The 113,293-nt window shown below is 40.7% G+C and overlaps 8 protein-coding genes and 1 pseudogene across 16 annotated transcripts in view; 1 reads left to right on the top strand and 8 right to left on the bottom strand.

Annotated features, from left to right (window-relative positions):
* The first annotated feature begins 4,330 nt into the window (after positions 1-4,330).
* Positions 4,331-13,381, top strand: LOC146647539 (uncharacterized). Its single transcript, XM_085389609.1, has 3 exons — positions 4,331-4,466; positions 6,681-6,939; positions 11,803-13,381. The coding sequence occupies exons 2-3, from the start codon at positions 6,696-6,698 to the stop codon at positions 12,786-12,788; spliced, it is 1,230 nt and encodes a 409-aa protein (XP_085245735.1). The 5' UTR covers positions 4,331-4,466; positions 6,681-6,695; the 3' UTR covers positions 12,789-13,381.
* Positions 13,382-31,850: 18,469 nt separating this feature from the next.
* Positions 31,851-43,733, bottom strand: LOC146647538 (uncharacterized). Its single transcript, XM_085389592.1, has 3 exons — positions 43,574-43,733; positions 40,748-40,985; positions 31,851-35,157 (listed from the first exon to the last, which is right to left on the bottom strand). Exons 2-3 carry the CDS (start codon positions 40,968-40,970, stop codon positions 33,914-33,916), a joined length of 1,467 nt encoding a protein of 488 aa, XP_085245718.1. The 5' UTR covers positions 40,971-40,985; positions 43,574-43,733; the 3' UTR covers positions 31,851-33,913.
* A 2,273-nt stretch (positions 43,734-46,006) lies between these two features.
* On the bottom strand, positions 46,007-48,882 carry LOC146647537 (E3 ubiquitin/ISG15 ligase TRIM25-like). Of its 6 annotated transcripts, none has more exons than XM_085389584.1 (2): positions 47,946-48,882; positions 46,007-47,238 (listed from the first exon to the last, which is right to left on the bottom strand). In XM_085389584.1, the coding sequence occupies exons 1-2, from the start codon at positions 48,747-48,749 to the stop codon at positions 47,182-47,184; spliced, it is 861 nt and encodes a 286-aa protein (XP_085245710.1). In that variant the 5' UTR covers positions 48,750-48,882; the 3' UTR covers positions 46,007-47,181. The 6 variants fall into 6 exon arrangements, with proteins under 6 accessions (XP_085245710.1, XP_085245709.1, XP_085245705.1 ...); XM_085389579.1 differs by having other exon boundaries at positions 46,016-48,175; positions 48,239-48,882; XM_085389580.1 differs by having other exon boundaries at positions 46,016-48,237; positions 48,307-48,882.
* A 17-nt stretch (positions 48,883-48,899) lies between these two features.
* Positions 48,900-89,214, bottom strand: LOC146647533 (tripartite motif-containing protein 16-like). 2 transcript variants are annotated; one of them, XM_085389556.1, is made up of 2 exons: positions 85,543-89,214; positions 48,900-55,077 (listed from the first exon to the last, which is right to left on the bottom strand). In XM_085389556.1, exon 1 carries the CDS (start codon positions 87,719-87,721, stop codon positions 86,048-86,050), a length of 1,674 nt encoding a protein of 557 aa, XP_085245682.1. In that variant the 5' UTR covers positions 87,722-89,214; the 3' UTR covers positions 48,900-55,077; positions 85,543-86,047. The 2 variants fall into 2 exon arrangements, with proteins under 2 accessions (XP_085245682.1, XP_085245683.1); XM_085389557.1 differs by having other exon boundaries at positions 85,547-89,214.
* Positions 55,070-65,433, bottom strand: LOC146647536 (uncharacterized; annotated as a pseudogene). The gene is made up of 2 exons (XR_014908518.1): positions 65,196-65,433; positions 55,070-57,050 (listed from the first exon to the last, which is right to left on the bottom strand). The product of XR_014908518.1 is annotated as an uncharacterized LOC146647536 (transcript).
* LOC146647535 (tripartite motif-containing protein 16-like) lies at positions 74,176-76,690 on the bottom strand. The gene has a single exon (XM_085389532.1). It carries the CDS (start codon positions 76,296-76,298, stop codon positions 74,619-74,621), a length of 1,680 nt encoding a protein of 559 aa, XP_085245658.1. The 5' UTR covers positions 76,299-76,690; the 3' UTR covers positions 74,176-74,618.
* On the bottom strand, positions 81,468-83,931 carry LOC146647534 (E3 ubiquitin/ISG15 ligase TRIM25-like). Of its 2 annotated transcripts, XM_085389564.1 has the most exons (2): positions 82,990-83,931; positions 81,468-82,291 (listed from the first exon to the last, which is right to left on the bottom strand). In XM_085389564.1, the coding sequence occupies exons 1-2, from the start codon at positions 83,791-83,793 to the stop codon at positions 82,235-82,237; spliced, it is 861 nt and encodes a 286-aa protein (XP_085245690.1). In that variant the 5' UTR covers positions 83,794-83,931; the 3' UTR covers positions 81,468-82,234. The 2 variants fall into 2 exon arrangements, with proteins under 2 accessions (XP_085245690.1, XP_085245689.1); XM_085389563.1 differs by having other exon boundaries at positions 81,468-83,931.
* An 8,945-nt stretch (positions 89,215-98,159) lies between the features above and the next one.
* Positions 98,160-100,744, bottom strand: LOC146647532 (tripartite motif-containing protein 29-like). Its single transcript, XM_085389605.1, has one exon. It carries the CDS (start codon positions 99,957-99,959, stop codon positions 98,673-98,675), a length of 1,287 nt encoding a protein of 428 aa, XP_085245731.1. The 5' UTR covers positions 99,960-100,744; the 3' UTR covers positions 98,160-98,672.
* An 11,316-nt stretch (positions 100,745-112,060) lies between these two features.
* The window catches only part of LOC146647531 (putative uncharacterized protein MYH16), a 1,632-nt gene continuing 399 nt past the window's right edge, over positions 112,061-113,293 (bottom strand). The window contains exons 1-3 of the mRNA XM_085389929.1: positions 112,561-113,293; positions 112,301-112,478; positions 112,061-112,200 (exon numbers count right to left, since the gene is read on the bottom strand). The exon at positions 112,561-113,293 is cut by the window's right edge and continues 399 nt beyond it. Coding sequence (XP_085246055.1) covers positions 112,061-112,200; positions 112,301-112,478; positions 112,561-112,767 — 525 coding nt within the window. The 5' untranslated portion in view covers positions 112,768-113,293. The remainder of the gene's footprint in view (positions 112,201-112,300; positions 112,479-112,560) is intronic.

Below are 113,293 nucleotides of genomic sequence, written 5' to 3'. Positions count from 1 at the left end.
GTAGAGGACACTTGTCTCTCCCATCTTTCCCATGGTCCCTTAACGCAGCATCAGTGTTACAGCTTGTGACTCCGGTGAACAAATTGACACAGTGTGATATTACACATATTTAAATCTCTCTTTACTGATGATGTTGAAGCTGCCGAAGGCACAGTGAAGCTTTTACACTGAGGTTAACAACTGAAATTTGAAAACCAAGAATGCACAACACAAGAGGTTGCCTTCATCCTGCTAACAGGGATGGAGAGCAAGGTAAAGCATTGCACCTTAGTTTGTCCATACATTTGACAATTTGCCATGTATTTAGGACAAGTCCTTTATAATAAAGGTTACATTATAATAAAGTGCACTGTGTCATAAAACATAACATATAACATTTCTACTAAAATATGCCGCAAAAAGGCAAATGTGCATTTTTTTAGTCATAATTACACTCAAACACCGTAGCAAAAGTCAATTTAGTACGTCCTATGTTCTATATATCCTTTTTATTGGATTTATTCTATATGCTGCCGTCATCATCATCATCATCATCAACTTTATTTATAAAGCACTTTAAAACAACCACAGCTGACACAAAGTGCTGTACATTGGAACTGTAAAATAAAATTACATGAGATATAAATAAAAAACAAATAAAAGAAGAGTGAAATCATTAATTAAATAACTACTGCATTAAAAAAAGAAACTAAGTCTCACTGAGGTTAAAAACCAAGGAATAAAAGTGGGTTTTAAGACGTGATTTAAAAGTGGACAGTGAAGGGGCCTCTCTAACATGCATGGGCAAATTATTCCATAATTTTGGAGCCACAATAGAGAAGGCCCTGTCCCCTCTAAGCTTCCTCCTGGATCTCGGTACCTCCAGGAGCAGCTGGTCAGCTGACCTGAGAGACCGACAGGGTATGTGGGGATGAAGAAGCTCAGAGAGGTAAGGCGGGGCAAGACTGTGTAGGCATTTAAAAACAAACATAAGAATTTTAAAATTAACTCTAAAAGACACAGGCAGCCAGTGCAGAGAGGCCAGCACGGGGGTTATATGCTCTCTTTTTCGAGTTCCTGTTAGGAGTCGTGCAGCCGCATTTTGAACCAGCTGCAGACGTGAGAGCAATGACTGACTGACCCCCACATAAAGTGAGTTACAGTAGTCCAGGCGGGAAGAAATAAAAGCATGGATCACTGTTTCAAGGTGCTGCCTCGAAAGAAAAGATTTTAGTCTTGCCAGTCGCCTTAAATGATAAAAACTGGACTTCACCACTGCTCTGATTTGGTTGTTCAATTTAAAATCACTGTCCAACTTAAAACCAAGGTCAGTAACAACAGATTTAAAATAGACTTCCAGGGATCCTAAAACAACAGAGGAGGACTCACAGGGACCACTGGGTCCAAACACCAACACTTCTGTTTTCTTTTTATTAAAATTTAAAAAGTTTTGAGCCAACCAAGCTTTAATGTCATCTAGACATGTCAAGAGAGGTTTTATGGAGATGGCATCCTTGCGTTTTAGTGTCAAATAAATTTGGCAGTCATCGGCATAACAGTGAAATGAGATCCCATGCCTTCTAAGGATAGAACCCAGAGGCAGTAGATACAGAGAAAAGAGCAGTGGCCCTAAAATTGAGCCCTGTGGGACACCACATGACAGAGGAGCAGAAGACGATTCGTAACCGAGAAGGCTGACAGAGAAAGTTCTATCTGACAAATAAGACCTAACAGGGCTCTAGAGTGCGACCAATTTGGTCGCAAATGCGACCAAATTTTTCAGTGGTGCGACTAAAAATAAATATTTGGTCGCACAGGTGCGACCAACTGTTCCGGTAACAAAAAAAAAATCTCTGTAACTCTCCTTGTGGTCAACAACAGACACACATTATGCCCCTATCGTGGACTAAACCAATCAGAGATAGTCAGGGGCGGGACCTCTCTGATTGGCCGTGGTCCAGTTGAAAGTGCAGGTGGAAGAGAGAGGTGAGTAGCTTGAATAAAGCGATATCAATTCATTAACGGATTCCACACAAAGACCTAAACACGGAGCGGACCCAACACATCAGAATCAGCTTCGTCTTTCTCGGCTTTCTCACCCGACGGCCTGAACACGGACACGCTGTCGGAGCTTAGCGATTCTTCGGGTCCGCGCTGTGTTTACGTCTTTTTGCGCTGATTCTGAGCTGCAGGTTTTGCCTCTCTCCAACCAAAATTCACCGAGCCTGCAGCAAAAGAAGCAGCAAACTGCGCTTCACATTTGATCAATGTCGTCATGAATTCCCTCTGACTTTTGCTGTTTTGCTTCCACCACGATAAAAATCACACTTCCTGCACAGCTCTCTCTCTCTCTGTACTTCAGGAACAGTTTCCCGTCTCAAATCTGTTTTCTGCATTATTCATTCGCTTATTACCCACCAGTCTAGCGTTGTTTACAGCGCTTTTTCTTTTTTCACTTAAATGACCTCGGACAAGAAAGCCTAATTTCTGCTGTTCAATACTGAAGAAATTTAAATTTCTTAAAATTATGCAAAATTGCAGAATATTTTTAAGGTTATCTGCTATAAAAAAAGCCAGACCAGGAAAATCTCCTTCATGTTTTCCTGTGTTTTATTCTCAGTTACTTTCACACAAAGGCATCTGCTGTGATTTTCACAATTCTGATGAAGTCTCATGTGTATCAGTACTGATAAATGATCAGAATTATAATATTTCTGACTGTCTGAGGCTAAATTGAATCAAATCAGGACTTTGAGAACCGGAATTGAATGGATTATAGAAATCAGTGATGATACTCAGCCCTAGTGAGCAGCCTAGGCCTGAGAGAAGTGGATGTACTGTAGCTGTGGGTAATAAGAAAAGATGAAAAGAACTATTGATAACTTTTTTGTTAAGTTAAGGCCTGATCTGTCTGAAATTCATAGCCAGTGCTCTGACACGGTGCCATCAATATTTGAATGCTGAAAAAGCACAGTGTATCCAGAAAACACATTATATGCTGCAGTAAATGCACTGCCCAAGTGTCCCCTCTCCCCACGGCCTTTCAGCAGCTGACAGCAGCAAACAGGTTGTCAGAGGAGGCCAAGATGATGATTAAGTTTTTAACATTTTCTACAATATTGACAAAGCACTTTAAGCACAAGTTTGTTAGTTAATAATTTAGAAATTAATATTGTCTGTATGGACTTCCCCCCCCAAAGAAAGTGCACATGTAAAACTGCGGTGTTAAGCGATGCGGTTGAAAAATTTGAGTGCGCCTAACTTTTGTGCCGGTACGCCTAAATTTTTAAAGTTAGGCGTACCGGTGCGCCCATGTCAAAAAGTTAGTCTAGAGCCCTGCCTAAACCAATTGAGTGCAGTGCCACCAATACCCACTACATCATGTAATCGAGAAATTAAAATATTGTGGTCTACTGTGTCAAAGGCAGCAGTTAGGTCAAGCAAGACAAGAACAACATGGTTACCAGAATCACATGCCAGAAGGATGTCATTAAAAACCCTTAGTAATGCAGATTCTGTGCTGTGAAGGGTTTTAAAACCTGACTGAAAAACCTCAAAGATTCCATTTTCATCTAGAAAATCTTTCAGTTGACTAAAAACAATTTTCTCTAAAACCTTGGAGACTAAAGGCAGCTTGGAAATAGGCCTATAGTTCGCTAAAACTGTGTGATCAAGGCCAGGTTTCTTAAGCAGTGGCTGTACTACTGCATGTTTGAAATTTGCAGGAACCACACCAGAAGACAGACTGCTGTTAATAATGTCAAGGACATACTGTTGTATACTAGGAAAAATTTCTTTAAAGAATTGTGGAGGGACAGGATCCCGTGGGGAACCTGTGGGCTTAATATGGCGAACCACATCCTCTAAAGAGGAGAGCGTCACAAGCTCAAACTGAGTGAAAACAGCAGCGCAAGGGACAGAGACAGAGGGGTCAGAGTCAGGAGCTGTGATAAGAGCCCTGATGGTGACAACCTTTTCAATAAAAAAGTTCAGAAAATCATTGCAAATCTCAGGAGAAACTTCCAAACAGACATTCAAAGGAGTATTAAGAACAGTGTCAATGGTCCTAAATAACACACGTGGGTTATGACAGTTGGAAGAAATAATATTTGCAAAATATTCCCTTTTTGCCTCTTTAACAGTGTTCTGGTAGCGATGCCAGCAGTCTTTGAGAATTTGAAATGATACATGCAGTTTATCCTTTTTCCGCCGTGAAAAAAGGTTGCTGTCGAAAAGAGCTTTGAAGCACAAAAATACAGGACTTTTTTGTGTAAGGAGGGCAGCAACACACCTTTGATGGGTCTAGTCTGCTGTAAATGCAATAGAAGAAGGAAAGCGGAAGTGACGCGACTCTTACTATTTAGCAGCGTCTTCAGTGTCCGAGAGTTTAAGGAGAGACGAACTGCAGCCGAAGAAATCTCAGAAATTGAAAAGACATCAGTGAAGAGATCAGCAGACTGTTGGATATCCGAGATAAAGTCACACAGGTGTGTAAAACGGCGTCAATGAGCTAACGCGGGAATACGACTCCTAGAGGACCCTGATCAGAGCTCAGTTTGCAGGCTCAGATCTCAAACCAGCAAGGAGCTACGAGCTGTTTATAATAGGAATAACACAAGTTTCTCTCGCTCTCTTTTTAATGAAAACCTTTCAGCCCGAAGTTCAGTGAGACACGGGAGGGGCGTGACTAGTAAAAAGGCGGCTTTACACGTTTAAATCAAAGATACGTACAGAGAAAGTGGGGCAGGTCCAGATAGTCCTGAAATACCTCCTATTATGTCTCCTTATTCTAGCTACTTTTCCTCGACCTTGAAGGAAAGCGTAACGAGGCCGATTAAAGGTGTGAATGAGAATTAATAAGCACTTTAAAAGAGAAGCACAGTTCAGAGAGCTGCAGTGACTCCAGACTGTGCAAGAGATGGACTACAAAACCCGCAGCTGGGTTCTTATAAACGAGGTTAACAAGGGGTTCAATATTCGCCATTTCAGCAATGTTTCTGTTATGTATTCAATAAATTATAATGCTGTATACGTATACATCTATACTTATATTTAATAGTCCTTTATTTATCCAGGTAAAAAATCTCATTTCAAAGAGAGTCCTGGCATCATGGCAGCAAAACTCAAAAAACATGTACCACATAAGCACATAACAATTAAATCAAATACAATATCCTGTACAAACATGTGAAAAATATAAAGTAACAGATCATTAAGAGCAACCAGTCTAGACCAGTTAATGGCACTTGCTGGTTTCCCCTAGACTCTATAAGCAGGGAATTTACCCAATGTGTTGTATAATATGTAATATGTTATGTGATTAGGTAGAGGATCTTAGGGGGTCTTTTTGTCCCTCTCGAGGGTTACTGCCACAGGGCTTAAATCTGGAACTCTCCACCATTTGACCCTAGAACTGATGAAGCTTCTCGGATGAGAGGTGAAACGTCTTCAAGCAACTTAAAGAAGTCCAGACACTTTTCTTTCCAAGCTCCTTAGACTATAATATGTAATATAAATTTATGCAATGTCATTTATGTAAATTTGTATAGATTATATTATATCTTATATACCTATTATGATATGCTATCTTATATTACAATGTGAATTTGAATAGAAATTTATTTTGACAGTAGTCATAACAGCAATAAAAATAATATATTACTAAAAATGACACCACTGATGGTGAAAAAACAACCACATAACAGCAGTAACCTGTTGTGTATCTCTTATGTGTTTGTGGAGATGTGCATGGCTTCAGCCCCAGGTGTCTGACCAAGGTCAGAAACGGATTCCGGATGTCATTAAATTACAGTTTTTGTTACTCTGGGAGGAAGTTATTCTCTGTAATGTGATGTGTCATTACCCAGAGCTCATGAGCGACTAATGTGGAGATGGATGCGTAGGTGAGGGTGGGACCATAAACTGATGGCTTTGCTTTTACGCTCAGCTCTCTCATCACCACAACAGACATCAATGCACTGATGTCTGTTATCGGAGAGTGGGATTATGTCTGGAACCTATCTCAGCTGTCGTAGTGCAGGAAGCTTGGTACACCCTGGACAGGTCGCCAACCTGATGCAGGGCTAACACACAGAGACAGACAACCATTCTTACTCAGATTCTTGCCTATGGGCAACCAGTCACCAATTAACCTAACCCCACTAACTGCATGCCTTTGAAATATGGGAGGAAGCTGGAGTACCCGGAGAGAACCCACATGTACCACATAAGCGATATGGGATATGTTGTCAAAAAGAGTGTGTAATTGGCACGGGTAGATGCCTCAAAGCTTTGAGTAGAGCACCAAAACTTTCTCTATTATGTTACTCTTGACAGAGTCCTCACCATAAGTGTTTACAGTGGACCTGCACATTTTGCTGTTCCTCAGTAATACTGGTATTTGATGAAACATGGCAGAACTTAAATGAACTGTCTTTTCAGTTGTGCACACTGACTGAGCTAATAATGTGAAGATAAATCCAAATGAGAATATTGCAGCTGAAAGCTTTTCACTGCTGTTGCAGTACTCGTTAATACAAAAACCCTGTAAGATGTATCTCGCAAATATTTATAAAAAAACAATCTTATCATTCCTCCACTTTATTTATCGTTTTCATATTTTGTCTCAAAACATTTGTCACATTTGTGTTTCCCTGTCATCTCATTAGTAACCTTTTTGTTGTGTCCGTTTGTCCCTCAAGACCTCCCACAACAACATGAAGTGTGAGGAAGAGGAGGGTCTGGATGACCAGCAGGTCTGTAACCAGGAGAGAAATTCCAGTCTGAACAAGCAGAGCCCAGAGCTCCCACAGATTAAAGAGGAACAGGAGGAAGTCTCCACCACTCAGGATGTAGACTCGCTTGTAGTGAAGCAGGAGGCTGAAGGAATCATCGTCTGGACTGGGGAAGAGCGGCTCAGACTACTGGATACAATCTGGAAATGTGAAAAACATGACAAAGGCATGTAATATTCTTAGTAAAAACAAATATGACTCGTGTAGGATTCCAAACGAGACACCAAATTACTTTTACTTTTAGAGGTAGAGGATGAATTTAAGAGCCAAATGCAAGTATCATTATACCTCTATTATTATACCTTTCCTAAGCTAACTCTATACTTTCTATCAGTCAGCTGATAAACTGACTTAAATTCTTAGACTGAAGAGGTGAGACTAGATTTTAATGCAGCATTTTGTCCAAACTGAATACAATTCTTTGCTTACTGAAGCTGAATCATTTTTAAATTCTTTATATTTACCCACAAATGTTGCTAAAAGTTTAGAAAGAAACAATCTTGAGAATGTAAATAATGGTACAACCCAAAAATAACATAAAATGGAACTTAATTTATTCCCAGTTAGATGTTTGTGCTCAGTAAACAGAGATGGGCAATAACACGTTACTATAATCCGATTACTTTTTCAAGTAATCAAGTAAGGGATTACTATTGCAAAAAAGGTAATTAGATTACTGTTACTTTACCGTAAGCACGCTGCGTTACTGCGTTACTATAACCGTGATTTATTTATTTATTTATTTTTTTGCAAGAGTGTCTCATGACAATGACGTAAGCGAGTGTGACGTTTGTGGCAACAGCTGTGTGCAGATCAACAATGGATAATATATCGAGTGCAGGAGAGAGTATGAGCATGCAGCGTTTGAAACGTGGAAGTACTGACCTTACTTACTAAAAAGTGACAAAAACATTAGCGTACGCTTTGCACTGCGTGGGAAGAAAACTTCTTTTTACAGCGAAAAAACCCCATAAACTTCCAAGAATCAGAATCAGAATCAGAATACTTTATTGATCCCTGGGGGAAATTATTTTTTGTTACAGTGCTCCATTTTAAACCAACATTAAGACAAGACAGACAATACGCTAACTAAGAATAGTACAATATATACATATATATATATATATACATACATACATACATACATAAGTCACTCATAAATAAATATTTGGAAAAGAAACATGTGTAGTTGTAGCAGCAAACAGTGTGTTAAGTGGATGCGTTGTACAGGGAGATGGCCACAGGCAGGAATGATTTCCTGTGTCGTTCAGTGGTGCTTTTCGGTAATCTCAGTCTCTCACTGAACGAGCTCCTGTGACTGACCAACATGTCATGGAGTGGGTGGGAGGTGTTATCCAACATTGTCTTTATCTTGGACAGCATCCGCCTCTCCGACACCACCTTGAGGGAGTCCAGCTCCATCCCCACAACATTGCTGGCCTTACGGATCAGTTTATTAAGTCTGTTGGCATCTGCGACCCTCAGCCTGCTCCCCCAGCATGCAACAGCATAGAGGATCGCACTGGCCACCACAGACTCATAGAAAATCCTCAGCATTTTCTGGCAGATGTTGAAGGACCTCAGTCGCCTCAAAAAATAGAGACGACTCTGGCCCTTCCTGTAAAGTGCTGTGGTGTTTTTAGCCCAGTCCAGTTTATTGTCAATGTGTACTCCAAGGTATTTATAGTCCTCCACAATGTCAACACTGACCCCCTGGATTGAAACAGGGGTCAAGTGTTTCCTGGTCTTCCTGAAGTCCACGATCAGTTCCTTGGTCTTTGCCACGTTGAGCTGCAGATGATTCTGCTCACACCACGTGACAAAGGAGTCGACCACAGCCCGGTACTCTGTCTCATCATCCCTGCTGATGCATCCAACCACCGCAGAGTCATCAGAAAACTTCTGAAGATGGCAGGTCTCTGTGCAGTGGCTGAAGTCTGTGGTGTAGAGGGTGAAGAGGAAGGGGGAGAGGACAGTCCCCTGTGGTGCCCCTGTGTTGCTAATCACCTTGTCAGACACACACTGTGGGAGACGTACATATTGTGGTCTTCCTGTCAGGTAATCAACAATCCAGGACACCAGAGAAGCATCCACCTGCATCGCTGCTAACTTATCACCCAGGAGGGTCGGCCTGATGGTGTTGAAAGCACTGGAAAAGTAAAAAAACATGACCCTCACAGTGCTCGCCGGCTGGTCCAGATGGGTGTAGACACGATTGAGCAGGTAGATGATGGCGTCCTCTGTTCCGAGACGAGGCTGATAAGCGAACTGAAGGGGATCCAGATGTGGTCTTACTATGGGTCGCAGCTGGTCCAGGATGAGCCTTTCCAGGGTCTTCATGATGTGGGAGGTCAGTGCCACGGGCCTGTAATCCTGGGGGCCACTGGGACGAGGCGTCTTTGGTACAGGGACGAGGCATGATGTCTTCCACATCACCGGGACCCTCTGCAGACTCAGACTCAGCATAAACAGTTTATGAAAGACTCCACACAGCTGGGGGGCACAGGCCTTGAGGACAAGGGGACTCACTCCGTCTGGTCCAGCAGACTTGCCTGAGTGAAGTCCCAGTACACTACCACGTAATGGGAAATTCAGAGAAACTCGCGGATTCTTCCACTGACCGCTGCGGCACACCTGCACCACTTGCATTTATTTGAAAGACTCAGTACAAACACAAAAAATATTATATTTTTATGTGCTGGAAGGTGCAGAAAATAGGTTTAAATGTTAAAACAATTTTTTTTCCAGTCAGAGAATGTTGAATATAATTAAATTTTTGCTTGATGCATAAAGTTAAAAGATAAAACAAGTTTTAAAAAGAGACTTTTCCTTTTGATTACATTTTGTATGCTGGATTATGCAGAAAAAGTAGAATTGGGCTGAAAGATCTATCGCTTCATCACCTATTCAGGTTGTAAATCATGTTTTTAAAAAGTAACTAAGTAATTAATTACTTTTGAAAATAAGTAATCAGTAAAGTAACGGGATTACTTTTTGGGGAAGTAGTCAGTAATTAGTTACTGACTACTTTTTTCAAGTAACTTGACCAACACTGTCAGTAAACATAGTAAAAACATTGTTACTGCCTTGAAAACTCCAAGGATAGGAAATGTAATTCCAGCGAAAATAGGACAAGATTCAAATATTTTAATAACAAACAATAAAATGTTATGTTGCGTAGATAAATATTTTTTGTTTAATTCATCTTTTAACTTTTGAATTTTTGTTCAAAATTCTTTTTTTTTTTTTTTGGAGTTAGTTTTATTCAAGTAAAACATCATTCAGTTTTGGTCATAATTTAGACATTTAAATTGTTTTAGTCTAGTTTAAGTTAACTAAATATCATAAAACTTTCATAGACAAAATCTAAAGTTGATTTAATTGACTAAACAATAAAGTGGTTTGTTGGGTTTTTACTGAAGAGTGTTGCTCCACATGGTTTGCAAAGCATCTTATTTTCATTGACATTATATCTGAAATGTCTCTGTGCATGTACTCTTCTCTGCTTCCTAAATGTTGAGATTTCGTCACATTTTGATTAGAAACTGGAGGTATGGGAGTTGGCTAAACCCACTCTCCGAACCTGTTTACCAGGTGCAGATTAAATGTGCACATCTAACGTCACTGCACAAGAAGATTACTTCTGATTGGATCACTTACAAACTTGTCCAGCCTTTCTAAACAAATGACATTGTTCTGATTGGATTGGAGAGCATTCACACTGTGTGCATAAATGCTTAACAGCTCTTTCATGTGGTGAACAAAATATGGGTTTGATCACTGCGTGCTGTAATGTGATCATATGCCTCCATCTTGACAGTGTAAAACTTTAGGTTCTGCAGCTCTTGGAATAAATATAAAATTTTCACCAAGTGCTATTTTATATCTATTTAATCAAATACAAAAATGTATATTTCTAAATATAATCATAGTAGTCCTAACCAACTGGTATAGTAGTGGTGGACAAGCAGAGGACAATGGCCATAGTAATAAAGGTAGATAATACCAAGTGATAGCAACATCAGGATGAAGGAGAACGAGAAGCTTTGAGAAGCTGAAACATTGGTCTCAGTGGTAATGGAAGCACTCTGTGCAGTGACCTTCAAGCTAGGCGAGTGGCTCCCCGGAACAACATCCAAGATCTCTGTCCAGAACAATGCAGTCAAACATTGTTTGAACAGCGTATTTTGGCCATATCATAATTTTATGCATATTTTTAAACTTTGAGCCGTATAAACTTGAGTGCTTATTGGACTTAAGCATATCAGGTGATGTTTATTTGTGTAATGAGTGAAGGCGTGGTCTAAGGATGTCACCACTTTATAGAAATGTGTGCATAATTTTTAGGCAGCTTCTCTTCCTCAGGCAAAATGGGCCAAAAGAGAAATTTAAAAGACTCTTAAAACTCAAAAAATGTGTACGGTCTTTCAGAGGGATGCAGCACTTTTGAAATTGCTCAAATATTGGGGCGTGACCACAGGACCATCAAACATTTTGTTGCAAAGATTTTTATTTTTTTTTTTAGAAGGCACTTTCTTCAAGCAGTGGTACGGGAAAAATCTGCATCTTTCAAGAAGACCATGAATTTTATGCAGGACAATCGCATGCATCGAAGTATTCCACTGAATGGCTAGCCTTAAGGATGAAAAAATAATGACATGGCCCCCTTCCTCACCGGACCTAAAGCCTATTGAGAGCCTGTGGGCCCTGCTTAAATGGGAGATTTACAGGATGGGAAAACAATACACCTCTCTGAACAGTGTCTGGGATGCTGTGGTTGCTGCTGCACAAGCGGTTGGTCATCAACAGATTAAGATGCTGACAGACTCCATGAATTGAAGGGTTATGACAGTTATTGAAAAGAAGGGTGGTTATATTGGTCACTGATTTTTATTTATTTATTTATTAATTTTTTGACACGGCAGAAATGTTTATATGTAAATTTTGAGTTGTTTTATTATTTTCATATGTTTAAAGTGAAAATAATCTTTTATCAGATGCGTTTTTTCTATTATGTTTGTCCCTTCAGACTTCCTGCAACAACATGTCTGTAAGCAAGAGGAGGATCTGGATGACCAGCAAGTTTTTAACCAGGGGGGCAACTTGAGTCTTGACCAGGAGGACCCAGAGCTTCCACAGATTAAAGAGGAACCAGAGGAACTCTGCACTAGTCAGGTGCTTGTGCTGAAGGTCGAGACTGATACCTTTATGGTGACTTCTACTTATGAGGAACCTGAACCAAACAGTGACCAGCTTCTTTCTTACAACTCTCCTGAACCAGAAAGTCGAGATGAGGATGAAAGTGAGCATGTAGACTCAGGATCAAAAAGAAATGCAAAGCCTGAGAAGAGAGGACATCACAGAAACAGTAACACAGCAGACGGCTGTCCTGTGTCAGAGAGTCAGTGTGAAACTGACACAAGTAAAAAGTCTTTAAAATGTGACACTTGTGGAAAAACCTTTGAATATAAATACAAACTGACAAAACACCAGAGAGTCCACACAGGTGAGAAGCCACATTCTTGTAGCACTTGTGGAAAAATTTTTAGTTACATGTCTGCGTTAAAAACTCACATGAGAAGTCACACAGGTGAGAAGCCATATTCTTGTAGCATATGTGGAAAAATATTTAGTTACCTGTCTGCATTAAAAACTCACATGAGAAGTCACACAGGTGAGAAACCACATTGTTGTAGCACATGCGGGAAAAGGTTCAGTGATCTGATGAACTTGAAATCTCATATAAGAGTCCATACTGGTGAGAAGCCATATTCCTGTAGCACCTGTGGAAAAAGATACAGTGATAGGACGAACTTGAAAACTCACATGAGAATTCACACAGGTGAGAAGCCATATTCCTGTAACCTCTGTGGTAAAAGATACAGTGATAGGACAAACTTGAAAACTCACATGAGAACGCACACAGGTGAAAAGCCATATTTCTGTAGCACCTGTGCGAAAAGATTCACTTATAGGATACAGTTGAGAAGACACATGAAAATCCATGTTTGTTAAAAGCTTCCTTCTTAGATAATGTTTGAAAGCTGTTAGGTGGAACAGTTTAATAGTGGAGCACATGTTCATGAGGAACCAAATCACTTCAAAGCCTGAAGGAAGCGCTCATACCATTTTCAGGTCAATATGGTATATATCCTGTCTAGAATAGTAATTAACTCTACTCTCTGAATTGTTTATTCCAATTGTTAGCCTTTTTTTTGTATAAGGAAAACACTGATTTTACAGCCATCCATCCCTTTTATGGCACTTTTCCAGGGCCAAATGTTAGGGCAGTCTAGGCAGAGAATTATAGACATCACTCATCCCGACAACCTGCTTCAGCTCATTTGGGGGACACCAAGGCATTAGGTTCTAGGTTAGCGATAATATATAATTTCTGTAGTGTGCCCCTTTGTGTTGGAACACCTCACCTAGGAAAAGCTCAGGAGGCATCCTATTCAGATGTCTGAGCCACCTCAATTGGCTGCATGCCACATTATTTTTATTATTTAAGTCGTGTACATAGAACAAGATACAAAGCCTTAAAACGTGTTAAAAACACAACAGCCTTGATAAACATGGAGCAGTTAGGATCTAAAAGCAGGGTTCATCACGTCATCACTTAAAGACCAGATGACAACAAGCCAGATACCCCATGCTCCTATGAGGATAAAGAGCTGGACCTGAACCTGTGGTTCGATTAACACAGTCATTTCTCTTGTACCCTGGCATAGATCTTTCCAGGAGTCAGAATAATGTGTTGCCTCTGTAATTGGAGCACATCTTCCAGTCCCCCCTTCTTAGGCTACCACTCCAGTCAGAGTTGTAGCCTTAGATTGAAAAAGCAGAGAGGTGTGTCAGCCAAGAAAGTGCCACAACATTCAGAGTGTTGAGAAACTCATGGTGAATCTCATCCACCCCAGCAGCCCTGCCACCAAGGAGTTGTTTAACTACCTCAATGACCTCAGCCCCAGTTACGGGCAAGTCATCCCCCTAGTTTCCAGACTCGACTTCATGTACAGAAAGCATGTCAGTGGGATTCAGAAAATCCTTCAGGTTGTCTATTTCTTGTTTCCTCAGTTCAAGTCAGCAGCACCCCACCCATACTATACACCATATGAGTACAGCACCACTTTGCCCTCCTGAGTCACTTGGTAGTTTGCCAGAATCTCTTTGAGGGAGATCAAAAGTCTTGTTTCATGGATTAACCAGACTCCTGCACCAGAGATTTTGTTTCAGCTTCTTCCAGAGCCACACTCTGCTTGGCCCAGTGGAATCTGTTTCCTTTGGAATCCCACAGGATAACCACAGGAGCTCTTTCAGTTTGACAACTCCCTTCACCTTGGTTATTCACCATCTGTACAGGGATTACCCCATAACAGGCAACTCCCAGCCATAGCTCTGTGCAGGTGCCTCAACAGTGAAGGTGCAGAACATGGTCCACTCAGACTCAATGTGCCCAGGCTTCCTCAGAAAACTGCTACTTGATCCATCTCACCACCAGGTGGTGATCAGTTGGCAGCTCTGTTCCTCTATTCACTCATGTGTCCAAGACCACCAATAAAACATTGACAAAATCTATCCTTGACCTTTGACCTGGGGTGTCCTAGTACCACATGCACTTATGCGAATAACTTATGCTCAGACATGGTGGTTGGCACAAAAGTCCAGTGACAAAACATCACAAAAAATCACACCCCTCTAATGTTCATGTCTACATGATATTGCACACTAAAGTCTAAAAATAGGAAAATAAATTGTCCAGATGTGTCACTTTCCAGCACCCCACCTACTGACTTTAATAAAGCTGGATATTCTGAACTGTCATTCACCTATAATCAGGACCAGGACCTGTTCCCTGACCCAAAGGTGCAGGGGAAAAGACACACTCGTCCACTGGGAAAACCCTATTGTACAGACAGTGAACTTGGTGGGATATTAGTATACCCATCCCTGCCTGTTGCCTTTCTGTGTATGGGGAATCTAGAGTTTGGAAGAGTCTGGAACGTCTCCAGCGCCTGAGCCATGCATTCAGGTGAACCTTACTATGTCTATATCCAGTCCCTCTCAATCTCATGCACTAGCTCAGATTTATGTCCTACCAGAGAGGTGACATTCTATTTGTCAACTTCAGTTTTCCTACCATGAGCCAGGGTTACAACTCCTGGAGCCTCTGCCCTTCACTGCGACCCAAAATGCATTGCACCCGCCCTCTACAGTGCTTTCTGCAGGTGCGGAGTCTGCAAGAGCCCCATGGGTTAAGGCGTGCCCACCAGGTGTTCTCTCTTAAGCCTCCTCCCTAGGCCTGGCATAGGGATAGGCACCAGTATCCATGTCCTGGGCAGGGTGAACTGGTCCCTTGTTTTTCCTTGCTTCAAAGGGGTCACCTAAATCGCTCATCGCTGGCCCCTCACACAGGGACAATTTGCCTGGGAGACCCTACCAGGGTCAAGCCTCTGACATCATAGCCACTGTGATCACTGGGACAAACAAGCCCGGCTAATTTTACATTTGTCTGTATTTGTACTTTTGTTATTCTTTTAAGTTGTAGAGGTGATACTAAAAACATATAAAACAGCTTAAAACAGCTGTAGATTGAAGTTCTTAATCGTTTTTACTAAACTAAGCTTTGTTGTACAAAATAAAGCATGAATTTTATTTGGCTTGTTGCTTTTGTTTAATAGCCTAGATTTCTCTGTCATTCAATAAAGAGGTTTTACTACACAGGAGTAGAAGCTGTAAATTGACACACACAAGACAAATAATATTGAGTCATTATCAATTCATATGTTGTGATGTAGGCTTAAATTTCAATATGCACTTAAAAGTTATGTTTATAAAGTTTACATAAAACCTTAAATAAATCTTTTTGAGACCAACTCTTTTTCTGAACTGTGATCTCTAAGACAGGTGTGTCCAAACGTTTTGCAAAGAAGGTCAGATTTGGTGAGGTGAAAATGTGTGGGGGCCCACCATTCAGCCTGACATTCTTTGAACCATTAGTATTAAATGCAAATTACGTATTGAAATGTTTTTTTAATTTGAAAATGGCATAGTTATCATGTCTTCACATAAACACAAATAAATTCAAACAAGTTTTTATCCACATACAATAAAGAAAAAGTCTATCTGGGGGAAAAAAAACTTCAGGAAGATTAAACGTATCTGAGTTTGTTTTTAATATTAAATATTATTCACTATTAAATGCTCCCTGTAAACTGCTGGATTCAAAACGTGAGCACAGGCATATTGTAACAGTGACTGAATCAGTGGATCACTCGCTCTTCTTTTTTTTTTAAACTGACAATCAAAGAACAAATATATATTATTTGATTTTGAATTGCCTATCAAAAGGAAATAGTACTTGTTTTGATTATTTCAATTTTAGATTTGGATCAAAAATATGAAATGTAAAAAAGGGCTGCTGGAACAAATTTAATTTTAAAATTCAATTTGTCTGCTTTACGAGACCTGGTTTCATTGTCCATTGGAAAATTAAAGAATTAATGATACACTGATTGAAAAGAGTCTGTGCATATTCAAAATTGGGGTTTTGATCATCAGAAAAAAGAATAGAAGTATGAAATAAATTCGCTGATATTTTAGAATTTATTCACCTCAGAAGACCAAACCAATAGCCTGCATTAATTTGAAGGGTGATAGAGAGATCTCAATTACATTGAAAAAGCCAGGTCTTACTCAAAGACAGTGGTTTTATGTTACAGAGGTGACAGTCGGTTAGTCTTTATCTCTATTTTAAGAATAATTTCTCACACAGTACTCTGTAGTAGTAGTAGTAATAATAATAATAATAATTTATTATTGCACTTTATTTGTGGGCACCTTTACTCAAGGTCCTTACAAAGCATAGAAGACAAACTCATTCTCAGGATCATGTTATCTTCGGACTCTACTGCAGAAGAGTATCAAATAAGTTTTCGCAAAATCCGCAGACAGTTACTGCTTGGTTTCTTTAGGAGTATGAAACTGTGATTTACTGTTTACTTCTGTCAGATCAGTAACACCATCTGAGCCGGTTCTAGACAGGCGAGGGGGCAGAGAGAAATGTGAATATTAACAAAACTTTAAAAAGTAGGCCAAGTTACAAAGAAAAAGGCAATAAATCAAGTCTTGAAAAATAAAACTGAAAAATAGAAATACAGAATAAAAAAAAAATCTCCATCCAGATCTTTACAACCAACAACATAAAATCTATCTTAATTAAATGGCCTAATTCTCAAATAAATCTGCAAAATAAAGTATGAATAAAATAAGACATTCATTTCATGGAAACTCAAATTAACAGAGTCACATTAAACGCCTGCCGTAGCGTTCTTCACAGCTGCACTTCACCTTAAAGGTAGGTTGATAAATTGCATTTAGCTTAACCACAATACTTTCACATGTGTTCTTTATATACCTGAGTCCAGCTTCAAGGCGGTGGCAAGAGTCAAAACCTGCGGTCCACCCACTTTAGGCACAGTCCGTGTTGAGCGTTACTTCCGCTACACCAAGTTTAAAACAAAGTCTCGCAACTAAAGGAAAAATTAAAAAAATATTTAAAACAAATACAAAATTAAAACATTAAAATAATTCACTGTCAGTTACATTGTGACGATAGAGATTGGCTGCATAATTTTGCTCTGCTCTGATTTGCATACTAACAGTGCTGGGGTGAGTGGGGCAGCCTGCGCACAGAGCACGGAGGGAAACAACTAACAAGACATGAAACCCATTATCTCATCATTATCTTTATGAGACCCGCGATGTAAAATGAGACAGTGCTTAACTTGAATCATTGGGAGGGCGCTAGTACAAGTTTCCGACTAGCCTGCCGGAAACACAATGAAGAAGAAGAAGAAGAAAAACGGAAGTGACGCGGTGTTATCGCTGTTCGGCGCAGACTTGGTGCAGCAGGCGATGAAATCTAAAACCTTACTAAAGCTCGATGAAGAAATCATCCGTGAATGCAGACTATTGGATATCTGAGATAACAGGTATGTAAAACTGTCATGTTAAAAGATCCTCTACGAAACGTGTATCCTACGTCTTTCCCTGCAGGACTTATGAACGACAACCACTGGTAAAAAAGAACGCTTGAGCACAAAGGCGGGAGTTTTAAAGAAAAGCGAAGATATGTTTTTAGATTTACTCACCGTCTACTATGGCGTTATTTTTGTGCCACTCGTCTGAGCGCACGTAAAAAGAATTTGCCAGCACGAGTGTTGCTTTTTGAGGATAAACTTTTTTTGAGCGAAGAAAGGCTAACTTTTAGCGAACAAAATTCACTGCTGCGTGCAAAAACTTATTTCAGTGTTTGCTTTTATCCATTTACACAGCCCCTCGCTCAGTATTTGCTTTTGCTCAGATCTCTGCGGACCTGCAGATCTGTAAGGCCAAGGGACTGTGCGCACCGCGCTCCCCCAATAACAGGAAGTAGTGTGGAGACAAAGCACGCAACGGAATTGAAAACGTAGAAAAAGAGAAAAAAACATTTGTTTTTACCCAGTTACATAATTTACATTTCGCCATTTGTGTGTGTGTGTGCGTGCGTGCGTGCGCGCGCGTCACACACATGTGTGAAGGGGTTGTATTGTGATGTGGATATGTGGGGTAAACGACTATCTTTGAGCAGAAATGTCTAAACCGGTGAGGTGATTTCAGTAGGCACATGATGGGCTGAGCCAGGGTCTCCCAATGCTTTCACACAAAATCTCTTATGATAATGACCCATAGCCTTTTTTTTTCACACCATGGCTTGTCAATGATCATTGACTCACTTAAGTAGTCCCTAAAGTGGGTCAACGATCCTCTTAATGGACAGCTCCCTCTAGGTTTTAAATACCTGGGACTAAGGCTGGGCCATATCATACCATTCACGGTAATACTGGTATAATGTTGGGCAACGTTAAGAAGCTGCAACTGAATTCTGGTTGTGTTTACTGACCTCGAAACGATTTTATGTGGTACACAGCGCTCGAAAATGTGTCAAATGTTTTAGTACAACTTTGCTAAGCTATGAACCCGCACCGCTTGATGGATTGTCGGAAGCATTACGGCATCGTAAGCAGGAGCCTTGTGGAGTGATACGTGCTGTGCTTCACAATGGGCGATGTATTGAGTTTTAAAATATATCGATATATTTTTATATGAGATGTGACAATATCGTTTATATCAATGTAGTCTATGTTACTTGAGCCGCAAATTTGGCTCTCTTAGGGCTGGGCGATATGGCCTAAAATCCATATTGCGGTACTCCATCCCCTTCAGGTCCCAAAGTCAAAGGAACACTGAGAGTTAAAAACAGTCTAAATTCTTTCATCTTTAATAAAATGATCAGCGTTGCTGCTTTACCGGGTGTAACAATTAAGTTACACCATGAAAACAGAAGTTATTAAATTTAACGGAGTTACAAGTTAACTGGAAGTTAGCTCGCTAGTTTCCACCTAAACATGACATGACATATTCTGACTGAGAGATTTTTGAAACTAATTAAAACGTACAGCTCTGCTACCACTTCCAACATAAATGAAGACAGAAAACTAAACATTATTATTTAATAAATGCTGATAATTTATTTCTGAGTATTTATTTCTTGTACATCTGTGCTGTATGTTAATAAAAGTGCCTGTGTGAGATTTGGGACGCAGTTTTGACTAAGAACTCTCTTTTTGTTCTTACTTTATGGCTTTAAAAAATATCGAGATATATATATCGTATATCGCCATCCAGCTAAAGAATATCGAGATATGAATTTTGGGTCATATCGCCCAGTCTTACTTGAACATAATATTACCGTATTGTGTCTGTATAACCTCTTTTTGCGTTTTGTGGATATTATACATGGTTATGCTGAGGATATGTCGGCTAATTTCCACTGGAAATGCCTTTTGGTGAAACTGTCAGCAAGGAATTTGCATTTGCACTGTTAAATTTTTATATAACTTTAACGCACATAAAAACAGCTGCTTGTTTAAGTGAAAATACATTGATGGGTTTTTTTTTTTTTTTTTTGCACTAATAAAGTTGTGAGCAACATGCTCACAGTGTACAGACTTGCTAGAATATATTTGCTCAGATGTGCCTTCACATCTGTCATCATATTAGTAACCTTCTTGTTATGTCCCCTTATCATTTAAGATCCCCTACAGCAATATGAAGTGTGAGGAAGAGGAGAGTCTGAATGACCCGCAGGTCCATAACCAGGAGAGGAACTTTGGTCTGAGCGAGGATGGTCCAGAACCACAGATTAAAGAGGAACAGGAGGAAGTCTGCACCGGTCAGGAAATAGCGAAGGTTATAGTGAAGCAGGAGTCTGAAGAAATCTTCGTCTGGACCGGGAAAGAGCGGTTCAGAGTCCTGGATAACATTTGGAAACGTGAGGAAGACTTGCACTGCACAGGTATATAAAACTTAAAACAGTCTTAATAGGGAAAATATGATTGATGTAGGATCATGTAGTGGATATATAGTGCATTTACCTCTTGGTTGAGCCCAGGCTCATAGTCAGGCTCACCTTAACCCGAGAACGCTTTTTCACTGTTTACAACAGTGTGTGAAATATACTGACTACACTTATACGGTTTTAACAAAATAATGAGCCAGCAGGCACGGCCCCTTCTGCTTATTGTGTTATGACAAAAATTTACATCATCGGGACCCAAGCAGACCTTAGAAAGCATTAGAAATATACAGCCCACACTCACCACAGACTTTTTGCACTCTCCCACAGGTCCGGACACACACGATATTATCAAACTAGAAGAAAATGGACCCCTCAAACACGAAGATTCTGACTTTGTAACAGTGCCGGACGAAGATGGGTTTTCTGTCCACTCCTCTGGGCTGGACTCTGCTGATAGTGATGATGAAACTGACTTGAGTGAAGAAATGTATCTGTACTATGACACGTACGTATACCTTTATGAAATATTGTTTGTTTCTGAGTTAGAGAAAATAACTATGCAGCATTAAATATACATCATTATATTATTCTCATGGTGAATTCTTCTAACATTGTGCAACTTCTTTGTGTGAAGTGATGATGATTATGAGGAGGAGGAAGAAGAAGAAGAAGAAACCGAAGCCGCCACTACTCTGGTTGGAGGCAGAAGAAGATTAAGGAGTCAGAGGAGTTGGCCTTCAGCAAACAAAGCCAAGCGCTCTAGGTCAGAGCCACTCTCTGGTGATGCAGCTGCCTGGAAAAGTGAAAAGGACCCCGACAACTTGCCACACCCCCTGCCACATTTCCTGCCCACGAGAACGCCAGGTATCCAACTACCTCTTTCAGAGTATCTGACCAATCCATCTCCATCTAAGCTCTTCAAGATGTATTTTAACTGGGCCGCTGTCAAAACACTGTGTGCAAACACAAACAAAAATGCAGCAAAAAATATTGCTGCAGGTAAAAAGTTCAAATGGGCTGAGCTCACAGAGGCTGAACTCTATCGCTACATTGGCCTGACACTGTACATGTGGATTCTGAAGCTGCCAAATATCAGGAATTTTTGGCGTGTCAGTTCCATCTTTTATGCGCCGTATCCTAGCAAGGTAATGTCGAGAACCCGGTTCCTCCTCATCACCTGGAACATTCATATGAGTGACCCTGCTGAAGATGAACTCAACGACCGCAAAAAAGGCACCGATGATTATGACTGCCTGCACAGAATACGCCCCCTGTATGACAGTTTGCGGTTAGCTTGCAAAGCGGTGTACCATCCCCAGAAAAACCTCTCTGTGGATGAGCGCATGGTACCGACCAAAGCCAAAACTGCCCTAAAGAAAAACATAAAGCAAAAAAAGAGGTGGATAAAATTTTTTGTGTTGTCTGACAACACGGGGTACATTTTTGACTTCAAGGTTTATACAAGGAAGTCCACTCTGGCAACCGGGAGGGGCCTGTCATTTGATGCAGTGGTGTCTCTCGTCAACAAAAACTGCCTGGGATCTGGATATCACATTTACTGTGATAAGTTTTATACCAGCCCAGCACTGTTCCGCCACCTTCACGACCTGGGGTTCGGAGCATGCGGCACATTTCGGGACACGAGAATCGGCACCCCAAAAACCAAAGATAATTCCTTGACCAAAGAATCTCCAAGAGGGACAGTCAGGTGGATCAGAGAGGGAGCCCTCATTTTCATCAAGTGGATGGACACAAGGGAGGTGAGTGTGTGCTCCACCATGCACACTGCCTTCTCAGGGGACACTCTGAAAAGGATGTGTAAGGTTGGTGGAAAACGCAGAGTAGTCGAGGTGCCGGTGCCATCGGCTGTGAAAGACTACAACAGCTTTATGGTGGGAGCTGACCTGTCAGACCAGCTGATTGGCTACTATTCCTCATGGAGAAAGAGCAGGGCGTGGTATGTGAGGGTGCTATATCATTTCATTGACATTGCTGTAACAAACAGCTACTTAATCAGCAAGGAGCTGTGTGGCAGACTGGAGGAGCAGCCTGTGAAGCACCAGGCCTTCCTGGAACAGCTGATAACTGAGCTTTGTGAGGTTCCCCTACAATTGGTCCCAGAGAGGTATCAGCACATCCCTGTTGCCATTGTTGAAGGGGCATCTGGCCATAATAAAGCCTCAAAGGGGCGAAGGAAGTGCAAACTGTGTCGGAAGTGCACTCCGTTCATGTGTGAGGCATGTAGAGTGGCTCTGTGTGTTATCGTTGACAGGAACTGTCACAAGCTGTATCACAACTCCTTAAAGGGTACTGAAAATTAAAATTTGACTTCATGCTTCTCTGTATACAAGTTTCCCTGACACTTAAAACTTTGATTACTGTTGAAAATTGTTTATTTTGATATATTGTAACTTTGCAAATGTTTCACATGTACATTTTGTTTTAGTTTTTAATGCTGTTAATGCATTTAAAATGATTGCATCTCAAAAATGAAGCTATAAACATACTAGCAATAAATTTCGAGAGCTTCAAAAGGATTCTGTGACAATTTTCTTTTTCCATTTATAATTTTGAGGCACACAGCTATAAAAAAATTGTATGTAGAAAATTGCATCTTCATAAAAATCTGTTTTTTGGGCTTATTGTACTTTACCCATTTATTAGTTACTAAGAACTTATTACATATTGAATTTGGGAAATGAAGGTTATAATTATGTAGCCAGCTGAAATGGCACATTTCACACAGCATGTAAAAATACAAGGATAAGCTGTAGCAGACTTTATGGGAGATCACAACTTGGAACCCTCTTACCATCTGTAGACCAAAGAAGGGATTGGTCTGTAGGCCTGGATTAGTTCCACAAGTTACCATACCAGCGTATGTGAATGACCTTCATAATACTGAAAACCCAGGTTTGAACTTGAAGTTAACTCGATCAGCCTCAAATTTAGCTTCAAAGTACAAACTTGTGATCACAGTATCTGCAGCTTCTGTGTTTTAGTTGATAGTTGCTATGATAACTTTCTTTACCCTTAAAAAAAAACTGGCAGACTTGGAGTTAGCTGAAAATTAAACTTTGTAACAAATTCAAATCATTAAACTAATAAATAATGTCTAAAGATATATTTAATTGATACTATGTAATTTAATTAAGACAATAGAGGCCCTATGGCATACATACAACGACCAAGAAAAAACAAATGAATTCAGTTTTATTTATTTAGCGCCAAATCATAGTAACTGTTGCCTCAAGGTGGTATATATTGTAAGATAAAGACTCCACAACAATACAGTGAGTGAAAAAGAACGTGCATCATGGAAACCCCCGGTAGCCTAACTGCATATTGCAGAATATCTTAAGGCAGTATGAAGGGTCACGCAATCCAGCCCTAATATTTGATTAATATGCACATTGAAGGACATATACTCTTTGAAAATACCTTCAAGATTCCTCAGTGCAACTAGAGGGCAAGGTAATACCATCCACAGTAATAATCTGGTTTGGTACCATATTCCTAAGATTTTTAAGGGGCAAGTACAATAACCTCAGTTTTATATGAACTGAGCAGCAGAAAATGCAAGGCCATCTAGGTCTTCATGTCTTTAACACATTCCTGCAGTTTAACAAATTGGTGTGCGTTATGCCATCTTTGCCTTCTAATGATATTGCCTATAGGAAGCATGTAAACAGAATTGGCCCTAGCACAGAACCCTGTGGAACTCTCCATTTACACGAACAAATTGGAGTCTATTAGAGAGAGAGAATTCAAAACACTGAAGCGCTGTAGCTGTTTAAGTAAGTTAAATAACTACAGCATGTTCTAATCACTGTAATAAAATACTATGGCCAATAGTATTGAATGCTGCACTGAGGTGTAGCAGGACATGAGTCCACTGTCAGGGACGAAAGAAGCTCATTTGAGACCTTCACTAAAGCCATCTCTGTACTGTGATGGGCTCTGAAACCTGACAAAAAGTCTTCAAATAGGAAATTCCTCTGTAGATGACCGAATCCCCCAGGTATAGTATATTGTAATGTTTAGTGTGTGTGAGGAAATGAACCTTTGTAGATAAATTTTATGTAAGCTTTTATTTTTTAAACATTTTTCTGAACAGCCTCCACCACTTTGCAGTCTGCCTCCCAACCCACTACTAGCAACCATCACGATGCCCTGGCCAGCTACCGGCTCCTTTCACCGCTCCAGCCCAACACACCAACCTACACAACTATACAACCTCCCCAGCAAATAGAGTCTGCGTTGAATAATGAAAGTATGCTTTGATTAAATTAGTTTCATCACAATTTCATTGTAATTTTACCATCGAAACAGTAATTTATGTTATTAAATATCATCTTATTTTGATTTTTTAGATTCCAGAGACTCTGTGAGTCAACTTTTAAAAGGCAAATTCTAAAATGTGGTACTTTGAAATTTTACATAGGATTTCATCTACATGCAAAAGGGATAAACTTGTAAACAGTTTGACCTGATTGAACTACTTAAACTTGAAATCAAAATGTGAAACCATAACTTATGGATATAGTTGTTTTTTTTCTCATCACAATGCTGATCTGGTTTATCACAAGCCAGTTTTATTGTTCTTCTTAACAGATGCAGCCTTCCAAAAACTGCTAACTATGGTGACAGAGCTGACCAGAGAAGTCAGGGACCTCCGTGAGGAGTTCAGAGCCTTCCGTCAATCCTGCAGCAATGAACCTGTTGATGCTGGCGTTTTGCCTCTGGATTTGCCTTTACATAATATGGATGAGCTGAACAATGCAGAGGCAACTCTGCAGTTACCGGAAGCAAATAAAACAATGGTAGGTACTTAAAGCTTATGTAACTTTTGTAACTCAGAACTTTATAAATTGTCCAATTTGGTTCAACTTCTTAAAATTGCCTGCTGCTGTATGTCCTGCTTGAATATACATCAACATGCTATCATCGGAAGATCCAACAAATAGGAATTAACCAAAATATTTCCTATTATCTCTGGAAAATTAAGCATTGGGAAAAAAAAACATTGTCTCTTTCAATTATTTCATATCAACTCACAAGCATATTCATACACATTTAAAACATAAGTCACAATAATTCAATTTTTGAAAATATTTTGATAGGTGAGACGCTTTTCTTTGATTGGAGGGACCACACTGGAGGTGCGAGTCCGTCGTATACTAGCCTATGCCATTACAAATGAGCTGGCCTCTGGACTTAACTGGACTGGGAGAAAAAATAAGGACCAGACCAAGCAAAAAAGGGCATTTAAAGAGACAGTGCTCTGCAAGTGCATCTTTGGTAAGTTTTATTGTTTATTGTAGTTTTATGAGCCTTCAGTGAACCAATAGAGTGGATCAATTGAAGTGCTACATGCATCTGTCATTTCCTGTGTCAGGTCTTTGCTAGATTTTTTGCCTCTTTCTTGAGAACATGACTTTTATGTCCTGTTAACCTGGAGATAGTGTTTTAGGTCTTCCACTTCTTTTGTCCTCCATTTGTTCAGTTTCTTCCCTTTTTTTTAAGGATACCTGGCACACAATGCTAAGACGTGCCAAATTTGCAGCTAATAGCTCTGTGGGAATCACCTTGTTGGTAAAAAAAATTCTAGTTATGTCCATCACACTGGCATTTTTCATGATTCAGCTTGACAGTTTAATTATGTATTTGGGACCGCTGAATTGGAGTGACAACCAAAAATTTCTTTGGACAAGCCAAGCCGCAAATGCTGAGCTTTCAGCTAATAACACTCAGAGTTTCTTGAAGTCTCTTCACAGGCACCTTAAAGCCCACCAACATCTCACGTTAGCTGATCTCAATAAGTAACATAATAGGGTGAGGCAAGGTCTCACAATGGTTTCACCTGAAACCTCTGCTGATAATGACACACCCTTTTTCACACCTTGATAAAGTCACCTTTCATGTGATGAGATACATGATCATTAGTGGGTTCTTGACCCTCTTAAAGGACTGCTATCACCAGGGTTTTAGTACTTGGGACTCTCCAAAGAATATTGAAAGACCGGAAACTATGACTGCGAACAAAACAAAGTAGTGTGGCACCTTGGAAGCAAAAAATAAATACATTTGGCAGACTTATTTCTACCTTAGCCCAGTCCTCGTTGAGGGATACAGGAAAATGCTTAGGACAATGTGTGTAATTTCAGGCCCCATGTTTAGTCCTGCAGCCAAGCAGATCATGAAATATAGCACACCGGTGAACAAAGTGAGGCAGTAGCTTGCTGATTTCAGCCTTGTGACTTTCATGTTAATCAGCCTACTAGTTTATAGCAGCGGTCCCCAACCTTTTTTGTGCCACGTACTGGTTTAATGTCAGACAATATTTTCACAGACCGGCCTTCATGTTGTCGTGGATAAATACAACAAATTAAAATGATATGACCAAGACAAAAACTGTGGTATTTTGTAAATATAATAATAAAATTCAGCAAATTCACAGTAAAATTGCGCAACTTTATTAGCAGCGTCCTCCTGAAATGCGCCAACAACATTGAGAGTAACATTATCCTCTCCGCCCCTTAATGCTCTCTGGTCACTATGGTAACCTGTAAATATTTCTTTCAAAATAAGAGACACAACTATAACACGGGAAAAGACCCAGGGTAACAGAGTTAACGATTAAAAAAAAAAAACTAACCCTAAACCCTATTCATAAATTTCACACCCGGGCCTCTGTTACCGGTCCGTGGCCCGGGGGTTGGGGAACGCGGGTTTATAGGCTTTCTCCCTGTTTTTTTAAACAATGTCTTTTTTATTAAGAGGTTTCCTTTTGTACACATAAACATCAACATATATATTATACATATAGACAGAAAGAAAAGAGAAGGATTACAGATGATCTGTACATTGAGGTTAAGTAGTACATTTAAGCTGTGAAATGAGTCCAAAAATGTATCTTCGGCTGTGAAATAAAAGAAAGAAAAAAAAAAGGAAAAAGGGAAAGAAAGAGAAAAAAAAAATAATATAAACAAATGTATAATATATCCCAAAGTATTCTCCCTGTTTTTTTTACAAGAGGTTGTTCATATTTAAGCTCTAATTGGGCCTCTCTTTTTTTTCTCTTTATTTTTTTGCTTATTTGTTTTTGCCCTAGATGGCCTGACTCAGCAGGTGGGGGTAAATGCAGTTTCTGAGTTTGCCTTCGCCCAAGCAGTGCAGAAATGGCTCCGCTATGCTCCCGATCGGATGGGTGGTGCAGGACGCCCGATATCCAGCCCCATCCCGGAGTAAACTAAAAACAGTGACTTGTAAGTCACTGTTCGCCATCAAGCCCCACCCTCAACAGAGCAATCGAAGTCACATTGCCCAGCCTCGCCCCCCTTAGTTCCTCTTCATGCCCTGTCTCCGCAGTCTGATGCGTGATGTGTGAAGGGTCCGGGCTGCGAGGATTATGGCAGTGGTGACTTTTCCCAGGAGAAGCTGGGACCCTGTTTACTAGAAGGTTTTAAAATCTCTGTACTTTTAGGTGACAGAAGGAGACATGTGGCCTGGTCAAAACACAGAGAGCTGCACTCTAAAAGATCTTTAAACATAGTAAACATACCTTGTGTGCCACAGACTGCTCCCAAACGCGAGGGGACAAGTAATGCCTCTAAAACACTTAAGTTGGCTTTATTAAACGTTAGATCTTTAGCTGGGAAAACATTTTTAATTAATGATTTAATCACTGAGCACAGCCTTGATTTTATGTTTTTAACTGAAACTTGGTTGGACCAAAGTAACAGTGGAGCTGTTCTCATCGAGACGACCCCTCCTAACTACAGTTTTATCAGTGAGGCCAGGGTGAGCAGGAGAGGAGGAGGGGTCGCTGTCTTATTTAATGAATCATTTCAATGTAAGCAGCTATCTCCTGGAAGTTTTCAGTCTTTTGAATATGTGGCTTTACAGCTGAAGGCCCCATCCAAAGTTGTGTTTCTTAATGTTTACAGGCCTCCCAAATACTGCACAGACTTTTTTAATGACCTCAGTGAACTGCTGTCTGTGATCTGTGTTGATTTTGACTGTGTAATTATTGTTGGGGATTTTAACATCCATGTGGACAACCCTCAGGACAAAGGGACTAAAGACCTGAGTAACACTCTGGGCAACTTTGGGCTGACTCAGCATGTAACAGAGGCCACACATAATAGAGGACACACTCTTGACCTACTGATCTCCAAAGGCCTGAGCATTTCAAAGGTTACTGTGTCTGATGTGGGCGTGTCTGATCATTACTGTGTTTTCTTTGAAAGTAAAATCTCAGCCCACATAAATATATCAACAACAGTGATCACAAAACGGTGTATAACTGAACACAGTAGTGCAATTTTAACCAGGTCTTCCCATTAACACCTGACCTGTCCAGAGGGTCAGTCAATGAGCTCGTCAATAGCTTCAATGCTAACATGTTAAATGTAATGGACACTATTGCTCCCATTAAGGTGAAGGTTATCTCTGGAAGGAAAAAGTCTCCATGGAGAAACTCCACACTGGTGAAAAATGAAAAAAGAGAGTGTAGGAAAGCTGAGCGCAGATGGAGAAAAACAAACCTCCAGGTTCATTATGACATCTATAAAGAGAAACTTCACAATTATAATTTACAACTGAGGGATGCAAGGAGGTCCTACTTCTCTGACATCATCACTAAAAACAGCCATAATGCTCGGGTCTTAGTTTCTACAGTTGACAGGCTAACAAACCCTCCTGTGTCAGTGGCAGCTGAACTTCATTCGACCATGGCCTGCAATGACTTTGCCAAATTCTTCACAGAAAAAATCCAAAAAATTAGACAAGCAATTGGTACATCAACAGCAGATCCAGGATATGTACTGTGTCCACCGAAAAACTGTTTAAACACCATCAAACAGTTTCACCCGATTAACAGCAAAGACCTGGAGGACATCTTAGGTCAACTGAACTCCTCCTCCTGCTGTTTAGATGTCCTGCCAACAAGTTTTTTCAAAAAGGTCTCAAAGACTTTAGAGTCAGACCTGTTACAGATCGTCAACTTTTCTTTATTATCAGGTGTGTTTCCAGAATCACTAAAAACTGCTGTAATAAAACCTATACTGAAAAAGGACAATCTTAACAAGACACAAATGAACAACTACAGGCCGATCTCAAATCTCCCATTTTTAAGTAAGATCATCGAAAAAGCAGTTTCTCAACAGCTCAGTTACTTCTTAAAACAGAATAACTGCTATGATGCCTTCCAGTCAGGTTTTAGACAGAACCACAGCACTGAAACCGCTCTGACCAAAGTGTTTAATGACATATGTCTGAATACAGACAGTGGAAAAATGTCAGTCTTAGTTTTACTGGATCTCAGTGCAGCATTTGATACAGTTGACCACAACATATTACTCAAACGACTGGAGAACTGGGCAGGTCTTTCAGGAACTGTACTAAACTGGTTCAAGACATACTTAGAAAACAGGAAATACTTTGTATCAATAGGTAACTTCACATCTGAGCAGACAAGTATCACATGTGGAGTTCCCCAAGGTTCCATCTTGGGACCCCTTCTGTTTAACATTTACATGCTCCCATTGGCACAGATTATAAAGAACAACAAAATAAACTATCATAGCTATGCAGATGACACACAAATATATATCACAATGTCACCAGGAGACCAAGGCCCTGTACAGGCTCTTGGTAAATGCATTGAGGAAACTAATGACTGGTTGTGCCACAATTTTCTCCAGCTAAACAAAAACAAAACTGAGGTAATAGTCTTTGGCGCCAAAGAAAAACGATTACAGGTCACCAGAGAACTTCAATCTATACATCTAAAAACCACAAACCAGGCGAGAAATTTGGGTGTAGTGATGGATGCAGACCTAAACTTAGAAAAACACATTAAGACAATAACAAAGTCAGCTTACTATCACCTCAAGAATATTTCAAGGATAAAAGATCTGATGTCTCAACAGGACCTGGAAAAACTAGTCCATGCATTCATCTTTAGTAGGCTTGATTACTGTAACAGCATCTTTACAGGTCTACCTAAAAAATCAGTCAGACAACTACAGCTCATTCTCACTAAGACCAAAAAAGTGGACCACATCAGTCCAGCTCTGAGGTCTTTACACTGGCTGCCTGTCCGTCAGAGGATAGACTTTAAAGTTCTGATGCTGGTCTATAAAGCTCTGAATGGTTTAGGACCAAAATACATCAGTGACCTCCTGACCCAGTATGAACCTTCCAGATCCCTCAGGTCATCTGGATCCGGTCTTTTATCAGTTCCCAGAGTCAGAACCAGACACGGAGAAGCTGCATTCAGCTTTTATGCTCCTTATATCTGGAACAAACTCCCAGAAAGCCTCAGATCAGCTGAAACACTCAGTTTATTTAAATCCAGGTTGAAGACTCACCTGTTCTCAGCTGCATTTGAATAAAGCACCAAAGCCACACTTTTAAGCTTAAATTTCAAAACTTACATTAACTACTGATTTTTATCTACTGTTCTGATTTTATCTGTTTTGATTTTATATACTGTTTTGTTTGTTTGTTAATTAGTTTGTTTGTTTGCTTGTTTTAATCAATTTTAAATCATGCTTTTTATTTGTTTTTGTTTCTAATGTCTCTGTAAAGCACTTTGAATCACCTTGTTGTTGAATTGTGCTATACAAATAAATTTGCCTTGCCTTGCCTTGTAACTAATACATTTAACAATAAATCTTCTTTATAAAACAAATAGTTTTTTTTATTGATACAAATTTGTCTATTGTCATTTTTTTAATTACATAATGCCCAGTGCTTAATATTATAGGGCTATTGTTATGAACATGATAAATTGTAGGATAATGTTCAACATATAATGGTTATCCTGTTTTTAGATCAAACACAATTGTCTTTTTCACAGGTTTAAGTGTTGATGGTAGCTTTCTGTGGTCTAGGATTGATGGAAATACCTATTAAGTCCTGTTTTAATCATGATTTTATTGTTGTTTCAATATTAACCAAGGGTACAAAAGTGGTGGAAAATCAACAGCGGAATTCAGCATTGATTCATCATTAACTGAGGGTAATAACTGATATAAAATCAATGCTAAAATTCAACACTGATCAAATATTAACAGAGGATGTAAAGGTGACATCACCTAAGAGCCAACAGACCCCTAAACAGGCCATGACCGCAACCCCGGGTTGAGCCCTCCAAGGAAGATGCTCCTGGGGAATCCCCCGACGCCCTAAGCCTTTCCCTTCCCCCACATCAATATGATCAACGAACAGAAAGTTCTGCTAATTTCTGTTTAACTCCATTAAGTTGCAGACAAAAAACAAAAATAAAACTAGGGTAGCGCTCTGCCCATAAAGTTCAACTGATAGCTAATCTATGTGCAGTGCATAAAGAAAATGATGGAAAGACAAACTAAAAGAAAATTTAAACCTCTTACACCATTAAAGACTTCAGTCGTTCGCAGTTTAAGGTTCAAGGTTCAAGGTTTTTTATTTGTCACATGCATAGTTATACAAGTATAACACACAGTGAAATGTAGCCTGACACGCTCCTCGAGGGGGGGGGGTGTGTAGAGGAAGAACATATATGTATATATATATATATATATATATATATATATGTATATATATATATATATATATGTATATATATGTATATATATATATATATATATGTATATATATGTATATATATATATATATATATATATATATATACATACATACATACATACATACATACATACATACACTGGGTGAATGTGCAGTAGTAGCAACAAGCAGGTGAATTCTGTACATTAATAAGAATAGACATCTGACTATTTTACAGGATAGACAATATAAACATATTTAAAATTAAAGGAATTGAAATGTACATTGTGCCTGGGTTTAGAGTGTCTGGAAGAGTCCTGTCTCAGCCAATTATAGATGATGTGAGAGGGCGGGTGTGTGTGTTTAGGGCACGGATGGCTTGGGGATAGAAGCTCCTCTTGAGTCTCTCTGTCCTTGCCCGGAAGATGCGGAACCTTCTACCAGATTGCAGAAGTTTAATGAACTCAGCAGAGACTCCAATAAAGAGCAGCTGAGTCAATCTGGTCTGGACTCTGGAGGAGAGTCATGGTTTCAGAGCCTCTATAGGACAGAAAACCTGCATTTATAGTGGGATAGTCTTCTGCTTAAATAACAGGATCATTCAAAACCGTTGTGTGACTCTGGAGGCTACACCCATAGACTGTGTATCAGAAATATGATTTGTGTTCAGTATTTGAGCAATTTTATATGGTTTCCATATTCTTAAAATTTACTTTTGAAGGCGAATTATCTCTATTTCCAGTTAGCATCGGACTTCACTGAACAAGCTGGGTGATGGAACAAGCTGATGCTTTAATTTGCTGAATTATTTTGCACATCTTGCCAGTGGTAACAACACAGGCAAAGTTTTCACATCCATTACACAACATGGTGAGCGTCAGTAGTTGAGGGATGAAGTCACATATGTCAACATACATTTGCATCAGAGAACAGTCTCTTCAATTTACTTTTATTTCTATTTCTATAATATGTGAAAACGAGAATATAAAATACCCCCCAATCTAACATCTCTCACAATACAAATGAAACTACAATGCTTTGTAGACTGCCCAAGAATTTGAACAGGGTACTGGGCTTAAGTATAACAGACCCAAATTCAAGCACACTGGGTGAAAAAGTCCATTGTAAAAATCTGAGTTTAAATAAATAGTTTCTCAATTTATATAAAACATAGTCAGACACCAAGAAACAAATTGTGGAAAAAAGCTAAATAAAGGAGAACATTGTTATGTTGTTTGCTGCAAAGACCTGGTTATAATCATTTTTGACATTTCTTTTTAAACTATAAAAATCAGAAAGGAATTTGGTTCCAGTAGATGGTGGCTCTCAAGCACAGCAATGTAAATCTCTCTCTTACACACACACACACACACACACACACACACACACACACACACACACACACACACACACACACACACACCACCATCAACTTTTCTAAATTGCTAATGAAAACATAACTGAGCAGCAAAGTCCATCTAGCTCTTCACGGTTGTTGTGGTCGTGATAATTTTGTGAGGACACATTGAAAAGCCTCGGATGAACTTGCCAAAGTTCTACAAGTTAGGCGTCCGTAGCTTGTGTCCAGATCACATGTGTGTGTGTATGCATGTGTAATGTACATATAGACACGTGTGTTTATATGTACATTACACATGCATACACATACATACACAAAGCTGTGTAAACCAACTATAAATAACTAATCTAAACTTATATACATTAAATACAGAAATTAAATGAGGTGGAATGAATACTACAGAATATACATAAATAAAAAGCACAACTAACTAAATCAACATCACAACATGAAGTGACTTCCAGTCCATAATGACTCCAGATTTTTGGTCTTAGGTATTACTTGAATGATTTCAAATCCTTTGTAGGAAAACCAGAATGACTGATGAATTAAATGTTTGCAATAAAAAAATAATAAATGTTTTTTATAACAAAGTTTTAGGTAAAAAAAATATTAACTAACATCTACAATTAATATATACATGTTATCTGTACAGTTATCTGTACAGAAAAACATTCATCATAGTAACAAACCAATTAGTGTAACAAACAGTTGTTACTGTTACGGACATAAAATACCAAATTGAACTAAATATGAGGTAATCTTTTCCCTCATGCATTGTAGTGAAGCTCCGCTTTGAACATTGCTCCACCTTTGACACTTTCATGTACTGTGGATTCTCATGTGCTTTTTCAAGTGTGCCGCCTGACTGAATGTTTTACCACATATTTTACACAAGTGTGGCTTCTCACCTGTGTGGATTCTCATGTGAACTCTGAATGCTGACGCGTTACTAAAGCTTTTCCCACAGGCGCTACAAGAATGTGGCTTCTCACCTGTGTGGATTCTCATGTGCTTTTTCAAGTTTGGCGCCTGACTGAATGTTTTACCACATATTTTACACAAGTGTGGCTTCTCACCTGTGTGGATTCTCATGTGAACTCTGAATGCTGACGCGTTACTAAAGCTTTTCCCACAGGCGCTACAAGAATGTGGCTTCTCACCTGTGTGGATTCTCATGTGCTTTTTCAAGTGTGCCGCCTGACTGAATGTTTTACCACATACTTTACACAAGTGTGGCTTCTCACCTGTGTGGATTCTCATGTGAACTCTGAATGCTGACGCGTTACTAAAGCTTTTCCCACAGGCGCTACAAGAATGTGGCTTCTCACCTGTGTGGGTTCTAATGTGAGTGTTTAAGCTGTTAATCTGAATGAATCGTTTCCCACAAGTGCTACAAGAATAAGGTTTCTCACCTGTGTGGATTCTCATGTGAACTCTTGATGATGAGGAGTGACGAAAGCCTTTCCCACAGGTGCTACAAATATATGGCTTCTCACCTGTGTGGATTCTCATGTGAGATTTTAAGTGGATCAGATGACGGAATCCTTTCCCACATGTGCTACAGCAATAAGGTTTCTCACCTGTATGGACTCTTAGATGGTTAAGCAGTCTGTATTTATACTGAAAGGTTTTTCCACAAATCTCACATTTTACAGACTTTCTACTTGTGTCAGGCTTACACTGACTATATGACATGAGCTGGCTCTCTACTCCACTTTGCTTTCTCTGATTTCTCCTCTTTGTGTTTGCATTTGTAGTTGATCCTGAGTGCACATGCTCACTTTCTTCCTGGCCTTGGCTCCACTCTGGCTGAGGACAGTTGTTAGAAAGAAAGTCACTGCTTGGTTCAGGTTCCTCATGAGTAGAAGTCACCATACATTTATTAGTCTCTTCCTTTAGAAGAAGCCGCTCTCCCTCCTGACTGGTGCAGGGTTCCTCCTGCTCCTCTTTAAATTCTGGAGGCTTTCGATCCTCCTGATCCAGACTGGAGATCCTTTCATGGTTAGAGACCTGTTGGTCTGCAGGAACCTCTTCCTCCTTACAGATCTTTTGATCTGAAAAGTCTCAAGAGACAAAAACAAAAACATAAAATGAAAAAAACCAAAAACTCGAACATTAAAAAAACAAAACAAAACATCTCATCAACTATTAGAAATTCTCTATGAGCATGTCGCCCACGTACGCCAGTGTAATTCAAACAGTTGTGCTAGTGATACTGACACTTAGATACACCGGAATAAATTGAAGTTTGGGGAGCTACATACAAATCAAAAGATCTTGCTGCATTTTCTTACATATTAATTTTGTACATTACTACAATGAATTTTAAATAAAACCCCTCAGATGCAGTTTAAGTGCAGACCTTCAGCTTCAATTCAGTAGGTTGAATGAAAACACGGCATAAAAATGTGAGAAAAAAAATCATCATGTTCATTTCTAATACAGATGCTTGCTTTCTCCTTTTTAATACTCTACAGGCCTTTACTGCAGTGACTTTCAGGTCTTGTTTGTTTGTAGGCCTTTCTGTCTCAAGTTTAGCTTTCAACAATAGAAATGCATGCTCAACTTGGTTAACGCTTGAGGGTCGACGGACGTGCTGACGCGCCAAAAATCAAACCACCAATTTAGGACAACACAGCAACAAGATGCAACGACCCAGAGTCTCCATTTCAACTTGGGTCGAAAGTGCGGACTTCAAACTTTATACCAGTTTTTAAATTGTGTTGACAGGCCACGTAAAACAGACGTATGATAAAAAATACACACAATGTTTTTTTCTGAATAAAATAGTAGTGTTTACAGTGGGAAGAAACTGTAAAAACAGTGTTTTTTTAAGGACAGCGCTAGCAAACACTCCTTTTTATCTTGTGAGAGAAAAAGACAAAACACCCCTTTCCTTCCCCATTAGTGAAAAAATGTACCATGTTAACCAATCGAAAATGATGTGGCAACATGTGGCATTTTGTTGTTTGGGAAGAGGTGGAGGTTTTAGGAGTGACACCGGCGAGTCATAGCGAGCGAGCGAAAGAAAGAGAGAGAGCAAGTTTTGATGCGTGAGAGATTTGTCATACCTGCAGGTAGGGCTGCCACGATTTGTCGACTAGTCACGATTACGTCGACTATCAAAATCGTAGACGACTGATTTAATAGTCGAAGCGTCATTTGAAGTTTTGTAAGATCCCAAAAGATGCAGGAATAATAGCAGGATTTAAGAGTGTAATAACGGACTGAAACAGAAGATGGCAGCACTGCACGTACAAGGATGCCAGCTGCCGTTAAACCCCGAAGAAGAAGAAGCTGTGTCCCAGAATTCATAGCGCGGCCCAGCTTAGTTTCCAACAATGGCGGCAGCTAGTTAGTTTTAATATTACTCGTATTATTCTTTCTGGGTCACAAAATAAACGTTTAACATATTTTCAGGCAAGAATGTAGCTGTGTAAACCTCAAATATCGGCTCAGTTTATCAGGACACCACATATTTTCAAAAGCGCTCCGACGTTTTCGGAGACGTCTGTTACCCGCTAGCTCGATAGCTAGCCGGGGGCTAGGTCACTAGCGCCGTGAGAAGACCGGATTCCCGGCAAATTGTTTTCAAACCCACCGCCGTCTTTCGCTACTCAGGTTAAACATATATAAGTCACTTAGATAAATTAAAAATGTTGTTGTTTGGCTTTTTTTTTTTTTTGTATTTTATTTGTTCCTGAGTAAATCGGTTTGTCTGAGATTAAAGTTATAGTTTTTACACAGCTGAATAAACGTCAAGCAGACAGCTGATTATCAGAAGTGTGAGATACTGGAGAATATACTCCGGTGTCCTGTTATATTTTAGATAGCAAGGAGTTTATTAAACTTCACCGAAACAATCTGCAAATTTCATTAAAATTGAATAAACTATCATCTTGTCTTTATCTTTAGTTAGCACCTTAAAAGCTTAAAGCTGTAAGCTAATGATAGTTATATAAGAGCAGATGCTGCTGGTGCAATAAGCTGTAGTTTTACGTCCAGTGGATGATGATCTGATTAGTCGACTAATCGCATAAATAATCGGTGACTAGTCGACTATCAAAATAATCGTTTGTGGCAGCCCTACCTGCAGGGTTTATACCTGTGGTGTTCTTCTCAGTCTTATGTGTGCATTTTTAGGTACATAGTGCCATGTACCGATGATATTTGCAAAATGTGTGCATAATTTTTAGAAATGTACAATTTCTATTTGCATTTTAAGTTTCAAAAATGATTTGTTAAACATGTTTGTGGTTTTTACAGTAAAAAATATAACTTTTCTCTACTTGGATTTTAGGTTTTTTGTCTCAATTGTCGTCAGTCGAATCAGAATTTGAATTTTTTTTGAAAACATGGACATGGCATCCTTTGGATTAATGAGGATGACTTGCTTGTTCTCAGTGCTCAGGTCAAAAACTTTCTTCTCTGATGGAATTTCCTATCAAACTGGCTGCTTAGGCGTCAAGTTTCTAACTCGACAATGCTCACATCCAGACGACGGGTTTTTCAGTGAAGGCCTTGCATCAGCTAGACAATATTAAACCACATACTGCATTTATTCCAACAACATGGCTTTGTAGTAGTAGAGTCCAGGTGGTGAACTGGCCTGCCTGCAGACATGGCAAATGTTTCTTTCATCCACTGAAAATATTTTGCATGAAAGTGAAAAATATGAAAATGGAGACCCAGGACTGTTCAACAGCTAGAATCTTATATCAGAGAAAAATGGGAAGAAACTCAAAACAGCAGCTGCTCTCCTCAGGTCACTAACTGTTGTTAAAAGAAGACAGAAAACAGTGGTAACATGGCTCCGTCCTGACTTTTCTGTTGCTATCTTCAATTTCAAAATAAGCAAATGTTTTGTATATTTGTTTGTTTTGTTGTTTTTCTTCTACAATGTCCAATTGGGTTTAATTGGGTTTGTATCTGTAGAAATTTTATATCCATTAACAAATAAAGACAATCAGCATCATAATATGAACTCATTTTCAGGTTTCAACATTAACTAGACACAAGATTGTTTCTACTTTCTCAACCAACACACTTCGGCTTGTTCCTTTTAGTTTATATTATTCCTGTACCCCTGAAAATAAAGTTTAAGTTCTAATTAGAATCCTACATTAGTAATATTTGTTTGTCTCATCTATAGAGTATTCCAAACTTTTCATACTTTGTTGGTAAAATTATTTAGCACTAATTTCCTAGCAGTGGCTGTACTGTCCTGTGACAATTACACCCAGCTGTATTAGGAATTAGGTTAAAGAACTGTTTTGCTTTTTAGTTTAACTGTTGTTAGTTTTGCCATATTTGTGCCTTACCAACAGTGTTGGGTAGTAACGGAATACCCCGGGGTTCCCTTTACTACGGTTCGGAGCCACGGACCTGTTTCATATACGCGCGGAATAGTTTTCTATATGAGACCCAGCAAAAAGTGTAGCCGTACCTAATGTCCAACCTACTGATACTCATTTTACATTAAGATTTAAAAGTCTAGTTGGTACTGGTATGGCGAGTATCCTTCAGTAATAGTAATAAATCACACAGCAATTCATGTAGTTGTAAAAAGCATGTTAATATATTAAGTAATCCAAAGTATTCAGAATTAGAGATGGACCGATCCGATATTACGTATCGGTCCGATACTGACCTAAATTACTGGATCGGATATCGGAGAAAAATAAAAAATGTAATCCGATCCATTAAATATCACGAAAGCACCTCACAAAACTTGCAACACGCCGTAACTCACCTCAGAACGTTAGCACGTCAGAGCAGTATGCGTCACGTGATAGAGCGGCTGTGGCATGCGGGACCTGTCGGTGGTCTGGATAGCATGTGGAGCTTCGCTAGCAACCTGGCATTTCATCTCCGACAAAGTTATCCCGAGAGAAGTAAAGCAAGTGTGTAAGTCCATCTCTGAATGTTTGTAAAGCATTCCTGCGTTAAGCTTAACAAACGACTGCCTCTCGTTCTCCGGCTGCTACTTCAATCGTGAAACTTACTTAATTACTTGCTTAATGGGGCGATCGTGGCTCAAGAGTTAGGAGTTCGCCTTGTAATCGGAAGGTTGCCGGTTCGAGCCCCGGCTTGGACAGTCTCGGTCGTTGTGTCCTTGGGCAAGACACTTCACCCGTTGCCTACTGGTGGTGGTCAGAGGGCCCGGTGGCGCCAGTGTCCGGCAGCCTCGCCTCTGTCAGTGCGCCCCAGGGTGGCTGTGGTTACAATGTAGCTTGCCATCACCAGTGTGTGTGAATGTGTGTGTGAATGGGTGGATGACTGGATATGTAAAGCGCTTTGGGGTCCTTAGGGACTAGTAAAGCGCTATATAAATACAGGCCATTTACCATTTAATGATCAGCTGATCGGCTTTTCTGTCGCGAGTCCGTCTCTCTTGTTTGCTTTTGGTCCACTTTGCACCAGAAAGAGGAAACCAGCGGCTGAACAACAGCAGAACGTTTAAGCTTGATAAGCTGTTGTTAGAATTTATTTAATATTACTTTCTACACCAGGAGCTTTTTCTACGTAGCTGACGGCTGGTAACTGTGCAGGGGCGGATCTAGCAAAGTTTAGCCAGGGGGGCCGATAGGGCATGAACAGGGAAAAGGGGGCACAAAGACATACTTTTCTTTCTTATTCTCATTTAAAATGTCGAGCTTTTAATAAATAATTATCTGACACACAAAGTTTTAATTTGATGTAAAAGGAATAGAAGTCAATTACTGTATACAGTGACTATTAAGTCTAATATATATACCCTAGTAAACTATAGTACTTTTTCCTTTGGGAAGGTACCATCTGTGCAGTCTGCAATTTTGTTGAAGAAAGATGTTGAATCTATTTAATATTTCTTGAAAAATAATTGATTTCTGTGCATTTTTTTTCACACTGCATCAAATTAAGGTTGATTACGTCGATTAAGCATCATGAGGTGGAGCGTGAGGGGTGGTTCCCTATTTTTTATTTATTTATTTTTGTTGTTGCTGGGAGTTGGAACCCTATTAGTTAGGTTGCTTAATATTTACGCTAAGTACTCTTTAAAATACCAGAATAGGGAGGATGGTGTAGGTTTAAGTTTATTAGATTGATCAGTATTGCTGAACTATGAAATATTTTTTTTGTATACAGGTATAACAGAATAGCTTTAGTGTAGTTGTTGTTTTAAACTTGAGTATGAACTTATACAAAATGCAGCAAGATATTTAAAAAAACCAGTTTTGTTGATTAAAAAACACTATATCGGATTCATATCGGTATCGGCAGATATCCAAATTTATGATATCGGTATCGGACATAAAAAAGTGGTATCGTGCCATCTCTATTCAGAATACATTACACTCACTGAGTAACGAGTTCTGAATACATTACAAAATACATATATTCTGTAATACATTTTAAAAGTAACTTTTCCAACACTGCCTACTATTAGCAAACTTGCGAGCCACATGCTATGAAGCAAATCTATGGTCTACAGTGACCCCTTGTAGACATTGTGAGACATCGTTTCTGCTTCCAGAAAACCACAATTTGTGGGACTGTCAACTGCTCCTAAAAGAAAACTGAGCAACAATAACAGATATTACTTTTCCTTCTTCCCAGTGCAGACATCACTGATGCTTCACTCGTTCCTGCCTTCCTGATAGTTTCACATACCTTTGCTTTGTATCTGTATTTCAGGTTTCCAGATGGTATCCAGCAGTCTGAGCCTCTCCTGCCCGGTCCAGACCATGATGTGTTCAACCTCGTGACTGGTGCAGAGTTCCTCCTGTTCCTCCTTAATCTGAGGAGGCTCTGGGTCCTCCTGCTTCAGACTGGAGCTCCTCTCCTGGTTACAGATCTGTTGGTCTGCGGGAACCTCCTCATCCTTACTCTTCATTCTGTTTTGAGAATTCTTGAAAAGAGACAAGTGATAACGGGAGAAATTAAAAATGAACAAATGTGACAAATGTTTCAAGAGCACCGTGTGAGTGACTCAAGTTCTGATACTTTTATAAGCAAAATTAAGAATACAAAAACTTTCAGGTAGCTGCTGCCAGCTTGGTAAATGGCCTGCATTTGTATAGCGCTTTTCTAGTCCATAGGACCCCAAAGCGCTTCACACTACATTCAGTCATTCACCCATTCACACACACATTCACACACACAGCTTCACAGTTGCGCAACTGTTTGTCATTTTAACCTGCCACAGTAACAACCAAAAGTAATTATATCATTAATTATATTTAGATGGAGGATTTTAGAGTATTTCTCACCACCTGACTATGATCTGAGTCCAAATTTCAAATTAAAAGCTGTTTCACTTTGTTTGCTGATTTGTGCTTAAAGCTGCAGTATTTTGTTTTGTTTTTCATTATTTTCAAACTACGAAATAATTGCAGTCACAATAATAAATTAATATCATGTAAATTATTTAAACTGTACTTAAGTAAAAATATAGAATCACCATGGTGGGATGGTGGTTAACACTGTTGCCTCACAGCAAGAAGATTCTTAATTCGACTCAGGAGTTTGCATGTTCTGCTCCTCAGTGTGTCGGTTCTCTCTGGGTACTCCAGGTAGGGCTGCCACAAACGATTATTTTTGAGATAGTCGACTAATCACATCATGCATCCATTGTTGTAAAACGTACAGCTTATTGCACCAGTATGCACCTGCTCCTATATAACTATCATTAGCTTACAGCTTAAAGTGTTTAACGTATGTGCTCACTAAAAATAAAGACAAGATGATAGTTCATTAAACTTTTAATTAAATTTGCAGATTAAACACCACCGAGACAATCAATTCAGCAGTCTGCTCTTTGCTCCCTCAAATATAACAGGACATTGGAGTAAATTCTCAATCATCTCACATTTTTGTTCAGTTTTCTGTTTATTCAGCTGTGTGAAAACTGTAACTTTAATCTCAGCCAAACTGATGCACTCAGGAAACAATAAAACACTGAAAAAGCCAGATAATAACATTTATAAACTAAGTCACTTATATAACTAACCCTATAGATGAAAGCACATAACATTTTATTTTCAAAAGCAAATAACAAGCTTATAGAGCAGTAGTTTTCGGTTTTCAACAAAAGCATGCAATTTACTTTGTGTACAGTCAAATGGAGTTGAGTCAACTAGTGCCACCCGTGGCAAGGTGCCATAGCCTACAGCCAGATCAACTTGTGACACAGACATCTGCAGCACAATACATTTGTAACTTTCAATTTTTTCTGTTTTTGTGTCTTGCAAATAAACCTTATATTATATAATTATATTATGCATTTATTTTTGGCCTACATCAGTAGAAAATGACAAATTATATACACAAAGTTATTGAAATCACCAGTCCTGTTGATTATCATGATTTTAATTTTCTTTCCCATAACAAAGAAATACGTCTTGAACAAATATATGACACATTAATATTTCACATCCTGTTATCATAGCCTGCCTGTGTAGAGAATACATTAACATGGCAAATGTATTGTGCATGAAACTAATTCAAACGAGGTGCAGATGTGTGTCACAAGTTAATCTGACTGTAGGCTTTAGGCACTTGACCACAGGTGGCGCTAGTTGACTCAATTTGAGTGAACATAAAGTAAACTGCACGTTTTAGTTGTGCAGCGAAAACGCTGAAATCGGAGTAATAACACGTACGAGGGGAACAATAACGAAGACAAGATTCTCCCGATCGTTTACTCTTGCTGTCCTGTGAACAACATCGGCGTGGTGTTAATTGTTTGCCGTTTTCGCGATCGCCTCGCGCACGAGAATATCACCAGGTAAACTCGCGACATTTCTAAACATTTTGTTATTAAAGAGCAACAAGACTGAGGGAGTGTGTTTGAGGTAACCTTATAAATGTCACGGATGACACATTTGGTGTTTATTTGCTGTTTTGTTGGTAGCGGCTACTGAAAAGCAAGCCTACCACACATCTGTTCGGCCAACGCCAGTTAATCCGGAACACTGGCCGCGAAGGATTTCACTCGCAGAAAAGGCTCATCGATGGTGGCTGGGATCGCGGCACGATCATCAGCCATTGCAGCCTAAGGCTCGGGGAAACGAGCCCGCCATCCCTTTATAGTGGCCGAGCCCACTGGCGATAAGGAAAGGTAGCTCGTCATAGAGGACTCACGCTCGGGGAGACGTTTTTATGGTCGACTTAATAATGGAATAATGGCATGCATTTATATAGCGCTTTTCGAGACCCTCAGAGCGCGTTACAATCCCACTATTCGGTTCTATACTTAGGCTCCCAGAAGAGCCTCGAGAACCCTGGTGCTGTCTTTGCATACCTCCACAATGCTGTGTTATTTAATCTTTAAAAAAAAAGGAGATTCCCTGCGTACGACCAGAAAGAGCCCAAGTACCGCGCGTTCCACAGTTTTAAAATAAATAACCTACAACATCTGCACGGCAACCACGTGGTGCGAGTTGAAGGTTTCTCTCACAGATTCTTTCGTCCGCGTGTTTAATACTAAAATCTTACCGTTTAAATCAAAGGGACGCACTTATGTGATGAGCTGCTGGTTGAATTTAGTCTGCGCTGATGGTTGATCTCACCCTGGTCGATTGTTTCTTAACCTCCGAGCAGATTTCTACCTTGAAAAACTCTCAAACCACTGTTGTTTGTTTGTTGTGGAGTTTGAGTGACGTCATTTCCGCTATACTTCTTCTATTAGAATTTCGAGTAGAACTGGCGCACTGCTGCCCTCCTCGGGTCATTCGTAGTCCAAATAAAAGTCCTTCCAAACAGTCCAGTGCTTTGCAGAAACCCGAATAAAGAATTTTAGTTCCCCAGTGATCCAAGCCAAGTATTGACTTAAACAGTCTGTAATATTCTGCAGCACAACTAGAACAGACTGTCTAAACATGTAAAGTAATGACACCCATTCTTTTCATTCTGTTATTGCTTTTTCCACATGCTGTTTTTTTGATGATGGATCCACATTCAGAAGACCCAGTGCTTATTAAATTTAATTAATTAATTTTATTTATATAGCGCCAAATCACAACAACAGTCACCTCAATGCCCCCCCACCCCCCACCCCACAGGTTCTCCAGCCTTTAGATTGATTTTAGTGTCATCTTCATTAACTGAAGTTTCTGTATGTTTCCTTATCATTTCATTCATTTTCTTCACTCCTTAACACATATCTGAGCTCCTTTGTGAACAGTCTTGAACTTCATTTTGGACCTGTTTTAATCACTCTAGCAGCTACTATGTTTGTCATTTCCACTATTTTTCTTGCACTAAACTATTTGCACTAAACAATAATTTCAGATAAACTGTAATTCCATTCATCCATCCTGCTTTTCTCAAATTTCTCTGTGGCTTTTTCACAGTTAGAAGGAAATGCTTCCCAGTCTGCCTTACTGAAGTCAAATGAGCAAAGTCATTTGTTTTATTCAGTAAAGCATTCCAGAGCTTTTCAGAAGACAAGGCCTATGAACCAAGTGATGCTTCTGCAAGGGCCTCAGAAAAGTAAAACGCTACACTCATCCACACAAAAGCATGTCTTTCATCTCTTCTAGGAGGAAATACTATATTTATATTGTTATATATTATAATTAGTCCTCCAGTGAAGTTAGTCTCATATCACATGTGGCTGCATTACATCCTGCAACACCTCGACCGCCCGGGAACTTATGCCATGGTCCTGTTTGTGGACTTTAGTTTGGCTTTTAACACCATCGTGCCTGAACTTCTCTCCTCCAAACTATCCCAGCTCAGTGTGTCACCAGCTGCCTGTCAGTGGCTCACCAGCCTGTCAGACAGGAAGCAGCAAGTGAGGCTGGGGGAGATCACCTCTGAAACTCGGTCCCTCAGTATTGGTGCCCCTCAAGGATGTGTCCTCCTTCTACACTAATGACTGCACCTCCAAGAACTCGGCTGTTAAACTCCTAAAGTTTGCAGATGTCACCACCGTCATTGGCCTCATTCAAGATGGTGATGAATCTACATACCGACAGGACGTTAAGCAGCTGGTACTCTGGTGCAGTCAGCACAGTCTGGAGCTGAACACTCTTAAGACTGTAGAGATGACAGTGGTGTTGGAGCTATTTGTTCTTTATTTTTTATTATTTTTGAAATTAGTTAAAGTTTGTTGTTAGTTTACTTATATTTTGGGGTTTATTTACAAGTTTATTTGTAGGTTAATATTTGTTTCAATGTTTTGTTTGTTTGATGTTACTTTGTTAAATTAGTCAGTAAAAGCTGTAGGGCCATTTTGTTTCTATAAATAAAGAGACTGGTATAGGACCAGCATGCACTGGGGTGAGCCTATGGGTTTTTACCAGAGCAGGAGAAGCAGCAGGAAGTAACTAAAAATGGATCTTGTTATTGCCAAACTGGATGAATAAACCATAAAAACGCAACTTTCAAGTTTGGACAGTGGACTTCTTTTGCCTGCATACGGAATATTATCGCAGTGCAGCAGTGGCTTGTGGACTTTTAATTGCGGGATGTTTGGTTGGTCAAACAAAAGGAATTGCCACTACAATTGGACTTCAGGAGACATCCCTTAACTCTGCTCCCCCTTACCATATCAGACAGCCCGGTGTCTACTGTGAAGATCTTGAAGTTCCTGGGTACCACCATCTCCCAGGACCTGAAGTGGGAGACCAACATCAACTCCATCCTCAAAAGGACCCAGCAGAGGATGTACTTCCTGAGACAACTGGGGAAGTACAGTCTTCCACAGGAGCTGCTGATCCAGTTCTACACTTCAGTCATTGAGTCTGTCCTGTGCTCCTCCATCACAGTCTGGTATGGTGCAGCCACTAAACAGGACAGGAGCAGACTGCAGCAGACTGTACAGGCAGCAGAAAGGATCATCGGCGCCCCCCTGCCCTCCATCCAGGAGCTGTACCTCTCAAGAACCAGGAAACGGGCAGGGAAAATCATCACAGACCCCTCACACCCTGGACACAGACTTTTTGACCTGCTGCCCTCTGGCAGACGGTACAGAAGCCTGCAGACCAGGACCACCCGACACAGGAACAGTTTCTTTCCCCTCGCCATCTCCCTTCTAAACAGTTGACCTGTATTAAATCCCAGTTCTTTGTATTCCTTACGGCAAAGAAAGACACAGCTCAAAGTGTTCAAACTCAAAAAATGATCTTTATTTTACGTTACCGGGAAGGGAGACCTGAACACACGAACACACAAGCTCAGGTCTGAAGCACAAGCAGGAAGCCTAGTTATTTATATACTTCCTCTAGATGTCACACACACTTTAAGTTTCGATCAAACACCCTACTTAGTTTCACTTTCTGCCCGCAACTCATGTTCTCTGCAAAAGCATGCAGTTTCCTGTCAGTACTTTTGGCACAGACTGTACTCAGAGTTGGGCCTCTCTTATCCATAAAACAATATAATCAGCAAATAAGCATTCAGATTATATTATGTCACACTGCTCCCACTGCCAAACTGCAGCTGCACCTTATGTACATTCTGTAGTATTCATTCCACCTCATTTCATTTCTGTATTTAATGTATATAAGTTTAGATTAGTTATTTATAGTTGGTTTACACAGCTTTGTGTATGTATGTGTGTATATAGACGTGTGTGTGTGTGTGTGTGTGTGTGTGTGTGTGTGTGTGTGTGTGTGTGTGTGTGTCAATATACCAAACAGATAAATGTATTTGTTTCTTTCTAAAGTAAAGACAAAAAAAACTGCTTGACAAAGAATGTTCTGCTAATTTCTCTGTTAAAGCCCATGAAGTAGAAGACAAAAAAAGGTGGAGAAATATTTGTGTAAATAAAATTCATATCGATCACTGGTACCTTCAATGGACAAACAAACACAGGAAGGATCCCCTTTAAAAACTCAAAAACATCAAGAGAACAAAATGAAGATGTCAAAGTACCACCCATAATGTTTGACAGACAGCTGATCTCGGTGCAGAGCAGAAATGATGGAGAGAAAATAAAATGGAAACTAAAATATAGATTTAAACCCACAATATGAAAGTCTTCGGTCTATTTCAGTTTAATGAATTCAGCAATATCTCCATAATTGTTGTAAAGTCTAAGCCCAACGTAGAGCGGCTGAGTGAATGTGGTCTGGACTCTGTGGAGGAGAGTCATGGTTTCAGAGACGCTGTAGAAGGACAAAATACCTGCTCTGTGATCCAGGTACACTCCTACTCTGGAGGAACAAGGACCTGAAATGGGAATTTCAGTGTTGTTATGCCAAAATGTGTAACTATTTTTGGAACAATCTAGTGCCCAAGACTTGTCATTACGACCAAATCCACATTCATTTCGAATCCCTGCTCTGCTGATATTCCTATATGCAACTGCTACAAAAACTCCCCCTCTCCTCACCACCTCCCAGTAACAACGTCCGGTCAGGCTCTCTCTACTCAGGACCTGCCACCATCCAGTAAATCTGTCTGGATGATCCAAAAAGGATTGTTGATGATACATGAATGTTACTTTTCTGTTCTCGTCTGATAATAACAGCTGTTTGTTTGCTGTGTTTGGATCCAGTGAGATTTTACATGAATATTTTAAGAATCCAGCTCTGGTCTTTGGCTCTGCTGGTGGATCTGACAGTAAAACATCCACTTCAGTGACTGTCAGTGAGATGTTTGTCCATTCCTCTCTCAGAATGTCCTGTAGTTTATCTCTGACCTCTGACACAGCTGCTGTCACATCCTCAAAGTAGCTCAGAGGACGGATATTGATGCTGGATGAGTCTGTAGACTCACTGAGTGCTGACAGTGAGGGGTAGTTGTGTAGAAACTGGATGTGATCCTCTGTGTGTGAGAGCTGCTTCAGCTCAGCATCTTTCCTCTTCAGCTCAGTGATCTCCTGCTCCAGCTTCTCCTGAAGCTCTTTGACTCGACTCACTTCAGTTTCCTGCTGGGATCTGATCTGCTGCTTCACATCAGAGCTTCTTTTCTGGATGAGATGGATCAGCTCAGTGAAGATCTTCTCACTGTGCTCCACTGTTTGATCAGCAGACTGATTGATGGCCTCCACCTCCTGTTGAAGCAGCTTCACATCTTTCTCTCTGTCCTGGATTCTCTGCTGGATGTTTTGTCGACTCACCTCCAGCTCTCTCTGCCTCTCAGTCCTTTCTGCTGCAGCTGAGACTGTGTCGTGGCCTTTATGTTCATCCACAGAGCAGAGATAACAGATACTCTGCTGATCAGTACGGCAGAACATCTTCATCACCTCATCATGACGAGAGCAGATGTTCTCCTGGAGCTTCTTGGAGGGCTCCACCAGCTTGTGTTTCTTTAATGGAGCCACATCATAATGAGGCTGAAGGTGTTTCTCACAGTAAGATGCCAGACAGAATAAACAGGACTTGAAGGCTTTCATTTCTCTTCCAGTGCAGACATCACAGGCCACATCTTCAGGTCCAGCATAGCAGTGATCAGCAGGAGCAGCTTGGAGTCCAGTCTTCTTCAGCTCCTCCACTAAAACTGCTAACATGGTGTTTTTCTCCAGGACAGGCCTCGCTGTGAAAGTCCTCCGGCACTGAGGGCAGCTGTAGATTTTCTTCTCGTCCTCTCCATCCCAAAAGCCATTAATACAGTTCATGCAGTAGCTGTGTCCACACGGAATAGTCACTGGCTCCTTCAGCAGATCCAAACAGATCGAACAAGAGAAAGTTTCTTGGTCCAGCTGAACTCCTTTCTGCGCCATTTCTCCTCTCAGTATCAGTGACTTTGTGAGTTTCACTTCCTTATAATTGAAAGCATTCGGAGCTCTTATCTAAACAACATGAGTTAGCTCTTCTGCGTCGCTGCACGTTGATTACAGCCATGTTCAAAGTGCAGACCTGAAGGGGAGGGAAGAAGGAAATATATGGACAGACAGTAGGTGCTGAGTCAGAGAGCAGGAAGAGGAGGGAGGATTATCAGGCTATGATTAATTCTAAGAAGAGGAAAGATGTGTGATTAGTACTTCTTATAACAGAGCTTGCTTCGCATTTTAAACAGTTTTAAACAGTGTGTTTTAAAAGGTCTTTTAAAATAATCTAAGTCTGCGAAATTAATTCATCTTTTTATTTGTTTCAGTATTTAAAATACTCCATATAAAGAGAGAACATAGTGAATAACTTTTCAAAACTGAGCTGAGAACAAATGTAGTCCATTTATTTTTTATATTTTTAGTTACAAAACAGAAAATTCCAAATGCTCCTAAAAGAAAACCGAGCAACAATAACAGAGATTTATAACGTCTCTTCCTTCGTCACCTGTTTGTTTTTCAAGTTGCTTTTGACAGTTAGTTCTTATACTCTTGTCTCATGTGTGACAATATAGGGCACATGCCTTTATTGTTCATAGCAGGAGGTGTTTAAATTTTCATCCTCTGACTTGTTCTCAGGACGTCTAGAGACAATAATCAAGTGCACTCAAGGGAACTTTGCTTCAGTGACCATGCCCTTAGCCCACAGTGGATATTTGTAAGGGGGTGATTGCAAAACATTGCCGCTGTCACGCAGTTTCATATGATTGAGTCGTGTGTTTATGAGTCAGTAACTGTTATTTCATTGGCAGGTTAAGTGGATTATGCTGGTTATAACTGTTAAAGTTATATGTCTCATTTACAGATTATTCCAAACTTTTCATACACACTAAAAAATGCTGGGTTATTTTCATAATCAACTTCAGTGTAAAAGCTGTAGGTTCGTAAATCGGGTTATTGTGACCAAATATTGGTGCAAAAGTCATGACTCAGGAGTTGGGATGATGATGTGCCGGGTTCTTCAGTTCACTCCACAGCTTGACTAATCCTGTTGGGTCACAGGTTGGGCAGCTTTGATAAAACATTGAGTCAAAATTTCACACAATTGTTTGGGTTGAAGATAAGCCTCAGAAGAAGCCACATCAGTCTTCACACTGCCATGTTCAACTAGAAATGACCTGATCAGATATCACTGGACTTCTCCACTACTCAGGGGCGATTCTAGGATCAGAGCTTTGGGGGTGCTGAGCACCAGGAGAGCTGCCCAGCCAGGCAAGATAAACTTTACTTGTCACAATGAGACTTCTTCCCCATCTCTGTCAGTCCTGATTTTATGTCTTTATTTCCAGAGCCGGCTCTTTTTAGTGAGCCGAGCCGAAAGAGCCGAAAATCCCATCACTAGTATTAAGCCTTTTGGTTCTTAGTCAACAGAGATTGACAGACCACGTGACTTTCGCGCATTGCTTTGTGGGTACCCGTGGCAACAACATCAAGACACTGCATCAAACACTAGCATTTCCAGCACTGGTAATCATTAATTCTGAGGTTTTAATCCCTACTTGCATTTTATTTGCCCCAAAAACAGTTATGTACAAAACGACGAAGAACTCGGCAGGTCCGTACGAAGACAGACTTGACGAAAAGACCAAAAAACAAAGTACGAGGAAAAAATCAAAGGAGAGATTTTCAATCTCTACACACAACGCTAAGTTGTTAAAGGGTTAACCTGGCAGGGCTGAGAATGTTGGTTGACCCTCCTCAGTATACAGCTAATCTGTTCTTCACTTAAGCTGGGCATACAGTGTGTGATTTTCGGCCCATTTTGAGATGATTTTTCAGTTGTGCCGTCGACCGTTTTGGGGATCGGCCCGAGTTTCGCCTTAATCGTGTGTCTTGTAGTATACATGGGGTAACAAGAAGTGATTAACACCTCACGACCAGCTCCCAATCAGCAATCGTATGGTTGAAAGAAAATCAAACCTTTTTGAAATCCTGGTCGCCCCTCGTGAGCAGAGATGGGCAGTAACGCGTTACTTGTAACGCGTTACTGTAATCTGATTACTTTTTTCAAGTAACGAGTAAAGTAAGGGATTGCTATTGCAAAAACGGTAATTAGATTACCATTACTTTCCCGTAGGAACGCTGCGTTACTGCGTTACTAAAACCGTGATTTTTTGCGAGAATGGCTCACGACAGTGACGTAAGCGAGTGCGCCGTTAGTGACAACAGCTGTGTGCAGATCAACAATGGATCATATATCGAGTGCGGAGAGAGTATGAGCGTGCAGCGTTTAAAGCGTGGAAGTACTGACCTTACTTTGAGTTTGATTCCATAAAAAGTGACAAAAACATTAGTGTCCGTTGTGTGTGGGAAGAAAACTTCTTTTTACAGCGAAAAAACCCCCTAAACTTCCAAGCAAGCACCGAGTGCGCAACGACGTAATGGGAAACTCACAGAGAAACTCATGGATTCTTCAACTGACCGCGGCACACCTGCACCAGGGTAAACCTCCGCCTACCCCACTCCTGCTTTACAGGTGAAAATAGAGCAACAGGACCGCTGAGTCTTTGACTTTATTTATTTACTGCTGTGTTTTACTTGCATCTATTTGAAAGAGTGAGTGTAAACACAAAAACTATTTTCTTTTATGTGCTGGAATGTGCAGAAAATAGGTTTAAATGTTAAACTAATTTATTCAAGTCAGAGAATGTTGCATATAATTAAATTTTTGCTTGATGCATAAAGTTAAAAGATTAAAACTAATAAAACAAGTTTTAAAAAGAGACTTTTCCATTTGATTACAGAGGGGCCGATGGCGCGATATGGCAGCCTCGCTTCTGTCAGTCTGCCCCAGGGCAGCTGTGGCTACAACCGTAGCTTGCCTCCACCAGTGTATGAATGTGAGAGTGAATGAATAGTGGCATTGTAAAGCGCTTTGGGTGCCTTGAAAAGCGCTATATAAATCCAATCCATTATTATTATTATTATTATTATTGTATGATGGATTATGCAGAAAAAGTAGAATTGGGCTGAAAGATCTATCGCTTTATTACCTATTCAGGTTGTAAATCGTGTTTTTAAAAAGTAACTAAGTAACTAAGTAATTAATTACTTTCGAAAATAAGTAATCAGTAAAGTAACGGGATTACTTTTTGGGGAAGTAATCAGTAATTAGTTACTGATTACTTTTTTCAAGTAACTTGACCAACACTGCTCGTGAGGGTATCGCATAGTAATGTGCAGCTCGATACTGAAATATCAATTCGTACGATACCAGTCATTTATGTTCTAGAATCGATTCTCATAATAAAATATCGATATTTTAGTAATTTAGGGTAAGTTTGTAGTTTATCATTAACAGGAACACAGTGGAAAGAAACTATATCATTCGGATTGTCTACATAGGAAGGAACTACTTCCTCTTCCACCTTTCATAGTCATGTGCGAAATACGGCTGCATAAATGTGTCGCAGCCCCTTGGCGTGTGCACTCACAATAATGGCTGAGCATAAATGGAGTCATGTGTGGACGTATTTTACCTCCACAAACAGCTGAGACATGGTTTGCAATACATGTGGCAAGAAAGTGAGGTGTTGTGGCAACATCACTAACCTTGTCAAACACCTCAGAATAAATCATATCACAGAATATGATGAGCGTATGTTGAGGTGAACAGAAGAGGAGGAGAGGACAGGGACAGATGCTGCTAGGGCGAGACAGACGTCTCTCACGGAGTCCTTTAGTGCTGCAGGCAGGCAACGTGTTCAAATAGCGCACAGCTTCAGTTTCTTTATTTCTATATGATGAATTCTGCATTTTTAAGTGATAAGAACAAGTAATCTGATGTCCTGTAATCATTATGAAGCTATAATTTGAGATACAATAAATAAAATAAGTTTTTGTACAAAGTATTGGTATCGGATCAGCATAAGAGACCAAGACCTCTGATACCCGACCTGACATAGACACAGACAAACAGGCACCCACAGATACAAAGACTCCAAACCTCCCTCCGCCCGCTCATATGTAGTGTTGATGCATGTGTGTTCTAAAGTGCATTTAAAACCCAGGAGGGCATGGAGCTACCTGCCAGAGAGCAGCAGTTAAGCGCATAGCCCCTCCTGATAGCCCTCATTGTCTATGTGTATTTAAAATTGAGAGGTGGGCAACAATGCTAGGGGTGAGGTTGTACACCCTAAAGGTCTTCTGGATGCCGTGTAGTGTGCACACCCCCAAGATCCTATATGTATGTGTTATGAGAGTGTGAGTAATGTCTAAGTTGTGGGATAAAATTGAGGGACAGGCAGCCAGAAGGGGACAGAGGGGGGGATGCCTTACCTGCACCCTGGTGACACACCTTTACCCCAAGGACCTACATGTGTGGGTGATTGTGGTGGAGCGGGAAGACTGAGGCAGCTGGAGATGGGGAGGGAAGGAAGGGAGGGGCAAGTGACCCCTCCCTGGGGCCAGCTCCCCCGCTGACCCCAGTAGGCACCCCCATACTCTGCAACCCACCAGGGAAAGGGGGCCCAGGCCCATCCGGACCGGTTCAGCAGCGCCGCCCAGCCCCACAGAGCCCGGGACAGCCCACCCGACCCCACCACAGAGAAAACTGCACCCACTCTGTCATCCACTCAGCTTCCAGACTACACAAGACAATAGACACCCAGGCTGAGATGTTCCTCCACCTCTCCTATATCTCCCCCTCCTGCAGAGTGAGTTCCTGGAGAGAGGAGACCTCCTGCAAGATGTAACACCCCCCCCCACCAGTTGAAGAGTCCCCCAGGTGGCTCTGGCGGCACCCTGCGCCAGGGCTGGGCCCCCATACACCCGCTCGCCAACAACCCCGGCGACACACCAAGCAGGACCCAAACCCCAAGGCCCAGCCAGGGCCCCAGCCAAGAAGAAGGCGCACCCCCAGAACCCCACGCCCGTCGCGGACCCACCCAGGGGCAGCCAGGCTACCAGGTCAGTAACCCATGTCCGTCAGCACAGACCCTCCCCTAGGCCCACTGCACGCATCCACGAGGAAACCGTCACCTAAGAGCCAACAGAGCCCTAAACAGGCCATGACCGCAACCCCGGGTTGAGCCCTCCACGGAAGATGCTCCTGGGGAATCCCCCGACGCCCTAAGCCTGTCCCTACCCCCACATCAATATGATCAACGAACAGAAAGTTCTGCTAATTTCTGTTTAACTCCATTAAGTTGCAGACAAAAAACAAAAATAAAACTAGGGTAGCGCTCTGCCCATAAAGTTCAACTGACAGCTAATCTATGTGCAGTGCATAAAGAAAATGATGGAAAGACAAACTAAAAGAAAATTTAAACCTCTTACACCATTAAAGACTTCAGTCGTTCGCAGTTTAATGAACTCAGCAGAGACTCCAATAAAGAGCAGCTGAGTCAATCTGGTCTGGACTCTGGAGGAGAGTCATGATTTCAGAGCCTCTGTAGGACAGAAAACCTGCATTTATAGTGGGATAGTCTTCTGCTTAAATAACAGGATCATTCAAAACCGTTGTGTGACTCTGGAGGCTACACCCATAGACTGTGTGTCAGAAATATGATTTGTGTTCAGTATTTGAGCAATTTTATATGGTTTCCATATTCTTAAAATTTACTTTTGAAGGCGAATTATCTCTATTTCCAGTTAGCATCGGACCTCACTGAACAAGCTGGGTGATGGAACAAGCTGATGCTTTAATTTGCTGAATTATTTTGCACATCTTGCCAGTGGTAACAACACAGGCAAAGTTTTCACATCCATTACACAACATGGTGAGCGTCAGTAGTTGAGGGATGAAGTCACATATGTCAACATACATTTGCATCAGAGAACAGTCTCTTCAATTTACTTTTATTTCTATTTCTATAATATGTGAAAACGAGAATATAAAATACCCCCCAATCTAACATCTCTCACAATACAAATGAAACTACAATGCTTTGTAGACTGCCCAAGAATTTGAACAGGGTACTGGGCTTAAGTATAACAGACCCAAATTCAAGCACACTGGGTGAAAAAGTCCATTGTAAAAATCTGAGTTTAAATAAATAGTTTCTCAATTTATATAAAACATAGTCAGACACCAAGAAACAAATTGTGGAAAAAAGCTAAATAAAGGAGAACATTGTTATGTTGTTTGCTGCAAAGACCTGGTTATAATCATTTTTGACATTTCTTTTTAAACTATAAAAATCAGAAAGGAATTTGGTTCCAGTAGATGGTGGCTCTCAAGCACAGCAATGTAAATCTCTCTCTTACACACACACACACACGTCTATATATACATTACATATGCATACACATACATACACAAAGCTGTGTAAACCAACTATAAATAACTAATCTAAACTTATATACATTAAATACAGAAATTAAATGAGGTGGAATGAATACTAATGAATATACATAAATAAAAAGCACAACTAACTAAATCAACATCACAACATGAAGTGACTTCCAGTCCATAATGACTCCAGATTTTTGGTCTTAGGTATTACTTGAATGATTTCAAATCTTTTGTAGGAAAACCAGAATGACTGATGAATTAAATGTTTGCAATAAAAAAAAAAAAAAGTTTTTTATAACAAAGTTGATTAGGTAAAAAAAAAAATAAACAACTACAATTAATATATACATGTTATCTGTACAGTTATCTGTACAGAAAAACATTCATCATAGTAACAAACCAATTAGTGTAACAAACAGTTGTTACTGTTACGGACATAAAATACCAAATTGAACTAAATATGAGGTAATCTTTTCCCACATGTATTGTAGTGAAGCTCCGCTTTGAACATTGCTCCATTTGAACTCTTTCCTCCACCTTTGACACTTTCATGTACTGTGAATTCTCATGTGCTTTTTCAAGTTTGTTGTCTGACTCAATATTTTACCACATATGTTACACAAGTTTGGCTTCTCACCTGTGTGAATTCTCATGTGAACTCTGAATGCTGACGCGTCACTAAAGCTTTTCCCACAGGTGCTACAAGAATATGGTTTCTCACCTGTGTGAATTCTCATGTGAACTCTGAATGCTGACGCGTCACTAAAGCTTTTCCCACAGGCGCTACAAGAATATGGCTTCTCACCTGTGTGGATTCTCATGTGTGTTTTTAAGTGGATCAGCTGACGGAATCCTTTCTCACATGTGCTACACCGATAAGGTTTCTCACCTGTATGGACTTCTCATGTGAGTTTTGAAGAACAGAATGCAACTGAATTTTTTTCCACACAGACTACAAGAATATGGATTCTCACCTTTGTGGATTCTCATGTGTGTTTTTAAGTGGCTCAGCTGACGGAATCCTTTCCCACATGTGCTACAGCAATAAGGTTTCTCACCTGTGTGGATTCTCATGTGAGTTTTGAAGCACACAATGTCACTGAATCTTTTTCCACAGCTGCTACAAGAATATGGCTTCTCACCTGTGTGGTTTCTCATATGAGTTTTCAAGCTGTCCATATCACTGAATTTTTTTCCACAGGTGTTACAAGAATGGGGCTTCTCACCTGTGTGGATTCTCATGTGCCTTTTCAAGTGTGCCCCCTGACTGAATGTTTTACCACATATTTTACACAAGTGTGGCTTCTCACCTGTGTGGATTCTCATGTGAACTCTGAATGCTGACGCGCCACTAAAGCTTTTCCCACAGGCGCTACAAGAATATGGCTTCTCACCTGTGTGGGTTCTAATGTGAGTTTTTAAGCCGTTCATCTGAATGAATCGTTTCCCACAGGTGCTACAAGAATAAGGTTTCTCACCTGTATGGACTCTTAGATGGTTAAGCAGTCTGTATTTATACTGAAAGGTTTTTCCACAAATCTCACATTTTACAGACTTTCTACTTGTGTCAGGCTTACACTGACTATATGACATGAGCTGGCTCTCTACTCCACTTTGCTTTCTCTGATTTCTCCTCTTTGTATTTGCATTTGTAATTGATCCTGAGTGCACATGCTCACTTTCTTCCTGGCCTTGGCTCCACTCTGGCTGAGGACAGTTGTTAGAAAGAAAGTCACTGCTTGGTTCAGGTTCCTCATGAGTAGAAGTCACCATACATTTATTAGTCTCTTCCTTTAGAAGAAGCCGCTCTCCCTCCTGACTGGTGCAGGGTTCCTCCAGCTCCTCTTTAAATTCTGGAGGCTTTCGATCCTCCTGATCCAGACTGGAGATCCTTTCATGGTTAGAGACCTGTTGGTCTGCAGGAACCTCTTCCTCCTTACAGATCTTTTGATCTGAAAAGTCTCAAGAGACAAAAACAAAAACATAAAATGAAAAAAAAAAAACAGAAACTCGAACATTAAAAAAACAAAACAAAACATCTCATCAACTATTAGAAATTCTCTATGAGCATGTCGCCCACGTACGCCAGTGTAATTCAAACAGTTATGCTAGTGATACTGACACTTAGATACACCGGAATAAATTGAAGTTTGGGGAGCTACATACAAATCAAAAGATCTTGCTGCATTTTCTTACATATTAATTTTGTACATTACTACAATGAATTTTAAATAAAACCCCTCAGATGCAGTTTAAGTGCAGACCTTCAGCTTCAATTCAGTAGGTTGAATGAAAACACGGCATAAAAATGTGAGAAAAAAAACCCATCATGTTCATTTCTAATACAGATGCTTGCTTTCTCCTTTTTAATACTCTACCAGGCCTTTACTGCAGTGACTTTCAGGTCTTGTTTGTTTGTAGGCCTTTCTGTCTCAAATTTAGCTTTCAACAATAGAAATGCATGCTCAACTTGGTCAACGCTTGAGGGTCGACGGACGTGCTGACGCGCCAAAAATCAAACCACCAATTTAGGACAACACAGCAACAAGATGCAACGACCCAGAGTCTCCATTTCAACTTGGGTCGAAAGTGCGGACTTCAAACTTTATACCAGTTTTTAAATTGTGTTGACAGGCCACGTAAAACAGACGTATGATAAAAAATACACACAATGTTTTTTTCTGAATAAAATAGTAGTGTTTACAGTGGGAAGAAACTGTAAAAACAGTGTTTTTTTAAGGACAGCGCTAGCAAACACTCCTTTTTATCTTGTGAGAGAAAAAGACAAAACACCCCTTTCCTTCCCCATTAGTGAAAAAATGTACCATGTTGACCAATCGAAAATGATGTGGCAACATGTGGCATTTTGTTGTTTGGGAAAAGGTGGAAGTTTTAGGAGTGACACCGGCGAGTCATAGCGAGCGAGCGAAAGAAAGCGAGAGAGCAAGTTTTGATGCGTGAGAGATTTGTGACATTTAGCATGTTTGGAGGGTATAGTTAGGGTGTAGTTTAGTCGTTGTGTTGTTTTGTGTCAGTTCTACGTCTTATGTGTGCATTTTTAGGTACATAGTACCATGTACTATAATATTTGCAAAACGTGTGCATAATTTTTAGAAATGTACAATTTCTATTTGCATTTTAAGTTTCGAAAATGATTTTTTTTAAACACGTTTGTGGTTTTTACAGTAAAAAATATAACTTTTTTTCTACTCGGATTTTAGGTTTTTGGTCTCAATTGTCGTCAGTTGAAGCAGAATTTGAATTTTTTTTTGAAAACATGGACATGGCATCCTTTGGATTAATGAGGATGACTTGCTTGTTCTTAGTGCTCAGGTCAAAAACTTTCTTCTCTGATGGAATTTCCTATCAAACTGGCTGCTTAGGCGTCAAGTTTCTAACTCAACAATGCTCCCATCCAGACGACGGGCTTTTCAGGGAAGGCCTTGCATCAGCTAGACAATATTAAACCATATACTGCATCTATTCCAACAACATGGCTTTGTAGTAGTAGAGTCCAGGTGGTGAACTGGCCTGCCTGCAGACATGGCAAATGTTTCTTTCATCCACTGAAAATATTTTGCATGAAAGTGAAAAATATGAAAATGGAGACCCAGGACTGTTCAACAGCTAGAATCTTATATCAGAGAAAAATGGGAAGAAACTCAAAACAGCAGCTGCTCTCCTCAGGTCACTAACTGTTGTTAAAAGAAGACAGAAAACAGTGGTAACATGGCTCCGTCCTGACTTTTCTGTTGCTATCTTCAATTTCAAAATAAGCAAATGTTTTGTATATTTGTTTGTTTTGTTGTTTTTCTTCTACAATGTCCAATTGGGTTTAAATCTGTAGAAATTTTATATCCATTAACAAATAAAGACAATCAGCATCATAATATGAACTCATTTTCAGGTTTCAACATTAACTAGACACAAGATTGTTTCTACTTTCTCAACCAACACACTTCGGCTTGTTCCTTTTAGTTTACATTATTCCTGTACCCCTGAAAATAAAGTTTAAGTTCTAATTAGAATCCTACATTAGTAATATTTGTTTGTCTCATCTATAGAGTATTCCAAACTTTTCATACTTTGTTGGTAAAATTATTTAGCACTAATTTCCTAGCAGCGGCTGTGCTGTCCTGTGACAATTACACCCAGCTGTATTAGGAATTAGGTTAAAGAACTGTTTTGCTTTTTCGTTTAACTGTTGTTAGTTTTGCCATATTTGTGCCTTACCAACAGTGTTGGGTAGTAACGGAATACCCCGGGGTTCCCTTTACTACGGTTTGGAGCCACGGACCTGTTTCATATACACGCGGAATAGTTTTCTATATGAGACCCAGCAAAAAGTGTAGCCGTACCTAATGTCCAACCAACTGATACTCATTTTACATTAAGATTTAAAAGTCTAGTTGGTACCTGTATGAGGAGTATCCTTCAGTAATACAGGGAGTGCAGAATTATTAGGCAAATTGTATTTTTGAGGAATAATTTTATTATTGAACAACAACCATGTTCTCAATGAACCCAAAAAACTCATTAATATCAAAGCTGAATGTTTTTGGAAGTAATTTTTAGTTTGTTTTTAGTTTTAGCTATTTTAGGGGGATATCTGTGTACTCCACCTCCACCTTGCTGGCGTCTGAGTCGGACTGGAGCTCTCTGCCCTTTACCAATCCAGCCACGGGCCCATCCATCTGGCCCATCAAGACTCACTCTCATTTCATCAGTCCATAAAACCTTAGAAAAATCAGTCTTGAGATATTTCTTGGCCCAGTCTTGACGTTTCAGCTTGTGTGTCTTGTTCAGTGGTGGTCGTCTTTCAGCCTTTCTTACCTTGGCCATGTCTCTGAGTATTGCACACCTTGTGCCTTTAGGCACTCCAGTGATGTTGCAGCTCTGAAATATGGCCAAACTGGTGGCAAGTGGCATCTTGGCAGCTGCACGCTTGACTTTTCTCAGTTCATGGGCAGTTATTTTGCACCTTGGTTTTTCCACATGCTTCTTACGACCCTGTTGACTATTTTGAATGAAACGCTTGATTGTTTGATGATCACGCTTCAGAAGCTTTGCAATTTTGAGACTGCTGCATCCCTCTGCGAGATATCTCACTATTTTTGACTTTTCTACCGAGGGAATTTACAGCAGTGATTATTACGGCTGTTTACATACCCCCACAAGCCGACACTGACCGTGCACTCAGGGAACTGTACAGCGCGATCAGCAGTGAGGAAACCGCACACCCAGAGGCAGCGTTTATCACAGCCGGAGACTTTAATAAGGGAAACCTGAAGAAAGTCTCACCAAAACTCCATCAACACATCCTTTTTAACACACGTGGAAACCGGCTACTCGACCACTGTTACACCTCTTTCCGGGATGCGTACAAAGCCCTCCCCCGCGCCCCATTCGGCCAATCAGATCACTGCTCCATCCTGCTCCTGCCCGCCTACAGGCAGAAGCTGAAACAGGAAGCTCCAACCCGGAGGGCGGTGCACTGTTGGACGGACCAATCGGAGTCTGCGCTGCGGGACTGTTTTGATCACGCGGACTGGGAAATGTTTCACGTGGCCGCCAGAGACATTGATGAATACACAGACTCTGTGCATTTATCAGGAAATGCGTGGAAGATGTCGTCCCATCCAGAACAGTTAAATCCTCCCCAAATCAAAAACCCTGGATTAACAGAGATGTTCGCGCGGCACGGAACACCGCCTTTGCCTCCGCGAACACATCGGACTACAAACACGCACATTACCAACTCCGGAAGACGATCAAAGCAGCCAAACGTGAGTACAGGGACAGGGTGGAGCAACAGTCTGACAACCCTCGGAGTATGTGGCAGGGACTAAACACGATCACAGACTTTAGAGGGAAAACCAGCACACCGCAGACCACGGCCTCTCTGTGTGAGGATCTAAACGTATTCTACGCTAGATTCGACGCAGCGAACACCATGAGACCGGACAGTGTGCGCACCGCGGATGACGTCAGTGCGCACACTGTGTCTGAGGAGGATGTGCGGAAGTGCTTCAGGAAGGTGAACGCGCGCAAAGCTACTGGTCCGGACGGGATTCCCGGCCGCGTCCTCAAGTCATGCGCGGCTCAGCTGGCTGGAGTGTTCACGCACATCTTCAACCTTTCCCTCTCTCTGTCTGTAGTCCCAGCCTGCTTCAAAATGGCCACCATCGTCCCTGTACCCAAATCCTCCACCATCTCCTCATTGAACGACTGGCGACCTGTAGCCCTGACCTCCATCGTAAGCAAATGCTTCGAGAAGCTGGTCAGGGACTTCATCTGCTCTGCACTACCCGACTCACTGGACCCTCTACAGTTTGCATACCGCCACAACAGGTCCACTGATGATGCCATAGCCCTGACACTACACACTGCCCTGTCACACCTGGAGAAGAGAGACACGTACAGTGGGGCAAAAAAGTATTTAGTCAGCCACCGATTGTGCAAGTTCCCCCACCTAAAATGATGACAGAGGTCAGTAATTTGCACCAGAGGTACACTTCAACTGTGAGAGACAGAATGTGAAAAAAAAATCCATGAATCCACATGGTAGGATTTGTAAAGAATTTATTCGTAAATCAGGGTGGAAAATAAGTATTTGGTCAATAACAAAAATACAACTCAATACTTTGTAACATAACCTTTGTTGGCAATAACAGAGGTCAAACGTTTACTATAGGTCTTTATCAGGTTTGCACACACAGTAGCTGGTATTTTGGCCCATTCCTCCATGCAGATCTTCTCGAGAGCAGTGATGTTTTGGGGCTGTCGCCGAGCAACACGGACTTTCAACTCCCGCCACAGATTTTCTATGGGGTTGAGGTCTGGAGACTGGCTAGGCCACTCCAGGACTTTCAAATGCTTCTTACGGAGCCACTCCTTTGTTGCCCGGGCGGTGTGTTTTGGATCATTGTCATGTTGGAAGACCCAGCCTCGTTTCATCTTCAAAGTTCTCACTGATGGAAGGAGGTTTTGGCTCAAAATCTCACGATACATGGCCCCATTCATTCTGTCCTTAACACGGATCAGTCGTCCTGTCCCCTTGGCAGAAAAACAGCCCCATAGCATGATGTTTCCACCCCCATGCTTCACAGTAGGTATGGTGTTCTTGGGATGCAACTCAGTATTCTTCTTCCTCCAAACACGACGAGTTGAGTTTATACCAAAAAGTTCTACTTTGGTTTCATCTGACCACATGACATTCTCCCAATCCTCTGCTGTATCATCCATGTGCTCTCTGGCAAACTTCAGACGGGCCTGGACATGCACTGGCTTCAGCAGCGGAACACGTCTGGCACTGCGGGATTTGATTCCCTGCCGTTGTAGTGTGTTACTGATGGTGACCTTTGTTACTTTGGTCCCAGCTCTCTGCAGGTCATTCACCAGGTCCCCCCGTGTGGTTCTGGGATCTTTGCTCACCGTTCTCATGATCATTTTGACCCCACGGGATGAGATCTTGCGTGGAGCCCCAGATCGAGGGAGATTATCAGTGGTCTTGTATGTCTTCCATTTTCTGATGATTGCTCCCACAGTTGATTTTTTTCACACCAAGCTGCTTGCCTATTGTAGATTCACTCTTCCCAGTCTGGTGCAGGTCTACAATACTTTTCCTGGTGTCCTTCGAAAGCTCTTTGGTCTTGGCCATGGCGGAGTTTGGAGTCTGACTGTTTGAGGCTGTGGACAGGTGTCTTTTATACAGATGATGAGTTCAAACAGGTGCCATTCATACAGGTAACGAGTGGGGGACAGAAAAGCTTCTTACAGAAGACGTTACAGGTCTGTGAGAGCCAGAGATTTTCCTTGTTTGAGGTGACCAAATACTTATTTTCCACCCTAATTTACGAATAAATTCTTTACAAATCCTACCATGTGGATTCATGGATTTTTTTTTTTCACATTCTGTCTCTCACAGTTGAAGTGTACCTCTGGTGCAAATTACTGACCTCTGTCATCATTTTAAGTGGGGGAACTTGCACAATCGGTGGCTGACTAAATACTTTTTTGCCCCACTGTATGTGAGAATGCTGTTTGTAGATTACAGCTCAGCATTCAATACCATCGTTCCCTCGAAGCTGGACAGGAAACTGCAGGATCTAGGACTGAGCAGCTCCCTCTGCAGCTGGATCCTTAGCTTCCTGTCTGACAGATGCCAGGTGGTCAGACTGGGCAGCATCACCTCATCCCCCATCACACTGAACACTGGTGCTCCACAGGGGTGTGTACTGAGCCCTCTCCTGTACTCACTCTACACCTACGACTGCACAGCCACTAACAGCTCCAACATCATTGTGAAGTTTGCGGACGACACTACAGTGGTGGGTCTTATCACCAACTGTGATGAGACGGCTTACAGGGAGGAGGTCAGCGCCCTGACCCACTGGTGTCAAGACAACCATCTCACCCTCAACGTCGCAAAGACAAAGGAGTTGATAGTGGACTTCCGGAGGTGCAGAGAAATACACATCCCCATCACCATCAACGGCGCTGCTGTGGAGAGAGTGAGCAGCTTCCGGTTCCTTGGAGTACATCTGGCTGAGGATCTTACGTGGTCAGTACACACAAACAAAACAGTGAAGAAGGCGCAGCAGCGCCTCTTCTTTCTCAGGAGACTGAAAAGATTCGGCATGAGCCCCCGCATCCTCAGGACCTTCTGTCACTGTGCCATTGAGAGCATCCTCACTGGATGCATCACCACCTGGTATGGCAACAGCACCGCCTACAACTGCAAAGCTCTCCAGCGAGTAGTGCGGTGCTCTGAACGGATAATTGGAGGTGAGCTTCCCTCCCTCCAAGACATCTACAGGAAGCGCTGCCTGAGGAAAGCGGGGAGGATCATCAAGGACTCCAGTCACCCCAGCCATAAACTGTTCAGACTGCTTCCATCAGGAAGGAGGTTCTGCAGCATCCGGTCCCGTACCAGCAGACTGAGAGACAGCTTCTTCCATCAGGCCATCAGACTGCTGAACACGTCATAGACACCTCAGCTTCACTACTGGAACTTCAACATTATGCACTCTATACTGTACAGTAACGCCACATTTTTGCACATGTCTCAACTCTGTATATTTTATATATTTTATTATTATTATTATTATTATTTTTTTTTTTATTTATTTTTTTTTTACTATTTAATTTGTAAAAATGTGTATACACACACACACACACACACACACACACACACACACACACACACACACACACACACGTAGGAAAATATTTAGTATACACATCCAGAAATGCATACACTATTATACATTGTACATATATTTATTAGTTTCAGGTTGGCCATTCTTGTATTTTGCTCGTTTGTGTTGCTGTGTTTGCACATCTCTGTTGCTTGTGGGGCTCGCACACAAGAATTTCACTCGCATGTGCTGTGCCAGTGTGCCTGCACATGTGATGTGACAATAAAAGTGATTTGATTTGATTTGATTTCTGAGCCTGTCAAGTCCTTCTTTTGACCCATTTTGCCAAAGGAAAGGACGTTGCCTAATAATTATGCACACCTGATATAGTGTGTTGATGTCATTAGACCACACCCCTTCTCATTACAGAGATGCACATCACCTAATATGCTTAATTGGTAGTAGGCTTTCGAGCCTATACAGCTTGGAGTAAGACAACATGCATGAAGAGGATGATGTGGACAAAATACTCATTTGCCTAATAATTCTGCACTCCCTGTAGTAATAAATCACACAGCAATTCATGTAGTTGTAAAAAGCATGTGAATATATTAAGTAATCCAAAGTATCCAGAATACATTACACTCACTGAGTAACGAGTTCTGAATACATTACAAAATACATATATTCTGTAATACATTTTAAAAGTAACTTTTCCAACGCTGCCTACTATTAGCAAACTTGCGAGCCACATGCTATGAAGCAAATCTATGGTCTACAGTGACCCCTTGTAGACATTGTGAGACATCGTTTCTGCTTCCAGAAAACCACAATTTGTGGGACTGTCAACTGCTCCTAAAAGATAACTGAGCAACAATAACAGATATTAAGGCGCCTTTTCCTTCTTCCCAGTGCAGACATCACTGATGCTTCACTCATTCCTGCCTTCCTGATAGTTTCACATACCTTTGCTTTGTATCTGTATTTCAGGTTTCCAGATGGTATCCAGCAGTCTGAGCCTCTCCTGCCCGGTCCAGACCATGATGTGTTCAAACTCGTGACTGGTGCAGAGTTCCTCCTGTTCCTCCTTAATCTGAGGAGGCTCTGGGTCCTCCTGCTTCAGACTGGAGCTCCTCTCCTGGTTACAGACCTGTTGGTCTGCGAGAACCTCCTCATCCTTACTCTTCATTCTGTTTTGAGAATTCTTGAAAAGAGACAAGTGATGACGGGAGAAATTAAAAATGAACAAATGTGACAAATGTTTCAAGAGCAAAAGTAATTATATCACTAGAAAAATTTGCATTTCTTGCGAAAATGCAGTGTGGATGCTTTAAAGCTGAAGCTGTATGCAAAAACTAGCTGAAAAAGCTAAAAAGTTGCAGAAATTGTAAAAACTTTGCAGAAGTAAAGGAACTTTGCTAAAATGTAATAACTTAGCAGAACTGCAATATCTTAGAGGAAACATAATACTTGGCAGAAATACAATAGCATAGCAGAACTTAGCAGAAATATTGTAACTTACCAGAAACATGATAACTTCTCAAAAATACAAGAATTTAGGAGAAATAGTATAAGATAACAGAAAGAATATATTTATCCAAAAATACTTAAACATTACTGAAACACTATGATTTAGAAAAATAGTACAACATAGCAGAAATACTGTGTTTTACCAGAGACACTGTGATGAACTATGAATATTGTAATTTTAAATTAATAGTATGTTTTAGCACAAATACTATAATTTGGAAAAAATACTATGTTTCAGCACAAATACTCTGGTTTAGCACAAATATTATAACATAGCAGAAATACAATTATATAGCAGAAGTGCTATATTTAGAAAGAAAAATATAATATAGTAGAAATACTATGATTTAGCAGAAATACTGTAATCAGGACATATATTGTAACATGACAGAAATTCCTCCACTTAGTAGTAATACTTTAACATAACACAAATGTTATGATTTGGCACAAAAATCATGATTTGTCAAAAATACTATGATTTAGCAAAATACTATGATTGAGCAGAAGTACTAAGATGTAATAAAAGAACCTTGATTTAACAGAAATACAATTATGGAGGAGTAATACTTTAAAATGGGAGAAATATTGATACACACACACACACACATACACAGAGCCTAAAGGGAAGAGTATTTGTGCCATGGAGTGTTAACAAGAATGTGAGGTCCATATTAGAAAAGCTGGTAAAATCATAAAAGTTTGCAGAATTGTAATAAATGATGAATATGAATTACTGGTCTGTGATAGTGTATTAATTTGTAGGGGAAAAAAACATGTTGACCAAGGTGGAATCGAACCCACAACCTTTGGTTTGCGGACCCGTGTCATTACCAACTGCGCCACTGGGAAAGAGAGCGGGTGCCTTGAAAAACAGGGTGACGAGCAGTCAGAATTAGATTGCGGTGAGAGGCGAAAAATGCCGTTTTCTGGAGTTACAAAACGTCATGTAACTCAAAAACTAGGTGGACTAGAAGCATAATTCTTGTACTGGGTGAATCAGCGGACTTTGGTGTACTTTGACCGCGATTTTCATTGCTCTCTGTACATCCGTCGCTGAGATATGACGAGAGAAGGAACGGCAGACCTCAGATATGATTGGCTGGCTGGGAAGCCGTGCAGGCCCTGATATGTGCATTTGAATGTCTGAGTCCTCACAGAGGATTGGCTGCCTGGCAGAAATATATAGAAATAGTATGATTAAGCATAAATACTACATTTAGCAGAAATACTATATTAAGCACAAATCCTATAAAAAGCAGAAATACTGTACTATGATTTGGTAGAAAAACTATAATTAATCAGAAATACTATATTTGGCAGAAACACTATATTTAGCACAAATCTTATAAAATAACAGAAATAGTATGATTTAGCACAATAGTAATAAGTTAAACAGAAAAATTGGAAAAGCAAAATGGACAGCTGAAAAAATGCTGAACATGCTGAGGGTCCCTCAAATATACTTGTTAAATGAAAAAAATCAGCAAAAAAATATATAACAGCCACACAATCACAAATATGTACACATAAGGAAACACACATGCACAGAGAGAGACACACACAAGATCCAATTCAGTAAACCAGTCTAAATATATTGAATTTTAATCTTACAATGAGATCATCCCATTAAAAGGGTTTCTCTCTCTCTCTGTCACACACACACACACACACACACACACACACACACACACACACACACACACACAGGGAGAGAGAAGTAAGTTTCCAGCTCAGTCAAGCAGGCTGGGAGCTGCAAAATTTGAATCCACCAATCAGAGAGGCGGTGTACTTTTCCCCGCCAAAACAGGTGCACGCAGCACAGAGAGACACAGGATTTTTGCAGTCTGTTTCTCATAGTGACGACTCCCCTCAAACAAATGACCATAATTTCCTAACCGTAGGGGCTAGAGCGGTCATTCTTACATCGTTCTGTTCAGAAGAGATGGGGGAATCTTCCAGTGTTGACAATTTATCATTAAAATATGAATTATTAAAGATATTTGACTTGTAATGCACCATAACTGAGTAGAGCAAAGCAAAAACTGCCTTGACTTGCCTTCAAAAAACGCTTTGTAACTAAATCTATTTGGAGTATCGATATCATTCTTTCACCGTAAGAGACAGCAGGCTTTGGTGAACAGTCATGGAAATTTTCAGGTCTCTGTGGAAATCCAACAAAAAGTTATGACGAGAGAAAAAAGTGGTTCATTTCCAGAGTTTGAAATCTGAGCGAAGGACGAATTTCCTACCCTCAAACGAGTCCAACTCATTTCAGAATGGTAATAGGTGAGAAAGAAATTCTTTAATTGTGAGTGTCAGGAGTGTCTGAAGATATACTGGGACAAGCCTCATGTCTTAACTTTGCTTCGTTAAGGAGATATGACGATTCGAATATGCCTCTCATTACAGAAATCAAGCGGTGATTTTGAACAAACTCTCCATTGACTTTCTATGGAGAGTTTTGCGACTTTGTGTTGGTCTGAGGAGATTTGCAAAAATTCTATAAATTCCACAACAATGATAGTGACATTTTCAGAAAGCCAGCAAAAATACCTACGTTTTGTTGTATAATTTGTGGAAGTTGAGTGAAATTTGAGCAAGTAGCAAGAAGTTGTTCGGACATGAAGAGAAGACTGCGAAACCTTCAGTGGCACACTGGAAGCCAAGTGCATAGCAACCATAACAACGCATGTATTTTGTGAAAAATCACAATTTTGCAACTCAAAGGCATAAAAGTAAAACAGTAAAAGATTTGAAAAAGCTGATTTATACCTGAATGGCCCAATAATTTGAGAACATTTTAAAGTTTGAATGGTTGTTCTACGTGAAAATATGAAGAAGTAGTTAAGTTTTAGCAGAATTGCAGAAGTTTCCTATTCATTTCAAATTAAAGGAAAAAAGCTTAATATTTTAAAAAGTATAATAGTGAAAAATACCAAAAGACATAGCCGTCATTAGCAGAAATAGCAGAATAGTTTAAAATTTGAACGGTGAAAATCGGCTGAAAATTGTGGAAGTAGATCCACGGCGAAAAGTGTACAGAAACACCAAGAAGGAACTCAATAGTGCTTAAAGCATCCACACAATTAAAATGTATATTTAGATGGAGAATTTTAGAGTGTTTTTCACCACCTGACTATGATCGGAGTCCAAATTTCAAATTAAAGGCTGTTTCACTTTGTTTGCTGATTTGTGCTTAAAGCTGCAACACCTACCAGTATTTTGTTTTGTTTTTCATTATTTTCAAACTACGAAATAATTGCAGTCACAATAATAAATTAATATCATGTAAATTATTTAAACGGTACTTAAGATGGTGGTTAACACTGTTGCCTCACAGCAAGAAGATTCTTAATTCGACTCAGGAGTTTGCATGTTCTGCTCCTCAGTGTGTCGGTTCTCTCTGGGTACTCCAGCTAGGGCTGCCACAAACGATTATTTTTGAGATAGTCGACTAATCACATCATGCATCCATTGTTGTAAAACGTACAGCTTATTGCACCAGTATGCACCTGCTCTTATATAACTATCATTAGCTTACAGCTTAAAGTGTTTAACGTATGTGCTCACTAAAAATAAAGACAAGATGATAGTTCATTAAACTTTTAATTAAATTTGCAGATTAAACACCACCGAGACAATCAATTCAGCAGTCTGCTCTTTGCTCCCTCAAATATAACAGGACATTGGAGTAAATTCTCAATCATCTCACATTTCTGTTCAGTTTTCTGTTTATTCAGCTGTGTGAAAACTGTAACTTTAATCTCAGCCAAACTGATGCACTCAGGAAACAATAAAACACTGAAAAAGCCAGATAATAACATTTATAAACTAAGTCACTTATATAACTAACCCTATAGATGAAAGCACATAACATTTTATTTTCAAAAGCAAATAACAAGCTTATAGAGCAGTAGTTTTCGGTTTTCAACAAAAGCATGCAATTTACTTTGTGTACAGTCAAATGGAGTTGAGTCAACTAGTGCCACCCGTGGCAAGGTGCCATAGCCTACAGCCAGATCAACTTGTGACACAGACATCTGCAGCACAATACATTTGTAACTTTCAATTTTTTCTGTTTTTGTGTCTTGCAAATAAACCTTATATTATATAATTATATTATGCATTTATTTTTGGCCTACATCAGTAGAAAATGACAAATTATATACACAAAGTTATTGAAATCACCAGTCCTGTTGATTATCATGATTTTAATTTTCTTTCCCATAACAAAGAAATACGTCTTGAACAAATATATGACACATTAATATTTCACATCCTGTTATCATAGCCTGCCTGTGTAGAGAATACATTAACATGGCAAATGTATTGTGCATGAAACAAATTCAAACGAGGTGCAGATGTGTGTCACAAGTTAATCTGACTGTAGGCTTTAGGCACTTGACCACAGGTGGCGCTAGTTGACTCAATTTGAGTGAACATAAAGTAAACTGCACGTTTTAGTTGTGCAGCGAAAACGCTGAAATCGGAGTAATAACACGTACGAGGGGAACAATAACGAAGACAAGATTCTCCCGATCGTTTACTCTTGCTGTCCTGTGAACAACATCGGCGTGGTGTTAATTGTTTGCCGTTTTCGCGATCGCCTCGCGCACGAGAATATCACCAGGTAAACTCGCGACATTTCTAAACATTTTGTTATTAAAGAGCAACAAGACTGAGGGAGTGTGTTTGAGGTAACCTTATAAATGTCACGGATGACACATTTGGTGTTTATTTGCTGTTTTGTCGGTAGCGGCTACTGAAAAGCAAGCCTACCACACATCTGTTCGCCAGTTAATCCGGAACACTGGCCGCGAAGGATTTCACTCGCAGAAAAGGCTCATCGATGGTGGCTGGGATCGCGCCACGATTATCAGCCATTGCAGCCCAAGGCTCAGGGAAACGAGCCCGCCAGCCCTTTATAGTGGCCGAGCCCACTGGCGATAAGGAAAGGTAGCTCGTCATAGAGGACTCACGCTCGGGGAGACGTTTTTATGGTCGACTTAATAATGGAATAATGGCACGCATTTATATAGCGCTTTTCGAGACCCTCAAAGCGCGTTACAATCCCACTATTCGGTTCTATACTTAGGCTCCCAGAAGAGCCTCGAGAACCCTGGTGCTGTCTTTGCATACCTCCACAATGCTATGTTATTTAATCTTTAAAAAAAAAGGAGATTCCCTGCGTACGACCAGAAAGAGCCCAAGTACCGCGCGTTCCACAGTTTTAAAATAAATAACCTACAACATCTGCACGGCAACCACGTGGTGCGAGTTGAAGGTTTCTCTCACAGATTCTTTCGTCCGCGTGTTTAATACTAAAATCTTACCGTTTAAATCAAAGGGACGCACTTATGTGATGAGCTGCTGGTTGAATTTAGTCTGCGCTGATGGTTGATCTCACCCTGGTCGATTGTTTCTTAACCTCCGAGCAGATTTCTACCTTGAAAAACTCTCAAACCACCGTTGTTTGTTTGTTGTGGAGTTTGAGTGACGTCATTTCCGCTATACTTCTTCTATTAGAATTTCGAGTAGAACTGGCGCACTGCTGCCCTCCTCGGGTCATTCGTAGTCCAAATAAAAGTCCTTCCAAACAGTCCAGTGCTTTGCAGAAACCCGAATAAAGAATTTTAGTTCCCCAGTGATCCAAGCCAAGTATTGACTTAAACCATAGGTGTCAAACTCTGGCCTGTGGGCCAAATTTGGCCTAATTACATTTGGCCCGCGAAGCCATACCAAATTACTATTAGAGCTGGCCTACTGGTATTATACAGCTAATATATATATTGTTTAGTATTAAGCTTTGCTTGTTCCATATTCAGTTTTTCAGCAAAACGTGTTTGAGTCCATAAGAAAAGATTCATTCTTATATCTGGAGGAATAAATATATTTCAATAAATATTAACGTTAGCCTGCGACATTGTTTCAGTTTTGAATTTTGGCCCACTGTGTATTTGAGTTTGACACCCCTGACTTAAACAGCCTGCAGCACAACTGGAACAGACTGTCTAAACATGTAAAGTAATGACACCCATTCTTTTCATTCTGTTATTGCTTTTGCCACATGCTGTTTTTTTTTTGTTTTGTTTTTTTTTTGATGATGGATCCATATTCAGAAGACCAAGTGCTTATTAAATTAAATTACATTTTATTTACATAGTGCCAAATCACAACAACAGTCACCTCAAGGCCCCCCAGGTTCTCCAGCCTTTAGATTGATTTTAGTGTCATCTTCATTAACTGAAGTTTCTGTATGTTTCCTTATCATTTCATTCATTTTCCTCACTCCTTAATACATATCTGAGCTCCTAGTTCGAGCAGATGACAAACTTGACACCAAGTTTGTCATCTGCAAACTTGGTGTCAAGTTTGGATTTAGTCCATAAATGATTGAAAACCAACAACAAGGCTACAACAAGACAGCAGCAATGTGTAGGCCTGTACTAAAAAAGGGAAAACAGTCATCCTGGGTCATCCATATGCCAAACAGTAGATAACACATGAGGATCCTACTTACCACCCTTTAACAGTTATACAGAGTGAGGAATTGCCAGGGGAAATGAATCCGGTCTGCAATACAGCCTGTAATCTTTGCCACCCTGAACACGAATAAGTGGACCAAAGCACCACTATAACAACCTCTGATTAACAGGTAAGGGAGAGGTGAATATTCATGCTGCATTCACTGACACATGTATGGACCAACCTCCACCAAATCTACCCCACTACAAGTGGTAAACATGGCCCTGTCCTGACTTTTCTGTTGCTGTATTCCATTTCAAAGTAAGCAAATGTTTTTGTATGTTTGTTTGTTTTGTGGCACAAGTTCCCATTTTCTTCTACAATGTTACAGCTGTACCATACATTTTATTTCCGTTAACAAATGAAGCCAATCAACATCATAATATGATCTCATTTTCAGATTTTAACATTCATTGCACTCAAGGCTGTTCATGTGTCTTCTCTGTCCGAAATGTGTTAAACAAATGTGAACATGGTTTGAAAAAGGAGTGAAAGAAGCGATCTATGTCCACTTTGAACAGAGGTGGTGGTTTACGACACCAACTGTCTGCCATCTATAATCCAGAGATTATATCTTTGAGATCCTTTCCCAGATGCCTTAACGCCCACTCACATTCACTCACAGCCTTTTGACCCCCTTGGCTCATGTGATTAGGTAAAATGGTAAATGGTAAATGGCCTGTATTTATATAGCGCTTTACTAGTCCCTAAGGACCCCAAAGCGCTTTACATATCCAGTCATCCACCCATTCACACAGGTAGAGGATCACTAGGAGGACCAGACATCAGCTAGTTCCTTTTAGTTTTAATCATTTAAATTTGTGGCGCTTGGACCTTAAATTCTTCCTGTACCACTGAAAATACACTTCAAAGCTTTAATTAAAATCTTAGTAATATTAGTAATATTTGTTTATTTATTTTATTAAGACCATGAAAGTTTCACATACCTTTTCTGTGTATCTTCATTTCAGATGGTATCCAGCACTCTGAGCCTCTCCTGCCCGGTCCAGACGATGACACTGTTTTGAAAAGTCTCGACAAACAAATAGACACAAGTGATAATGGGAAAAATTAAAAATGAACAAATGTGACAAATATTTCAAGAGCACTGTCCGAGTGACTCAAGTACTGACACTTTTATTGGAAAAGTTAAAAGTAGAAAACATTCACGTAGCTGCTGCCAGTTTCACAGTTGTGTAACTGTCTTTTTAACCAGCAACAGGGAAAACCAAAAGTAAATATATAATTAAAATGTGTATTGGATGGAGAATTTTAGGGTGTTTCTCACCATGTCACTATGATCTGAGTCCATATTTCAAATTAAAAGCTGTTTCGCTTTATTGTTTGTGACAATTGCCCGCACGTGAGGAGACACGTCAGCGTGTGGTGACTCCGCCCCAAGGTGGAGACATCTGCTCAGAGGCAAAACACCTGTACTCACCCGGACCATGGACACAGCTGCTGCTTTAAAAAGCACCTGAGACCTCAAAGGCCAACAAGTAAAAGAAAAGTTCACAGACTGAGGAATCTTCCTTTGTGAAAACATGAACTCTGAACTTTGAGGTGTTTCAGGATGATAACTACTTCAGTTATTCTCTCAGATTAGTTTGACATTTTCTCAATTAGATTTGAGTGAGATCCTGGAATGAAGACGGACAAAAATTGTTTGTTCAACAAAGTTTTCTTTATAGTAATAGTCTTCGGTTTGTTCATATGTTTCATCACGACAAGAAACATATGAACAAAATCAGGTTTTAGATCCCCCTGAAAACTTTAGTCTTCCAAACAGGAAAATATAAATGTAATTTATATTAAGAAGGAAACAAAGTTTTCAGTATTTTATATATTATATAAATAAATATAAATATTTAGTGTTTTTAGTATCTAATAAAAAATACCAGGTTTTTTTTCAGATATTAAACAAAAACTTTTAAATGTAGTCATAGATATGTTTAAAAATGTACAAACTGGTGAGAAAAAACAATTGTCATAAAGGAAACCCAGCCTATTTCTCTGTTAAGGTTTATTAAGTGGAAGAGGAAAAAACAACATACAAATCCATCAATACAAATACAGAGAGCACAAAAAAGTTTACATTTTCATATGGAGAAATATTTTTATACATGAAAATAATCACGAGCAGTGATAGGCTACAAGGCTAAAGAGTAACAGGAAAGAGCTCCACTGAAACAAACAAGATGCTCAGGTACCACCCATAATATCCAACCGGTAGCTGACCATTGTGCAGGCGCAGAAATGCCACAATATTGCTGCAGAGAAAATAAAATGGAAATTAAAATGCAGATTTCAACCTACAATATGAAAGACTTCAGTCTATTTCAGTTTAATGAACCCAGCAGTGTCTCCAAAATTGTGGTAAAACCAGAGTCCAGCATAGAGCGGCTGAGTGAATGTGGTCTGGACTCTGTGGAGGAGAGTCATGGTTTTAGTGACACTGTAGAAGCACAAAATACCTGCTCTGTGATCCAGGTACACTCCTACTCTGGAGGACCCAACATTTGAAATAGGAGTTTGAATGTTGTTATGCCAAAATGTGGAACTGTTTTTGGAACACTCTAATGCCCAAGACTTGACATTACGCCCAAAGGCACATTCATTCCTCCACCATGCTCTGCTAATGTTCTTGTATGCGACTGCTATAATAACTCTCCCTTTCCTCTCCACCTCCCAGTAACAACGTCCAGTCAGACTCTCTTTACTCAGGACCTGCAACCATCCAGTGAATTTGTCTTGATGATCAAAATAAGACTGTTGATGCTTCATAAATGTTGCTTTTCTGTTCCCCTCTGATAATAACAGCTGTTTGTGTGCTGTGTTTGGATCCAGTGTGATTTCACATGAATATTTTAAGAATCCAGCTCTGGTCTTTGGCTCTGGTTGTGGATCTGGCACTAAAACATCCACTTCAGTGACTGTCAGTGAGATGTTTGTCCGTTCCTCTCTCAGAATGTCCTGTAGTTTATCTCTGACCTCTGACACAGCTGCTGTCACATCCTCAAAGTAGCTCAGAGGACGGATATTGATGCTGGATGAGTCTGTAGACTCACTGAGTGCTGACAGTGAGGGGTAGTTGTGTAGAAACTGGATGTGATCCTCTGTGTGTGAGAGCTGCTTCAGCTCAGCATCTTTCCTCTTCAGCTCAGTGATCTCCTGCTCCAGCTTCTCCTGAAGCTCTTTGACTCGACTCACTTCAGTTTCCTGCTGGGATCTGATCTGCTGCTTCACATCAGAGCTTCTTTTCTGGATGAGATGGATCAGCTCAGTGAAGATCTTCTCACTGTGCTCCACTGTTTGATCAGCAGACTGATTGATGGCCTCCACCTCCTGTTGAAGCAGCTTCACATCTTTCTCTCTGTCCTGGATTCTCTGCTGGATGTTTTGTCGACTCACCTCCAGCTCTCTCTGCCTCTCAGTCCTTTCTGCTGCAGCTGAGACTGTGTCGTGGCCTTTATGTTCATCCACAGGGCAGAGATAACAGATACTCTGCTGATCAGTACGGCAGAACATCTTCATCACCTCATCATGACGAGAGCAGATGTTCTCCTGGAGCTTCTTGGAGGGCTCCACCAGCTTGTGTTTCTTTAATGGAGCCACATCATAATGAGGCTGAAGGTGTTCCTTACAGTAAGAAGCCAGACAGACTAAACATGATTTCACAGCTTTTAACTTCATCTCAATGCAGAAATCACAGGCCACATCTTCAGGTCCAGCATAGCAGTGATCAGCAGGAGCAGCTTGGAGTCCAGTCTTCTTCAGCTGCTCCACTAAAACTGCTAACATGGTGTTTTTCACCAGGACAGGTCTCGGTGTGAAAGTCTGTCTGCACTGAGGGCAGCTGTAGACTTTCTTCTCGTCCTCTCCATCCCAAAAGCCATTAATACAGTTCATGCAGTAGCTGTGTCCACAGGGAATAGTCACCGGATTCTTCAGCAGATCCAAACAGATCGAACAAGAGAAAGTTTCTTGGTCCAGCTGAACTCCTTTCTGCGCCATTTCTCCTCTCAGTGTCAGCGACTGTGTGAGTTTCACTTCCTTATAACTGAAACTAATGCAGTAAATGGGGCCTGTCAGCTATTCCACGTCACTACATGCTGGTTATGTCATCCAGGGAAGGACGGACGTTGTTTTGCTGTGCTGTATTTTAATGTGAAGTGTACATATTTATTTTTTATATTGCATGCATTGGTTATATTTTTGTGCAGTGTTTTATTTAGTTTGCATGTTTTAGTTGCCGGCAAATTGTCCTGGAGAGACTCCGCCTTTTCCCCCGTTTTTACTAATTGGACACACCTGAGAGAAAAGAAAAGGTAATTTACAGAGTGCTCAAGGACACATAAGAGGTTTGGAGCCGGTGTTCAACGAAAATGTAACACGGAGAATGCGACACAGACGATCAGAGGGGAGAGCGAGAGACGATCAGAGAGTAGAGATGATCAGATGGAGCAGACGACCAGCGACTGGGAAGAGAGATTACCAGCGACTGGAAAGGGGAAACGATCAGAGGAAAAAAAGGCAGATGACCAGCGACTAGGGACGCGTAGCGGCAGTCTGGTGGCAATAACGACAAGAGCCAGCTCGTGCACTGCGGGAGAACAGAAGCAGTGAGACCGCGGTGCCGATTGCAGTTTGAGGAAGCGGCGGGCGGAGTTGAGAGCTCTGCCCACCCGGGTAAGTCTTTGACTTATCCTTTTTATAAAGTAAACTGCCAAAGGAATAGTGACTGCCGCTCCCTCCCTTTCTTCAGTGCACCAGGACGTGGAATGCGGGGAGGAAGGCGAGGACTCCGCTGGGTTTCCCTCTTTGACTACTACGCTGGACCTCTTAGTTTTCTGTGACTTTTAGGCCGTGGTGGATTCCACTGGACTTTTAATGTTGTGTGTTATTGATTTTTATTGTGTCTTCCCTTGGCCAAGGTTGTTTTAATTCATTTTATATTTTTAACTATTTAAACATAATAAATTATATTTTTAATTCTACAGTTTTGTTTCGTGTGCTTTTCCCTCGGCGGCTCCATTGCTCTGCCCGTTTTGAGGAAGGTTTCCTTCCTTTAAAAAACACAAATCACCTGTGGAAAGAAGATAAGAGAAAGATAAAACTCAGCCTTTCCGCACCGGTGTCACAGTTACACCCATCTTCAAAGTTTAGATCTGAAGGGGAGGGAACACAGAAACATGTGGACAGAGAGGAGGTGCTGAGTCAGAGAGTGGGAGGAAGTGGGAGGTTTATCAGACTGTGTGTCATTAACACTTTTTATAACGGAGCATTTTTCACATTTTAAAAATACTATTCAAACTTTTTAAAAATTATCTTCTACATCTGCTAAATTAATCATTTTATTCATTTCAATAACCACTGACACTCTAACTACGTGTCTCTGGACTCTGAGGAAGCCAGAGTGCCCAGAGATAAGGACAACATGCAAATCACATCGAAAGGCTTGTACAGATCCTGCACAGGACATAGTATGAGACCAGTATCACCTTCAGTGTCATACACACTGAATTGTAATTGTTAGGGTGCCTGGGTCGTTGACCCAGAGGTTTAAGTTTTCATTATTATTGTACTTTGATTTTTGCCTTTATTTATCATTTCTAGTCTTTTGGTTTCTTTGTCTGAGTTGTACCTGCTGGTTTCTGTTCTGTGTTGCCTCCCCTGTCTGCTGTATCCCCATGTCAAGTCTGCGTCTCTGTGTTATGTTTCCATTTTTACTTTGAAAGTCCGTGTCTCATGTTAATGTGTCTGGTTTTGCTTCCTTTGTCTTTTTAGGCCTGAGTTTCTGTCCAGCCACCTGCCTCCGCTGGAGGGTCCAAGAGGCCCGTCCAGCAACCTGCCTCCGCTGGAGGGTCCGAGAGGCCCGTCCAGTCTTCGTTGCCTGCAGTGCCACCACCTGCTTCTCCATCTGCGGCTTCCACGCTGTCGTCGCCTGGTCCTGCCTCGCCTGGTTATGAATAAACTCTATGTAGAGGGGAAATGTACATACCAAGTCTACATTTGCACAAAAGTCTACAGGAGAAGCAGCAAAAGTGCAGACATTCTGAGCAGATACTCTGTACAGATGCTAGTGTTAGAAATTCTCAAGTAAAAGTAGAAATACTGATTCAACTTCTTTACTCAAGTAAAGGTGAAAAAGTCAGCAAGAACAAAGCAAAAGTAAAAATCAAGTTTTTTGCTGGATGTCAAACATATGAAATACTCTTGAGCAAATTTATTTAGCAAAATCCACAATGGTATAACCATGCAAAATAAAAGATGCCCAAGTGTGCACCCTCATGCTTGTCTTTGAACTGTATGTGAAGCGTACATCTACAGCTGAAAAGAGACTGTTTCCATAATTTGTGAATTTACTGATTTGTTGTTAATGTGACACTTTTTTTCATGAACTGCAGATGATGAAATTCTCTTTATTTGAGAAAATATATCCTTATACTAGTAACAACTTCTTTACTATGTGAATAAACTATTTGAACAACTAAATCAGAATCAGAATATTTTATTGATTCTGATTCTGATTCAGTTAATGGGTTCAGAGTGAAATCCAATACACACAGTTTAGTTTAGAATCACAAATTAATCTAACCCCACTAACTACATGTCTCTGGACTGTGAGGAAGCCAGAGTGCCCAGAGATAAACACAAGGACAACATGCAAATCACACAGAAAGGCCTTGCACAGTTGCACAGTGCTGGAGGCCTTAAAGCCTTTCAATAGATATAAGAAGATGGTTAAGGCAAGAGATTACTATTTTGTCTTTTACATTGGTGCAAATGGAGGAATAAATGCCCAAAAAAGAAAGAAGGTTTTTAAAATTGACCACGTAAAACAGTTCAAGTACCTCTGTGTTTACGGAGAGAAGGGGATATATGTGGCGGACAGATAGTCGCTTCACCAATGACCTGGGCTACTTTGAGCTGGTTAACATCAACGACAAATGTAAGACTAAGTGCACAGACACAATTGATAATCTGGACAATAAGAAAATCCAGATATGTTTTCCACAGGGAGCAATACAGAAATAAAAGATGTAAAACAAGTAGCCATCCTGGGCAACAGAAACAGCAGAATCCTCCACATGCATCAAATATTGCAGAGCGCAGGGGTGGAATGATATCAGTCACAGATGCAGCGCTGCAGAACGGAATCAATCTAAAAACAGCAATCAAAGAAACAGGCAGCAACATTGGCCCGAGGAGGTTTATGACCTACTTTGTCAGCATAAAGAGTAGATTCCTCCAAAACTCTTTCCAGGAAGCACTGAAATGCAGGAATGAGAACTTTGGAAAGATCCGACAGTCTTTGTTGTTATCTGTTTGTGCTGCTTTTTAAAGGAACAATTGGATTGTTTATAATTTGCAAGAGTACATGTATTTGTTTGGTTGATTTAGCAGAAGCACTGTGGAAAATTTTACAAGGACGTGCGCTTACATCCATGTAACAGTACAAGAGAGGCACGGCTCAGCAGGTTCTGAGGTACCTGTTTACAAAATGTTGTATCCTATCTAAAGATTCTTTACAATTTTACATTGAGAAACATTATTCTTGAAATATTTGACCTGTATGAAGTATCATGTCTTAAATGTATTTCACATCATTCATTTTTGAACCATAAGACTAACAAGCTGAAATGTAACAGGAGGGAACTTAAATACTGACTTAGCTAAACCCTATGACACACGAGGGGGAAGCAAAATAGCTGCCCTATAACTACCTAACACAAAACAATTAAGCAAACTCAAACACCCCCCTGGCAATGAAGCATGTTGTTCAGTCCAATGAGGCTGTCAGCAGTACTTCCGATCCCCCAGCCTTTTGCCAACCAGGAAGGAGAAGCCAAACCTGCAGGTATCTCAAACAAAAAGACTTATTAATAAAACATAAAACATAAATTTGACCATACAGTGTTGATATGGGTGCACTCCATATAAACATTGTAAGGTGTGATGGAAAAGGTAAACTAATTTAATAAAGAAACAATATAATAGACAATAAATAAAATATATTTAAAGTAGGGACTGCAAAGTAAACTAAAGTGAAGCAAACTAGTGGTGAGGTGTGGAGCTTACCATGTGTGGCTTGGCATCACAAACACAAAGCCAACAACAAAATGCAAAGATGAAAACCACCGCAAGAATTTTTTAAAGCAATCAAACCACTGTGAATTCTACTTTAGAAACAAGAACAGATAGAAACGAAGGCTGCACCCTGACTGGTTACACGTTTGTTACCTGTTGAAGTTCAGAGTCTGGCTGCTGTGCTGGGGTCAGCATTGCTCAGCTTTAACATCACTCTGGGTTCTTGGCTAGCTTAGTGTTAAAATGCCATCTGTGCAGGTTGTCTGTGCGAAGTTGTGTTAGCAGGATCATGCAGCTGTTTCTGTCCTGGACACAGTTTACACTTTACTATCTCACGCTTATCCTTTTGTTTAAAAAAAAAAAGTAATGTCCATGTCCAAGCTGTAGACTGTGCCACTATTTTCCTCCTGCAGCACACAAAATGAGATCAATTCCACAAATTTACCCACTTGAAACCAGTTCTCTACAAGAACTTGATTCTTTTATATAGTTCAATTCATTTTTATAGATTTGGCGCCAAATCACAACAACAGTTACGTCAAGGCACTTTATGTTGTAATGTTTTCTTGTTGTCATGTCTGTCGTTGTCCACCAGGTGTCTCCTTTGGATCATTTTTTCTGTGTAACTGTTGTTTTACACCAGTGATCAGAGTTTTGTTTGTTGGTTTTTTGTGGTTTGTTTCTTTGTTTGGATTTGTTTTTATCCACATTTGTACATATGTCCGTATATTTTCACCAATAGCTATGACAGGAGATGGGACAACCCTGGAAAAGTAGTGCCAAAACAACCATCTATGCCGAAATGTCTTCAAGACAAAGGAGGTGTTTTTGTTAAATGAAGGGGGGGCAAATCATTCATCTCCCAGAGATTCACAAATCTCACACCGGCAGGCTAAGAGAGCAGTCCATATCTGACTGAAGAGAAGAAAAATCTAGCACAGAGAGGCTGTGAGTCACAACCAGTAATGCTGATGCTGCACTGAGAGACCATGGGAAAAACTGATAAGTTTGCAGTTTATAAATATGAAATAAAACACTTCAGTGCTTTAAAATGTTTAATAACTTTGTCCATGATGACCCATATTAAAAAAACTTCTCTATATAATGATTGAAAGAAAAACATTGCTTTAAAAATCAACAAGTACGAGATTGACTGATGAATCTTCCTCTGGTCTAAACATGAACTTTGTGGGGTTTTAGGAGGAAGATTTCTTCAGTTATTCCCTCAAGATTATTTTAGCACTTTTCCTATCATACTTGACTGAGACCCTGGAATGAAGACAGAAAAAAAAACGTTTTTTTCAACGTTTTATTTGTAATTATAATAATATTAAATTTCTTCATGTAGTGAATTTTAAAAACAACGGACAATCTCATCTTGATTACTCCTTAAAACTAGAGTTTCATAATACCTCATTTGTCATGACTTCCCCCCCAGAAAAGTTAGTCTTCCAGTTATACATTTCTTTCCAAGTGTATAAAGTGATGATCACTACTCATTTAGAGATCAGCTCTTTTTATGCAGTGAAATGTTTTTGTAGATGAAAATGATCATGAACAGTCATAGCCTCCATGGCTAAACAGACTTAGGAACAGCTCGTTATAAAACACTCAATAACATCATTCAACATCTAGAAGATGTTGGGGTAATGATTGATTTACAGCTGATCTCTGTGCACAGCCAAAATGTCACAACAATGATGAAACTAAAATACAGATTTAAACCCACAATATGAAAGACTTTAGTCTATTTCAGTGTGACGAACTCAGCAATATCTCCATAATTATAGTAAAGACTCAGTCCAGCATAGAGCGGCTGAGTGAATGTGGTCTGGACTCTGTGGAGGAGAGTCATGGTTTCAGAGACGCTGTAGAAGGACAAAATACCTGCTCTGTGATCCAGGTACACTCCTACTCTGGAGGACTGAGGACCTGAGACATGAGTTTGGATGCTGTTGTGCCAAAATATATAACTGTTTTTGTTGCAATCTAATGCCCAGGATTGGTCATCGTGCCCAAACCAACATTCATCCTGTGCTGTCCTGATATTTTTAGATGCAACTGCTACAATAACTCCTCTTCCTCTCCTCAACACTTCCCAGTAACAACGTTCAGTTAGACTCTCTCTACTAACGACCTGTTTATAAGAAGTGAATCTGTATGGATGATCAAAATAAGACTCGTCATAAAACAATAATGTGACTCTTCTGTTCCCCTCTGATAATAACAGCTGTGTGTGTGCTGTGTTTGGATCCAGTGTAATTTCCTTTGAATATTTTAAGAATCCAGCTCTGGTCTTTGGCTCTGGTTGTGACAGTAAAACATCCACTTCAGTGACTGTCAGTGAGATGTTTGTCCATTCCTCTCTCAGAATGTCCTGTAGTTTATCTCTGACCTCTGACACAGCTGCTGTCACATCCTCAAAGTAGCTCAGAGGACGGATATTGATGCTGGATGAGTCTGTAGACTCACTGAGTGCTGACAGTGAGGGGTAGTTGTGTAGAAACTGGATGTGATCCTCTGTGTGTGAGAGCTGCTTCAGCTCAGCATCTTTCCTCTTCAGCTCAGTGATCTCCTGCTCCAGCTTCTCCTGAAGCTCTTTGACTCGACTCACTTCAGTTTCCTGCTGGGATCTGATCTGCTGCTTCACATCAGAGCTTCTTTTCTGGATGAGATGGATCAGCTCAGTGAAGATCTTCTCACTGTGCTCCACTGTTTGATCAGCAGACTGATTGATGGCCTCCACCTCCTGTTGAAGCAGCTTCACATCTTTCTCTCTGTCCTGGATTCTCTGCTGGATGTTTTGTCGACTCACCTCCAGCTCTCTCTGCCTCTCAGTCCTTTCTGCTGCAGCTGAGACTGTGTCGTGGCCTTTATGTTCATCCACAGGGCAGAGATAACAGATACTCTGCTGATCAGTACGGCAGAACATCTTCATCACCTCATCATGACGGGAGCAGATGTTCTCCTGGAGCTTCTTGGAGGGCTCCACTAGCTTGTGTTTCTTTAATGGAGCCACATCATAATGAGGCTGAAGGTGTTTCTCACAGTAAGAAACCAAACACACTAGACAGGATTTCACAGCTTTTAGCTTCATGCCAGTGCAGAAATCACAGGCCACATCTTCAGGTCCAGCATAGCAGTGATCAGCAGGAGCAGCTTGGAGTCCAGTCTTCTTCAGCTCCTCCACTAAAACTGCTAACATGGTGTTTTTCACCAGGACAGGCCTCGCTGTGAAAGTCTGTCTGCACTGAGGGCAGCTGTAGATTTTCTTCTTTTCCTCTCCATCCCAAAAGCCATTAATACAGTTCATGCAGTAGCTGTGTCCACAGGGAATAGTCACTGGATTCTTCAGTAGATCCAAACAGATCGAACAAGAGAAAGTTTCTCGGTCCAGCTGAACACTTTTCTGCGCCATTTCTCCTCTCAGTGTCAGCGACTGTGTGAGTTTCACTTCCTTAAAAATGAAACTAGTCTGAGCTCTGATCTAAACAACATGTGTTGCTGCTGTGAATGTGGCCTGTGAGCTCTTACAGATTGTCACATGTTGCTTACACCCATCTACAAGTGGAGATAAGAAGGGGAGGGAACAAGTGAACATGCAGACAGACAAGAGGAGCTGAGTCAGAGACCGGGGGGGAGGGGCCTTATGGGGCAGTGACTCATTACAGGAAGCCAAGAGATGTGTGTTTAACACTTCTGCAGCTATGGCAGACAATTAAATACTCCGATGGCAGAATTTACAGTCTGATATGCTCTGATAACTTTAATTTAGTGCTGCTGAGCTTTGTGTGTTGTAAACTATTATCTATTGTTTGTGATAGCTTGTTGTTTCTTATAACATGTATGACTGTCAAGCTGACATTAGTTGTCTTTTATTGGCATATACTTTGTTGTGCAGTCAGAAACCCTGACCAGGAGTCTTTGACTGAGGTTTCCTGCTTGTCTCTAAACACTGCATCAGTGTTTATGTCCAAAACTCTCAAAATGTCAGAAAATAATTATCTAGACAGAATTTCACCAATATCTGTAAAATTAAAACAAATAGAAATAAAATGAGCAGATTTAAAAATGAAGAGACAATCCCTTTATTGATTCATCTGGTGACACAGCTGATTAAACCTCAGCATGTTTATTTATAAAATGCTTTGTACAGACATATAATTACTAAGTACTGTACAAATAACAGACAAGGGGCTGTGCTCTGAACCCATTCCTACACTCACTCTACACCCATGACAGCTTGGGGTAAAAAAGAGCTAATAACACAACTGAGAGGTTTACAGGATTGAGTTCACTTGCTGATGAGACAGCCCTGGAAAATTATTGCCAAAACAAGCATTTATGCCTGAATATCTCAGAAAGAAAGGAGGTTATTGTGAATTACATGAACGTGGAGGAGCATTCATCTGCCAGTACTCATGAATAACTCAACTGTGGAAACAGTGGACAGCTTTAAATACCTCCGAATACACAAAGACTTTATATGGGCTACTCATTAAACTGTTGTTAAAAAGAAAACCAACACCTTGGACCTGAAATTCTCAAAGGAACTTCAACTGCAACACAAGAGTGTGCTCTATATTTTTATGTTTATATATTACAGTTAGTCCTTGAGGTTAAGTGGCTTGAATCAACCTTTGTTGTGATTTGGTACTATATAAATAAAATTGAATTGAATTTAAATTGAATTGAAAGTATTTCAGGTGTTTCGGGAGAAAAACTGAACAAAAAGTTATTTATAGTAAAAGCCTTCACTTTGTTCACATGCTAAACATTAAAAACAATGCATGAAGTTATCATTGATTGCAATTATCAAAGGTATAGGATTATAACATCTAAAGCTGGGGATACACTGTGTTTTTTTCAGTCGCAGTATTCAGCTCCTGCTCAAACTGTACCACTGAATCGCAGGGGTTAGAAGTTCGTAGGTCATCGTTCTCACATTATACGCCCCGATGCGACCTGCGTGCTCACAGTGTGCGTCCAAATTTTAGCTTGGTAACATTTTGTGTTACCAAAGGTTATATTATTTAGCTAATATATGACACAAAATCTGTCTCTCGCTCTCCTTCGCTGACACACACACACACACACACACACACACACACACGCACACGCACACGCACACACACACACACGCGCACACACACACACACACGCACACACACACCACCATCAACTTTTCTAAATTGCTAATGAAAACATAACTGAGCAGCAAAGTCCATCTAACTCTTCACGGTTGCTGTGGTCGTGATAGTTTTGTGAGGACACATTGAAAAGCCTCAGATGAACTTGCCAAAGTTCTACAAGTTAGGCGTCCATAGCCTTTGTCTAGATCACACGCTGCACTGCCATGTTGCTCCGACTTTTTCGCTTCTGTGTTTGGGCACGCGCAGTGTGAGAGGTTGCGTTAAATTGGCTTGTGGCACTGCTTCAACAGTGGATACTCTCACGAGGGGCGACCAGGATTTCAAAAAGGTTTGACTTTCTTGTGACCATATGATTGCTGATCGGGAACTGGTTGTGAGGTGTTACTCGCTTCTCGTTACTCCATGTATACTACACAATGCATGACACATTAAGGCGAAACTCGGGCCGATCCCAAAAATTCTAGCTCAAGTGAAAAATCCACTCCAATTTAAACCCACAACAATATGAACGAGTTCAGTCTATTTCAGTTTGATGAACTCAGCAATATCTCCATAATTATTGTAAAACCAAAGTCCAGCAAAAAGCGGCTGAGTGAATGTGGTCTGAACTCTGTGGAGCATAGTCATGGTTTCAGAGACTTTATAGAAAGACAAAATACCTGCTCTGTGATCCAGGTACACTCCTACTCTGGAGGACCCATGACCTGAAACTGGAGTTTCAATGTTGTTATGCCAAAATGTGTAACTGTTTTTGGAACAATCTAATGCCCAAGATTTGTCATTACGACCAAATCCACACACTTTTCCACACCCTGCTCTGCTAATGTTCTTGTATGCGACTGCTACATAAACTCGCCCTTTCCTCTCCACCTCCCAGTAACAACGTCCAGTCAGACGTTCTCTACCCAGGACTTGATAACAATATCTGAATCTGTTTGGATGATCAGGATAAGACTGCTGATATTTCACAAATGTTGCTTTTCTGTTCCCCTCTGATAATAACAGCTGTGTGTTTGCTGTGTTTGGATCCAGTGTGATGTTACGCGAATATTTTAAGAATCCAGCTCTGGTCTTTGGCTCTGGTTGTGACAGTGAAACATCCACTTCAGTGACTGTCAGTGAGATGTTTGTCCGTTCCTCTCTCAGAATGTCCTGTAGTTTATCTCTGACCTCTGACACAGCTGCTGTCACATCCTCAAAGTAGCTCAGAGGACGGATATTGATGCTGGATGAGTCTGTAGACTCACTGAGTGCTGACAGTGAGGGGTAGTTGTGTAGAAACTGGATGTGATCCTCTGTGTGTGAGAGCTGCTTCAGCTCAGCATCTTTCCTCTTCAGCTCAGTGATCTCCTGCTCCAGCTTCTCCTGAAGCTCTTTGACTCGACTCACTTCAGTTTCCTGCTGGGATCTGATCTGCTGCTTCACATCAGAGCTTCTTTTCTGGATGAGATGGATCAGCTCAGTGAAGATCTTCTCACTGTGCTCCACTGTTTGATCAGCAGACTGATTGATGGCCTCCACCTCCTGTTGAAGCAGCTTCACATCTTTCTCTCTGTCCTGGATTCTCTGCTGGATGTTTTGTCGACTCACCTCCAGCTCTCTCTGCCTCTCAGTCCTTTCTGCTGCAGCTGAGACTGTGTCGTGGCCTTTATGTTCATCCACAGAGCAGAGATAACAGATACTCTGCTGATCAGTACGGCAGAACATCTTCATCACCTCATCATGACGAGAGCAGATGTTCTCCTGGAGCTTCTTGGAGGGCTCCACCAGCTTGTGTTTCTTTAATGGAGCCACATCATAATGAGGCTGAAGGTGTTTCTCACAGTAAGATGCCAGACAGACTAAACAGGACTTGAAGGCTTTCATTTTTCTTCCAGTGCAGACATCACAGGCCACATCTTCAGGTCCAGCATAGCAGTGATCAGCAGGAGCAGCTTGGAGTCCAGTCTTCTTCAGCTCCTCCACTAAAACTGCTAACATGGTGTTTTTCACCAGGACAGGCCTCGCTGTGAAAGTCCTCCGGCACTGAGGGCAGCTGTAGATTTTCTTCTTTTCCTCTCCATCCCAGAAGCTTTTAATACAGTTCATGCAGTAGCTGTGTCCACAGGGAATAGTCACTGGATTCTTCAGTAGATCCAAACAGATCGAACAAGAGAAAGTTTCTTGTGTCAGCTGAACTCCTTTCTGCGCCATTTCTCCTCTCAGTGTCAGCGACTTTGCGAGTTTCACTTCCGTATGACTGACACTAGTCTGAGCTCTGATTCACCAGTGTCAGCACATGTTTGTCACATTCATCTTCAAACTGCAGATCGAAAGGGGAGAACACGGAAACATGTTGACAGAAAGGAAGTCTTGAGTTAGAGAGCAGGAAGAAGATGAAGGGTGTGATTCATTTCAGGAAGAGGAGAAATACTTGCTGAACACTTCTTATAACAGAGCTTGTTTCACATTTTTTTCAAAACTTGTTTAAGTCTGCTAAAATAATTTTAGCTTCTTTTCCTTCATCCCAGTGCAGACATCGCTGCTTTTTCTGTCTATTCCTGTGTGCCATTTATATAAAAGGTAACTTTTGACAGAAATAGACCATGTGTCATGTGAGAATATGGAGCCCATGCCTTTATTGGACGTAAATGTAATATTTTTTTTAAAAATACACATAGTTAATTAAATTATTTTAGTATCATGTCATGAACAATCTTTTCTGACCAAACAGGCTCAGACACCGTTATCCACAAAGATATCAAAACTGGAGCAGTGAGATACAGACAGGTGACAAATTAAAGGAAAAAACTTCTTCATGAGGTTTTTGTGTACCATGTGCCCTCAGAACAGCTTCAGTCTTTCACGGTATTGATTCTGCAAGTCTCTTAAAATCTAAAGAACAAATGAAATGGGGAAAAAAAAGTTTTTTTTAGAGTTTTGATGAAATTGTTAAGATCACTTTATTTTACGACATTCAAAAGATAATGATGAAATCATGAATCATGAAAGATGTTCAACTTGGTTGAGACTGCCTGGCTTTGATGGCCAAAGCGCATGACTCACACCATTTTCATACTCCTGAAATATTCTATGATCCTGCTGCAGTCCAGTCCCATCAATATAGAAATGTTTCACCCTACAAAGTGCCTGTGAAAGTGCTGTGGTCAGACGGTCCAGTCTGAGTATTTCAGACACTTGCTGATCTATTGGATTTTCTATCACAACCACATCTAAGATCTACAGAGAACGGTCTAAAAAAAGTCTAGCAAGCTGAAGTTTTCTGGGTGAACATTTTTTGTTGATGTCAGAGGTCAGAGGAGAATGGCCAGAGTACTTTGAGCACTTTTGAAGGCAACAATGACTCAAGTAGCCGCTTGTTACAAACTAAGGCAAGCAGAAGAGCATCTCTGAACATATAACATGTTCCTCTTTGAAGGAAATGCCCTGCAGCAGCAGAAGACAATGCTAGGTGCCATTGCCATCAGCTAAGGATGAGTTTTGTGCTGCAGCATTTGAATTATACCTCTGGTATCATCTCATCCTTTTGTGCAATAAAAATAAAGGTTATGTCCATATCCACTCTGCAGACTGCACCGTATTTTCCTAATCTGGTACACTCTGTGCAGAGGTGGGTTTTTTCTGTTCTCAAACTGATCTCCCTGTTGGAGCTCAGTCTGGGGAGACTTATTTTTTTCTCCTTATCTTTCCTCATGTGGTGCATTTTCCATTGTTATACCTCTCTGACCTGTCTTCCCCATGTGATGTTTCTGTGTAATGTATGTATTGTCAGAGGTTAAGATGGCGCCGCCATTGCGTGCAATAGGTCGGCAGCCTTAACATGAAATTTCCTACTCGTGGGACTAATAAAGGTATCTTATCTTAAACTGTAGCAAGTGTGAGTGGAACTGATGAGCAGAATCAACAGGCAAGGAGATTAACAAATCCAAGGAATTTAACTGTTGGGAACCAGTTTGTGACTCCCATCCCTAATGATGACAGATTTCATTTATAGAAAGTAAAACACAAGCAAAGTGAAATCAATCAAAAAGGATGAAAAGTATAAAAAAAATACAGATTTTTTGTTCAAAGGCCAAACGTTTTAGTGAGTCTGGATGTGTGGGGGCAGTTTTATACAACTCAGTAACTTATACTTATCAAAATCCTAAAATATTCAGAAGCTTTGTACAATTCAGATTTTAAAAGATAGCTCAGTTTAAGACCGTAGAAAACCAACATCTCATGTCTGTGGCGTTTGAAAACTAAAGTCAACTGAATACAAATTTTGTGGGAAGATGATGAAGTGTTGTAATGATTACCACAAACACTACTGATGTTATACATTGTGGATGTAGTGAAGAAAAAGACGAAGAGGGCTGGCATAACTAAAGAGGATGCTAGAAACTGTGTGAGATACTGGAAGATGAGTCACTCTGGCGACCCCTAAAGGGAGCAGTTGAAAGAAAAAAATGATTTAAATCATTTTCTTTTTCTTACTATGTTGTTGTTGTAATTTTGCTCCCAAGAGCTGACATACTGGTTTAATGATGCTGAAATGTTTCCTGCAGTTTCCATCAGTATTTCTGTCAAAACACTCTCAGATTTTAATAATAATATAATGTCAAAACTCTAAAACGAATTTCACCCAAATCTGTAAAACTAAAACAAATAAAAAGAAATTGAGCAGATTAAAAAATGAAGCAAAGGAAGAAAAATCCATTCATTAACTTAGCTGATTAACCACAGTCAGTAAATTTATTTACATAGCACTTTTCACAGACATGTAATCACAAAGTACTGTACAACAAAATTGATAAACTATATATTAAAAAAATAAAAAATACAGTAGAAAATTAAAATAGAGGTAAAACAAAACCAGTTACCAGTACTGTGCAAATGTATTGAGCACCCCTCTTTTCTTTACATTTTACTTTCAAGGAGCCAGAGTTGTAATTTTTGACAGTTGGACAGGTAATCCATTTCTAGGTCACAGCAGCAAGTATAGCAGCAGGTATAAGCAGAGACACCCAGAGTTTAATTTTTCCAGCCACCTCCTCTAGTTTTTCCTAAGGGACACCAATGAGTTCCCAAACCAGCTGAAAGATATAATCTCTCCATTGTTTCTCCTGGGGCCACATCCTGCAGTGCCCAGAACACTTCACACTGGACACTTTCTGGTTATATGCAAAAACCACCTTAAACATCTCCTTTTGATATTTGGGGAGTAGGAGCTCTACTCCGAGACAGAAAAACACGTGAAACGGTCCATTCAGAGTCAATGTCCCTAGCTCATCAGAATGCAGTTAAAGCTCTCAGAGTTGAAGATCTTGTGAACTGGAACCTCTACCAGATGCTTTCAGCACATCTACAGTATGGGTATGCAAGGTCGTTCTGGCATCCTTCCCCACCACTTCCTCCAACTCACCACTAGCTAATGATCAACTGACAACTCATAACCTGACAGTTCAGAACATACAGCTGCAGACCTGACTATATGATTACAAAATTGATCAGCAATCTATGGCTCAGGTGCGATGTGCACTCATAGACACACTTGTTTGAAGATGGTGTTGATTATGAATAAAGTAGGACTATCACAGAAGCCCGACAAAGCACTGCTTGGATTTAGACTGGACAGGCTATTCCCTTCAATCACACCCCTGCAGGTTTTACTTCACTTCTTATGTTGAGTGTTGGGGACCCTAAGTAGCCCAGGTACATGCTGAATAGTTCTCGGATAGTATTCGGCATGTAAGCACAGACATCAGCCAGGAAACGTTCGCCAACCCAAAGATGCAGGGGAAAAACTGTTTTGTTCTCTGGTCACCACGTCACAATTTATTTTTTTTAAAAAGTACAATAAAAAAAGGTTCCAATGCGTCATAATAATAAGCCAAATAAACAATTCTGAGAGTTCTGTGCACGTCTCAACCTGAATATGAGGTCACATTTTCCCTTAGTTGTTGCAGTGATTTGGTTTGTCACCAGTGTGGGCTCTATCATCGGCACACTGCCATGTCTGACAGCTCTCACTCATTTGTAATCTTTAACTAGTATGAATTCCCATGTGTCGTTTCAGGTTTGCCATCTGACTAAATCTTTTCCCACAGATCGCACAAGAATGTGGCTTCTCACCTGTGTGGATTCTTACATGAGTTTCCAGTGTTGATTTCTGACTGAATCTTTTACCACAGGTGCTACACGAATGTGGCCTCTCACCTGTATGAATTCTGATGTGAGTTTTCAAGTGTATCATACGACTGAATCTTTTCCCGCAGGTGCTACAAGAATGCGGCTTGTCACCTGTGTGATTTTGCACGTGAGTTTTCAAAGTTATCATGTGACTGAATCTCTTCCCACAGGTGTTGCAAGAATGTGGCTTCTCGCCCGTGTGAATTCTCATGTGTGTTTTCAAGTTTGCCATCTGACTAAATCCTTTCCCACAGATGCTACATGAATGTGGCTTTTCACCTGTGTGTGTTCTCAGATGTTTAGTCAGGTTGGATTTACACTGAAAGGTTTTTCCACAAGTGTCACATTTTACAGACTTTCTACTTGTATCAGTTTTACACTGGCTGTCTAAAGCCTGAGAGTCATTTACTCTGCTAATATGACTTCTGTCTATTTGATGTCTCAACAGATCTGCACATCTAGTCGATCCTGAGTCCACATACTTGCTTTCTTCCTCATCTCTGCTCTCTGGTTCAGGACAGTTGTGAGAAAGGAGCTGGTCACTGTTTGGTTCACTTTCCTCACAAGTAGACGTAACCATAAAGGTATCAGTCTCCTCTTTCAGTATAAGGTGCTCTCCCTCTTGACTGGTGTAGAGTTCCTCTGGTTCCTCTTTAATCTCTGGATGCCCTGGGTCTTTCTGATCAAGACTGGAGTTCCTCTCCGGGATGCAGACCTGCTGGAGGAGACCCTCCTCTTCCTTACATTCATGTTGTTGTGGGATTGCTGAAGGAACAAAAGGACACAAGAAAAAAGCTTCCTAATGTTATGACAGGAAAACACTAAAAACAGTATGGTATGTCATTCAAAATATTAAACCTGACCTGTTTGCTTCAAAAGTCAATCCTATTAATTCCAGTTTGCATAAGTCAGTTTTTGTTTCCAGTTTAGAAGTCAACTGCATGTGATCTTAATGTTCTGGATCTTCAGTCCTGGCTTCAACAACTTGAAAAAGAAAATGCTCAGCAAGTTGATAAAGTAGAATACTTGGAAAACTAAAGCTGACTGAGTTCCCCCTTTGTTTTCTTTGTCTTCGTCCGCTGCCATAAAGAAGCTGCCTTCATGTCATCCATGAACTCACCATCATAACATTGACCTGCTGAGGTGCATTCTGTTATTTTCTTTAGTCAGTTATTACTTTTTAGTGGATCGTTCAATGTGATTTCTAAAATTATATTATATATGGGTTTGTATACAAAGTGTAAACCTGCACGTTGAAAGGAGCGATTTCAGATGGTTCGAGGATGCCTCGTGGGCACCTCCCTTTGCAGGTGTTCTGGTCATGCCCAGAAACCTGCTGGAGACATAAAAATTACTCATCTAGCCTGGGAATGCCAGGCTAGATGATCCAGTTCCACAGGATCCCTCAGTTGGAGAGGAATGTCTGGAAAAGTGTGCTTAGCTTACTGACCCAACTTCGGATAAGTGGATGGATGGAAGAATAGTACTCATCTGTTATGTAGAAAACATAACAAGCAATGGGAAAACAACATAAATTGAATTGCTTGTTTGCTGTATCCCACATTGTAGATGAGTTACCAAACATTTGAATAACACAAAGTCAGTGTTCATTTCACAGAAACAGAATTCAACCTGTCTTGTTCTTACATCTTTCTCTGTCTCTGAATAAACATTCTCACCCTGCAAAATAAAGCAGTGATGCATTTAACTAGCAAATACACCGTGTAACATGTAAACTTAAGAAAATCAGATATAATGACAGCCCTAAAAAGCAAATATGTCAGGCTCATAGCCTGGGTTTATGCCCCAGTACAGTCCTGCATATAACTAAACAGGAGTAATGTTTAACCACATTAAGATGTGTGGACCTGTGAAAAAAAGTAGGCTTGCTTGTTAGCACTTATAACATTAGCCACACTTGACTAACTAGTCTGACATTTGGGGTATTTTAAATTATTTTATAGTGTGTTATAATGATCTCTACCAACCTGATCTATGTACTATCTAAAAGCCTGCAGGTCCCGTGTTGGGAAATGAGCTACATTTGTTGTATTTTTAGTTGTAATGAATGTTTTTTTGTTTGCAAGCCCTTTTTGTGTATGTTTGGACAAACTGTGTAATTTCTCTCTATAGTTTCATCATTAATGTCCATTTTGTATCTGAGGAAGTTGGTCTTTGGATCAAAGATTTTATTTTTTTGGCTCTTTCTGTGTGAAATACTACCTTTGAATATTTCAAATTTCTGCTCCATGTTAGCTTTTTACTTATTCAAACATGTTTTGTTTCTCAAACCAGACTACATATATTTTCATTAAGTTCATCAGTGTTCATTTGTTTTATCGTTGCTTTGTAAAAAGCTATCATTTTATTTATTTGTCTTGTGACCTTTTGTTTTCTGTTTGCTTGTCTTATTCGTTCTGTGTTAGTTGTGCATAGTATGTATTGTTTTCTTATCATTTGGTGCATGAATTTTTGTTTTGACCCCTTCAACAAAGAGATGCTACAGCTCAAGAGGTTTATCAACATATAATGAATCTGACTGAGGTGTGGAGCTGTGTGATGTCATGTCGTGTAATGAGACTTATGACTATGACTCAAACTAAATGACTAATATTAAGGAAAGAGGTGCGATATATGGTCATCTCCATAGAAGCTTCCAAATATTATTTATATTTATATTATTTATTATTATTATTATTATTATTTATTACTTTGTAATTTTCCACAGTTTATGTGTACAGGAAGTAAGTATGCAGCCAGTCTGAACCAGTTTGCTCATTGTAGCTCTTTTCATTCAGTCTCAAGGTCGGTCTTTCTTTATCAGGCAGGCTCACTCAATAACTGTCTCTCAGAGTGCAGTTCTTCGTTATCCAGCCTGCACAAAATGCTTTGTGTGTCTGTTCATGCTGGTCCTTCTGCAGCTTTAATGAAAGACTCAAAGACATTGGAAGTGAGCTTTTTCCCCCAGATTTCCTCCACACAGCTGAATCATTTTAGTCTGAGCTAAAGCTGCTGCAAAAGCTTACAGCAAAATTCATAATCATGATTATTTTTGGTCACATAAACCTATTGCAGTTTCACTTATTTAACAGGGTAAATTTTGAAAATAAAACTTACATTTAAGTCGAATCGATTTGTTTGTTTAAAAGAGACGAGAGTGATGGGAGACACAGGGTCGTCTTGCAGGGAGTTTGGCCCTGATTAGGCGGTGATTTTGATCACTAAACACATCTCAAAGGATGAAGATGGGTGGTGAGGAGCAGATAACTCCTGCTTCAGGGCACACAGGGTAAGGGACAGAGAGATCAAGCTGTCAGCCAGCTGTGGCACAAGTTTTGTCTCACATTTTAACCTCAAAAGTGACTTTCTCTGCGCCTTACTCAGTGTTTAATGCTAAAAGTTTACGTGTGTGTGTGTGTGTATGTATATATATATCTGCACCTTGATTTTACTCTATTAGCCTAAAACTGAGCTCTGATCAGGGTCCTGCATGATCATCGCAGTTATACATACCTGTCATGTGTAACTTTGTCTCGGGTTTCCGGCTGATATCCAGCAGTCTGCGTTGACGGCTGATCTCCTCCTCATACTGGACCATCGTTTTTTCAGCCTCAGAGGAGATGTCTTCAGCTGTAGCAGTTAGTCTCTCCCTGATAAAGTCTCTCAAATGCTGAACTGAAGACATTGTTGCTTCAGTAACTGAAATATTTGTCAAACCAAAATCTTCCAGCTAACTGCAGACATATATGTATCACACCTGAAGATAACATCCATCAGAGCCCTTGAGTACTAAAGCTGTGTCCCAATTCAGGGGCTGCATCCTTCTCCGAGGCTGCTTTAATTGAGATCGTCTAGCCTACGACGCGCTGCTCCTGTTGCTTAGCAACCCTGACAGTAGCAGCTGAGAGCCTTTAACAGCATTGCTTGACGGATGTGCAAATGTCAATTGTATCTCATTTATTTAATTTTTACAGGAGATGTGACGTGCCTTACATTAAGAGAGGACCGCACCCAGGTGCAGTAATTTTAACACTAGGAAACAACAGTTAGGTATGTAGATAAAAGCAGAGTCATTTAAATCTAACTGTATTTAGTTAATAAAGGGATTCTCCTTTCTTTGCTTTATTTTAAACCTGCTCAGGTTAATTTTATTTTTAACAGATTTGGGTGAAATTATTTTTGTCCAGAAGCTCTGACTGTTATGTGTGTGCAGGAGCCAAATGCAGATTCTCAGACAAAGTGAGTCAAAAGAAAATACTTTTAATTTTATAGGTGGAAGTTCAACCTCTCTGGGTACTCCAGCATTCCTCCCACAGTCAAAACGTGCAATTAGTGGGGTTAGGTTAATTGGTGATTCCAAAATAACCATTCACATTCACACAAATGGGTATCTCTCTCTCATGGAACTCATGGTGGGTTCACGCCCTCAGCCCACGCCGATTGGGAACACCTGGGCCTCATTAGACCAGCGGGTATTTAAGAGGGAGAAGGTCTGCTGTTTGACGCTGGATTGTTGTGAAGACTCCCATTAGTACAGGTCTAGCTTAAGTGTCCCGTGCCGACATATCAGACGTTAAAGTGTGTTTCTGTGTCTCTAGATTCCCCAGACCCGTCCCCGTGTGGAGAGAGGTCGGCGTGGACGTGTGTGTGATTTCCCTTTTTCCCTGGAACCCCGCCCCTCACATCTTGTAAATAGCACAATTTCCGCACTGCCTGTAAATACACTTGGTGAAGAAATTGTAAATAAAACTTTCTCTGTTAAATCACAACCCCGGAGTCCTGCGTGTGGATCCTCAGAGCAACTCGTGACAGTCCAGCAAGAACACCACAAAAATTCAGAAGAAAAGCAACAAACAAAATCCCGACTGAAAAACAGACAAGGTCACAAAGAACAAAGGATAACTGAAATTATGTATACTAATACATGTTGTGCTTTTCATACTAATTTATACACATTAGAGCTAATCAGGGGAATAGGGAACGACTGAACACACAGGTGAGACTCATCAGAATTAATGACGCAGGAAGTAAAACTAAATACAAAGCATAAGAGACAAATGACCATCAAATAAAAGGGGAAGTCAATGACTAACACTTAGACAAGACCCTGACACACTGAAACGTCACATAAAAGAACATGGGGGGGAAAGTTGGGAAAAATAACATAAGCAACTTTTTGCAAACTGCTTCTGAGCAACACAAACTGACCTGCATAACTTATTTTTCTTCACTTGGGCACACTGGATGCTGGTAGTTATTCCACTTGCTTTCAATAGTTAAATCTTACTATAATAAACTTTTACTCGTCTATGAAAGGGCCCTAAAGTATGTTAAAGGAGCCACCTTCAGAATAAGAAACCTCTAACTGCAAGGCAAAAACTGTAGCAGCTGAACATCCCTATGCTATCAGACCTGAAGATGCTTTTAGCTACCTACAATCAGGCACTTGACCTGCCACAAGAACAGAAAGAAAAACAAACAGAGACAGGACTTACTTCATACAGGAGACTTCAAAAACAGAGACGGGATAAGACAGACAGGACATGAAAGGAAACTAAGATCATCTGATTATCATAGAAAAGAAAACTCACTATAATACTCAAAGGACTTAAGAGAACTCTTAAATCCAAAAGAAAAAAATCACGAGCCACCAAAAATCTTAAGACTCTGGGCCAAACACACTGAACTATGACAGTGAGATGAGCAGTCAGAGACTAATTATTCTTAATCTTTATCCTTTGTCTCCCCATATTCTCCTCCTCTACCTCCACTCCTTCATTTTCTTTGTAAAAGAGGAAGACAGGGAGAAGCCGCTCTCTTTCTCCCCCCCCCCCACACACACACACACTCTCCCACCTCTGACTCTCCATCATTAGTTACGACCACAGGCGGACCTCTGCAAGAATGTGAAAATAAAAGGTTTTGTTTTGCACTGCATACATTAACATTAAATTCAAAGCTGATTTCAGAAAACACAGTGCATACTGTAATCATTATGTCAACATTATGTGCAAACAGAAATTTACTTTTACTGCTCAGCCTTGTAAAAGGTGTAACTATCGCGAACATTTAGAAAGCTTCATATGTTTATGAGTTATGTAATATTTACAGAATCCGTTTTACTTTGTGATGCAGTATTTGAAAAGAATTCCTGGAATCCGAAGCCTTTTCTTACATGTCTGTGTGCGCATTAATTTCTCATTTCATTTATACGATGATGTGTTCAGGTTTGAGGACCTCCTGCGGCTTTTTGGAGACTTTCATTGATTTTAATATAACACTTTGTATGGACCTAATAACAGAGTTAAATTCTGTATAATGTAAAAGCCAAAGAATAAACCCCAAATTCCAAAGGAAAACACACCCAAACTAACACCAGTCTGATGTCAAGATCCTGGAATGAAGACTGAGGAAAAGACTTTGTTCAAAAATTTATTTATTTGAAAACCCTTCAGCTGGTTCCCACATTAAACAATGAACATAATGACTAATCTCCTCATCAAGTGTGATCACAGAAACCTTGTTCTGATAACACCCCATTTGCTTTTTGATTTAGAAAATAAAAACTGTGATAATGGAAAGCCCATGAAGTGAAGGAGAAACAATAACATACAAAAGCATTAATATACATGTTAAATAAAATTTTTGATTTACATTTAGATTTAAGATTTACATTTGGAAAAATATGTTTAAAATGAAAATCATAAAATTATTATGAGCAGTGATAGCCTCCACGACTAAAGAGACACGGGAAGTTTCCCTTCGAAAAACTAGCAAAATTAACTAATAAAATAATCAAGGAAATATAAAATACCTACAACAAAAATAATACCAACTCATGAACAGACAAATCTAGAAGTGTACTAGAAGCAACACTAACAACACTCAATGGGGAGGGCTCCACACAGGAGGCGTCTCTCCTGCCTCTTTAGCTCTGATGGTGTAAGTAAAACATCCACTTCATTGAATGTCATTAGAATTTTTTTCTATTCTTTTTAAAATTTTCCAGTTGGTTCAGGCGTGCCCTTCTTGGATCTAAGAAAGCTGATTGATGATGTACACTGGAAAACGATACACGGGGAACCACTAAGGGGGTGTGGGGAGGCAATACGCGAGGGAGGTGAAATGCACCCACAGGGCGTCTCTCCTGACTAGGTAATAAAGCATCCACTTCAGTGACTGTCAGTGAGATGTTTGTCCATTCCTCTCTCAGAATGTCCTGTAGTTTATCTCTGACCTCTGACACAGCTGCTGTCACATCCTCAAAGTAGCTCAGAGGACGGATATTGATGCTGGATGAGTCTGTAGACTCACTGAGTGCTGACAGTGAGGGGTAGTTGTGTAGAAACTGGATGTGATCCTCTGTGTGTGAGAGCTGCTTCAGCTCAGCATCTTTCCTCTTCAGCTCAGTGATCTCCTGCTCCAGCTTCTCCTCAAGCTCTTTGACTCGACTCACTTCAGTTTCCTGCTGGGATCTGATCTGCTGCTTCACATCAGAGCTTCTTTTCTGGATGAGATGGATCAGCTCAGTGAAGATCTTCTCACTGTGCTCCACTGTTTGATCAGCAGACTGATTGATGGCCTCCACCTCCTGTTGAAGCAGCTTCACATCTTTCTCTCTGTCCTGGATTCTCTGCTGGATGTTTTGTCGACTCACCTCCAGCTCTCTCTGCCTCTCAGTCCTTTCTGCTGCAGCTGAGACTGTGTCGTGGCCTTTATGTTCATCCACAGAGCAGAGATAACAGATACTCTGCTGATCAGTACGGCAGAACATCTTCATCACCTCATCATGACGAGAGCAGATCTTCTCCTGGAGCTTCTTGGAGGGCTCCACCAGCTTGTGTTTCTTTAATGGAGCCACATCATAATGAGGCTGAAGGTGTTTCTCACAGTAAGATGCCAGACAGAATAAACAGGACTTGAAGGCTTTTATTTTTCTTCCAGTGCAGACATCACAGGCCACATCTTCAGGTCCAGCATAGCAGTGATCAGCAGGAGCAGCTTGGAGTCCAGTCTTCTTCAGCTGCTCCACTAAAACTGCTAACATGGTGTTTTTCACCAGGACAGGCCTCGGTGTGAAAGTCTGTCTGCACTGAGGGCAGCTGTAGATTTTCTTCTTTTCCTCTTCATCCCAGAAGCTTTCAATACACTTCATGCAGTAGCTGTGTCCACAGGGAAGAGTCACTGGATCCTTCAGTAGATCCAAACAGATCGAACAAGAGAAGGTTTCTCGGTCTAGCTGAACTCCTTTCTGCGCCATTTCTCCTCTCAGTGTCAGTGACTGTGTAAGTTTCACTTCCTTATTATAGAAACTGGTCTGACCTCTGATCTGAACAACAAGTGTTGCTGCTGTGAATGGGGCCTGCCAGCTCTAACACATGTTGGTTACACCCATCTTCATAATGTAGATCTAAAGGGGAGGGAACGCAGAAAGATATGGACAGACAGGAGGTGCTGAGCTAGAGAGCAGGAAGAAGAGGAAGGGTTTTCATGCTGTGATTCATTCCAGAAAGCAGGAAGAGGCTCTGTGTTTAATTGTTTTCTGTTCAAACCTTTAACTAAATAATATAAATGTCAATAACTGGATGCCTCTCTATTCTTTTTGTTAATCTGCTAAATGAATAGTTTGTTTCTTTTAACAATTCAAATAGCAGAAATGAACAGCTGACAGCTTGTCAGACTCAGACTGTAAACCATAGAGACAGTTTATATATACATTTAGTCAGGGCAGTGCAGAGATGTTTAAAGGGGCGGGTGCTCACAGTTAAAAAGGGCACATAGAAGCAGGCTGAAGAACAACAACCCACATTCATCAAGAATCTAATATGGAATCACATCACACTACATCACTGTCATCAGGTGGGCACAATGCAAAGCAAACGTAGCCTATTTTTTACCTGATGGGGTACAATGTTGCTGTTTGGGGGGTTGCTTCTGCTCTTGCTGCTGATAGTGCTGGAGGGCAGGGCTGTGTTGATCTGAGACTGTAGAGATTAAACAGTCCACAGGAGAGAGGGTAGCTGATTAAACAAGTGTTATGAGATAATAATAAAACGCAAAGATTGTTCCCTTATGGTTCCAAGCGCGGTGACCAAAACTGGGAAATAAACTAAGCTCTGCCTGTGAATCACTCTTTGCCTCTCTTCTTCCTTCCATCTCCTCATCTCATCTATCACATTCCACTTGCTGTCCATCTGAGAACGAGGCACAGTTTGCTATTGAATTCATCTATTATTTAATTATACATTTTAACAACTCTTGCACCTAATCCATAATAAAGCAATGATAGAAAAATGTTATAGAACCAAAACTTTGTGTTTATTATGTCTGTGAAGGTTCTCAGTCATCCAGGTCATCGTAGTCAAATCAGCTTGCAAAGAAAAGCGTCTGGACTTGTTTAAGTTGCTTGAAGACTTTTCACCTCTCATCACCTCTCATCCGAGAAGCTTCTTCAGTTCTTAGATCAAATGGTGGGGAGTCCCAGATTTAAACCTAGTGGGAGTATCCCCCCCACAGAGGGACAAAAGGACCCCCTGATGATCCTCTAATCGCCTGAGCCAAGGTATGAAAGCCAAGGTGGCTTGCTTGTTCCATTTGCCCATTAGTTTGAGATGGAAACCGGATGGTAAGCTGACTTGAGCCCCTAGTTCCTTGCAAAACTCTCTCCAAACCCAGAACGTGAACACATGCTGTGTAAGAATCTGGCTGGTGTTCAGAGCTGATGGGAGCTTAGGCAGAGCAATGAAATGCACAGCTTTGGAGAACCGATCGATGATGGTCAGAATAACTGTTACCTGAGGATGGTGGGAGACCAGTGATGAAGTCCAGTGCGATATGAGACCAGGGGCATCTAGGAACGGGCGAAGGAGGCCAGCAGGAGGTGAAACCTAAACTGGAAAAAACTAACACAACACAGAACTGAAACCTAAAATGGAGATGCAGGGAGACGACACAGAATGATGCAGGAAAAAACACAGATGAACCGGCGAGGAGCACACGAGGACACATAGTATAAATACACACAGGGGGAGACATGGAATGGCAAAGACACAGCTGATCCTAATTGACTACACGAGACAGGGGAAATGTGAACAGAACACACTAACATAAGACATGGACCTTCACAATAAAACAGGAAATGCACAGAGACACGGTACAGACACTAAATAGAGGGGAACACAGAAACCAAACTCTAAGAACTAACTAAGGCTACATTCACACTGCAGGCGAAAGCGCATTAAATCCGATTTTTTTGACCCTATGCGACCCTATATCCGATCATGCTACGACAGTGTGAACGGCACAAATCCAATATTTTCAAATCTGATCTGGGTCACTTTCACATGTGGTACTGAATACTGAATCTGAATATGCAAATTAGGGGAAATTTACATCAAATTAAATGAGTAATGGCTGATTTGATGACCAAAATCAATGATGGTACTTAGAAACACATGACATTACACATTACATTTTCATGCAGTTAGAAGTTTGAACCTGCAGCTTTATTAAATGAACACCTGGTATCCAACAAGAGTTTAGTTTAAACTTTAGGAACAAAAAAGTAAGAATCAACAGAATTAAACAAAGAACCAACAGCACAGGAAAGTTTAATCTTCATGAAAAACACATGCAGTGACTTCAACGTCCACAATAACACAATGTGTTTGGGCTTATGTGTGTCAGTTTCCAGCTTTAATCTTATGTAACAAGACCTCTTTATAGGTCAATAGAGGAATGAAGTCATTGTTGAACTACAGCTTGTGTGTGTGTCACCTCCACAACCTACAACAATAAAATATGATCTTTGAGTAGTGATATGGGAGTAAAATATACCATACTGATGTGAATAGGAGGTCATCTTTTCCCTCGGCTGTTAGGGTACCTGGGCCGTTGACCCAGTGTTTTGTGTTTGTGGTTTTTTGAGTCTTGTTTAATCATTATTCTGTTCTCTGTGTATCTTATGTTTCCTAGTTATCAGAATCAGAATACTTTATTAATCCTTCAGGATTAATAAAGTATTCTGATTTACTTTATTAAATCAGAATTCAAGGGCTTACGCTCTTGAATTTATTCAGTATTTGTTGTTTAGGTTGTCTTGGTTAGTATTTGGTCCCGTTCATGTCTTTGTCTCGTGTCTTCTCTCGTCCCTTGCTCTCTGTCCTTTTTGCTCTGCTGCAAACAGAAGCAGAGAAAACTGGAGCTTCTGGTCTTGGCCAGATCTCTTTTGAAAAAGACATTTTAAAGTCAATGAGACTTTTTACCAGATAAATAAATAAAGAATATAAAAGTCTTCTACTTTATGATGGAAATGTTCTTTCTGGCTCAAAATGACATCATTTATCTGAATCTGTAGAAGAAGAAACAATCTCGGAAAGTCACTTTACTCTGTGTCTCACTGGATGTTCAAAGTTTTTAACAAAAGAGAAAAAGAGAAGCATTCTTTGATTTTAGTCTGTTAGCCCACAAGCTGAGTTTTTATCAGAGTCCTGCATGAGTCAGTGTTATTTCACTGACACCATCACAGTTTTACACACCTGTTCTGTATGACTTTGTCTCAGGTTTGCGGTGATATCCAGCACTCTGAGCTGATGGCAGATCTGGTCAGTCCACAGTAGCTTCAACCACTAAATTATCTCTAACACATCACCAAACCAAAGTCTTCCTGCTAAGAGTACATCAAAGGTGAAAAGCGAGCCTAGAATGTCATCATTTCTGCTCTCCTCTTTCTTCTTCTTCTACTTCTGGACCGCACACATCTTTTTTTTTTTTTTTTTGCCTGTCCTGTTTGGCTCCTTTGCCATCAGAATTGTTGTCTAAAGGCAAAGAAAGATGCCCAATGGATTTACTTTACCAAACTGACCATCCCAGCCTTGCCGTAACGGTCCATTTGATTCACCTTTTATTGTTTATTTTATTTTCACTTGCTGAATACGGGACAGACTTGACTGGGGGAAAGAAGGGGAGAAAGAAAGAGGGAAAGAGAAACAGCTGAGAAGAGGGACGGGGGAGAAGGGCAAAAAACAAAAACCAACAGAACGGGCAGAGAAAAAAAATTCATATATCAATCACCTGGATCACCTGCTGAGAAAGAAAAAAGAGAACAAGCAGAAGAAAACAAGAGTAATAGAATAAACAACATCACAATGATATATGGGAATATGACAGTAAATACTAAATATTAAACATTATTGTGCAGCACATAAGATCAACAGAACACAGTGTGCTTTGAGGTAGGAGCCAAAAAGGGTGTAGTTTGTGGGTGTGATCACCCGTGTGTACACCTGTGAGCATGGACGCGCTTGTTTTTAAAAGGTTCCTTCATGTAATGATCTGCTAGAGGGTGTGGGGGGGCCACAGCCCCGTCCTCCAGGGCATGAAGCAGGTATGGAGGAGATCAAAACTCCAGACATCCAGAGGCCCCCAGAACACAAGAGACCAAGGAAGACCCACAGAGGGGCAGCCGCGCCACTGTCCCAGTAAGAGCTGAGGAGAGTCCCAGATGAGGGTTCACTCAGCAGCCGCGGAGCAGAAGCCAGGGGGGGTTGCAGTGACGCGCCCGTGAGCTCCGCCGGCAGCCAGGCGCGCCTGAGTGACCGAGCCCCAGGCCGAGAGGTCGGGGGCACCCCACCTCCGAAGTGGCCCGAGCGAGCCCCAGGCTCCAGGTCCCGATAAGCGGCCGCCAAGGAGTGAGCCGGCGTGTACCTGGACGCCCATCCCCAGACACAAAGAACCACCAACGCACCGATGTCTGAGGGAGTCCGCCACTGGCAAGGGAAGTGGTGGGGGGGGGAGATAGGCCTCCAAACCTTGGAGGGCCTGAGATGTCCCCAGAGAGGTGGCGCCTGACACCCAACCTGACATATAGACACAGACATACAGGCACACACAGACACAAACATCCATTCCCACCCTCATGCTCTCATATGCACTTACTCCACACTCAACCAACGTGGAGACAGACATTGAGTTACAGAATATTATATATATATATATATTTGGGAGAAGCAACCTGTCACTGAACAGACTCTTCTGGTTGTTTACGACCGTGTGCAGAGGATGCCGAGCATTGTCCATAATATCCAGCAGTTTCTTTAGTGTCCTTTTCTCTGCCACTGTCACCAGAGTGTCCAGCTTCATGCCGACCACAGAGCCAGCCTTCCTGATCAGTTTCTCCAGCCTGCATGAGTCCCTCTTTGCTGTGCTGCTCCCCCAGCACACCACAGCATAGAAAAGTACTCCAGCAACCACTGACTGGTAAAACATCCTCAGGAGCTTCCTGCAGATGTTAAAAGACCTCAGCCTCCTGAGGAAGTACAGTCGGCTTTGGGCTTTTTTATACAGGTGCTCTGTGTTGCATGACCAGTCCAGTTTGTTGTCCACCCACAGCCCGAGGTACTTGTACTTGTTGACCACCTCCACCTGTAATCTACTAAATTTTGCCAATACAAACAATAGCAGTAATGAATTAATTCATCAATATAATAATTAATATATATAAATATAAAAACACATTTACAAAAAAAAATTATTCACTGTCTACTTTAGCAGAAGGTTTTTAGCTGAAGATAGTTTAACCAGCTGTTTTGCCAACACCTTCATTTTTATCATTTAGCATCATTTTAGAATATAATACATTACTGTAGATCTCCCTAACAACACCTGGATCAGTTCTTTTATGAAGCCTTCTCTGGCTCCGTGATCTGACTCCGGGGTGAGAGAGGAAGCAATCGAGCCGATGCGCCCCTCCAGTTCTCTGAAGAGGCTGTGGATGCATCGCTCTTGTGGGATACAGTTTTTCAGCAGTACTGCTGTGGCAGAGTCCGCGCAGAGCTGCACCATCTGAGCAGCCATGTGACACATTAGCTGGACAGTGCAGTCATCTGGGCGACCAGCCAGCATGGATCGCACCCGCGACATGTTTAGTTGATCAAAAAAGCCATCTATGAGGGGACCCACAGTGGCTGCGTTAATATTGTCCGAATACATTTTAATGTTTTAAGCTGCAGCAGAGTGAACGACTGTGTCTGTTCTTGTGCTTTCTCCAAACTTGAGGTGACACAGAAGGTTTCTGTTCCTCGGCGGTCACAGCTTCTTCAGACTGTGTGTGATGTTTTCTCTTTTCGGGGATTTCTTGTTCCACAGACTGGCCCCTGAGCTTAAAACTTATATCCTTTTGTTTTTTGTAAAGACCTCATTCCAATCCATTTTATTAAATGAAGTTATTTCTATTAATTTTGTGCTTAATGTTTTGACTGCTGAAACAGGAAAGTGTATCTCATGTATTCTGTTGACGGTTTGTTCCACTTGTGCGCACCTCTGTATGTATGTTTTCTTGTAAATGTACGACTTTGTATGGATGAAATCTCACTAATAACTATCACAACAGGATGTTCTCGGCATTTTCTACCTAAACAGTTTGGATTGAATGACAACTACTCAACACACGTTCAGTCAAAGCTGTATACACACACACACACACACACACACACACACACACACACACACACACACACACACATTTGTCCAACAGACAGTGAAAACAAGCAGAAATCAGAGTGTGATTTTTCTTTTAGAATTTTATTAGATTTTCTGATTTTTGTTCAATAATTTAGAGTGTTCTAGTCAGTAATTTACTGACTAGAAACAAGACCCCAATAATCGGACAATTCCCTCTGAGCAAGCACTTGGCGACAGTGGGGAAGAAAAACTCCCTTTTAACGGGGAGAAACTTCCGGCAGAACCAGGCTCAGTGAGGGACGGTCATCTGCCGCAACCGGTCCAGGGGTGTTTAAAATGACTCGATTGGATGTTAAATAAATTGGCTTGTTTGAATTGTTTGTTGTTAGCCAATTTAAGAGTCACTTTGATGCCAGCTAGTCAATGTCAAATTGTTGTTTTTAAAGGGGAAACACCCGCGACTCTCTGCGGGTGATGGCTAACCTCCGACCTATTAATGAGAAGAACCTTCTGATGCGACCTGCTGGCGCCGCTGCCGACATCAGATGTTCTTTAAAGGTTTCGATGATTCTTTGCTCACCTACTTCATGGTCGAGATGAAAGAGAATCGTGACACACTCGGGGTCCTTATACTCTTTAAGGAGAGATTTGTAAATGACCTTGTGTAAGGTTCTGAAGGACTTTGAGGAGGGCTGAAAATCGATATGTTGGACATCAGCCCAGATTTTCTTCAACAAACGGTTTGTAATTTCAGAAACTGTGTCATCTGTATACAGAACGCGTGCCTTTTTAAAAGCACGCCTGACAAGTTCTTCCACACAGACTTCAACTGAAAGCTGCTTCTGAGCTTTGATTTCAGAAGACTCTGGCTCAAGTTTCTGTGTGGACACTACAAAGTGTTTCTTGAAGATGGAGATGAAAAGTTTGTCAACTGTTGGCTCTCCTAATTTCAATAGAGTTAAGGTGTGTTTTGGGTTGGAGAGCGCTTCCTTGCAAAAGTCTTTGAAAATGACCTTTGCAAGATCTTGTAGGGCCTTTGGTGATAAAGTCAAATCTGCTGTTTTTATTTCAGAGCAGATTTGATCTAAAAGGCGCTGGTGGAGGGAGTCTGATGGGCAGGCTGTGGATTTTTTTGCAGCCTGGGAAAGGACAGCCTGAAGGACCACGCTTATGAGCCCTTTTCTCTCTGCTTCACCTCGAGGTGACGCAGAGGGTTTCTGCTCCTCAGAAGCCACGGCTGCTTTTTCAGCCTCTGAGGCTTCTGTGTTTGCCATTTGTGAAGGTTCCACAGACAGCGAGGACTCCAGATTTTTCTCTGGTTGTTCTGTCTGTGGGACCTGCTGATTGCCCTGCTGGCTGCCTGACTGGGTGCACGTGCAGTGTGCAAATCTCCCTAACAACACCTGGATCAGTTCTTTTATGAAGCCTTCTCTGGCTCCGTGATCTGACTCCGGGCAGAGCTGCACCATCTGAGCAGCCATGTGAGACATTAGCTGGACAGTGCAGTCATCTGGGCGACCAACCAGCATGGATCGCACCTGCGACATGTTTAGGTTATCAAAAAAGCCATCTACGAGGGTACCCACAGTGGCTGCGTTAATGTCATCTGAATACATTTTCGTGTTAGTGTTTTCTCTTACTTCGTGTGTCTGGTTCCGATGCATGGACTCAACTGAATGACAGTACCTGTAGCAGCACCCCTATTTATGGGTTTTCGAGGTCTTTGTAATGATGTGCGTCCTGTGACGTGACAGTATTTAGTTGCTTTGAAGTATGCCTATAAGCCCCGCCCACTTCTAAAAAGAATGCCTAGCAACAGCGTCACACAAACGCACCGGCGCTAGCCGCGTGGATGTGAAACGCGGGGAGAGATCACGTGGAGCCTGCACGTCCACTGCTGTCACCGACACGGAATACTTTTAAAACCCTTCCGTTATAGTTTGTGCTGTCACCAGGCTGTCCGTGATGGCGGGTAAGCGACGGGAACGTAAATGTGCGTGTAGCTTCACTCGGCTAGCAGAGTGGTCACGTTAAAGCGAGCTATACGTGAAAGTTTTCAGCCGTGTGGATTTTTAAAATACTTTGTCATTTCTGTCATTCAGCGCAGCTGTTCAGCTCTTTGAAATGCAGATGAAAATAACGCGTTTTTCTCACGGTGGAGCTCACGTTTTTTTAAGCACAGCACCGGAAATGACTTCAGATACCCACGTGTGCCACTACATATATATTATTTATATGATTTGTTTCTGGTTTGTGAATTGAACTTAAGATCAGATGTGATGGAGTTGGAGATGGAGACACTTGTCGAAACCGGAAATGCTGAGACTCTCAAAGCCCTGTACGTATTTCCTGATATATTCTCTTATCTGCAGGTATCTAAAAAAGGCTCTCCCTTGAGCTTCAAAGTCTCTGTGCTGCTGCAACATGTTTTGCATTTAGATGGTACTGTAAGGTTGAAGTGCTTCGGTGGTGATAGTTTTGGAATATGTATCATTTGCGTCAGTTGGATTTGGTGACTGTACTGCAGAAGCTAAATGCCATACCAAATGTTCTTTTCCAGTATTACTGCTTAGTACTGCTTGACTACTAAAAAGAGACAAATGAGATGTTTTTGTACATTAACAGCTAAAAGTTGTCATTTTTCATAAATAAAATGGAAATGCGTATTTCATGTCTCAATGCGTTGCTTTGTGGTTTGTTTGTTTCCAAAAAATGAAGAAAAAAAGCAAGAAAACAGAGTTAATGGGGGAATAATGATCAGGGGTGAAGAACACAAGACTTGTATGTTCGCGGATGATGTTCTTCTTTTTATTACAAATCCTGAATCTAGTTTGTTCCAATTGATGACCTTACTAAAAGCCTACAATCACTACTTTGGCTATAAACTAAATATTCAAAAAACTCAATCCCTTACGTTCAATTATACACCTCGACCGGAAACTGTAAAGAAATTCAGCTTCAAATGGGACTCTACCACAATAAAATACTTGGGAGTAAACCTAACGAAAGACATGTCTAGACTCTATGAAATTAATTATTGCCCCCTCAACAAAGAGATCAAATCTGACCTAACTCGGTGGTCTCTCCTCCCATTGGATATGAGTAATAGAATAGAAATAATTAAAATGAACGTTCTGCCTCGAATCCTCTATCTCTTCCAGTCACTACCCCTGGAGATACCCCAAAAACAATTTGACGAGTGGGACAGATGGATCTCACGGTTCATCTGGAACGGCAGACGACCGAGGGTCCAGTACAAAACGCTGCAACTAAAAAAAGAGAAGGGAGGGAGAGCTTTGCCGTGCTTACAAGATTACTACTACGCCGCACAACTGAAGCCCCTGGTAAACTGGTGCTCCCCAAACTATGAAGCTAAATGGAAAAATATGGAAATTACACAATTAGACTTCCCACTACAGTCACTTTTAGGAAATAAGAACCAAGCTGAAAAATTTTATAAAGATTTGAACCATTTGACCCGGTTCACCCTGAAACTATGGTTCAGGGTAGTGGGGAAACTACAAATAGAAAAACAGGCTAGGACCTTGAATTGGATAGCTTATGACCCGGAGTTTGTGCCTGCCAGGCTGGATGGGACCTTTAAACAGTGGTCTCTGAGAGGAATTACTTCTTTTTGTTCACTAGCAACAAATGGGGGATTCCAAAGCTATGAAACCATCTCAGATACATACGGACTGGCAAAGCATGACTTCTTTAGATACTTGCAGGTTAGAGACTATTACAACAAGACGTTACTAATCAGAGATGAAAACGAATACGACCTAATTCATATCTTCCAAGAGGCATACAAGAGAAAGGACTCTAAAAAGATGGTCTCAAAAATATACGGTAGTATACAAGCCTCTAAAATTCACTCTACGGTGTACATTAAGCAGAAATGGGAGAGGGAATCAGGCTCACTAATTTCAGAGGACAGCTGGTGGGGAATATGTGAGTCTCAGGCTACCACTGCAAATTCAAGGTCCTTAAGAGAGTTTGGTTGGAAGAATGTAGTGAGATTCTTTATCACTCCTAAACTCACAGCTCGGCAAACAGGCTCACAGAGCCAGGGCCTATGTTGGAGAGGTTGTGGAACCCCCATGGCAAACCATTTTCATGTCTTCTGGGCCTGCCCAAGGATCCAGCCATATTGGGGGGAGGTGGCCCTTGAGATATACAAAATAATTGGGATTAAAATAGTCTATTCATTTGATACGTTGTATCTTGGCAAATTGCCTACGGCACTCCCACATAAAGATAATTATTTATTGAAAATACTTTTGGCTGGCTGCAGGAAGGCCATAACCCGAAGATGGCAAAAGGCAGACCCTCCAACTAGGGCCCAATGGCGTGGGGTAGTGGAAGAAATTTTTGGAATGGAAAGACTTACCTTTGCCCTTAGACTCGAGCTTGAGAAATTTAAGAAGCTCTGGGAAAAATGGGTTGTGTACTCCCTTTGTACTGAATAACTGAATATTACCATGATGTAAGAAGATGCTATTACTGGAATTGTGTATGTCTCCTATGCTGACCGTAAGTTTTGTATTCTCATACTGTAAACTGACAAATAAAAAGTTATAAAAAAAAACAAAACAGAGTTAATGGGAAAAAAAGGTCTTTTATTTCCTTAAAAAAACATATTCACATTCAACAGCATATTTGGTCAGGTCTTGTTACAGGTTTAGTCAGTGAAAAGTTCAGACAGATACATTTGAAATCTGAAAATACACTGACATTAATGGCCTAAACTACTCCATGTGCTGACAGCACCCCAGCAGCACTTTATGATAGTGACTGAAGTCATTTATAAGGCAAAAACTAATCATGAAAAAAAGTGCTTTGTATTTAAGTCACCACTTATGTACGGACTCAAAAACTTCCCTGTAGCCTCTCGCATGTATGGTTTAATAAATACTGCAGCCAGTTTGAACCTTATTTATCTTAAAGGTTGTCATGCATTTGCTTAAATGTAGGAAATCTTGACTACATTGACTACATGCTTTTTATTTGTTTTTGTTTCTAATGTCTCTGTAAAGCACTTTGAATCACCTCATTGTTGAATTGTGCTATACAAATAAACTTGCCTTGCCTTGCCAACAGTAGTTTCCTGATGGTCACATCGGAAAAAGAGAGCCGGAATAAATACAAAGTGCAGATTTTAAATAATGAGCTTATTTACTAAGAGGAACAACATCCTTCCTGGAAATGTATGAAAAACGCTCCATCCCAAGTAACTGCCCCTCAAACCAGTTACTATGTTTGAGGGGCAGTTACTTTTTCACATAGCCCCATCCACAAGCTGCATCCATAAACTCTGCATGTTTACAGAAAGAGAAGGATATCTGCTAAAGCACAAATATCTGGAATAGCCTCAGCCACCCCGTATATATGTCAGTACAGTAAAGTTGCACATTTTGATTTGGAAGTCTGTAGTGGATTGACTTGCTTTTTGAACAGCCTCGTGTGGCCATTAGAGGAACTGCAGTTTCTGGGTGCCAGCTTTATTTTGTAACTATTGATGCTTTGTCTTGTCTGGCTTTTTATGTATTAAACAAATACAATATCTCATATAAAATGGTGTGTTCCAGACTGAGAATCAGCCTGAGGATTGTTCTTTAGATATTTGGAAATCTGGAACACTTAGAAATACATTTATTAGTTTTTACATACAAATGTTACAGTATAAATGGATAAAAAGGGGATATAAAGCTGGAATGTGTCAGGGCTATGAGCTTTCACTCAGAGAGGAAGCCACAAGTACATTGTAGAAAACTCAACAGGAATGTACAGCATACACAAAAAAAAGTCAGGTTCCACCCATGGAACCTTTTGGATGTTTCAAACTTCATACTGTACCATGCTTCACTTCTGGGGGATGATGGTGAAATTGAAGCCATGCTCCTAATCAATCATGAGCTTCTTGAGGGAGTTGAGATAGGCTGGGATGAGGGAGCTGACTGACTCCTCGTCATCGTTGAGGATCTTCTCTCCTCTGCCTTCCGAGCCCACTGAACTGGGTGACCGGACTCGGCCTGGGAGTGCTGTAACCCTGTTAGAACAGACACAGGCCTTAGAGTCAGAACAAGTACTTAGTAGAAGAGGCTAACATGGAGTTATTATTTAATAAACCGCGTAATACACCTGATAATATACTGTTCCAGAGAATACTTAGGGAGGAGTATCCCTTGCCGAAGCTTCCTCTGTTCTTGGTCCTAATCTTGGTGAGCGCTGATTCAGCAATGTCCGCCCTCTCTTCGGCATCATCCAGCTCGTGCACGGTCTTCCTGTACTTTGCCAGGTTCATGTTAGCTTGTTCCTCCTGAAGTGACAGCAGTGTGAGTTAAAGCCCACAAACACCATGCTTGGAAACGTGTTCAGAGTAAGAGGATGAGGTGATGTACGGCCTCCTCTACTTGTCTCTTGTAGGCCTTCATCTTGTTTTGCAGCCTCTCCACCAGCTCCTGCATCCTCTGCTGGTTCTTCTGGTCCTCCTCCGACTGGAACAGCAGTTCCTTCAGCCGACGCTCGTTCTTCCGCAGCGTCTTCACTGTCTCAGCGTGCCGCTTTTGTTCAGAGTCCAGCTCCAGCTCCAGCTCCTTCACCTGCATGCAAAGAGTATCTACTATTGTGTGCAGGAAGGCGTCATATTTATCCACTGAGTGTTTAGTGAAGACACACTCTGTTACAATTTGCTGTTTGTCAAAAGTTCCATAAAAGCAGAAATGTGCTGCAGGCCAGACAACTTTGGTTGTCTGGCCTGCAGCACAAAGTTATGAGCTGTATGTTACATTGAGTATAACATACAGCTCATAACTTTGTTTTGTCATATTTCTGCATATGCCAGTGTGCTACATGCAAAGGCATGTGCAAATGGCTAGCCACTAGCATGTAAATATAAATCCTTAATCCTATAATTAGTTTTTATATCATCTTATTATATTGACATGTGACATGTGACACATTAGCTGGACAGTGCAGTCATCTGGGCGACCAACCAGCATGGATCGCACCTGCGACATGTTTAGTTGATCAAAAAAGCCATCTATGAGGGGACCCACAGTGGCTGTGTTAATGTCATCTGAATACATTTTAGTGTTTTCTCTTACCTCGTGTGTCTGGTTCCAATGCATGGAC

The sequence above is a fragment of the Rhamphochromis longiceps genome, linkage group LG18, assembly GCF_057381845.1.
Source record: "Rhamphochromis longiceps isolate RC_006_pf linkage group LG18, R_longiceps_female_GT1.1, whole genome shotgun sequence".
Classification (NCBI taxonomy): Eukaryota; Metazoa; Chordata; class Actinopteri; order Cichliformes; family Cichlidae; genus Rhamphochromis; species Rhamphochromis longiceps.
The sequence above is the reverse complement of the archived record's forward strand: the minus strand, read 5'-3'. Positions and strand labels throughout refer to the sequence as shown.

What these genes read in the sequence shown, in the direction of transcription:
- LOC146647533 (XM_085389556.1), bottom strand. Translation starts at nt 87,721, where the DNA reads ATGGCGCAGAAAGGAGTTCAGCTGACACAAGAAACTTTCTCTTGTTCG.
- LOC146647535 (XM_085389532.1), bottom strand. Translation starts at nt 76,298, where the DNA reads ATGGCGCAGAAAGGAGTTCAGCTGGACCAAGAAACTTTCTCTTGTTCG.
- LOC146647532 (XM_085389605.1), bottom strand. Translation starts at nt 99,959, where the DNA reads ATGGCGCAGAAAGGAGTTCAGCTAGACCGAGAAACCTTCTCTTGTTCG.
- LOC146647538 (XM_085389592.1), bottom strand. Translation starts at nt 40,970, where the DNA reads ATGAAGAGTAAGGATGAGGAGGTTCCCGCAGACCAACAGATCTGTAAC. An exon ending in AATACAGATACAAAGCAAAG is followed by an intron (nt 35,158 to 40,747) that starts GTATGTGAAACT and finishes TTGTCTCTTGAG; the next exon opens with ACTTTTCAGATCAAAAGATC.
- LOC146647537 (XM_085389583.1), bottom strand. Translation starts at nt 48,749, where the DNA reads ATGGCGCAGAAAGGAGTTCAGCTGGACCAAGAAACTTTCTCTTGTTCG.
- LOC146647534 (XM_085389563.1), bottom strand. Translation starts at nt 83,793, where the DNA reads ATGGCGCAGAAAAGTGTTCAGCTGGACCGAGAAACTTTCTCTTGTTCG.
- LOC146647539 (XM_085389609.1), top strand. Translation starts at nt 6,696, where the DNA reads ATGAAGTGTGAGGAAGAGGAGGGTCTGGATGACCAGCAGGTCTGTAAC. An exon ending in ATGTGAAAAACATGACAAAG is followed by an intron (nt 6,940 to 11,802) that starts GCATGTAATATT and finishes TTGTCCCTTCAG; the next exon opens with ACTTCCTGCAACAACATGTC.